At 42.8% G+C, this 116,768-nt stretch overlaps 5 protein-coding genes across 12 annotated transcripts; 2 read left to right on the top strand and 3 right to left on the bottom strand.

Annotated features, from left to right (window-relative positions):
- The first annotated feature begins 5,512 nt into the window (after window positions 1-5,512).
- On the top strand, window positions 5,513-12,478 carry LOC118660750 (uncharacterized protein C2orf78-like). The gene is made up of 3 exons (XM_036318421.1): window positions 5,513-5,624; window positions 9,010-9,747; window positions 10,604-12,478. Exons 1-3 carry the CDS (start codon window positions 5,513-5,515, stop codon window positions 12,469-12,471), a joined length of 2,718 nt encoding a protein of 905 aa, XP_036174314.1. The 3' UTR covers window positions 12,472-12,478.
- Window positions 12,479-27,227: 14,749 nt separating this feature from the next.
- TMEM14A (transmembrane protein 14A) lies at window positions 27,228-40,404 on the top strand. Of its 3 annotated transcripts, XM_036317798.1 has the most exons (7): window positions 27,720-27,863; window positions 29,105-29,238; window positions 30,850-30,938; window positions 32,070-32,181; window positions 37,483-37,584; window positions 38,153-38,240; window positions 40,119-40,404. In XM_036317798.1, the coding sequence occupies exons 1-7, from the start codon at window positions 27,721-27,723 to the stop codon at window positions 40,156-40,158; spliced, it is 708 nt and encodes a 235-aa protein (XP_036173691.1). In that variant the 5' UTR covers window position 27,720; the 3' UTR covers window positions 40,159-40,404. The 3 variants fall into 3 exon arrangements, with proteins under 3 accessions (XP_036173692.1, XP_036173690.1, XP_036173691.1); XM_036317797.1 differs by lacking the exon at window positions 29,105-29,238 and having other exon boundaries at window positions 27,671-27,816; XM_036317799.1 differs by lacking the exons at window positions 29,105-29,238; window positions 37,483-37,584; window positions 38,153-38,240; window positions 40,119-40,404 and adding an exon at window positions 32,998-33,202 and having other exon boundaries at window positions 27,228-27,816.
- Window positions 40,405-51,282: 10,878 nt separating this feature from the next.
- LOC118660338 (glutathione S-transferase A2-like) lies at window positions 51,283-95,777 on the bottom strand. 4 transcript variants are annotated; one of them, XM_036317596.1, is made up of 7 exons: window positions 95,759-95,777; window positions 63,406-63,512; window positions 58,078-58,129; window positions 56,919-57,051; window positions 55,441-55,582; window positions 52,407-52,538; window positions 51,283-51,659 (listed from the first exon to the last, which is right to left on the bottom strand). In XM_036317596.1, exons 1-7 carry the CDS (start codon window positions 95,766-95,768, stop codon window positions 51,537-51,539), a joined length of 699 nt encoding a protein of 232 aa, XP_036173489.1. In that variant the 5' UTR covers window positions 95,769-95,777; the 3' UTR covers window positions 51,283-51,536. The 4 variants fall into 4 exon arrangements, with proteins under 4 accessions (XP_036173489.1, XP_036173490.1, XP_036173491.1 ...); XM_036317597.1 differs by lacking the exon at window positions 95,759-95,777 and adding an exon at window positions 74,991-75,123; XM_036317598.1 differs by lacking the exons at window positions 63,406-63,512; window positions 95,759-95,777 and adding an exon at window positions 74,991-75,071.
- LOC118660339 (glutathione S-transferase A2) lies at window positions 78,837-97,009 on the bottom strand. Of its 2 annotated transcripts, XM_036317600.1 has the most exons (7): window positions 96,878-97,009; window positions 91,331-91,437; window positions 85,847-85,898; window positions 84,456-84,588; window positions 82,990-83,131; window positions 79,962-80,093; window positions 78,837-79,213 (listed from the first exon to the last, which is right to left on the bottom strand). In XM_036317600.1, exons 2-7 carry the CDS (start codon window positions 91,415-91,417, stop codon window positions 79,091-79,093), a joined length of 669 nt encoding a protein of 222 aa, XP_036173493.1. In that variant the 5' UTR covers window positions 91,418-91,437; window positions 96,878-97,009; the 3' UTR covers window positions 78,837-79,090. The 2 variants fall into 2 exon arrangements, with proteins under 2 accessions (XP_036173493.1, XP_036173494.1); XM_036317601.1 differs by lacking the exon at window positions 91,331-91,437 and having other exon boundaries at window positions 96,878-96,952.
- A 2,739-nt stretch (window positions 97,010-99,748) lies between these two features.
- On the bottom strand, window positions 99,749-115,204 carry LOC118660484 (glutathione S-transferase A1-like). Of its 2 annotated transcripts, none has more exons than XM_036317959.1 (6): window positions 115,130-115,204; window positions 107,181-107,232; window positions 106,020-106,152; window positions 103,618-103,759; window positions 100,997-101,128; window positions 99,749-100,120 (listed from the first exon to the last, which is right to left on the bottom strand). In XM_036317959.1, exons 3-6 carry the CDS (start codon window positions 106,139-106,141, stop codon window positions 99,998-100,000), a joined length of 519 nt encoding a protein of 172 aa, XP_036173852.1. In that variant the 5' UTR covers window positions 106,142-106,152; window positions 107,181-107,232; window positions 115,130-115,204; the 3' UTR covers window positions 99,749-99,997. The 2 variants fall into 2 exon arrangements, with proteins under 2 accessions (XP_036173852.1, XP_036173851.1); XM_036317958.1 differs by lacking the exon at window positions 115,130-115,204 and adding an exon at window positions 110,710-110,796.
- Window positions 115,205-116,768: the final 1,564 nt, after the last annotated feature.

The following is a 116,768-nucleotide window of genomic DNA, read 5'->3' as shown; positions in this document are numbered from 1 at the left end:
CTAGACAGAAAGAAAGAAATTTCTCAATCTTGGTATATTTAATAACAATAAAATTGAATAAGTATTATAAATTAGCATTTAATAATAAAGAAGTATTTTGTGTTTTGAGATGCTGTTAACTGTGCTCTTTCTTTGGTGGGTATGAGGATCAAAGGCTGCTTGATAAGGAAAGAATTGGAAGTTGGATCGGCGAATGAGGGTCAAGGGGTAAGCACTGTGGGAAGAAAGGAACTTGGGCCATGGCCAGAAAGGCCAAAAACCGGGAGAGGTTATGGATTTATAAAGAGAAGCAGGAGGTGGGTATATGGCAGAAGTGAGAAGCAGGATGTGAGATTAGTGTGAAAAGAGGAAAATCTGAATAGAGTTGAGAGGGCAGAAGCTGAGTCTAGGTTGACCAGGAGAAATGTCAAAAGTCTCTTGGGAAGTTGGCCTTATGTCTCATGACCACTAGGTAAGTATTTCAGAAAACAGATTCAGGACACATTTCCTATGGGTATGGGTTGCCTTATGCATATATGATGGTGGTTGGGGAAAGTGAGAACAAATTAGGGGAATCTACCAGATGAGTGGCAAGGGCTTAGAGTTACCCCGGGGCAGCTGATAACAGGGGCCTACAGAAGTGAATGTCTGCAGTAGGAGGCCCACCCAGGACAGGACGTGGGAAATAAATTATCATTGACTCCACACCTATGCCCAGGCCCATGAATACACCACTTCAGTTAACCTTCACAACATGCAAGGCCAGTATCCCTGTGTCACTTTACCTGAGAGGTTGGTTCAGTAATGGGCTGAGGTCACACTGCATGCAGTAGAGTAAAGCCTCCATTTGAGGCCTATCTCTGAAGGCTTCAGTATTTGCAAGTGGCCATAGGTCACCTACCTGGCTTTCAGAACACAGCATCCAGAGCCTCCTGGTGCATGAGATCAAACATCAGAAGAAGCCTAAACATTAACTTGAAGGGTAAGCTAGGGCCTCCTGCATGATCCCAGGCTGCACATGCCGCCTTGTCTAAGCACCACCATCAACTGAGCAAAGCCCAAGAGAAAAATCCTGGGAAGCATCCACGTCCACTGGCAAGAGCAATAGGCACACTGAGTCGCAGGTGACGAGCCCCCTAACTGCAGTAGCTAGGGATTCCCATGATTTCCATGGGAACACCGAAAAAGAGAGACTGGTTTGGATTGCAGATATTTAGCTCGTAGTGTTAGTCTCATATTACATATTAGTATCAGGAATTGGGCAATGTAATGCAGGATTCCAAGAGGGAAAGCCTTGAAAAAATTTATAATTTTAAGCCATATCTCTACACTGCAACACTTCTCACAATTTCTTCTCAGGTAAGAATGCACCATCTTTGAAAAAACTCTTCCTATCTAATAATAGACAAACATGGTAATTATCCATACCTCCGCTATGCTTCCCATTGCCTAATCAGGGCGATATGCAAATTATCTGCCAACAAAGATAGCGGCTGGCAGCCAGGCAGCTGAAGCGAACATGAGGCTTGCTTGCTCCAGTGATGGAGCTAGCCAAGGTTCCCGGCCTGCCGCAGCCGGGCTCTGAGCTCCAGTCTAAGCAACAATGTTGCAATTATAGAAGCTAAGCAAACCCCAGGTATCTGCTTTCAGCCAGCCGGCCTACGAGCTGGAGCCGCAACAAAGCTTCAATTACAGAAGGTAAATAAATCCCAGAATAAAAAAAGAAAAGAAAGAAAAAAGGCGTGACTGGGAGCTTCTGTTGCCGGTTTGGCCTGCCTGAAAACAGGCCTCAGCCCCTCATCCAGGCTGGCCAGGCACCCCAGTGGGGACCCCCACCCTAAAGAGGGTGGGAGCAGCCTGAAAACACCCATCAGCCCCTCACCCAGTCTGGCCAGGCACCCATTCTGGACCCCCACCCTGATCCGGGACACCATTCAGGGCAAACCAGGCGGCCCCCACCCGTGCAACAGGCCTCTATCCTATATAGAAGGGGTCCTCAAACTTTTTAAACAGGGGGCTAGTTCACTGTCCCTCAGACCATTGGAGGGCCGGAGTATAGTTTAAAAAGAACACTATGAACAAATTCCTATGCACACTGCACATATCTTATTTTGAAGCAAAAAGACAAAACGGGAACAATTACAATATTTGTATTTGCATGTGGCCCGCGGGCCGTAGTTTGAGGACCCCTGCTATATAGTAAGAGGGTAATATGCAAACTGACCCTAACAGCACATAGACTGGGAATGACTGGTCACTATGACACACACTGACCTCCAGGGGGCAGACGCTCAATGCAGGAGCTGCCCCCTGGTGGTCAGTGCGCTCCCACAGGGGGAGCTCTGCTCAGCCACAAGCCAGGCTGATGGCTGCCAGTACAGCGGTGGTGGTGGGAGCCTCTCCTGCCTCCTCAGCAGCGCTGAGGATGTCCGACTGCAGCTTAGGTCTGCTCCCCGCTGGCAAGTGGACATCCCCCGAGGGCTGCCAGGCTGCCAGAGGGATGTCTGATTGCCATCTTAGGCCCAATCCCCCCAGAGAGCAGGCCTCAGCCAGCACGTGGTCATCCCCCGAGGGGTCCCAGACTGAGAGAGGGCACTGGCCGGGCTGAGGGGACCGCCCACCCGAGTGCACAAACCTTTGTGCACCGGGCCTCTAGTATCTCCTAAGATGAAATGTTGGCCTATAAATGAAATATGTGTCTTTGGAGATTCCATCTATAGGAGCTATCTTCTTGTGGCCTCTTGGCCTCTTGGATCACACACTTCATACACAATGGAAGTAAAAAGCCCAAGGTAGATTGATCCAGGCACCCTAAACGCTTACCATCAAGAGAAACTACAACATCCATAGACTTCCTCTCTCAAGCCAGCTTAATCCATAGATAGCATGGGGTAAAGTAGGTTTACAGCTGAGTATGGGAAACAGAGACTTTATGGTTGTATGATTATTTATACATAATTGTACTATTTTCCACACACACAACTGTAAACCTACTTTTGCCCCACCCTGCAGAAGACTGGGTTAGCAACACAGCACTGTCTTCTCACAGTAACAAGAGGGTTAGTGAGAAAAGCACTAACCAGGGGAAGAACAACAGAGGACACCCAGGCCACACTGGGCTGACCGTACACATCTGTTCCTTTTGTTTGTGTGCACAGCATAACTCACCACAATGTCCTTTTTCTCAGACCCCTTTTTAAGTTTCTCCACAAAATCCATCAGATCAAGCTAGTTCATGATGCTTCAAGATAAACTCGTCAACGGAGAAATATGCAATATGTCTTACCATGGTGGAATCTTTGAAAATAAGACTAGGGTGCTGCTGGGAATGCAGACTGGTGCAGTCACTGTGAAAAACACTAAAGAGATTCCTCAAAAAATAAAAAGATAGAACTTTCATTTGACCTAGTGGTCCCATTTCTAGGAATATACCCTAAGAAACCAGAAACACCAACCAAAAAGAATACATGCCCACCTATGTTCAAAGCAGCACAAATTAAAGTAGCTAAGACTTGGAAAACAGCCCAAGTCCCCATGAGCAGATGAGTGGATAAAACAGCAGTGGTACATTTACACAGTGAAATACTATGCGGCTGTAAAAAAAGAAAGAACTCTTACCATTTGCAAAGCATGGATAGACCTGGAGAGTATTATGCTAAGCTAAACAAGCCAGAGAAAGACAGGTATTACATAATCTCACTCATATGTGGAATCTAATGAACAAAATAAACTGATGAGCAAAGTAGTCCTAGAGATATAGAAGCATGGAACAGATTGACAAAATTTAGAGGGAAGGTGGGGGTGTGGGTGTGGTGTGATGAACTGGGGAACTTGTATGCATGTATGCATAGCCCATGGACACAGAAAATGGAGTGGTGAAGGTAGAAGGCGGGATGGCAGGGGTGGGGTGGGTGGAGGGGTTCCACGGAGTGAAAAACAAAATAGAAAATAAAGGGGACATCTCTAATACAACAATAAATATGAATCAATAAATAAAAAGTACGACTAGGAAAAAAACAAATCAACAAAACCAGAGCATTGACACACAGCCTAAAGACAATCTGTGTTCTGCAAACACACCAATGATTTATATGACTGAGCTAATATGACATAAAAGAAAATGAAAATATATTGAAGATTATAATTGTAGTGAGCAACATTCCTTGCATTTGCTGCACTAGATAAGTTGTGTATACATGTAAATTGTCTGTTCTCTTAATACAAAATGAGACCAAAATGTGTCAACGTACTATTCACAGAACCTAAAACATCCACATGAATCTCTTTTGTCCTGTACAATTTCACTGTGCCTGCGCCCTAGTCTCCAAGAATGTCCTTGTCTTTCTCTAAGTAGTCTCCTCGTCACTTTTGCCTGGCTTGCACCCAAGCATGGCAGACAGAGAATCCTAGAGGCCCAAAGTTCTACAGTGGCTGTTTGCAAAGGGGGAGGAGACTGCAGTAACTGCCACACTGGATACACTTTATGAGAGAAGGAGAAGGGAAAATATCGTGAAGGCCTCTCACATATGATAGAGCAGGATGGCAGGATGCCTACATGGCCCAAGGAACCAGAGGGAGCAAATTACGGGCAGAAGAAGTGCAACCAAAGGCTGGAAGAGGAAAGGTTTGCAGTCAGCTGACTCCTAGCTCTTTGGTCGTTGCTTGTCATGGACAGAGTCCATTGGGGGAAGCATCAGACACTACAAAGAAGACCCTGCTGTTGGATGTGGACAGGAAGTAACATCCAGGAGCGTTAGCATGCAAGATCAAAGCTTGTCTACAAACAATGCCGACAATGAAGGAGGAGAAAAAATGAGAGTGGTAGGAGATGCAAGTCAACCTGGGCTGGCCCAGCCCAACCCAGAGAAGGTAGGATTCAAGGAGAAGAAACTACAAGAGAAGAGCCTTGGACCACATCATTCTGCACAAAATACACTCAAGAATCTTCATTTTACTGTTCAACCAACAGACAGAAAGAGCTCCTTAATCCCTTCCTTTCCTCCTCAAAAGCCACAGACAATTCACTTATGAGATGGACTGGTATGATTTTAGAACAACTGTAAGTGTGCAACCTAGATGTCCCTTTCCATTCTCTCTAAGGATATTAGCAATATATAAAATGATAAACATGTTATCCAATATAATATGGAGAATATAAGTAACTAGTAGTTAATTATATTCATGAATGTCTGTAACAAACATTGAGATTATTTCCCTGACATAAGAGCCTGGGGAACGTGAGACTCTCACGGCTGTATTGTCATCTAGCCCATGTGTCCTGAGAGCTCAGCCATTTAGGTGTTGGTTTAGCTCCCCTACAGCTCCCTCTATCCAATCCTGTCTTCTTGGGAACCTGACGTCCCGATTGGCTCTCTCATCCCTTTAAACTGCCTGCTTTGTGACATCATTCTCCCACCAAACCTACCACCTCCTGGTAGAATCTTGGGGTGCCCATGGAGTTGTCTGTCAATAAATTTGGATCATCGCAACTGACCAGTGACCAGTAACTGGTGACCGGTGACCAGTGGCCAGTATGACCAGTGACCTTCGTACTGGACACATGTGCTCTTTGGCTTCAGCCACTGAGGTATCTTCATTCCTTGCATCTACAGTTGATATTTGCTCTTCTTCTCTGACCATGTCAGGTAAGGAAAGAACCCGTTTGAAGTTTTTCATTGGATTGTTGTTTGTACCTAAATTTAGCAACAGTGTCAAAAGAGCATAGAGTAAGTTGGGGAAATATGATATAGAAGTCTGCAGACCTAATTTCAGTTTAGATTTTGACATCTACAAGCAATGTGACTTTGGACAAGTCATTGAATCTCTCACCAAAAATGATTTTTTCCTCATCTGCTACATTCGGACGTTAGATTGGTTGTGGACTCTAATCCCTTCCTTTTCTAATATGGAGTTTTAAAGAACACTCCTGTTGACAATGAAATCAAGACTTCTTGACAGTGTTTCAACAGCAAAACCTAAGTCATGTAGAAAACTAGCAATATATATAGTCTCATGTGTAAAGATCTCCAACCACCAAGGTTTCAACTTTAGTATTTTAAATTGAGTGCTGTTCCAAAAGTAATACTCATGTGGTTTTGGAGTTTTCTATCTAAAATAGGATAACAGAGGAAATAGGGAGAGAGGATGGAGAGTACTGGGCTATAGGAACGCAAGTATTTCAATGTAAAAAAATTAGAACTGGTTTCGTCAGCACAGGCCAACAGGAACCAAGAGGGAGGGAAAAACACAAGCAGGAAGGAGGGGAAAGTATAAAAATGAACAAGGAGAACGTGAAAGAGCTCATGAGAACAAAAAGAGTAGTTTGCAATGGAATATTGGAGGGAACCAAAGATTTTAAATGAAAGCAGAAAGAGCATAGGGTGAAATCAGCTCGGAGTAGGGCAAAGTAATGTGGATCTCAGCAAATGCTTCCATTGATAGAATAGGAAAGAAAGTAAGGCTGGAGTTGGGTACCACTAGCCAAAGCAGTGTAGCAAAACAATCCTATTCAGTTGCCTGTTTTCTTATTGCCTCTCTGAACACAGATGGCATGTGACAGTTTGCAATATCAACATTTAAAAATGTATTTCAGAAATGATGTTTCTTATATACAAGAAACTAAGAAAGGTGATTTTCTAGGGCCGTGGTCGGCAAACTGCGGCTGGCGAGCCACATGCGGCTCCTTGGCCCCTTGAGTGTGGCTCTTCCTAAGCCTTAGGAGTACCCTAATTAAGTTAATAACAAGGTACCTACCTGCATAGTTTAAGTTTAAAAAAGGTGGCTCTCAAAAGAAATTTCAATCGTGCTACTGTTGATATTTGGATCTGTTGACTAATGAGTTTGCCGACCACTGATTTAGGGCATTGGAAATAACAGAATTTTCAGTGTTTCAATTCATTCTGATTTTTAAACTATGACAATGTTTTGTCTAGTAAAATAAATAATTTAAGACCTAAAAGAGAGATATGTCCTAAATAGAATCAGAAAGAATACACCCTTTGTGTGATTAGTATGTTCGAAGTCAAAGATGCCCTTCATCTTCAAAGTTATTTTCTTCCTAACGCAGAGAGCACGCTGATACACAGCCACTGCCTCATTTCAGGTCATAGCTACTTATGAAAAATAAGAGAGCATCAAGCCCCGCTTCTCTAATTTCATATTTCTCAAAAAACAATTTTTTAGATTCTCTTGGGGATTCCTATATTAATGTGTTTTTTTTCATTGAAATCTATTGATGATGGTTATAAGACTTTGGGTATGACATCCTTTCCTGGATGTTGAAGATGATGACAGTCTAGGTTTTAAGATAAATATAAAAACCTTCATGGTACATTTCAACTGTTCTCTTCTCTTTGTGATTAGGTTATATTAATTGAAATACACATATCTAATACACTAAGTATTTATTACTTACTGGGGAATAGTCAGAGAAACACAAATGATTACAATAATGGAATTCCTTTACATTTACTTTGCTCTCCGCTTTAAACTAGTATTTACTGAACTATTGGTCTGCATTTATAGGAGGCACATATGCATCAGCAGTGATTGCAGTGTGATGCTTGTTATGCATTTTCTACTGATATATCTCCTCTGTCCATATGTACTGGCTAAGAACTTACTCAAAATCACTTATTCTGGGTTGTTTCTGGTTAACAGTATTCACTAAAATAGAATAGGCAATATTTACCTTTAGGATACTGATGTATGAAACAGAACTTCATTTTGTAGTAAATTTATTAGGCTTTGACGTTTGCCACGTGCCTCACTTCTGGAGAAACTCACTGTCAGATAGCCATTTTGAGGTAGGACCAGAAATCAGGCATGAAGACAGTAAGAAAGACGCTTTAAGTTTACCAAGTGCATTGAGCTTCTATGAGAATTATAGGAAGAGCATGTGAAGGGCACAGGCAAAATGAGACGCTGAAGATTGTTATGACAATAGATGTGCTGTCTTCCCATGGACAAACAAACATCTGCATCAGAAGTTCTATTGCTCTTACATGTTGGCAGTGTAATGCGCAGAGTTCTGGCAAGGAAGTGGGGATGTTTAGGTTATGGAAGCAGGTACTAATATTAACATAGGGAGAGAACCGAACCGTAGTTTCCTCACTCATGAAATGAGAATGCTAGAACAGGGATTCTCCAAGGACTTCTGGTTCTAAAATGCTTTAATTCTAGGAAAGAGCATACAAATCAATACTACTGTAGGTTCAAGAGCGAGATAGGTCAGGGAGTGGTTGCTTCTAGCCGAGAGAACAATGTATGAACCACCCACTTGGGTCTTGTGTACATTTTCGCTCAAGTTTTTATAGTATATATAAAAGCCTAAGCGACTGAATGACCAAACGACTGAATGACCAGTTGACTGGTCGCTATGACACGCACTGACCACCAGGGGCAAACGCTCAACGCAGGAGCTGCCCCCTGGTGGTCAGTGTGCTCCCACAGTGGGAGCACCGCTCAGCTGACTGATGGGCACCAGAAACCTGGGCTCATGGCTGGAGCAGCTGCAGTGGAAGGAGCCTCTCCCACCTCTGCGGCAGTGCTACCACTACCAAGCTGGAGCTGCTCAGCGCCTGGCCCTGGCTCGGGCTCCTCCCCGGTCCACCTGCTGCTTCGTGCACTACTGCATCCCTCAGGCCAAAACCAGCAATCCGATATCCCCCCAGGGGCCCCGGATTGTGAGAAGGCACAGGCACGCTGAGGGACCCCACCAGTACATGATATACATATATTTTCTTGACTTCAGAGAGGAAGGGGGAGGGAGAGAGAGAGAGAGAAACATCAATGATGAGAGAGAATCATTGATTGGCTGCCTTCTGCAGGCCCCTTACTGGGGAATTGAGCCCGCGACCTGGGCTTGTGCCCTTGACTGCAATTGAACCTGGACTCGCAGGCCAATGCTCTATCCAACTGAACCAAAACAGCTAGGGCCGAAAGCAACAATGCTGTTGCTAATGCTGTTTTTCACACATATTGTTTATCAATCTCTTTGATTTTTTTTCATCACCCTCTTGTTCCCTACAGAGAATTCCAAGAATCCACCTTTCCTTGGAATTTCCACCTCTCTGCAACGCTCTCTTCCTGTGGAGAGCAATGCAGGAAGTGTCTGCAATTTCTACAATGTCTCTGCTCCAGCCAACAGTTCCCCATGGCTCCTGCCATCAGCCTCTGGCACCTCTTTCCAACCTCTCATGGGGGGTGCCTACTTTTACCAACATTCTAGCACAACCATGTTGTCTGGAATTCCAGGCCAGAGCCCTATCTCCATTCCAGCTGCTTCCAATCCTAACGTTTTTGAGTGGGCTCTTACAGGAGACACTGAAAAGAAGTCATCATCACTCAGAAACTTCACTGTGACTGTCACTGACCAGGACACAACTGTCACCTCTATGTCTCTGGCGTCTCAGTGTGATAAACCCTCAGATGCCTATAATATGGCTCCTCAGTATCCATCACTTTCTGTCAACCTTGTTCAGGGGGCACCAATTCAGGGACAGAGCCTGTCACATCCCTACCAGGTGGGAAATCATGTGTGTTACTACAATCAAGGCACAATGGACCCTCTGCTCTCTGAAGAGGGTGGTCCCTACCTGCAGTCCTATGGCTCTGTGTCTTACACAGAGAGCAGGGCCTCCGCCCCTGACACAGGGATGGTCATGGTGCTAAAGGAGGCTCAGTCCACAAATATGATACCACCAGCCTCCACCTCTGGAATCTGCTACTCTGTGCCTCCTCATCCCATCACAAAGACAGGTTTTCAAGGTGAGTCCAAACAGTCACAAAGAAGAAGAATAAGGTCAGCATTCAAAACTAGGGTCAATCTGCAGCTGGGAAGTGGTGAGTCCTCAGACAGGTAGAATGTAAGTCCTGTGACTTTCACCACTACCACCCTCAGTCAATGCCCTCCATTGCCAGACTCTTCATGAGGACACCTGACAGAGGCGGGAAGGTGGGAAACTAACAGCCATGGATGCTACATGTAGGAGAACTCCCAGAGCATACCAAGGGACACCACACTTTCCACTGCCCTGCATGATGAGTCCTCCAGTACTACAATGCGGCAATAAACTCCCTTGGTTTATTGTTTTAGTCTCTTTCTAAGGCCTTTCAGTACATTATTGTGATAGTGCCCATTTAACTTTCCATCACTTGCTTAGTTGACACCTGGATTTAGGATCACGTGTTCCAACATCTTGTCCAAAGCAAACAGGCTATTATCTCCCCTTGCTTATAGACTTCGTCAGGAAGAGTTCCATTCCCTGTCTTAGTCCTTGGTGTGAAGTGTTTTCATTCACTCAGGAAAGTAGAGAGAATTACAAGGGTTCCATATGAGAATGGGAAAGATTTTTTAAAAATCACTTTTATTTTTTATTTGACTTATAACAACCCTGTGAAATGCAAAGAGTATCCTTTAAAAAAAATGACATCAAATGGTCACCATTAAGAACCAGAACAGTTGCCTTTGATCTCCTAGCACACGGTGCTGTTCATGATGCTGCAAAAGAGCTTGTAGGAATGCCTTTCCCACTGTTGGAAGGCACATGATTGTTGCAATGGTGGTGCTGAGGGAGCATCTTATTACCAGGGACTGACCGACTTCTCCTTGATTCCATTGTAGTGATGGAGACTTCCCTGGCATTGCAACTTCCAGGCCAAATATTTTACTTACCACCTACTCAAGAATTCCTCAAGTCCGGCAGTAACAGACATATCCAGGTACTTGAGAGTTATCCACCACCGCAGAGTGGGGACATTTCAATGGCATCCCTAGTCCAGAGTCCTAGGAATCTCCTGGCACTGCCTCCAGCTCCAAGCCAGGAACAGAAAGACAGTAAGAATGTGGAGAATATTAAAGCCAAGCTTTCCAAGCACGTGAATGGGTACCAGATCCCAACAGAATATGAAGCTTCTCCACTGCTCCCTTTAGAAGTCCCTGACATTCCACAGGTGCTGGCCTGCACTGATCCCCTTGGCCAAGAGGAGCAGCCTGGTTGTGACAACTCTGGTTTGGCAAAGAATAGCCTGAGTCTTAAGAACCAAGGGACACTTGAAAATGGGACTGAGTCTAATGACAGTTTTGCAGACATCGACACACTGGTGGAGGGTATTCACCTTCCACAGGTCTTCACTTCCTTGGATGACCCTGATCAGCCCCAAGGACCCAAGGCGATCAAAACCAAAGACACCAGGGGCCTCAAGTTGCACGAAGTGCAGAAAAAGTCAAGTGCCAGAAAGACTCGCTCTGATCAAGGCAGGAAGATCAAACACAAAGCCTCTGAGTCTACCAGTGATGCTCCCAAGGCCAAGATCAAGCCCGAGAGCCCAGATTGTGTGTTTGTGGGAGAACTGGTTCCTTGCAATGCTGCAGCTGGTGGCAGGGCTCCTTCGAACATGGCCAAGCATTCTAACAGCAAACCTCAGAAAGCTGCAGCCAGCAGGACCAGCAATACTAAGAGCCATGGGCAGCAAAACACCAAAAGAAACAAGGAAAACTACTCCAAGAGAGCTGAGGAGAGGAAGCAGTCAGGGAACAAAGTCAAGGCAGAGGAGAAGCCAGCCATTCCCAAGATGAAGAGAAAGAAAAGTCATCCTGAGCTGCCACAAGAGGCCATCAAAAAGCCTCGCAGCAGCCTCGGTATGCACATGCTGGAGTCTGTGCAGGTTTTCCATGCACTGGGCAAGAAGAGGGATGAGACAGCTGACCTGTCTTCCTCGCGGGCCCTGGGAAACTCAAGCAACCCCAAAGGCCCCCAGCCACGCCCAGCTACCAAACCATGGCTGGTTACGCCCCGCGAGGGCAAAGGTCCTGGGAAAACTCAAGTCAATCCCCAAAAACCATATGCAAGTGCTCACAAAGGGGCTCCACCTCCATCCCAGGACAAGCTGCCTTCTCCCGGGAAGGTCAAGCTGGTGCCATTGGTTTTTCCGACCGTGGACAAGCCTCAAGTTCGACCTGTTCCTCGCAGGCCACAGTCTCTGGCATCACGTCGGCCTGCTGTGACCAACCCTGCCAAGCCTGCTGCAGTCAATGCATCCCTGCCAAATCCTGTATCTTTGACAGGTCCTGTCAAATCAGCTCAGCCAATATCGTCCAACTCAGCTGGACCAGGTCTGAACAACCGCGACTGCCCTAGTGTCCCTCAGCCTCCTGCTTCTAGGCCTGGGCCCTACAAAACCTCATCTTGTGCTTCTTTCCAGCGGGAGCCTGTTCACTCCGCTGTGAGCCAGCCCCGGACTCCGCTCAAGCCTCACAACCACTATCTACTCCAGGATTTCGCCCTCCAACCAATTCCATGGAGGAAATCTGAGCTTCGGGGGCCAGTCATGTCAACACCCATCACAAATGAGCAGAGGCCAGATCGAGAGGCCATGAAGAGGAAGGCTCAACTAGAGCGTGAGAATGCTGCCAAATTGGGGGGAATGCAGCATTTCATTGAGAGGGAAAAAGAAATGGACATTTCTCTGTACTATGGCTATGTGATGTAGGAGATGCTGGGAGTACTGGTGCATTTGGGTACCTGCTGTTTTTCCATTGATAGATAGATAGATAGATAGATAGACCATAGAGAGATAGATAGATCATAGCTAGGTAGATAGACAGATAGACAGTTAGATAGATAGAAAGAAAGAAAGAAAGAAATTTCTCAATCTTGGTATATTTTATAACAATAAAATTGAATAAGTATTATAAATTAGCATTTAATAATAAAGAAGTATTTTGTGTTTTGAGATGCTGTTAACTGTGCTCTTTCTTTGGTGGGTATGAGGATCAAAGGCTGCTTGATAAGGAAAGAATTGGAAGTTGGATCGGCGAATGAGGGTCAAGGGGTAAGCACTGTGGGAAGAAAGGAACTTGGGCCATGGCCAGAAAGGCCAAAAACCGGGAGAGGTTATGGATTTATAAAGAGAAGCAGGAGGTGGGTATATGGCAGAAGTGAGAAGCAGGATGTGAGATTAGTGTGAAAAGAGGAAAATCTGAATAGAGTTGAGAGGGCAGAAGCTGTGTAGGTTGACCAGGAGAAATGTCAAAAGTCTCTCGTGGAAGTTGGACTTATGTCTCATGATATGTATTTTAGAAAAAGGATTCAGGACACATTTCCTAAAGGTTTGAGTGCCTTATCTATAATAATTTAAGGGTAATTTGCTAATTAGCTGGACATATTCTGGACGTCATTCCGGACGTCCTTCCTGACGATGCCGGGGCTGGAGGGAAGCCAGCCTGGGTCTCGGGTGCCTGCGGGCAGTCCAAGGGAAGCCAGGTCGGTCCCAGGTGCCTGCTGGTGACTGGAGGGAAACCTGGGTCCTGGGTGCTAGAGGAAAGCTGGTACCAGCAGCCAGGGGAAGGAAGGCCTATTCTTGCACAAATTTCATGCATTGGCCTCTAGTACATATATAATTGTAGCTGGGGAAAGTGAGTACAAGTCAGGGGAATCTACCTGGTGAGTGGCAAGGGCTTACAGTTATCCTGGGGGCAGCTGATAATAGGGGCCTAGCCTAGTGAACCTATGCAGTATGAGGCCCACTCAGGACAGGGTGTGGGATATAAATTATAATTTACTCAACCCCTAATGCCCAGGCCCACTAATACACCACTTCAGTTAATCTTCACAACATCCAAGGCCAGTATCCCTGTGTCACTTTACTCGTGAGGTTTAGCAATGGGCTGAGGTCACATTGCATGTGGTGGAGTAAAGCCTCAATTTGAGGCCTGTCTCAGTTCTGTCTTCATTATTTGTAGGTGCCCAACCTGGCTTTCAGAGCACAGCATCCAGAATTTAGTGTTGCACGAGGTCAAACATCTGGAGAAGCCTAAATATTAACTTGAAGGGCTAGCCAGGGCCTCCTGCATGATCCCCATTTGCTGCTGTCTAAACACTGCCATCAACTGAAGCCAAAGGGAAAATCTGTTGGATGCCTCCATACACACTGGCCAGAGCAATAGACACACATGTGCGGGAGGCATTGAACAACCTTAGGACCTAGGTGCCAGTTCAAAGGGGTTTCCGAGGAGGCCTCCCAGTGTAGCTCCGGTTTGCAATAGGGATAAGTATATGTTAATTCAGTAATCAGTCCAAGTTCTTCATTCTGTTCTTGGATTTTGTTGAAAATATCTAAAGGGGCAAAAACTTTCTCCAGGACCAAGTCTGTTTTCAAAAACTCTTTTTCAAAGCAACTTTGAAAGCAATGAAACATGCCCCAGGAGTCCTCTGTCCAACTGGGAGACAGTCTTTCCACCTTTTGGGGATGTGGTTTCCGCCCTTCCTCTTGGCCAATGAACCAGAAAAGATGTGTCTCTGGCCCCAGCTTCCATGGTGCCTTTGGCCCATGTGGGCTCCTGATATGGTTCACCCAATGCCAAGAATCTCCACCAGAAACTCCTACACGGCAACCTATGCAGCTCCACCCCACCCTGCCTCTGAAAATTAAATTTCTTAATAGAGAGGACAGTGATTCAGAGCCAGTTCCAGAAGCTGTATCTGAGGTATCTGTTTGTGGTTTAGCCCAGTTAAGATTGGGCTCCGTTTTAGATTGCTCTCTTGACAATATCAACTCCATTTTGCTTTTACTTTCACAAGCCACTCTGAAGAATCATTCAGCATTTTTATTAACTAAACATGCACCTACCATACAACCCAATAATTCTACTCCTGGCTGTTTATTCCAGAGAAATGACAAGGTATATTGACACATACCTAATAGCAAAAACCTGAATACAATAGAGATGGTTAAACAAACTGTGGCATAGCCATACTATTACTCAATAATAAAAAGGAAGTTCTATTGACAGATGCAACAACCTGGATGAATCTCCAAAGCATTATGCTGAGTGAAAAAAGCTGATCCCTAAAAGTTACATACTTGATGGCTCCATTTTTATAATATTCTTGAAATGACAAAATTATAAAAATGAGAACACATGAGTGGTTGCCAGAAGTTATTGAGGGTGTTGGAGTGGGTGGGAAAGTGATTATAAAATGGCAACATGAGGGAGGGATCCTTGTGGTGATGGAAATGTTCTTGATCTTGACTGTATCAGTGTCAATATCTTGGTTGTGATATTATATTACAGTTTTGGGAAATGTTGCCATAGGTGGAAGCTATCTCAAGGGTATAAGGCATATCTCTGTACTATTTCTTATATTAGCATGAAAATCCATAATCATTTCAATATAAAAATCATTTCAATATAATTAAGAACACTCCCCATGTCTGGGTTGCAGCCCATACCAACTAAATTACATGATCTGCAGGTGGGAATCAACCAGGCATCAGTAGTTTTTAAAGATGCTCAAATGATTCCAATGGGCAACAAGTGTGGGAACCACTGAATAAGGCATTTCAGAAGCCTCCAAGGAGATATTTAAGAAAATGAAGGGGGGGAAAATTGCCTAAACTTCTTGTAAAGACAGACTTCTTTGCAAAAGGGATTACATTTTTCCACAGCACCAATCATTGTGAGGGAGAGAACTTGGCCATTTCTGACTCATCTGGCCTTGAAGCTTCACTAATTGAACTTAAGCCTATAAGCCAATCACTTGGTTAACTGGAATAATTTATCAAAAAAATTTAAAGTCATTTCATAAATAATCCAATTTCTTTCTCTCCATCTTCATCCCAATAATCTTTATAAATCTAGCCTGAGAAGGTAGGTTATACAAGTGCTGCTAGGTTTTCCAAAGCCTGCCCAAGGTATTACAGGTGTGCTGTTGTTTTAAAAGTAAGTAAGTATGTGCTGGGGGGTGGGGAGGCCAGGGCAAGGTCAATGGGGGGAAAAAGGGAGACACATGTGTTACTATTTGTAATACTTTAAACAATAAAATAAAATTTAAAAAAATAAAAATAAATAAATTGCACAAAAATAAATTTTAAAAAGTAACATTCTACCCTGACCTAACTTAAATTTCAGCTCCTTGCATATTCACTGCCTTCTTTCCAAGAAATTTGTTGGAGATACCACTTAACTTCCTAAACAATTGGTCTCCTAAATCAAACTGAAAAAAGAAAGGATTGAATCTTGCCTCTCATTACACTTGGACCCAATTTCCCCTTTACAGTGAATCTTACTGCACTGTTGAGAGAATTTTTTAAATGTCCCTCAATTGCATGTTTTCAAGTAGTACCATGACCTATTTTTCAGCCTACATCTTCTCTTGGGACTTTCTCTTTTAAATTAAAAACACTGCTTAAAATGTGTTATCAGAGCAACATTAATGTATTGAGTAAAGGCAGCCTTATCAGACAAGATAAACTGCTTTTCCTCAAAGATGCCATTTTTATTGCATTAAGGGTTGTTTGCTCAAAGTGATCTGAAGAAGTCACATGGGTTGACATCAAGTCCTCTTTCTCACCAAGGCAATTTCCTGCTTGATTTTAATACTCCAACTAACATAAGTACAGTAGTGGCTCCATGGAGAATAATAGAATAGGAAAGATTGAGCCATCTTTCTTTTTAATCCTTACCGGAGGATAATTTTCCGTTGATTTTTAGAGAGAGTAAAAGGGAGTGAGGGTGGGAAGAGAGAGAGAAACATCAATGTGGGAGAGACACATCGATTGGTTGCCTCCAACATGTGCACTGACCCAGGCCAGGGATCCAGCCTGCAACCCAGGTATGTGCTCTTGACTGACAATAAAACCCTTTGGTCTGGGGGTGGGGGTGGGGGTGGGGGTGGGGGTGGGCGAGGAGGATGACATTTAACCACTGGCCCTAACCGGCTAGGGGAGATTGAGCTGTCTTTAATATTTGTTTTTTATTTCCAAGAAATCTATTTGGGTAAGATGAATATTAGACATATATGCTAGTAAAGGTAAGTAAATCCACCATATGACAGAAAACATAATTCCTTCACTGCTAAGCAAAAAAAAAAAAAAAAAGAATGGTGAGTCATTTGTTCAAGACAGAGGCTCTTCTGGATATAGGTGTACACAGACTTCCAGCATTAAACTCCGTTAAGGACAACCAGTGAAAAACAAGCTGAGCGCACAGATTACCGCCCACCCCATGATGTAAAGTTTCCACACAGCAACATCTGGAGGCTGCACAGGCCAGATGACTTCAATATAAGGCTCAGAGGTGAGAAAGCATGCTTAGCCTTGGCTCTCTGTGAACACAGCTTGTTGCTGAACCAATTCACACTGCTTCTATTTCACAGTTCCATCGTCCCAACCAAGTGCCCTCATTTGGTTCTCCCAAGGCATGAAGCCCTTTTCCCACCAATGACCTTTTCTCAGGCCAGTCCTGCTGCCTTCACTGTGGGTCCCCAGACTCCTTGTCTGCTGGCTCCCTCTCATTAAAATAATCTCCCTTCCCAGCCTCCTCATTCCAGAGGAAGTCTCTGACTCGGCACCATGTTTATCTCTGAATCCTACCCCAGGGCTTGACATCTAACAGATATCTATTTGTGTAATTAATAAATGCTTCCTCCAAAAATTAATAAATGTTCCCTCCAGCTATAAAAGTACATACCACACCACTCCTTAAAGAGAATTTGAGTGACCAATAAAAATTAATTATAGGTTAGGCACACATACAGCCACGTGATAGTAAAACACCAAGAATGTAATGATTAGTCAAGCCATTCAGGATCAGAGACTAATGAATCTCAGTTGCTCAGGTAGCATTTTAAGCAGGTGCCACACTGAACACCTGTGACCCAGACCTGTTTCACAGGTATTCCCTCCTCTGACACTGACCTGTAACTATTATCTGTACCACTCATCCATTCAATAGGTACCTCTACTGCTTTATGAATCAAAGCAACCTCTTGAAATATTTTTATTTATTTGCTAATTCTCACCCGAGGCTATTTTTCCATTATTTTTTAGAGAGCATGGAAGTGAGGGGGAGAGAGAGAAACATGAATATGAAAGAGGCAAATCGATAGGTTGCGTTCCAGAGGCATCCGGACTGGGGGGCTGGGGACAGATCCTGCAACCGAGGTATGTGCCCTTTGTTGGAATTGAACCTGGGACCCTTCAGACTGCAGGCCATGCGCTAACCCAGGGGTCCTCAAACTACGGCCCGCGGGCCACATGCAAATACAAATATTGTATTTGTTCCCATTTTGTTTTTTTTTACTTCAAAATAAGATATGTGCAGTGTGCATAGGAATTTGTTCATAGTTTTTTTTTAAACTATAGTCTGGCCCTCTAACGGTCTGAAGGACAGTGAACTGGCCCCCTGTTTAAAAAATTTGAGGACCCCCTGCTCTAACCACTGAGACAAACTGGCTAGGACGTTTCGTAATAGATTTTAAGCTCTTGGAAAGCAAGGACCACTCTTTTAATAATAATAGCAAACATTATTATTTTCTATGTGCTCGTCATAATGTTATATGCTTTTCTGTATTAATAATATATGCAATTGGAACCCAAGCTGAATGACCTCAGAGCCTGGCACATCCTTTCCTTAAACCTGGACTTGACACTTCTCAACTGTTTGTATGGCCTTGACTATGTTGCCTCAGTTTCTTCCTCTGTAAAATAGGCAGACATAGTACCTATCTCAGAGGGTTGTTGTGAAGATCAAAGAAATCTGATGCCTGTAAAATGCTCAGAAGATGGCTGGCACATAACAGGTACTCATTAAATATTTAGTTGTTGTTGTTATTGTTTATAGGAAAGTCCCGTCCTGGGAAATCCCTCGATCCCAGTGTTTCATGGAAAGTCCCATGTCCTTGGCAAACGTTCACAATAGGTCCAGGGGGCAGGTTGAGGACAGGGGGTCGGCTGCTGTCCTGTGGTCACCCTTCACTGCCTGCCTCTCTCAGAGCCCAGCTCAAAATTTCCCTGCAGGCCCTCCAATTGCCCATGCCCCCACCACAGACAGTATTTCTACTCCTTAGTCAACAGGCTGTGATGCAGAAATTGTTACCTTTTGTCACATAAACATTCTTCTATGTAGACCATCTCCCTGTTTTCCCACGTAGGGGATAGTTTCTTAACCATCCCCTAGCAGTGGTTCTCAACCTTCCTAATGCCACGACCCCTTTTTTTTCTTTTTTTAAATATATTTTATTGACTTTTTACAGAGAGGAAGGGAGAGGGGACAGAGAGTTAGCAACATCCATCAGCTGCCTCTTGTACACCTCCTACTGGGGATGTGCCTGCAACCAAGGCACATGGCTTTGGCCGGAATCAAACCTGTGACCCTTCAGTCCGCAGGCTGATGCTCTATCCACTGAGCCAAACCGGTTAGGGCGCTGCGACCCTTTAATATAGTTCCTCATGTTGTGGTGACCCCCGATTTCATTGTTACAAAATGAACATAATTAAAGCATAGTGATTAATCACAAAAACAATATGTAATCGCAACCCAGAGGTTGAGAACCGCTGCCTAAGAGCAAACTATGTGATGTTTGAAAATAACTGACAAGACTAAACCGCCTCGCCTGCCTGAAGGAAACCACAGCATCTAGTGCCCCCTGCCGCCTTTTCAGAGGAAAGGCCATCAGTACGAAGAGTTCGATTTACTGACCGTGAAGTTTTGCTTATCGAGGTCTAAGCAGAAATCGGTACCAATACCCTAAATTTGAAGTTAGATTCGGGTTTTACCTTTTCTTAAATTCACCCCCTTGGATTTCAGTTATTTGCTTTGCCTTTACGAAACGGACTTTTGCTTAATTATGCTTTTCTCATGTGCAGTTGTTTTCCTCGAACTTGCTGTTTGACTGTGGGGATTTGAACTGGTTTTCTCTTACTTTTGGCTCTTTTTCTCTTCCGGGAAGCCCTGAGACCGGCGAGAGGGGTTGCTGCGTCAGCGGACGGACGGCGGCACCCTGGCCTTCCGCGGGGCGGGACGGGAAGTCTCCCGCCGGTTCCCGGGGCCCCTCTGCACCCGCCCCCCTGCGCTCGGGAAAGACGGATCCCCCAGGATTTACAGCGCGCGCCCTGAGGCCAATGGGACGCCGGCGCAAGGCTGAGTGTCAGGCAGGCTCAGCCAATGAACATGAGCTTTGGCGAGGGGACTCCGCCCCCTACTTGGGTCGCATAAGTTCGTCCCACTGCAGCCCCGGAAGCCAGGAGGTGCGGCTGAGGCATCCTAGTAACGAAGCGGGTTCAGTGGCATCCGCAGCGTCCACAACGGGGAGCGGAGCGGCCAGGTCTGCCCAGCATGTCGGAAGCTGGTGAGGGAGAGAGGAGCACGGGTACCACGGACACCCCCAAAATGGACACAAGGCCGCTCCCGTAGGCGGATCGCCCGCCCGGACCCGGGAGTCCTCAACCTGGAGCCAGAAGGCCACGGAGGCAGACCAGATGACCTGCGGCGGGAGCCCGGAGGACGCGGGGCAGGTGCTGCGGGGGTGGGGTGGAGGGTCCTGGTTCAGCGTCTTCGGGGAGCTGCCTGGAGGCGAGCGCAAGTGGCCGAGAGGAAGGCATGCCCTTGGCCCTGGGCTCAGCCAGGTCGAAGTTGGGGCCTCCATCTTCTCTCCCCCCTCCCTCCAGCTGGGGATGGAGTCACTTACGGACTGCAGTGTCCACTGACGCCAGGAATCTGGGCGCCTGAGTTCATGTCTTGTTCTGCCCCTTACGAGCCAAGTGAACTTGGACAAATTATTTAATCCCCCTGAGCCCCCAAGTTCTCATCTGCATGAATGGGGGCAACAGGAGTGCCGGCTTTCTAGGGTGGTGTAAGCATGCGTTCAGTTAGTACACGTCAAGCCCTTAGAATCATATCTGGCATGTAGCAAATGCTGATCAATGTTAGTTATTTTTACTGTTGTTATTATAAGTATTTGACAATGTCTAATTCCGTGGCTCCTGCCAATGAAATGTATCGAAGCACAAAATTTCTCCCTAAAAGTATTGGGATATGTGGCCTCTTGAATGTCTTATAGGCCCACAAAAGCAAGCTTTACAAACCACTTAGGGATGAAGATGGAGTGAGCCACATCTTTGTGTCAGTCAGCGTGCAGGTGCCTGGGGACCAGTCCCAGACTAGTGGTAAATGACAGCCTCCTCCCCGCCCCCACCACACACCGCCCCCACCAAGAGAAGCCCCAAGACAAGTTCACAGACTTTTTTCTGCTTAATAATCCTCACCTGGGAGCCAGTTAAAAATGCAGTGTCCTTGAGAATGGGGACCCATAGCCGGCCCGGCCTGGGGGACCTGGGGTTGAGCAGGGTCGCAGGGCCTGCAGGACCACTATTAATAACTGTCTAAGCCAAAGAAGGCCAACCAAGTTCCTTGAGAGTGACATCTGGTTCAGGGTAAGACAGAGGTAGATGGTAACATTTTGATAAGAGGATTGGGTTTTGGTCTTGGGGTAAGAAAAAAACAAACAAAAAACCCCACACCTTCCAGTTTGAGGGGTGCCCAGGGCTTGGTGGGTGAGGTTGCCTGTCCTTTCCCTCTTCCATGTGGGGTTGCTGTGGTCTTAGGTTTAGTTAGGGTCCATGTAGAGCTGAGATGTCAGTAAGGAGGTAATGCACATTTTTTAATGTCTTTCAAGGGTAGACTGGGTGTGTGTGTAGGGGGTGTGTGGGGGGGGGGGGGGGTAGACCTTGGCTGTGGATGGCGGCTTTATTTGTCATTTTTCCAATGAACGATTTGGGAGATCCAGCTCTTCCTTAATTCATGGATTTCCTCTAAGACAGTGATGGTGAACCTATGACACGCATGTCAGAGGTGACACACAAACTCATTTTTTTTGGTTGATTTTTCTTTGTTAAATGGCATTTAAATATATAGAATAAATATAAAAAATATAAGTCTTTGTTTTACTATGGTTGTAAATATCAAAAAATTTCTATATGTGACACGGCACCAGAGTTAAGTTAGGGTTTTTCAAAATGCTGACACACCGAGCTCAAAAGGTTCGCCATCACTGCTCTAAGACATTCTAAACCAACAGCTTCCTTGTAAGATTTCTTGTGGCCATATGTCTCACCCTATCATTTCAGATAAATAGTTCGTTGGTTGCCTGAGCTGGGATACAAGCAAAAAGGGTCCAAAAGACTATTTTACCAAATTTGGAGAGGTCCTTGACCATACTATAAAAAATGGATGCCAACATTGGAAGATGAAGAGGGTGGGGTTTATCCCCTTTAAAAATGGAGAAGGTGAGCTGCATACTCCATCAAGGGCCCTTGTGTAGAGAATTTGATTTCTAAAAGAACAGCATGATCAGGATGAGTTTGTGTGGGCTGCATGTGGCCAAGTGTCCTGGGGGAAAGTTGAGTTTGGGGACTTAGGCTGTAAGGGGGGAGTGAGAAGTATATGGGTTGAGGTCCAGGTAGAGGACAGTAGATATTTCTTTCCTATTTGGGGCACTGCACCAAACACTTCACATGTGAAGATTAGAGAAATAGCCAAGGATGCAATGAGATAAGTATTATGTAAGTGTCATTTCACAGAGAAAGAAACTAAGGCCCAGAGAAGATTCAGTAACTACAGTAGATCACACAGTGAGTAGGGGGGGAAACAGTGAGGATTCCCTGCTGCTTATTCTGGAGGAAACAAGTCTTACACTGGGACTGCCAGGACAGGGAGTGAAGACTGATTTATGTGTGTGAAGCTAAACCAGCCTGACATCAGGTGTAGATAAAGAAAATGAGAATTATAATACCAACGCAAGCATGATCCCATCACCAAAAAAGAAGGCTGAATGACTGTTATTTTAATGACAGATGGATTAGGGAGGTAAATAACCCAAACAGAGCATAGTGCACCATTTGGAGAAAAGAACTTGCAATTGGATACAGTGGAGAAGGGGATGTAAAAGCACATATGGGGATGTAAAAGCTTGTATCTCACAAGTCCAGGATGAGGCAGGCAAGTACCTCTAAAACAATCAAAAGTGTTTTCAGCCCAGCCAGCATGGCTCAGTGGTTGAGCATCGACCTATGAACTAGGAGGTCACAGTTCCATTCCCGGTCAAGGGCACATGCCCGGGTTGCAGGCTCAATCTCCAGTGGGTAGTGTGCAGGAGGCAGCCGATCAATGACTCTCTCTGTCATTGATGTTCCTATCTCTCTCTCTTTCTCTCTGAAATCAATAGAAATATTTTTAAAATGTTTTCATGTCCCCAAAAGATGCCAGTGTTCAGTCAAAAATAGCAGCTGCTGAATGGATTAGCTTGAGCATACCACATAAACAAACATGCATTATCATATGTTCCCTTGATTGTTCTATGAAACTGAGTAAGTTTACATTTTCTGATTCAGAGGTTGCAAGTAAAATATCCTGTGGGAAAACAAAAGAAGAAATTTGGATAATAGATGTGTTGGCCCCTTACAGCGTAGAGCTGATTTTGCCATATCTCACCAACAATGATGTTTTCTACAGCATATCAACCTCAAGGGATGAGCCAAATCATGGCATCAAGAGGGAACTAGCTCTTACGTACTTTGACTTGAAAATGGAGTTTCAAATAGTGGGCTTGATATCTATGAGGATTTAACGAAACTGCTGAAATCATAAAACAAAAGATTGTTGATATTTTTTCCAAATGCAAACTCATCTATCTGCATATTTATCAGACAGTACAAATGTAAATTTTGGCAAATTCCATACAGTCTATAAACTTCTTAACAGGGATAATGAAAAGATCTTACCTATTCAATGACCTGCACATCTTATATACAACATTGCTAAAAAGAGTTGTGATTGCTTAAATGTGATATTGAGATTTTCATAATGAAAGTTTGTGGTCATTTTTATCAAATGCAAAGAAGCACTTAATGAGTTTTTTTACTTAATAGAAATGGAAGGAGATAACCTCTGTAGACATGTGCCTACAAGGGGGCATCATTGCTCCCAGCCATAGAAACCATGCTAAAATGGGTTACCATAAAATCATATTTTCAGAGTGTGGGACAAGAACAATATCCTTTTTGATTTGAAAATATATCGAGGATGAGAGTGGAGAAAAGGACTACAGTAAGATAGAAGTTTATATGCTGTTTGCCAGCACTGTTTGTTGGTCTTTGAAGAGGCCATAAAGAGCCTGTAAAAAGAATAACCTGGCTGCACCTGAGCTGTTTGATATAAGATTGTTCCCGAATTAAAAAAAAAAAAAAAGATGTCAACAGAAAAGGGAAGCCAGGTGAAACAGTACCTTCTTAATTTCTTTACTAGAACTGTAACTTATTTGGAATCCAACTTCGATTTCACCAGTTCTGAGCTTTAAAACCATTTTCCGTGAGAAGAAGATGTTTAACTTACGATGACATCCAGTGTGCTTCAGAGCATTTAAAAATGACATATTTTATTCCCTAGCCAGTTTGGCTCAGTGGATAAAGCATCAGCCCACAGACTGAAGTGTCCCGGTTGAATTCCTGTCAAGGACATGGACTTGATTGTAGGCTCAGTCCCCATCCCTGGTCGGGGTACATGTGGGAGGCAACTAATCGATGTGTCACATTGATGTTTTTCTCTCTCTCTCTCACTCTCACTCTCTGTCTCTGTCTCTCTGTCTCTCTCTCTCTCTCCACCTCTCCCCCTCTCTTCCACTCTCTAAAAATAAGTGGGAAAATATCCTTGGATGAGGATTAACAAACAAACATAAATACATACATACATATATACATATGACATATTTTAGACATGGATAGCCTGTATGATGAATTTATAGATGCAAAGGACCTGATAGACAAACAGCTGGCCTATCAATACAAGCCTATGGATTCAAAGTGGGTGCCATTTTTTTGAGAAATGGAAACAAATTCCTATGATCTAAACACCTGCTGTTGCTGGTAAGTAAAATCCTAAGTATTTCATGCTCAAACATTCTTATTGAGAAGATATTGCCATCACATTTGGACTGACACTAGGAGTCAGTGTCATGTGGCCTGAGAAGAACAGAGCTGCAAGTCATAGTGCATTCTACATTTGACTGTGTTCAGTGTTACCGCTGCATAAAAGAAAGGAAGGGTGTCCCGAAGGCTGCAGGCAGTTCAGAAAAGTATTTATTGGGAAAGGAGACAGAAAGAATAAAAAGAGTCTAGTATGTGGGACAGAAAGAAATGTTATTTTTATTAAACATAGGAAATATCTAATTAGTCCTCATTTTTATTCCCCTTTTAAAGTCTTGTGTCTCTTATTTTGTTTTGTATTTAAAATACCCATAGCATTTTAGCACAGCAGTATGTGTCTGATTTAGAAATAATTATACACATATTGATACTTTAAGCAATTAAAAAAAAAAATAAAAATAAAAAAAATAAAAAAAAAAGAAATAATTATACACATATTGGGATGCTTGTTCAAAATTTCCTTTACTGATGAGCACAGGCCTAAATGATAAGTAACCATGTGGGTTCTGGAAGAAGAGAAGAGTCAAGGACCTGAAGCAGACTCTTTTGTTTCTTTAAAACTCAGTAAGTCTCCTGTGACTTTGGTTTTTATGAATCCATCTCCCAAAGCCAGGGTGCCCCTGGGAGAACCGATACAAACTGAGTTTCTGCACATTTGGAAATGAGGACCAGTCTCAGGAACTACAGGACACTCACTGAGGTATAAACATCCGGGGAGGACCTGCCTGAGCAGCCGGGCTGCCAGTCAGTTGGGCCCTCAACCCTGTTCTCCCCTTCTCCAATTCCATGTATATACAACTTCTGAAAACCCACATTTCCATAGATTGGGAGTTCTAAATCCTGAGGGGCCTGGGAATGGAAATCAGGAGATCTGAGAACTTGGACAGGAAAAAGAAAGCTCTATTTCCATTAATCTCTAATTAAAATTTAGCATTTCTTTTTATTGGGAAAATAGGCTGCAAACTACAGCAATATTAGTACCTGTGACTCTGTCATCACTAGGAATCACAGATATTCACATGTTACAGATACCTCAAACTATTGCTTATGTGTACCACTATTGGAAATTAGGTTATTATTAAACCCACTCCTAGATTGTGTGATTTTATAAAGAAGCACATCTATTATATCACAGGTGTAAGTGTTTAATAATTTGATAACTGTATATCAATAAAATTGGCATCCTTGGCAATCCTATGTATTTTGTGCATTTCTCCAGACTGCCAAAGGGGTTGGTGGCACACTGGAAGTTAGTGTCTCTGCTGTGGATCATGAATAGAAAGCTTTACAAATAGGTAGAGGTCAGTAAGCTTTGATGTACCCCTGTCTGGCGCTCTAACCTTACCATTAGCTGGAGTAGGTGGCAGCTGGTGGCATATGAGTTGAAAGGACAATGGCCCCTTTGCCCAAGACCTTCCTGTTTCCACATGTCCAAGGGTATGGCATTTCTGTAATATGCAAAGAGTTGTTTTTCGACATTTAGGTGAAAATGCCTTGAGTAGGAATATCCTGAGGCTGTTTTTACCTTTGAATACCTCTCTGACAGGGAACCTCAGGGGGCATCCAATCTGAGCAGCATCTTAAATCCAGGCACGGAAGGTCAGGGGAAGTTATTTACCAGGGTTTACATCAATTAAAGAATGATGCATTCCAAGAGGGTTTCAGTTTTATTCTGAATAGAGAAAGTGTGCTGGGAGTCTGAGTGGGTGGATGTAGGAGGGAAGAGAGAGAGGATGGGAAGAGAAGGGGATGGAAAGGAACTCTGGGAGAACTCAGAGCCATTCTTCAGGGCACCACTTCCTCCAACCCACATTCCAGTGCCTGGCATCCGCTCTCCTATGTATCTTGAGGAGTCGTAACTCCCTAGGACCAACTTAAGATTTCTCATAGGTTAGTCACATTACTTCTCAGAAGCACTTTTCAGCATGTGGAATAGATTCAGCAAAGTTCACAAGATTCAATGTATATTTTAGCTTTTTTTTTTTTTTTTAAAGAGAAATCTGCTATTATTCCCAGTCCCACGGCACCCCTAATGCCACTTGGTGACTACTAGATGACAGCCTTTGACAAATGTATCATGAGCTATTGTGTAAGGAAATGGCCTAGAAGTCAATGCCAGCGTGAGATGAGAAGTTATGAGGAGGTATAATTCCAAAGTCAAGTTAAGTTTCTTTTTGGAAATGGATTATTCCAAGAGAAGACAGATTTAAAGTGCCTTCCAATTCTGGCACTCTATACCTTTCCCCTCAGATATTTAAGCCCACCTAGTCCTGGGCTTGGATGATAAAACTAGGATCCTGACTGCCCTGTCACATCCAGATGACTCCTTTCAGTGGTTCTCAACCTTCCTAATGCCGCCACCCTTTAATACAGTTCCCCATGTTGTGGTGACCCCGATTTTCATTGTTACATATAATCATTGAATATAATTAAAGCATAGTGATTAATCACAAAAACAATATGTAATTATATATGTGTCTTCCGATGGTCTTCGGCGACCCCTGTGAAAGGGTCGCGACCCACAGGTTGAGAACCACTGCAAGATGGTGGGTAATGAAGGGTGCTTGGGCTTTGAAACCTGACAAGCCTGAGCCCTCACCTTTGCACCCCACGGAGACTTCAGCTCCCTCCACTGAAAACGGAAAGGATCTGCTGGAGAGTAAGTAACAGGCGTGGGGTGCTAGACACGAAAGTCCCTGGAATGATGAATGAACTGCAGGGTTAAAGATCTTCTGGGATTCCTGCTACATACACCCAGACCCACCGCCTGCGAATGCTTGTTGGTTCCGCTCCGTCCTTCCGGCAGGGGGCAGCAGACCCCAGCCCCAGGCTCAGGGCCAGAGCAAACGCAAGGCAGATGGAACCAGCAGCCAGACGACCCCTCCCGGGATGCTGAAGGCCTACCTGGCTGGCCCTCTGCCCTCCGCGGGGCGGGGCGGGGCGGAGCCGCACTTGACCGTGGACGGAGGGACGCTGCGCATGCGCGCCTCGGGAAGGCACCGCCCAGAACCCGCCGCTGCTGTCGAGATCCGGCAAAGTGGGGCGCAGGCCACCAGGACCACTTCCGGACTTCAGGTACGAAGTTTGCTCCGGCTGGCTCCTGGGAGGACTTGGGGCTGTAGGTGAGTTGTACACCTTGCAGTGGAGCACTTGCTGCCCTGAATTTTCTCGCAAAGGCGCAGAAATCAGCAGCCATGCAGAGGACCTTGGTAGGTTTCTTCAGGAGATGGGGTCCCAGGGATCGCTTCTCTAACCGTCCTGGGAGCTCCCCACGTTTCTTCCTCCTCAAGGTCCGGAATCTCCCACCTGGCCTCCCTCTCACCTTCCTGGAGCTAGGCAGAGGTGGGGATGGGGGTGGGGCTCGTGGATCTTTGCAAAAATGCGAGGCAGGGTTTTACTTTCCTAGCATCACCCAGGTTTCACTGAAAAATGTGTCTTTCGAGCCCCAAGGAGTGCAGAGTTAGGTAATTGTTGTTATTCAACGTGTGAAAATGCTTTTTATATGGTAGCTTACAGAAAACCTCTAAGTGGGGTCCCAAATTTTGGAGGGTTAGAGGCAAGGCAGAACTCTTGTCACCTGGATTGTACCCGGTGCACAAAGTCATTTTGCTGCATTGCACCCAAGATGTTTTCTGGCCCTTCTAAGTGCTGAGCATCTCCTTTGCGATGTGTCCCACATGGTCTCTCCACTCCCACCCCCACCCCCCACCCCCCATCCCTTCATGTTGATGAAGCTTTTCATGTGTGCTTCTGCGTTGCTCAAATGGTCATGCCATGGAAGAGGAGAAAGAAGGGTGATTGCTTTTTGTTGAAATTTTCTCTGTGAGTACAGAAACTTCTTGCAAAGATTGGAAATAGATTTTTTTCCCCTCCTTAAAACAATGCTCAGTTCACTAGGAGATTAAGGGGCTGGCTGTTTCCTGGCATTAGAGCTATACTGAGGGTAGGTAGGTCAGTGACACCACGTCTTCAGACAGTTTGTTACCTAGGCTCACTCACCACTCATTCATTCAGCAGGTATTTACTAAAACCTGCCTGTGTGTGTGACAATGAGCTTGATCCTGTGAGAAAGACAAAAATGAATGTAACCTGAGCTTTATATTTGAGGATCTGGGCTAGCTGAGAGGAGAGATAAGTCCAACATAACTAACTCTATGCCAGGTAGAAGAGGGTGTCAGAGGAAGAAGTGGGGGCTCAGAGGAGGGAGAAGAATCAGCCTTTCACATCAGGTGGTTGGCTTACTAGGAAAATTAAATCTCCAGATTATTATCTGGTGATGATCGATCTCTCATAAGCGTCAGGTCTATATAGGTGTTTTCCCAACTGTGTGTCAGGCATCTCAGACTGAACATGTTTCAAACAGATCTCATCGTTCCTGGTCACCTCCCTCCTTCCCCCACCACACGCCTACTGCTGTTCCAGTGTCCCCTGTTTCAGGGACTAGCATCAAGGCTCCCCTGCCCCTTCGGCTCCTAATGGTCCAAGCCAGAGACCCAGGTGAATCATCTCTGACTCACCCCTCTCCCTCACCTCTATATCCAGGCTTATTGATGCTACCTCCTGAGCCTTTCTCATATCTGTCCACCTCTCTCCACCCTCATTGCCATTTCTCCAGGCCAGGCTATCACCATCTCATGCTTTGTTTACTGCAACCGCCTCTAATCTTATTCCCCTGTCTCGCTTCAACACATCTCCCTCTACCAGGAAGTGCTTGCTGGCATTAAATCTGTTCCTGGGGCTCCCTTCATTCATCCTTTGCTGCCCTTGAGACCTTGAGACAGAAACCAGATTCCCTCACATAGCTGGTCTGGCCCTGTTTTTCTCACCAGCCCCATCTCTTTTCATAACCCCCTTGCAGTTCTTTCCACTTAAAAACATGCTATGGTTTCTCATGCCACGAGGCCTTGGCCTACAACAAGCCCTTCCTTGCTACCCTCTTCACTTCGATTACTCCTATTCTCTCCAAGGTCCCCACTGGGACTCTGTCTCCTCTAGGAATCCTTCCTTAAGCTCCCAAGCCTCTTTAGATGCCCAGGCCTCTTAGGGCTCATTCATGTCTCTGCCTCCTCCTCTGTGCTGTATTACAAGTCCTGGAAGACCAGGGCCATGTCTGAGGGCTTTGCTTCCTACCGCCTTGTGCAAAGAAGATGTTCAATAAATAGTTGCTAAATGGAATTCAGTATAAATATAAGTTGCAATATTATCATTTCACTCATTGAATGCCTGAATCATAAATTCACCCAACCTCAGTGGTTTTCTCAGATCAAGCTTAAAAATGGGTGTGAGGGTGAACAAAAAGAATAACCATTATTAGAGTAGCTAATATTCGTTGAGTGCTCAGTATGTTCTAAGTGCTTTATGGTATTAACTCATTTAATGATCACGGCTCTATGAGGTAGATATTTTTTATTATCCCTGTTTCACAGATGGAGAAACTGAGTTACACAGAGATTAATGAACATGTCTTATGTCACCCAGCTAGTAAGTGGTGACATCAGGTTTGAAGCCAACCATATACTGTGGAATATGGTTAGTTCTCTCAGAAAGATAGTAAGTAGGACTGAACATGAGATACTCATTGGGCTGAGGATGGTGAGTCCCCAGATGGAAGACAGTGCCATGTGCTCACAACTTTTAAAGATATGAGGCCAAGTGGAGTAATTAACCCAGAATTTAAAACTCTAAAGAACATTTGTTTCAGTTGCATATTCACTTTTTTTTCGGCCAGTAAAGCTCAGTTACGAAAGGCATTATAGTGTCTAGGGATGAGACTTCTCTGAGTGTGAAATCTTGCTTCTGCTGTGAGACCTCAGAGGTGTTGCTTGCCTTCTCTGTGCCTCTCCTCATCTGGAAAATGGAGATAGTAATGGTGGTACTTACTGCAGAGGGTTGTGGTGATAATTAAATGAGTTGATACATGTAAGGCCTTAGAATGGTGCCTAGCACATGGTACTTGCTCGTAAACATTATCCTCATTATTATTTGTTTTTCCATCATTTAGTCAATAATGGTTTTTGAACGCAGGTCCTTCCTACACATTCAGTCTTACTGCACTGCTTCTTGGGCACAGATGATCTCCCCTGTTTTATTTCATTCTTCTTCCCACAGATACTGAGGATTTTTCAGTGTTGCCTCCTTTTCAGGGCCATCGTCTCCTCCTGTGCCCCGGATTTCCTCCCCAAAGACCCTTCCGCACAGTAAGTTCTAGCTTACCCCCGAGATAAGTTTACAGCCTGTTTTCCATCCTTCTGAGTCAATTTGTTACCAAGTGCTACAGAAAATAAAAGACCGGGTTAACCTAAATGAGAAGCGGTGAGAAAACTGAGAATGCAATGAAATCTCATACATCATTCCTCATACATACAAAGATAATTATTCCCCCTCCTCCTCCCGTGGAGGAGATATCGATGTAAAAAAGTTAAGGGATAAAGCACTGTAGGGACTCTCAGAGGAGTTGGTGTTAAGGATGGGGTGTGATGCCAGAACCAAGAGCCAGCTAGTGACCAGTGTCATGTCTCCAGCCTGCAGCCCGTATACTTTCCCCTACATCTTAGAGACCTGTGGGCAGGACTTCTGTGGAGTCTCTCACCCCTGGATCTATGCTTCACCTGCTGCTGTGATGCACAATAGGATATCGTTGTCATTCAGTCAACTTTATGCCAGGGCTTCGTTATATTCCTTAGTGACTTAACCATTGATTAAGCGTGGATGTCTCTGCCGCCCCCAGACTAGCTGTCTCATCACAAAGCCCGAGACAAAGCATGTGTTTAAAGTGAAGCTGTGGTTCAGTCAACAAACAACATCCACATTACCCCTTTCCATTCTTCAGTGTGAGGAGGATGGAGGGACAAATACCTGTTCAAAGATGAAAGGATTATAAGGTGGAGTTGCTGACGTCAAGGAATTTAGAAGAAGGAGCAGTTGGCTCCAGACCAGGCTAGAGTGACTAAGGAGGTTGGGAGATAGTCAAGAGCGGGTGGGCTGTCGGGAGTGGTGGGGGTTTGTAGGTGGGAAAGAGGCAGACATTCCAGGCATTAAGCAAAGATTGCGGTGTTGTCTCCAGTGAGGAGACCTGGCTAACCACAGCAGAAGTGGAAGGGAAGTAAACAGCTGAAGGAACAGCAGGTTTGGGAGACCAGGAAAGGAGACTCAACCTGGGTGTCTCCCGGGTGGGCTTGAGGGGGATGAGCGTGGTACACAGTGGCCCAGGGTTGGATGAGTGAAGATCTAGCTTCCCCTTTTTAGTAGAGAAATCAATGTCTATAATTCTGAGTAATGCATATCACTTTTATATATATTTGTTTTCCCAAACTCTTTTTATTTTGTAGAAGTTGTGCTTTCTCTCTTGCTCTACGACTGCAGCCTTGCCAATGGACCTTGTTGGTTTTGGTTATGCAGCCTTTGTGACATTTGGAAGTATTGTGGGATATAAGCGGAGAGGTAAGCCCTTTTCATCAACATGCCTTGGTGGGGGCTGCTGATTGTACAAGGAGCAGCGGGGGGCCTGAGAGTAGGACAAGAAGCTAAAGATGTCCTAGAGGTGGCTGGGGACCAGCAGTGAAAAGGATTCCTAGATGGAAGGGGGTTATAGGGGACTGGGCATATAGAGCATTCAACCTGGGGGTTCTGGGTCCCTCTTCATTACAAAATTTTCATTTTACCTGTCATTATCAGTCGCATAACTAATTGATTTAACCTCCTCAGGACTGCTCACTTATTAGCAATTGAGGACATTTTTTGTTTACATAGTCATAGTGTCAGAAACTGAATTATCTTGATATCGTGTGTTGCAAAGGAAAATTCGTTGACTACTTAAATATCATATCTCAAGTTATCTCTCCATCTCTGTCCAAAAGAAGAAAAAAAAAATCCAGTTGATAAATTAAAGGGTTTTCATGAAGAACAATGAAAGGTCAGGTTTTATATTTTACTTTGTTTTAAGGTAGAAGCATTTATAGTTATGGTGTCTCATATTTTCCTTATGTTTTTGTGAAATTGTTTTAATGAAGTATATTTTAAAGAGTGCTGTATTTCTGGCATTGGTGGACTTGAGTTTGGGTGAAAAAGCCAGGTCTACGCAGTTATCAGATGACTTCCTTCCTTAGAGATTGATGAGAAGTCCAAGGCCAGAGCACAGTTTCCCCCGGGGGGACTGAGGGCCTGGCAGATGCGAACAGGTTCTCTGCTGGGATTCCTGAGAGCCTGAAATTCACCTGAGGTTTTTGTTGTTCTTATTTTCTCTCCCAATATGTACAGCACTGTGGATATGCATTTGATGGGAGAATAATGATGGCACCAAATTAAGACCTGCGAACAACTACATAAAAGTTGATGTTTCATAATCTACTTTAAAGAGTGCTCAGTGTAAAATCCTAATAGGATTGTTATTGAAAAAATGTTTTCATTGTCAAAGACATATTTAAATAACCTCTACTACAGAATAGGAAAGATCATCTGGACATTTTTGCCTGACTCTAAGAGGGGTGGGAAGAAGGAAGTGTGTGTGTGTGTGTGTGTGTGTGTGTGTGTGTGTGTGTGTGCGCGCGCGCGCCCGGGTCGGGGAGGAGAGAAAGGGAGGGGATTACTTTACTATTGTAGCCCAAATCTCATCAGGAACATATGCAGTCACATTAGCTGTAAGGTCTCTGATTTCAGGGGGTTCTTTGGCCTCCTGCAAGAGCCCCCACTAAGTGCTCCTGGGGCGCCTGAGGGTATTATATGTTCACAAGGAAGCCCACTCTTGTAGCATAATGTGTGTTAAGAGAATAACCACAGAATCATGCATTCCTGAGTTCTGCTCTTGACACTGCCACTTACTAGCTTTCATACTCTTTTTTTTTTTAATATATTTTTATTGATTAAGATATTACATATGTGTCCTTGTCCCCACGTTACCCTCTACCCCCCACCCCCCCCACCCCCCCTCATGCCCTCACCCCCCCGTTGTCCATGTCCATTGATTAGGCCTATATGCTTGCATATAAGTCCTTTGGTTGATCTTTCCCCCTTACCCCCACCCTCCCCTACCTTCCCTCCAAGTCCCGACAGTCCAATCAATGCCTCTCCGTCTCTGGATCAGTCCTTGTTCATCAGCTTATGTTGTTCATTATATTCCACAAATGAGTGAGATCATGTGGTATTTATCCGCTCTCCAGTTCCATCCATGCTGTGGCAAATGGTAAGAGTTCCTTTTTCTTCTTCCTCTTCTTAAAGAATACCTTTCAGCATTTCATATAATGCTGGTTTGGTGGTGATGAACTCCTTTAGCTTTTTCTTATCCGTGAAGCTCTTTATCTGACCTTCTATTCTGAATGATAGCTTTGCTGGATAAAGTAATCTTGGTTGCAGGTTCTTGCTATTCATCACTTTGAATATTTCTTGCCAGTCTCTTCTGGCCTGCATGGTTTCTGTTGAGAAATCAGCTGACAGTCGTATGGGTACTCCCTTGTAGGTAACTGACTGTCTTTCTCTTGCTGCTTTTAAGATTCTCTCTTTATCTTTTGCTCTTGGCATTTTAATTATGATGTGTCTTGGTGTGGTCCTCTTTGGATTCCTTTTGTTTGGGGTTCTCTGCGCTTCCTGGACTTGTAAGTCCATTTCTTTCACCAGGTAGGGGAAGTTTTCTGTCATTATTTCTTCAAAAAGGTTTTCAATATCTTGCCCTCTCTCTCCTTCTGGTACCCCTATAATTCTGATGTTGGTACGCTTGAAGTTGTCCCAGAGGTTCCTTACACTATCTTCATATTTTTGGAATCTCTTTTCTTTTTTCTTTTTCGGTTGGGTATTTTTTGTTTCTTTGTATTTCAAATCTTTGACTTGATTCTTGGGATCCTCTTTTCTGCTGCTGGATCTCTGTAAATTATTCTTTATTTCAGTCAGTGTATGCTTAATTTCTAGTTGGTCCTTTTTCATGTCCTCCATGGTCTCACTATACTTATTGAGGGATTCATTAAATTTATCGGCGGTTTCCATAAAATTCTTGAAAAACCTTATAAACGTGGCCTTGAACTCTATATCCAATCGTTTGCTTTCCTCCATTTCTGCCATTTGTGACCTGTTTCTTTGTCTCCACATTTTGGCAGCTTCCCTGTGTTGATAGAGTGGCCCTGTGCGCCAGGTGTCCTGTAGGGCCCAGTAGCTCAGCCTCCCCAGTTACCTGGGGTGGACACTCTTGGTGCACTCTTGGTGCCTTGGTTGTTGTAGAATCACTGGGAGGAATTGACCTCCAGGCCAATTGGCTGTGAGAATCAGCTGTGTCTAAAGTGGGAGAACTTCTGTGCTGAAGACACCCTTCTGGGGCAAGACTTGCTTCAGTGGGGCTTTGGTGCTCACTGAGTCTGCTCCCTGAGTGTGTCCCTTATGGATCTGAGGAGTTGCAGTCTGGATGGACCCCCTCTGACCACTGGGTACAGTGGCTCCTGGATCTAAGGAGGTGCTAATTCAGCCTCTGCCTGAGGCCACACAGCAGGAGCCACGAAGAGGCTCAGCTGTGAAGCAATGCAAGCCGCTGCGGGGCCTTGGGCCTTCTCTTGGAAGTTCAGGGTCTGCCTGGTTCGGCTGCAGTTAGGTACATTCACATGCAAAAGCCTCTGCCGCAGCCTGGGTGGGGCGGGGTCTCAGGGCGGAGAAAGCAGCTATGGCCGATTCTCCGCCCGGAGTCCCGCGTCTCAGTGTCCCGGTAACGGCTGCAAGCACCTCTGAGGGAAAGCCGCCCTCAAGTTCGCTCGCTGCCGAACAGACCAGCCTCTCCCCGTATGAGTCCTGGGTCCCCAGAGACTTCCCGGAACCGGAGTTCAGAGCAGTCAGGAGCTTGTGACTCAAAAAGACAGCCGCGTCCTCAGGTACCACCCCCTTTCCTTGCGCGCGCGAGCCGCCGTACCTCTGCACTTCACCTCCACAGCGCCTCTGGCTCTCAGCGTGCTTTTCTTTCCTTCTAGTTGTAGAATTTACACTCAGCCAGCCTTCCTGTTGTTCTGGATGATGTTTGCTCAGTCCTTTGCGGTAATTTTCAATTGTTGTGTGAGGCGACAATTTCCCGGTGTTTACCTATGCCGCCATCTTAGTTGCTCCTAGCTTTCATACTCTTATACGTTGTTTTAACTTCTGGGCTTCAATTCTTCATTTGTAAGTGAATCTGTTAGGATTAAATAAAATATTCTCCCTAACCATATTCTTATCTGACTTCTGCTTGACCCAATGACAGGGAGCACCCAGGCATGCATTTCATCCATATTTAGCTAATGCTGCCTGTACTGTTTGGGGCACTAGGAAGACAGCAGTGAGCAAAAAAGACATGGCGCTCACAAGTGAGTGGGGGAGACTGACATTAAATATCCGATGACGATCAATGGGAGACTCTAAAGGGGGCCCTCATTCAAAAGGATGGGTCAGAGAAGGCATCTCTGAGGAACTAACGCTTCAGATTACATCCGAAGGTTAGCTGTAGTTGATCAGGTGAACAGTGCAGGGAAGGGCAGTCCAGGCAAGGAAGAGCATGTGTGAAAGCCATGAGGAATAGAGTTTGGCATATTCAGCGAACTGAAAGAAGGCCAGAGCTCCAATAATAGAGAAAACTTGGGGTTTTCCTAAGTGTAATGAGAAGCCAGAGGGTCTTTAATTAGAGGAGTGATCTGTCCAGTGTATGTTTTTAAAAGGTCATGTTACTGTGTTTAGAGGATAGCTTTGAGGGGGGTGGGGGTGTTGGGGGTACAATGAAAAATTTAATACTATATGTAAATGTAACATTCTAAGCCTTTATGTATGTGACATAGATGATATTATTAACCCTGTTTTGCAATTGACAAAACTCAGAGAGGCCAAGTGACTTAGCCAAAGTCCTTCAGGCAATAAGTAAAAGAATTTGGACTAGAACCTAGGGCACTTGGCTTCTCATTCAGGATGCTGTTGCAACTGAGGTGTGTGTGTGTGTGTGTGTGAGAGAGAGAGAGAGAGAGAGAGAGAGAGAGAGAGAGAGAGAGAGAGAGAGATTCTTAATCGGAATTGCAATCTGAATTCCTATGGATATTTAAAAAGTAGAGCTACCGTGACCCTACGCCTAGGGATTCCAATTCAGCAGATTCTCAATAGAGTGAATTCCATGAAGCAGGGCAGTGTGTCTTGTTTAGTGTCACTGGCACGGAGCCCAATGCACAGAAAGTGCTCTGAGTTGGTGCAATGGGGGGGGGGGGGGGGAGGCAGGTTGGGGGCTGGCAGGCTGCATCAGTGCCCTGGTTCTTCAAGTTTCTCAGTGTAGTCACCATTCATCCCTGAGCCCTGGCATCTTGAGGCTGGAAGGTTTCTTAATTATTCAGGATAGAGCCAGCACTTGGTTTGCATAGCACTTCTTTCTCTACCCCTATAAGCTAAAAATACCTCTGCATCTTATTTTTATCATCACAACCTCACAGTAAAGAGATGGAGACAAGGAGAATAGGGATAAAAAAGAGAGGGACATAAGTCAACCGTTTGCCCCAGGTCATGCGGTCAATGTCAAAACCACTACTACAAGGCAGACTTTCTTATTCCCTCAAATGAGTTGGGATTCGGCATGAAACAGTCATTTCTTACAGACTATCCACAAATAGGCCTGTATTCAGTTTGGCTATGTCCAGTTGCGATGCCCAAGTATAAATACACTGGAAGGTGAATGTATCATACTTGACGTAATTCACTTTCTGATTCTCTTTCTGTGCCCATATATCCCCGCCCCCCTACCCCACCCCCCTCCATCCCCCCACCCAGGTAGTATTCCGTCTTTGATTGCTGGTCTCTTTGTTGGACTTTTGGCTGGCTATGGAGCTTACCGTGTCTCCAATGACAAGCGAGATGTGAAAGTGTCTCTGTGTAAGTAAGACATTTTCCAGGTATGGAGCATCGAACCTGGGGGGTAGCTGATATGATGCTTCTAAATGTAATATTATTGCTTAGTGTGTTGGAATGGTACAAAACAAAAAATTCGGCCTTCTTCTAAATACTAAAATAGTATTATTTTATTAATCAGGTCTTACTTTAAAATATATATATTTATTTTCCTTACATTCGGTTATCTAAACATTTGTTGGGTGTCTCCGGTGGATGGCAGTATTCTGCCCAGAGTTCCTGAGGAAAGTTGAATAAGCCAGCAGTCCTAGTCCTCAAGGAGTATTCTGTAAATAGAAATTTAAGTTAGAAAAAGACTTCCTTTTAAAGGTGTTTCAAGAATGGATTTTAACATGCTTGTTTACTCAAACCTTTTTAATGAGCTAGTTAAGCGTTTTAATAGAGCTTTTCATCTTTTGAAGAAAATAGCAACTCAATACCTATGCATAATAGTTGTTATATTAGGAAGCTTAAATGATATCCCTTTTTTTTTCACAAGCAGGCATTGGTGAGGTGTTTGCAACTCTGATTCATGTATTGGTTTGTTTTTTAGTTGCTGCTTTCTTTCTGGCCACCATAATGGGTGTGCGGTTTAAGAGATCCAAGAAAATAATCCCAGCTGGGCTGGTGGCAGGCTTAAGGTAAGAAAAACTATTTTAATGTACATTTTCCTCTGCACCTCATTTTGAAATGCTGAATTTTGGGCAAAAGTCATTGTTAACTTGAAACATCAAAGTAATTTTTTTTTTTTTTACAATAAGCATGACTGTGAACCTTAAAATATGCCTGCAGTCACTCTTTGGGACAGATGTGCACAGGAACATTTATATTGAATATACTTAGTGTTGCTGTAGTATTTGATCACATGTACACTTTACCATTTTCAGAATAAAGAACTCAATTAAATCTCATTTTTTCTCAAGATTTACCCATGTGAGGCAGTATTTTGAGTTTTTAAGGGAGAAAACAATATTTTTTTCCCAATAGATCAGTAGGGAGCTTCAAATATCTCTTCATTTGATCCCGGTAATTCTATCCATGAGATAAAGCATGTTTCCAAGTAAAAATTTATAGTTATATGTTTTTTGAAAGAGGGGCATAGCACTACTGTTTCTATCCAGCTCAATGTAACTTTTTAAAAATGTATTTTTATTGATTTCAGAGAGAGGAAGGGAGAGGGAGAGAGATAGAAATATCAATGATGAGAGAAAATCATCAATCAATTGCCTCCTGCATGCCCCCTACTGGGGAACAAGCCTGAAACCCGGGCATGTGCCCTGACTGGGAATCGAACTGTGACATCCTGGTTCATAAGTTGACACTCAACCCCTGAACTGTACCAGCTGGGCATATAGGTTACATTTTTAATTCTTCCTGAAACCTGCCTCAATATATTGAAAGCCATAAAACATGTTCATTTCCTTTGATACACATTTTTGCCTTTTGAAATTTTTTTCTGAAGAAATAATGAGATGTATATAATGTCTGGTGTTTCTTGCGACTTTATTCCTAACACAAAACATGATAAACTGAAAAATTAGAAACAACTTAAAAATTCACCAGTAAGGAAATGTTTCAGTAAATGTTCATCCCCTTAATGGAATACTGAGCAGGCTTTACATGTCATGTTTCAAAAAATTACTTAGTGGCACTGGAAAATCTTAATAACATAAGGAGAGATTATTTAAATGGATAAAAAATAACAAATATATACTGTGATCTCAATTTTAAAAAGTTTGTACATGAAAAACCAAGATCGGAAGGGAAATCCCTCAAACTGTTAGAGTTTGTCTCTGAGTGGCAGCATAATAAGTAATTTTCTCCTGCTCTGTAGAATTTTCTAGTGTGGCTGTGTTTATGATTTGGGGAGGAAAAGTGTGATTACAAAGACTGCTTTCCAGTTGGAGGCCTGTCTAAAAATGATACTTGGTGGTGGAAAGAATCAGAAGTAGGGTTTACGAGTCAAGAAGACAAGACCCCAAAGATATGAAATGCCTGCTGCTACCACCCTTTTAAATTGCTGTCTTTTGAAAACCACCAGAAAGTGTCTTAGGTTGATGTCCCTGTTTTAGGGAATTGACTGTCAGTAGTTTCAGTTCTGATGGTAAAAAGAAAACTTGTGTATTAAAAGAAAAAAGACAAGACCCCAATCAATGAAAAGTAGCTGAGATGATAATTACTCCTCAAAATTGTTCCTTGATTATTTTTTCAACTTGCTTAACTTTGCAAGCTTTTGAAAGGTGTTTCTTTAGAAACCTTTCTCTCATAAAGCTTTATCCCAGATCTTTAGAACAGCGAGTTCTGATTTTTCTCATTCATTGAGTGAACATGTTTAAGTGGCTAACTCAGGCACGTTTGGCAAGTTCGAATGCAGGGATAATGAGGTCACCCCCACTCCAACGGTAGGAGTCTGGGAGAAGCCTGGGAGCCAGGGTTGAGTGACACCACAGTGAGGGGAGCATGCGGCCCTTTCTGTCTCAGCCATGTAAGAGCCACCCTTCCTTTGCCTTCTCATCCAGCCTCATGATGATTCTAAGACTTGTCTTACTGCTGCTCTGAGAATCCGGAGGAACTGAAAGCTGAATTGATGTCATTCTACACTAACGGGCAGAACACACTCTCGGAACTCAGAAGATAAATTTCAGCATGGAATGTTAAGTGTCTTATTTAATACTAGAAACAAAAGAAATACTGTCACCTCTTATATGAACACTAGCCTGAGGTGTTGTTTGTTTTGTTTTTGAACAAAACTTTGTTTTCTAATTGTCAGGTACTGTTTTCATTAAAGGTATTTAATAGCTTGGCCAGAGTGACTCAGTTGTTTGAGCATCTTCCCATGCACCAAAAGGTTGTGGATCCAAGTCCTAGTCAGGGTACATACCTGGGTTTCGGGTTTGATCCCTGTCAAGGAGTGTATGGAAGGCAACTGATCAATGTTTCTCTCTCACATCTAAGTTTCACTCTCTCTCTCACTTTCTCTCTCTTAGCATGTCCTCGGGTGAAGATTTTTAAAAAAAACATATTTAATAAATTGTAATATACGTTTTCATTTGCTATGTCTAGTTTTATGTATGTGGTATTTCTTGACAATTTTAAATACTCATCTGAAGTGAATTTAAATGAAACTGCAGCGTATCAGATGACGGAATGCCCTAAGTCAGTGGTTGGCAAACTCATTAGTCAACAGAGCCAAATATCAACAGTACCACGATTGAAATTTCTTTTGAGAGCCAAATTTTTTAAACTTAAACTATATAGGTAGGTACATTCAACTTTAAATTCACGGTTTTCGTCTTCTGTTTTTCTTTGCTTCTTCTTTGTAGCCATCTCAAAAAGGGCACCTAAAAAAATGTTTTATTTTATAATAATAAAGCCACCAACACAAAAGAATTACAATTCTTAAATTGATGACAAAAATACCTGTAGGATTTGCAGCTGGTTGGGAAAATACAGGTAACTTTATGCTTCGAATAGGTACTTTTGTCACCCGCGCGCGATTTGCGGACGCGAATAGCACTAAGCACTGCACAAGGAGACTGCTGACTGACTGGCTCACTCAACTCCTGCATGAGTCGCGCGCGCCTCCCCCGCGCTGCATGTCCCGAGGCCCGCCTGCGCGGCGTCTCCGACACCCCCACTTCTTCTAACGCCACTTCTTCAAAATAGGCTTGCCCAGGCCGAAAACCAACTTCAATTGCACTGTACATGCGCGCCCAAACGTGGTATTTTGTGGAAGAGCCACACTCAAGGGGCCAAAGAGCCGCATGTGGCTCGCGAACCGCGGTTTGCTGACCACTGCCCTAAGTGGACCTCAGAGAATGCTGATATATCTATGTCATTTGTATTATAGTAGAAATTATATGTTTTGCATTTTAATTGTGTTGCTGCCAACATTATTTTTTTCCTTAAAAGAATACATCATCAGCACACTCTGTGCTAAAAGAATGTATTTAGTATTCAAATAAAAGATGATCTGTTTTAAACCTTTTTTTTTATTTTAGTGTCTTATCTATATACTTAATCGCTTTTGACATTTAACTATTCAGTTATTAATGAAAGAAGTTGGGAAGGAGAGTTATTAAACCAGAACTTCTCCTTAGGAATAGACTCTCTCTCTCTCTCTCTCTCTCTCTCTCTCTCTCTCTCTCCCCCCTCCCCCCAACATTAATAATTCTGAAACAAAAATGATTTTGTCTCAATTCACCACTTCATTTTTAGACTTAGTTTTGACTTTTACTGTCCAAGGCACTTAACTTTCAGGCCCCAGACTGAACATCAGTGCCAGCCCGATTCTCCCGCTGGTAGTTATACGCCCTCTGGAAGGTATTTTCTTCTCTTTGAAACTCAGTTTCTCATCCTTAAGGAGGAATTGGGACTAAATGACCGACAAGACCCATTCGAGCTCTAAACATCTGCAATGTTCTTGTTGGCTCTGTGCAATTGTGTCAGATTCCAAACCCTTTTTTATTATTATTTTATGTTTTTAATTGAGGTTACTGACATTATATAAGTTTCAGGTGTACAACATTATAATTTGATATTTGTGTACGCTGCAGTGTGCTCACTACCACCAAAAGTCTGGTTTCCATCCATCACCATACAATTGACTCCCTTTACCCATTTTACCTCCTCCCACCCCGTTCCCCTCTGGTAACCACCAATCCATTGTCTGTATCTATGCGTATGTTTTTGTTTTGTTTGTCATTTGTTTCTTTTTGGTTTTATATTGCACATATGAGTGAAATCATAGAGTTCTTTTCCTTTTCCATCTGCCTTACCTCACTTAGCATAATACACTGCAGCCTTTTCTTTAAAGGAAGTGGTGGGTAGAGCTCCCACTGAGAACAGCAGAGTTGAACGATTCCATTCAGTTACCTCTGCCAACTGACTTTCAAGGAGGTTGTTAAACTTACAGTGATAAGTAATTCAATTAAGGGGAGAAAGAAAAAACAACAACACCTTAACCAGTTAGGAATCCCAGACAAAATCCTTTGATATACTTTAAAAATATCCTACCTAAGAATAAAAAAATAAAAAAGAAAGAAAGAAAAAGAGAAAATCCTACTAATCCTAATGGTATCAAAGAGGTTGTGGCCACAAGCAAGTCTGGGGTGCCCCCCTCACTTGCTGATGGTCAAGGGTAATTGAGAAGAACATTCATATTCAAATTGCCAACAGCTTATCAGCTTATACTCAAACCATGATTATGACACTGAAGTAGAAACGAAATGTGAACTTGGTAATAGACACCAGGTCAGAGTGAGATCACGTAATAGTCTGGGGCCTGGAGGAAAGAAGTTCTTAAATTTTTGCCCAGTGAATGTCTTTGAGGTGTTCCCTGCTGAATAGAGCCCTTTCTGGTCATTAAACTAAGAATGATAATGTTACTCAATGCCTTTCTCATAATGACTACGATTTTGAACATCTGTTGGATAGGAGACACTTTACCCATTAGACAACTTTGGAGTGTCTGCCCCATTCACAGTGGTTCCTTCTCCGAGAACTGCTCGATCTCTCTTACCTCCTGCACAGGCGTGATGGGCTCTGCCAGCCATGGTTGCACTGCAGACCCCCACCTTCCAGCCACGGTCCAGTGAGCCACCCGACTCAACGGCAACCCAGTTTTCATCCTAGGAATTTAGCTTTGAGACTCTGAGGCAGCTCTGTGTGTTGCTGAAACTGAAACATAATCTTTAATCCACCATATGCCACAAACAAATGATTTAGAAGAATGACTCAGAAAGAGCCCAGTAGCCTCTGGAATTGAAATAGAGGAAGAGAGTTGGAGGGAAGGAAGAGAAGACGCTGAAGTACCCTTGAGAGAAAACCCCTTTCTTTCCTCGCATTGGCCCAGTCAAATGCTGGAGAAGACAGGCTGAGAAATGCAAGAATCCCATTATGGCTTAGGGTTTCTGCAAACCTGGGAAACATTTACCTTCTTACAAACTCAGAGTGACTCAAAAGCATTGAGTAGTAATGTCTAGGTGCTGTGTCTAGGCAGGTGGGCTTGAAATAGCCTGAGAGTTATCCACATAAAAGCCAGATGTTTCCAACGCATAGTTACAAATTCAAAGGACCATGTTGTGTTAATGAAGGCAGGGTGGTCACCAGGGCATGATGGAAATGAGCACATCTTAGCAGTCTCCTGTGCGGACAGAAGTCTATTAAGGACAGGAGGGCCCTCTCTCCCTGGTGCCTGAGGACTTAGATACAACCCTAGAGAAAATATGGGGGAATGTTTTGGGAAGGAGACTAGAACTGTTTGAGATTTAATTTGGTGCCCTTGGTGGAGTGGGTCTCAAAATCGAAATTAAATGCAGTTGCAGAAATAATAAGGGTTAAATTCTTGCACTCTTGAGTTGGTGAACTGATGGTCACCCCATCTCACATATAACATAAAGTTCCCTTTTCAGAGTGGATGGCTTAGACTCCGTTTTAACAATCAGTAGACTGATAATTATAAAAAGAAAATAGGCCACACAACAGATGCTCTTACATTACACAAAAAATAGAAGAACATTATCTTGTTTTGTATTCAAAGGTCTGTTCTTCACAATAATTTCCCAGGCTCTGATAGACCTCAAAGTTTTAGAATCCCAGAAAGTTGGCCAGGATAGGATTTATTCAGAATAACAAGATCAGCAGTGTTTTAACATTTCTTAAAAGCAAAAGTGTATTCTGAATGCCAATGTCTAAATTAGTTGCCTGGGTTAAATGTTTCAAGTCAAAATATCTTGACTTTATTTGATTGAGGTCTTTATCTCCTAAATGATAATGAAGCTAGATTATAGGTGGGTTAGCTTTGAAAAGATGTGTCATCATTCCATAATAATTTGAAGAACTTACTATTAAAAGTACAAATCAAAACTATGGTACCGTTATTTGTAAGATGCTTGACTTCAGTTAAACAATTAACCAAAAAATACCTGTAAGAATTCAAATAAACTCAAAATGAACATTTTAAATGTGGAAAACATGTTGCTAATTTAGAAATATACTCTTGGTATTATATGTTCATATATCTGTATTTAAAATAAAATATCCATAAATGTAACAAATAATGATACATCTCCAGTCCGCTCAAGATGTACATACTAATTTGAGGTGAGAGAGCAACAAAAATACTTGGCAAATATAACTGAACCAGTATTGTTAGTTCATTATAAATGAGTTGAACTATAAGTTTGGCTTTCATTAAAACTATAGCTTTATTATAAACAGAAAAATTATAAATATTTAAAAATATATTGATTTTTTTTACAGAGAGGAAGGGAGAGAGATAGAGAGTTAGAAATATCGATGAGAGAGAAACATCCATCAGCTGCCTCCTGCACACTCCCTACTGGGGATGTGCCCGCAACCAAGATACATGCCCTTGACTGGAATAGAACTTGGGACCCTTTAGTCCGCAGACTGACGTTCTATCCACTGAGCCAAACCGGTTAGGGCTATAAATATTTTTAATATCTGTTATTTTGTGTTAAGAATATAATAAACACATTCTAGAGTAATTGCTGGATTTTTAACAACTGAACTTGTTTGCTTAAGAGAAAGTACTGGCTTCCTCAGACAAATGATACCAAACAGAACTCTGAGCAATGGATATTAATAGAATATCATCTTCCGCCAGTGCTTTCCAGCTCTCTTTCCTTTTGTAATTACTTCCAAATCTGTCTTTTACTGAAGTCAAGGGAAATTATAAGAAGAAGGTTCAATAGACCTTAAAAACACCGATACCAGTTCTCTCCACCTACTTGCAGAAAAGGAGGGATTAAAAGCAATTATTGTGCATTTGTTTCATTCTAGCCAGAAGAATGTCATAGCTTTCTGCTAAGTAGTTAATTTCATAGCTTTACAGTGTGCCTTTGAAGTAAACAAATTTAAAACTCCATTGTTTGAGGTGTGTATGAACATAAGGAATTAAATGCAACAGTAACTGCATGCCCCCTTCCCTGTTCTCAGCCTAGCATTCTGGAATTTTATCTCCAGTCTTGCTGGCATCATGCCTCCATTCGGCTTTGTCTGCTGAAACTGGGCCTTAGTAACGTGGTTCGTGGGTAATTTAAGATAAAGAATTTCCCCCTTTATAAAAGTCAGCCTAGTAATGGAGTGCACAGTACATTTCATGTGTCCTTGGTTATTGAATACATACTTTCTGGTTTATGGAAATCTTTTATTTATTTATATTTATTTTTATTGATTTCAGGGAGGAAGGGAGAGGGAGAGAGAGATAGAAACATCAATTATGAGAGAGAATCATCAACCAGCTGCCTCTAGCACGTCCCACAGTGGGGATCGAGCCCCCAACCTGGGCGTGTGCCTTGACCGTGAATCGAACCATGACCTCCTGGTTCATAGGTCGACGCTCAACCACTGAGCCATGCCGGCTGGGCTGGTTTATGACAATCCTGCTTATGGCATAAAGTAAAGTTTGCTTTGCTCCTGCCACTCATTGGTCTGATTTGGAAAGGCTGTGCTTCGGTATCCATACAGGAGGATCTCTTGGCACTGGGAACTGAATTGTTACTAACAGCGGAAAAGGAGGCTTTAAAAATAATCAGGTGCCAGCTAGATAAGCAAAAAAGTTTATATATTTAAACTATAGTGGAAAAATTTAAGCAAAATCATTTGTCTTTTAAAAATCCCAATGGCCTATTATATTTTAATCTAATATTTTTAAATTGACAATCTTGAAACACAGAAGTTTGCAATTGAGTGCAGTTCAGCCTGTCAGCATTTAGAACATGTTTCCTTCATGCATGTGTAATGTGCATGGAGCATATATGTGAATGTGCACGTACATTCTTGTATTGGAAGCTTCATTTCAAGACAGATTAGCATGAAGGTATTAATTTATTTTTAATTCATTTTTATTGATTTCAGAGAGGGAAAGAGAGATAGAAACATCAATGATGAGAGAGAATCATTGATAGGCTGCCTCCTGCACACCCCCTACTGGGGACCAAGCCTGCAACCTGGGCATGTGCTCTTGACCAGAATTGAACCCAGGACTCTTCAGTCCACAGGCCAATGCTCTATCCACTGAGCCAAACTGGCTAGGGCAAGATGTTAATTTATAAACCACAATATTAGGGGCAATTATTCCCACTATGACAGAGCTGCTTTTGATTTTGAAACTAAGTAGGAAGCTCCCTGAGTATATTTAAAAGATTGTGTTAAGATGTTTTGATGCACATTTACCTTCTCAGTGAGTTACACCCAGCAAATAATAGTTACAATTAAAGTTATTAGTTTGTCCTTTTATGTCATTACATTATAATTTATTTATTTTATGTTTTACAAATTATACTAACATAATTATCCACTAACCTCTAGAAAGGTAATGTAATTAGTTTGACAAATCCACACACTGTGACTAGTTTTCAGTTTTCTCTTCATTCTTTTTTATTATTTTTTTATTATTATTTCATAGAGGAAGAGAGAGAGATAGAAACATCAATGATGAGATAGAATCATTGATTGGCTGCCGCCTGCATGCCCCCTACTAGAGGGATCGAACCCGCAACCCGGGCATGTGCCCTTGGCCGGAATCGAACCTGGGACCCATCAGTTCGCAGGCCGACACTCTATTCACTGAGCCAAACCGGGTTGGGCTCATTCTTTTTGGGGGGCAGAAGCAGATGAGTTTTTCTTCAGTAGTTCAAATTATGGTTTCTAGTAGCTGTAATTTGACACTATACCTCCCAAAACACTATATTATCTGAGCAAAAACCTTATGGAAGAAAGCCCCTATTTCATCTAAAATGAAATCCTGATTCCTTGATAGTACTCACAGGAGTGTCATCTGCCACCTGCCATCCCCATCTCGTCCCCCACTCTCCAGCCACGCCTCCTCTGGCATGGTGGACTGTGCACTTTCCCACGCCAAGGCTTTGAAAATGCGGGTTCCTCGGTTTGAAACCCTCTTGCCCATCCCCTTGCATGCCTGTTTTCTTCTCACTTTTAGTGGCTCCTCACCTCCCCCAAATAAATAACAAGTGCTGTCAAGGATGTAGAGAAAAGGGAATCCTCATGCACTGTTTGGTGGCAATGCAGATTGGTGCAGCCACTGTGGCATACATTATGGAGGAGCCTCAAAAAATTAAAAATAGAACTGCCTTATGACCCAGTGATTTTACTTATGGGAATATATCTGAAGAAACCCAAAACAGTAATTCAAAAGAATATATGCCCCCTATGTTCATTGCAGCATTATTTACAATAGCCAAGATATGGAAGCAGCCAGGTGCCCATCAGTATATGAATGGATACAGAAGCTGTGGTACATCTATACAAAGGAATATTACTTGGATATTTTAAAAAATGAAATATTACCATTTGCAACAACATGGATGGACCTAAACGGTATTATGTTAAGTGAAATAAATCAGTCAGAGAAGGACAAATACGACATGATTTCACTTATATGTGGAATCTAAAGAACAATATAAACAAAGCAAAAATGGACTCAGATACAGAGAAAAGTCTGATGGTTGCCAGAGGGGAAGGGGGTTAGGGTGAAAAAGGTGAAGGGATGAAGAAGTACAAATTGGTGGTTACAATATAGTCATGAGGATGTAAAGTACAGCATAGGGAATATAGTCAATAATATTGTAATAACTATGTATGGTGCCATTATGTACTGGAAATTTCAGAGAAACATTTTGTAAAGTATATAATTATCTAACCACTATACTGTACACCTGAAACTAATACAAAATAATATTGAATGTAAATGGTTTTTAAAAATAAATTTAAAAAATGTTCTTTGTGATAGCATAAAAGGACCGAGAGAGTATTATGCTAAGCTAAATAAGTTAGTCAGAGAAAGACAGATATCACATGATCTCACTTATATGTGGAATTTAATGAACAAAATAAACTGATGAACAAAATAGGTCCAGAGGCATGGAGGCATGAAATGGACTGGCAGATCCCCGAGGGAGGGGCGTGGGGAAGACAGAAAGAGATTGACCATAGAACATATATGCATATATGCATAGCTCATGGACACAGGCAATAGTGTGGTGAAGGCCTGGGTGGGGCGGGGGCTGGGTGGAGGGAGGCAGAATGGGGGGGAATGGGAAACATCTTTTAATAGTGTCAACACAAAAAAAATAACTAATTAAAAATGTTGCCTCCCCAGAGTGACCTGCCCTTGCCATCCATCTAAAGTAGAGCTCTAACAGCATGGATGAATCTGGAGAGTGTTATGCCAAGCGAAATAAGCCAAGCAGAGAAAGATAAATACCAAATGACCTCACTCATATGTGGAATCTAATGAACAAAATAAACTGATGAATAAAATAGATCCAGAGACATGGAGGCATGGAACAGACTGAGGAATCTCAGAGGGAAGGCAGGGGTTGGGGGTTGGGGGAAGTGATTAACCAGGGAACTTATATGCATACTAGAGGCCCGGTGCATGAAATTTGTGTAGGGGGGGGGGGCGGTGTCCCCTCAGCCCAGCCTGTACCCTCTCCAATCCAGGACCCCTCTGACTGCCAGTTTAGGCCCAATCTCAGGGATCAGGCCTAAACCAGCAGTTGGACATCCCTCTCACAATCTGGGACCGCTGGATCCTAACTACTCACCTGCCTGCCTGCCTGATTGTCCCTAACCACCTCTGCCTGCCAACCTGATTGCCCCTAACTATTCCCCGCCCCCCTGCCAGCCTGGTTGCCCCTCACTGCCCCCCTGCTGGCCTGGTCATCCCCAACTGCCTCCCCCTGCCAGCCTGGTCGCCCCTAACTGCCCCCCCCCCGCTGGCCTGGTCACCCCCAACTGCCCCCCCTGCAGGCCTGGTTGCTCCTCACTGCCCCCCTGCCAGCCTGGTCATCCCCAACTGCCCTCCCCTGATGGCCTGGTTGCCCCTAATTGCCCTCCCCTGCTGGCCTGATCACCTACAACTGCCCTTTTCTCCCAGCCATCTTGTGGCTGTGGGCACCACCATCTTTGAGGGCGTGGCAGTCAATTAGCATATTCCCTCCTTATTGTCTGTGGGCACCACCATCTTTGAGGGTGGGGCAGTCAATTAGCATATTCCCTCCTTATAAGCTGTGGGCACCACGATCTTTGGAACAGCGTGAGAGTAAAATAGCATATTCCCTCTTTATTAGATAGGATTATATTATGCTTTGATTGGTTGAATGGCTAACTGGACACTTAGCATATTAGGTTTTATTATATAGGATTATGAAGACATGGGTGAATGAATACAGATGTCAGGCAGATGAGAGTGTGTGTGGAATCCCGAGGAATTCCCAAAGCCTATACTTAAACCCTTAGGTCAGTGGTCGGCAAACTGCTGCTTGCGAGCCCCTTGACTGTGGCTCTTCCACAAAATACCACATGCAGGTGCACATGTACAGTGCCATTGAAACTTTGTGGCCCATGCACAGAAGTCGATATTTTGTGGAAGAGCCACACTCAAGGGGCCAAAGAGCCGCATGTGGCTCGCGAGCCGCAGTTTACCGACCACTGCCTTAGGTCATCAAGGTGTGGGTGGACTTGTGCAAGGTGTTATGACCATTTGTGATGAAGTGGTAGGGATGCCGCCTGGCCATGCCCGCTACCAGGACCTCACAGGAGAGTGGAGGAGGCACAGTGGCATTCAGCTTTGTTAGTAGTTTAGAGGGCTCTGTGGGAGGCACAGAGAAACAACTGAGGTGAGGTGTTATGCATGGTCAGGTGGGAAGGAGGGGGTGAGGACAGATGGGAGGAGGAATTCCCACAGGCCTGGAACTCACTGAAGGATTTAAAGAAGGTGGTGATACTCAAACATGCATTTTAGGAAAACCATTTTGGTTGCAAGGAGACAGCAGACGAGGTGGAAGTGAAGCTACAGACAGGGAGCCCTGTGTGTCTGTCAGCTCCCTCCCCACCCTATGGGGAAGCTCATTGTGGGGAGAAGAACTCAATATGCCAAAGTCCAAAGCCCAGATTCTCTGGGAGGGTGTGCATTCTGAGCCCCGAGAGTGGCCAAAGTTAGAAATCACTCCTAATCCAGCCACTCTGGCCTAGTGACAGGCCAGAAAAAGAAAAAAAAAAGATTTTATATGCATTCACTAACTATAGTTTATACATGTAATCTGTACCTTGGAAGTCCAGGTCTGAGCAACATTGAGTGATCTGAGAGAAAGCTCAGCCAAGGGCCCCACCGAGCATTAAGTAGCAGAGCGTTGATGTGCCAGGGAGTCATGGACTGTAAGGACAACAGAGTCAACAGAGAGCAGAGCTTGGGTCTGTTTTTTTGTAAATCATTTCCCCACCCCCTAGGACACATTGTGTGTCTGTTGGCCCCCCTGGAACGGACCTATGGAGCCCCCTCCATCAGCACCAGCATGAGGCTGGGAAAGCAACACCCAAGACAGGAAGATAAGTCATTCAGTGACTCGTAGGCACATGGAGATGCACTAAAAAGTCCGTAATAGGCATATCACTGTTGTATTGCATGAGAACCAAACTCATAACAAAAACAAAACATTTTTATTACCAGAAGGAAAACAGCTCCGAAGTAAAAAAAATAATAATAATAAAAAATAATTATGCCATTACCAAGAGGGGTAGCTATTTTCTTGTGAACAACTGAGAATGTCAGATATGAATTTTATACTTGACTCTTTGATGGGCTCTGTGACGGACATGTGACGATTCCTGGAAAAGATGAGAGATGTCATAATCCACGTTTCCATTTTTTGTTTAATTTTGAATTCCAAGAGAAATGCAATAGAAGGAGATTGAAAATCTGGTTACATATTGGAACTTAATGAACAAGATTAAACTATAACTAAATCTGCTCATTGGAGATTTAATTATTTTGGAAAAGTTTCTTATTCTCACAACAGCCAGGATCTACACCTACGTAGAGGCACTTCATTGTTGGACAACGTCAGAAGATTGGTCCTGCATGTGCTGGGCGTCCATGCCTGCTTTATTTAAAACTTGAAAATCTTCCTGGCTTCTTCTAATGCTTTCGCATCTATGGGAGGCTTTCTCTGACTGCCAGGCTGCAGAAACTTCTTCACAGGTGGGAGGTTGCTGATCCTGGTTTTCAGAGCCTGCAATGCACAAAGCACAGCCTCAGATGGAGACACAACACCACCCATCATTACACAGGCCAGGGAATCTGAGGACAGACCAATGGAGTCCCCTCCATCAGCACCAGCAGGGAGCTGGGAAACAGACACCCAGCAAGAAAGGAAGATAAGGGGAAGGAAAAACATTTCAATAACACTTCCCCCAGAGACACGGTTAAGACTAGATTCAGTTCACAGCCTTCTGTGTCTTCCTCCCCACATGGAAATCCTGTAGATTCTCACTCTTGTGCAGACAAGGGAGACTAATGTGACTGTCAGAGCAACTCAGGTAAAGGCTCCAAACTGGAGAAATGAATATGTGAGACAACTGGGCTGGAACTGAAGATAGAAAATATAGAAGGCCAACCATGTGGACAGTCAAAAGCAATCTTCCCTGTGAGAGAGACAGAAAGAGAAAAGGGACAGTCGGGAGGGAAGCACAGTGTTTGAGAGAAGGAGCAGGAGCTGAGGACAGAGACGCTGAGTCCTGGGTTCTTCTCATTGTGAAAGACAAACTTTTCTCTTTGGGGTGGTGTCTGCCTCCAATTTCTTTGGCAGAACAAGATTCATTTCCTGCCTCAGACCAGGGCCTAAAACAAATTTTGGAGACCTGGGGGCAGTGGAGCCTGGAAAATTATGTGATCATAACATGGCCAGTCCAGGAGCCCAGATATTAGATTCCAAGTTGGGAGATGTGGGTTCCCTCCCCAGGGCTGTGAAAGGGGTCACCTTCAACAGTGGGAAGTTGGCCATTAGGCTGGGGTCAATCTCTTCAACATAGTAGATAAGTTCAACCAGGTGAATGTCAGCCTTGCTCAGCCTGTTGCCAACCAGGTAGTGTTGTCCGTGGCTCTTCAACACCTGGTGAATTGGAAAGAGCAGATTATGAACACAGGTGCACTCAGGCTGGGTCCCCCTGCTCCTTCCCAGGTCTCTCCAGCCTGGCTTCCCACCTGTTCTGCCTAACTGGGCACATGAGGAGCATCAAACCACGTTCATTGCCCCTGACTCAGTGAAACAGATAGAAGAGGGTCTCTGCTGTTCTCACCTCACTCTTCAGCTGATGCCCAGGCTACCATCTCTTTTTCCTTTTCCCATATCACTGGGCTCCCTCTGTGCATCTTGGTCTGGCCCAGGGCTAGCACTGGCTGTGTATCTGTTGGCCCCTTGCCCTACCCTTTGGAGCCCTGAACTTTAGCACATGGCTCTCTCTCTCTCTCTCTCTCTCTCTCTCTCTCTCTCTCTCTCTCCCTCTCTCCTTCTCTCTGTCTCCTCTCTCACTTGGGCAAAGATCCATCTCTAGAACATCCTTCTTCAATCCCAAGCAGACTATATCAGAGCCTACATTTCTCCTTTACTCATTCCTGTCTGCTCTACTCATTTCCTCATCTATCTCTTTGGAACCTCATGCAAACCTGGGTCAACTTGAACTCACCATCTCTCTGGCAATATGGGCTCTGTCTCCTAGGTTGCACTATGTTGTGATCTGCTGCTGAAATGTCTATATGTGAACTGCAGTGATACCTGAAACACACTTTGTAATTTATCCAAAAACAATCTCTGATTGATAGAGAGAGGGACTGAGAGATAGAAACTCATGATAAAGCAAACATAATGAAAAATTAATGTTTGTATCCCCATGGCGGGTGCATATGTGTTTAATTATTCTGAATGTATGAAATTTTTCATAATAAAAGTTTTGGGTAAATATATTATATTTATTAAAATACTAGAGGCCCGGTGCATGAAAATTCATGCACTGGGCCGGCAGTGGGGGGCGGGGGTCCCTCAACCCAGCCTGCTCACAGTCTAGGAGTACTCAGGGGTGGGACATGACCTGACCATCAGGGGAAAGTGACGCCCTCATCACACCTCTGCTACTGCCACTGCCAGCAGCGCAAGCTTCAACCAGTCTGGGTTACCTGAGCTACGGGTGGCCCTGGGCCGCTGGGGGGCTGAGGGCGGGTCCAACCACACCATGCACCTGCCATGCACCTTCCCCAGCTGGGCTGAAAGGACTGGGGGACTCTGGCGGGGCTGAGGGGACTGGGCACCGCCATCTTGTGGCTATGGGCACCACCATCTTTGTGATGATGTGATGGTCATTTTGCATATTCTGTCTTTATTAGATAGGATTCCAGCAATCATAAAGTATAAAGAGAATAAACACACATAACACCACCAACTAAACATAATAACACACTGGCAAATACACTTTCAGATCGTGTATTCATATAAAAGAATGGATAATTATTTGGTGAAGAATATGATAAGGTCAAAACCTATTTTATGCCCTAGCCGGTTTGGCTTGGTGGATAGAGCATCGGCCTGCAGACTGAAGGGTCCCAGGTTTGGGTCCGGTCAAGGTCACATGCCCGGGTTTCAGGCTCAATCCCCAGTGGGGGGCATGCAGGAGGCAGCCAATCAATGATTTTCTCTCATCATTGATGTTTCTATCTCTCTCTCCCTCTTCCTTCCTCTCTGAAATCAATAAAAATATATATATTTTTTAAAACCCTATTTTGTAACATACATTTTTAACTGATGTTATCATGGAGCTCCTTGATTTCAAAGTATCAGTATACTCTAACTGCAGTGCCTACTGACCTTGTCATTGAGTGAATGTCCCCTAAACTCTCAGCACCACAAGGCCTAGGAGGGTGTATTATTAGATTACTATTAAATTTTCCGCTCTTTGAATATGGACGAACACACAAGTAATGAATTGAAATTTGTAGAATGAAAGAATGTTTCTTAAGTGATTTTTAATGCTTTATAAAGATGAGAGTGTTAGTGTTAAGCCTTTTTTTAAACATAAGCCTCCTGTAGCCTTACAATCATTATTTTGGTTCATAATTTTTATTTAGTTTGATTTCAGGAAATTTGGATCTTGAAATATTTTTTTACCTTCAAAGGGAAAATTTATGGTCTGCACTACATACAAAATCATGGAACTTTATTTCCTTAGTTTGCATAGCTTTCCTCTAAAGTCTGACAATATATTTTATAGATTGTTTGTTCCTTAACATCTTTTCATCTGTCTCATCCTCTCCATCCCACTGCCCCCATCTCTGTTTAGATACTTCTCATCCATCCCAGAAACACTGTTGGGCAATTGGTCTCATGTTTCCTATTCATGTTGCCAGCATATTTTCTGATAAATTGCTTTCTTCCTGCTTCTCTTAGATGAAAAGCCCCTTCATGGTGTTCTTCCAAATCTACTGCAATCGCTAGTTTGACTCCCAGAGCCTTCCACAGCCCACACTCTAAATGTGGCCATAAAATGCCATCAAATAGAGAATCTAAATCAGGACCTAGTAAATTGAACTTTTGGCTCAACAGGTGTTGCTCAGTGGTTGAGCACTGACCTATGAAACAGGAAGTCATGGTTGGATTATGGTCAGGACACAAGCCCTGGTTGCAGGCTCAATTCCCAGTGTGGGTCGTGCAGAGGCAGTCAATCAATGACTTTTTTCTCATCATTGATGTTTCTATCTCTCTCTCCCTCTGCCTTCCACTCTGAAAGCAGTAAAAATATATTTGTTAAAAAAAGAGAGAAATTTTGCTGACAGATTATAACTTGGGTATAACTGGCACATATCCTCCCCACAGCTGATTTTGATAATAGGCTGGGAGAGTCAGGGTGCTCCATTAGTAGTCAGGAGGGCTCACTGGAAGTGAAGGTCAAAGACCAGGGCTGCCCAGACACCAGTTCTCTTTGTCCTCTAGTCTCAGTTCCCCAAACACTGAACAGCCCACTTACCTTTTCAAAGGCTGGGAAATAACGATTTGTTGTTCTCTCTCTGATCTGGGTCATCTTGGCATCTTTTTGATCAGGTGGGCATAGTGGCAAATACATGATCATTTCATTCAAATCTGCCATACCTTCTGAATACATATCAATCCTGAAAGACAACCAGTGCATATTCCAGGAGATATGTTTTTATTGTGCCTAACTGGGCTTCCTATAAGAGGTTATCCTTTTTAAAAATGACCCAATTGTCAACTGTTACCTGCCTTACATGTTAAAGTTTAAAAATGTAAGAGAATGGAGAAACAGGGGAGGGCAACTCCATTGGGTACATTTTTATATGCCAGTCATTCAGCTGTGATATTCACCAAAATTTAACATTTCATATCAAGGTGGATATCTACATTTAAAATTTCTGTTATGCCCATGACCAAATATACTGACAGAGAACATCAGTGAGACTCCATGCCAGAGTCACAGGCATGAAAAAATGGTGGAGTTGCAAGTACCCAGTGAGATGCTACCTAGGGTTTGCCCCCCTCCATCCCCACCCTACCATCCCCCAGCCCCTGAAAACCAAAATTGCTTTCTGTTTCTATGAAAAGAAATGTTCTCAAAACTTCATCTGAATGACATTATACAACATGAGCCTTTGATGTCTGCTTTCTTTTATGCAACTTACTGTTTGCAAGGCTTATCCACTGTCATTCCTTTTCATGGCCAAATAATACTACATTCATGGATATACAAAACTTTGCTCATCCATTCATCAGTTGATGAACACTTTTGTCGTTTCCCCTTTTTGAATATTATGAACAATGTTATTATGAAGATTTTTGTACAAGTTTGAATGTATTTTTTATTCTTCTGGGTACATGCATGCTTAGTAGTGGAGGTGCTGACATGGTAAATCTATGTTTAATGCTTTGGGTAACTGTCAGATAGCTCCTTACAAGATTTTAGTTTCAACCATGTGGTCCCATCACAACAGGGAGGAGACCCCCTCCCCAGATGTCATTGTATTGAATACATCTGGCTGCTTCAGTACTTACATCAAAATGCTCCAGGTAACCGTAGCATCTTGGGCACCAACCTTTACCAACCTTTGTCAAGTGGCCAGGCCACACAACTGGCTGATAAATTAGGTTCCCGGTAACTACTTCTGTAATTTCTGGAACTTGAAGATTAGCTCCTCCCTCAGCCTCTTCTTTAATTAACCTGAACACCTGGAGTCAGTTCTCCACCACCCTCCTGGCTTCATAGTTCACCAGTGTTTCAAAACCTCTGTCACTCCCTATGCTACAGCCATGGACTGAATCTTCTCTAAGAAGTGGAATCCTCCTCCTCATGCTCCCTGCTGGCCTGGACCTCAGCCTTTATGTCCAAGGCCCATGCTGCTGCTGGCCATGATCCCCCGGCACAATCCAGCTCATTCAAGGAAGAATCTAAATTGTTATTAATTGTTGATGAAAAACAGAAAAAATACTTACAGGGCTCTCTCCTTTATGTCTTTCCCATAGAGGTTGTATTTGGCGGCAATGTAGTTGAGAATGGCTCTGGTCTGTGCCAGCTTCATCCCGTCGATTTCCACCATGGGCACTTGCTGGAACATCAAAGACCCATCTTTTGAAAAAAGAAAAGAAAAAGTAGAGTGAAATGCCTTCACATCCATAGAATGAAAAGATGTGTGTTGAAATGACTAAAGATATGAATGGAAGCAAAAAATTAAGGCCTGGTAACATTTTAATAGAAATAGTATTGGGTTTCCGCTTCCTATAACCTTTTTCTTCACAATCTGCCTTTTATTTTTTTTAACTTATTATTTCACTTATCTTTTTACACGTCCCATCCAGATACATAGTAGGTGCCTGTGTTTTTTAGTTGACTTATCTTCATGGATAATTTAGGAAGAAGTTGGAGAGAGGCTGCCAAGGGCCACCAGCCAGATGCCATTTCAAATGGGGAGTTCCCAAAGTAAGTCTTGTGGGGCTCGTGGCATTAAGGCGAATTCTAAGTGAGATTTCTATGTAGCTGCTCTGTGTGCTCTTCAAACTCCAGCACTGGTCAGTGGGTGCAGGCAGGTCCTGCTTTCCAGACTCCAGTGCTGCTGGCTCTTTCTCTTTATCTTCCTGTTCATACTGTTAAGTGGCCTTCCAACTAATTCAATACCAACTTGTTATCTGAGTCTGTAACACTACTGGGATATTACCTTGTCAAACCTGCCCGAGTCTTGTCAAACCTGCCAGATCAAAGGCAACTGCTGGGCTTATTTCTACTCTCTTCACCCTGATTCATGTGTTTGAGTGTTGGTGGATAGATGGGGTCCTGAGCAGACACACCTTCACTCATGGTGGATGCAGAAAGGCAGGAGAAGCAAAGAGGGGGCATTCCAGCTCACAGGGGATGGTTGCTTGGCAAATACTCAGAGTTCAAGCCCTTCGTATCCTAACTGAGTGATAAGACCTGCTCAAGGACCCCATCCTTACACTTCAACCACTTTTCTTCCTCTCCATCCCCGCACCACTCCCCACCCCCCCACCCCCCCAACCAGCTCCCACCATACACACAAATAGGCATTGCTTGTTGTTCAAACCTCACTATTGACTTTATAGATACCCTCATCACAGCAATTTAGATACATAGTCTTACCATTTCTTAACTTTTCCAAGTCTTCTGGACTTGCCAAAAATTGCTCTTCAAACTGGAAAGCAGAAACAGTAAAGGAGTTCTTGTTATTCATTCCATAGCATTATAGAACTTAAAAAAAAATCTTTATTGTTGTCAGTATTACAGATACTCTCCCTTTTCCCCACCCCCCCATTGATCCCCACTACCCGGTTCCCGCTCCATCCCAGGCCTTCACCACCCTATTGTCATTGTTCATAGGTAATGCATATATGCATATAAGATCTTTGTGGGTTTTTTTTTTTTAAAGATCTTTGGTTAATGTTTCCCCTCCCTCCCCCCTTACCTCTGAGATTTGTCAGTCTATTCCCTGTTTCCATGCCTCTGGTTTTATTTTATTCATGATTTATTTTGCTCATTAGATTCCTTGTTTATTTTAATTTTTAGATACAATTGTTGATACATTTGTATTTATTGCCGCCTTCTTCTCCTCCTCCCCCTCCTCCTCCTCCTCCTACTACTACTACTTCCCTCCTCCTCCTCCTCCTCCTCCTCCTCCTCCTCCTCCTCCTCCTCCTCCTTCTTCTTCTTCTTCTTCTTCTTCTTCTTCTTCTTCCTCTTCCTCCTCCCCCTCCTCCTCCTGTTCCTCCTCCTCCCCATCTTAAAGAATACCCTTCAATATTTCATGTAATGCTATGAAGCTCTGACCTTCAATTCTAAATGATAGCTTTGCTGGGTAGAGTAATCTTGGTTGTAAGTTCTTGCTTTCATTACTTTGAATATTTCTTGCCATTCCCTTCTGGCCTGCAAAGTTTCTGTGGAGAAATCAGCTGACAGTCATATGGGCGCTCATTTTTAGGTATCTAACTGCTTTTTTCATGCTGCTTTGAAAATTCTCTCTTTATCTTTAGCCCTTGGCATTTTAATTATGATGTATCTTGGTGTGGGCCTGTTTGGGACTCTCTGCACTTCCTGGACTTGTAAGTCTATTTCTTTCACCAGGTAGTGGGAAGTTTTCTTGCATTATTTCTTCAGATAGGTTTTCAATATCTTGCTCTCTCTCTTCTTCTTCTGACACCCCCATAATATAAATGTTGGTATGCTTGAAGATGTCCCAGTGGCTCCTAAACTATCTTCATATTTATTATTGTTATTCTTTTTTTTTCTCTTCTAATTGAGTGTTTTGTTGCTTCCTCATATTCCAAATTGTTGATTTGATTCTTGGAATCCCCTGCTCTACTATTGACTCCCTGTAAATTATTCTTTATTTCAGTTAGCGTATGCTTAATTTTTGACTGGTCCTTATTCAGGTAGGTGATGTTCTCACTAACTTCCTTGAAATTCTCATTAAGATCCTTGAAAGTCTCACCAAGTCCTTTGAAGCCCTCATTAAGATACTTGAGCAATCTCATAACCATTGTTTTGAACTCTATATCTAGAAGTTTGCTTTCTTCCATTTAATTTGGTTTTTTTCTGGAGATTTCTTCTGTTCTTTCATTTATGACATGAACTCTTTCTACTCAGAATTTCCTCTTTTGAAAAGTCTGACACACACTAAGGTAGAATTCCCAATTAAAGAAAGGACCCCCAAATTAGTTTTTAAATTTTAACCAAAAACAACAACAACTTTAGTTTCTTATATGATTCCTGGATGTGAATATCACCTCTTTCATGTACTGTTTTCTTGAACTTGAGCACATTACTGACTCTTTCTCGTGTCTATATTCTCATTTATAAAATGTGTATAGATATGGTACCTGTGCTATAGGTTGATGGGAATAAATTCAGTTAGCTATGCAAAGGCCTTTGAACAGTAACAGGTGCACAGTAGGTGCTCAATAAATACAAGTTGTCATTAGGTTTTAAAGATGACTGCTTTTCACATTAACCATCCTCTCCCTTTATTTTTTAAATTTAAAGCAATCTAACCTTGGTGAAATACACTCTGTTGTTGACCTACATTCCTTGCCCCACACCCTCTTCAGTCAAGCTGGGATAGAGGCGAGGAAGCCTGGGATGCTCGCAGAATCACCTGCTGCTCACCTCCTGTGCTGAACCCCAAAGCTGAAGTCTGAACTACAGCAAAAACATTGGGCTACTTGTATCCTATATAATAAAGAGGTAATATGCAAATTAACCCTCATGCCCTCACAAGATGGCTGCTTACAACCAGGCTGGCAGGGGGGTTAGTGAGGGATGACCAAATGACTGAACAAGCAGGCTGTGTGGGGCAACTAGGCCAGTAGGGGGTGGCAGTTAGGGGTTACCTGGCTGGCAGCAGGGAACAGTCAGGAGCAACCAGGGCAGCACGCAGAGGCAGTGAGGATCCATCAGGCCTGCAAGGGTAGGGGCAGTTAGGGGTGACCAGGCAGGCAGACAAGGTGAGCAATTAGGAGCCAGTGGTCCAGGATTGTGAGAGGGATGTCCGACTGCCGGTTCAGGTCCGATCCTGTGGAATCAGGCCTGAACTGGCAGGTGGACATCCCCTGAGGCATCCCGAATTGGAGAGGGTTCAGGCTGGGCTGAGGGGAGTCCCCCCCTCCTGTGCACGAATTTTGTGCACTGGGCCTCTAGTATATCTAGAAAAAAAAAGCTGGGCGGCACTATTTGCATTTCTGAGCACTTTTTTAGTTATGAAATAGAGAAAGGACCAAGCTAAACTCCTATGCATTCACGAAACAATCAAGAAAGTGTAAACCAAGGCTCAAGTACACATTATTACGGAGGGATAACACTAGAAGTGAGCACTGGAAGGGAAGCTCCTGTCACCCAACGCTATCTCACCTGAAACCATCTTTTTTGCTCTGACCTGAAGAACCAGACCCCTGAATTAACCCATGACTCCCTTCTCAGGAAAACCTGGGTTCCACAGAGATGCTGGGGCCCTCTGATCTGGACTGATAGGTGTGTTTCTCATTGACCCCCTCTAGGGGGTGGAACTCAACACAGTGCCACAGAAATGACAGTTTTCCACAGGGAATCTGGTATTTTGACACTGTAAGTGCTTGGCTGTGCTCCTAGACGCTCCCATTCTTCTTTTAATCACCTGTTTACTTGTCTGCATCCTGACTGGACTGTAAGCTTCCTAAAGTCAGGGACCTTGTCTGTCCTGTTCATCTGTGTATCCCCAGAATCTAGCACAGAGGCTGGTACTGAAAGGTGCTCAACAAAATTGTTGCTGAGTGGGTGCATTAAATCTTTTAACACACATTTTCTTACAGTCTGCTTCTCCCCATATTTCTGGTTTAGGCTTTAACTTAAATTACATTTATTTTCTAATAGTATTTTATTTTTGTCTCTTTATTATGGAAATTTCTAGCATGCATAGAAATAAACAGAAAATTATCCTCTTGTAGCCATCACCCAGCTTCAATAATTACCAACTGAATCCAACCCTATGTTGTGTTTATGCGCACACACTCTCCCGCTCTTGTAATAATTTGAAGCCAATTCTAGACATCATATATTTCACTTTTAAATACTTCAATCTGTTCCTCTAAAACATAAGAATTATTTTTAAAATAACCACAATACATGATCACACTTAAAACATCAACAATGATTCTTTTTTTTTCTTTCTTATTGCTTAAAGTATTACAAAGGGTATTACCTATGTCAACAATGATTCTTTAATATCATCCAATATTCAATCAATGTTCATGTTTTTAATGTTGCATAAATGTTACAAATGATATATTACAGTGTGTTTAAATTCAAATCCAAATAAAGCCCACAAATTGTGATTAGTTTCTTAAAGTTAATTTAATTGTTTATGTTCCTTAATGAGAAGAAGTTGTTGTTGTTGTTAATCCACACCCAAGGATATTTTTTCCATTACTTTTTTTTTTCTTTATAGAGAGAGTGGAAGGGAGGGAGGAGTGAGACAGAGAGAGAGAGATAGAGACAGAGATAGAGACAGAGATATCGATAGATAGATAGATACATACATAGATAGATAGATGATAGATAGATAGATAGATAGATAGATAGATAGATAGATAGAGAAACATTCATGTGAGAGAGACATTACAATTGGTTGCCTCCCTCACCCTCACTGACCGAGGTGGGGATAGAACTGCCAACCCAGGTATGAGCCCTTGACCAGGAATCCAAACAGTGATCTTTCAATTTGAGGGTCATTGCTCTAACTATGAGCAACTGGCCAGGGTGAGAGGAAATTTTAATAGTACATTAGGTTGAATCTGTTCATCTCTTAATAACTGGCAGTTTTCGTTTTAATGCAAAACTTATCAGAAGTTAAAAAAAAGCTTATAGCTTACTGAGAAAGTGTGGCAGGACAGTAAGCAGCTAGGAAAATTCCTGGGCAAGTGAAATAGGGAAACTGAGACAAGAACATTAAACCAGGCCAAACAATTTGAACAACTATGGACAGCTAGTGAAACTCAAGACCTTATCTTCCCTAACCAAGGACACTTGGGAGCAAATGGTTAATACTTCTCCCTAACCAGAGAATATGTAGCTTAAACCACCTGGTCAGGGAGATAGAACACAGAGACCCAATTAATGCCATTTGTGCCAGCCAAACCCAAGGACAGATGAAGTCATGGGAACAAATAACAAAAACCCCATTAGAACCAGACAGACCCAAGAAAAAGTAAAATAGTAGAGCAGACCAAAGAATAATCCCGAAGTCCCTATACACTTACTTGGATGCATCAACATATTAAAAACACAACTGGAAAGCTGATGAATATTCTATGAAGCCCTCCCCTAAGATTCTCCTCCACAGGAAAAAAAAATAGATAAGAAGCCCTCAGGACAAAGACAAGTGCAGGCTCATTCTAGAGCACACCCATGCCCCTTCTTGGACATGAACTTTTTACTTCCTCTGAAACTCTAAGGGTCTCCGTGAGACTTGCAACTAGGAGAGCAGCAGGCTCACCGCCTCATCCTGTCTCCAAGGCCCCTTTCCTCTGACTTCCCAGTGAGCTAAAACCATCCCCACCTTGGCTCACTTCTATCACTGTGACCTTTACTTCCAAGTGAGCCAACAGCAGCCCTGCCTTGGCTCACTTCTTTCCTCTAACGTTTCTCGGGAGCCAAAGCAGAGCACTGCTAGCCTCTCTCCTGTTGCTTCTTCTACCCTACGTCCTTCCTTTGCTTCACTGCTCCATCTTTTAAAAGGTTAAATGAATAAGCAAACAAATTTACAGTACTCTCAAAATCACCTGAACTCCTGTTGTGAAACCTTTCCTACACCAAGTCAAGAACCCACACACTACACTGTGGCCTGAGGCAGACCCTCTCTGGGCCAGTCCATGTCCAGTAACAAAAGTACTTCAATATAGTCAATTTTAGATCCAACTTAAGTTGACAGAACTCAGAACCCACCTCAACTCCAGCTGCAGCCAGGAGCCACCGGATGGACTCCATTCTGCCTCGTGCATTGAAGTAGTGGAGCTTGGGCTTCCCAGCCATGATGCAGTCTCCTGAATTCTCTAAACATGAATGAATGAATGAATGAATGAATGAATGAATGAAACACGAACATTCACTTTATGATGTGTGGTAGAAGAGCACCAACAATGCTGAGGGAGTATCTGCCCTATTCGTGGCAGAGCTGAAAGAGTCCCTGGAACGTCTTTCTTGGTCTGATTTCTCACCCATCAATAGCCACCTCTGAAAAATTGCTCCAAACCATTGTTATGTCTCTATTGGGTAATATCTGATTGACTTGGCAGGCAATAGGGGAAAGTGTGTGGTAAAGATGTATTTGTGGGTGTTATAGGGAGGGGAAGGATTAGAAAAGTAATGACTATTGAAAATCTCCTAATGATTCTGGCCCTTTGGACATATTATATCTTTAATCCTCATAACAGCCCTATGAATTAGTTATTATACCCATTATTCAGTACATGAAACCAAGGCACAGAGGTTAAATGACACATTCACAGTCATACTCCAGCTAGTGATGGAAATTGAAATCTAAAAAGGAACTAAAAAAGGGCAGGGCCAGAAACCACCCAGGTGTGGGCCCTGGGAGCCTGTGAGGTAGCTTGAAACCAGAGGACTTCACTGACAGGGACGGGGAGGGAGCAGAGTCAGTCCTCAGCACCTTGGAGTTTATGCTGCATTTGTTCAAAAGCTGAAATTAGGGCAGAGACTCCCTTAATTGTAGCTCTAAAGACCCTAATTCTTTCCACAACAGGGTGCTAATTCCTTACCTTTTCTGGAATTCTACATTTTACCTATACTTGCTGTGTTTTATAAGCTAGAAAATTAATGTTACTGCATTAACTTGACAGTCTATGGAATGGAACTAACATTTGTTCAATGCCTATCATAGAATGCGCATTCTCTCACCTATTTACCTTCACTTAATCCTATAAAAATCATCTGAGATGGATTCTGTTATTACTCTCCTTTTACAGTTGGGGATACTGAGGCTTCCAGAGTAACTTGCTCAAGGTTAAGTGGTATCCACCAACTTAAAAAATGAAATAAAAAAATGGAAAATACCAAAGTGCATTCTATTAACAACAGATAAGCATTGCCTCATGAAGTTTAGTTTCAGTTACGTTTGTTGTTTGTGTAGATGTGTGCACGTCTGCACACTTGCTTGGTTATTATAAGAGGAGGAGATAGTTTGGTTGTGTCTGGTCTTTCCCAGGCTGCATAGCAACTGGACATAGCCAGGAACCTGAGAATGAAACTCAATGGCTCCAACTAGGGACACAACTAGGTCTATCATTGCGTGAATGGAAACACATAGGACCCATTAAAGGCATGAATCATATCCCTGGCCGGCTTGGCTCAGTGGATAGACCGTCAGCCTGTGGACTGAAGGGTCCCAGGTTCGATTCCGGCCAAAAGCACACGCCTGGGTTGTGGGCTTGGTCCCCAGTGGGGGGCGTGCAGGAGGCAGCCGATCATTGATGTTTCCAAGAAAACCAAGATGGCAGCATAGGTTAACACCTGAAATTGCTGCCTTGCACAACCACTTCAAAAATACAACTAAAAGACAAAACAGACATCATCCAGAACCACAGGAAGGCTGGCTGAGTGGAAATTCTACAAAAATAAAAAAAAATAAAAGCATGAATCGCAAAGCCAGGACTTAGTGAGAAACAGTTGCATTTTCTTTGTAAATCCCAAGTGCTGTTTAGAAAACATTAATTCTCCTGAAAAATGTTGTTGTTGTGGAGTTTGAGACAAAAGACATACTTCTCTTTACCCAATGGATATATCTCTGAAAAAGTGAGTGGACTTGAATTTTAATACCAAAATTTTTTAATATACACATTGTGGATATGAGATTCATGAATCTAAGCTTTAGAAAGTAAACATAGTTAATCAACCTGGTTTGGGTTTCTTGTTTGTTAGTTTTTAAAATATATTTTTATTGATCTCAGAGAGCAAGGGAGAGGAGAGAGAGGTAAAAACATCAATGATGAGAGAGAATAATTGATTGGCGGCCTCCTGGGAATTGAGCCTGCAACCTCCTAGTTCAAACTGTGACCTCCTAGTTCTTAGGTTGACACTCAACCACTGAGCCATGCTGGCTGGGCAATCAACCTGTTTTATAAGTGGAGGTTTTGTCTATTGTACTTTCTTATCGTGGGAAATGGAGATGCAATGATTCAGCAGAAGGAAGAGGAGAATTTAGCACTAGCAGGTGTTTGCTATGGACTAGAATTTGCAAAGCTTAGTGACTCAAATCCTGTCACTAAGCTCCCTCCTCCATTTATTGAGGATCAAGTTACAAAGAGAAATAATTTCTATCTTATGTAATGTTTTATCATAAAGCTCCTCCTTAAAAGCAACTTTCTTCCCCTCCCAAATAGGAGGGTACGTACCCAATGTCCTGATATGACTGGGCCAAAAGTTATCATGAAACTTTGCCTGGTCAGCAGAAAATGAGAACCCCAGATAGTCAACGACTTGCCAGAGGTCACACACCTTTGTTCCTGATTCTCAGTATCTACTTACTGTGTCTACCATCTACAACGACCCTAGGAAACAGCTTCTAATATCCTATTTTAAAGACAAGGAAACTGAAGTTTAAACAGATAAAGCACCACCTCTAACTCTCCTATGTTTTGTTAGTGTTAGGCTAGTTTGAACTCATCTTCTGATTTCATAACACTTTGGCAGGCTTTGTGCTTCTCTCCTGAGACCTTTGTTCATTTTTCCCATTCAGAACCCATTCGTCAGCTAATGGTTAAAGAGGAGGGAAAGAGAAAAATATTGAACTCACAAGGTCCTTTTTGTTCCCTGATTTTTAGTGGTTTGACAAGAAATATCAATATGTGCATGCCTTGCTTTACATTGATATCCTAAAAAACTATGAGTGAATATAGCATCACTATATTTCACCTGAATAAGGAAGTCAGCTTATATTCCTTGAAAGGAATATGTCCTATGATATTTCCGTAGTAAAGTAAAGGAGCTAAGTCTCTCAGGGTGGTTCTCATCACCGAGTTTTTTTGTTGTTGTTGTTTTTTTTTTTTAACAAAATCAAATCCAAATGATTTACTATCACAAGAAATGCAAAAGGACTAAATTTATCAGTTACTAACTTATAAAACTGGACTAAAACCAAAATTAATTATATGCTGCTCTAAGGCACAGAAGGACTGAAGCTGGTGCCAGCCCTCTGGGAGCCATGTGTGTGGTAGACACAGTTACCAGACCAGCTCCTTGCCCTCAGGGTCAGAGTCAGCTGAGAAAGACAGGAACCAGGACTGGTCCCTGCTCTCAATGGTCATAGTCTGGTGGGCAGACATGAGAACCTGAGTAGGTCACACCCCTCATTTGTCACACCCTGCTAAGGTTAAACGCTGGAACCAAGCCTGCTCCATGCCCTCAGGGGTCATAGACTGCTGGGTGAGAACAGACATCAGGTTGGGTCCCATTGCTGGAGTCAGTGTCTTGTGTCATTCAGCGGAGAGCTAGTCCCTCGCTGTAGTCCTGGAAACTAGCAGCGCTGTCCCAGCGACCCTCCTACAGGTCCCGGCTTTGTTGAGGCTGGTTTGCAGGCTCCAATACAGCCCTCATGGCATTTCTTAGCACAGAGATGTGAGAATTAGAGACAAAGCCCAACTCCTTTCCTTGTAAGGTTCGTAAAGTGCTCAGGTTGTTTAATATTTGCACCCCAATTCTCTCTTCTAAAAATAGAGATAGGTAATATGTACTTTAAGGGCTATTGAGAAAATTAAATGTGAAAGTATACATAAAAGTCATTAATAGGAATTAATAAATGGAGGTCCCCTCCTGTTCCCAGTTCCGGGGAGATGGGTGAGTCTTTGGACACATTTGTTAGCACATGTGTCTTCTTTTATCTGTCTATCTATCTATCTATCATCATCATCTATCTGTCCATACTCCATCATCTGTCTATTGTCTACATCTGCCAATCATCTATTTGTCAATCTATTTATCTATCTATCTATCTAGCTAGCTATCTCTTGACTCAGAGTTCCAGAACAAATAATATTTTATTCACCCAGAGTCATTCTGCATGTTATCCAGCTTTTTTCATTAACCACGTTCTCCTAACAGACACTTATTTTGTGTATTTAGTTGGAAATACTTTATGGTTGATTTTGCAGTTGGCTGTTAAATCTATGTCATTTTTCCAAGATAAAGTTGTTTTCAAAAATGCAGTAATTCTCTCTCCACTTTCACCTCTCATTCAACTCCACAGACTGTAAATAGCACCAGGATGGAACTCTACCCCACTGTGTGTTCTTCCTGCAAGTGTAGAGTGAGATGAAGAGAAAAAGTGAGAATATTAATCTTAACTGTGGTGACTGAATCGATGAAGTGATGATTTCTTGTAAAACTTTAAACAAATGATCATTGCTGCTTCTTAAAAGTGTAAAGCTTGAACATTTGAGAAAATATATGTTAACACTATTGTCAAGTACATTCCTTAAAACGAATTAAATGCACATTTCTTTAATATTTTCAACAAACAAGCAGGAAAAGAAAAAAGAACAATGAACAGGACACCTCCTCACAAACGTATTACCCAGCCCAACACGCCAACAGCACCACACTTGGGAACCCTGTTCCAGCCATTTGCTAGACTGGCCATGAACCCAGAGAGTGCGTGGGACTTCTCAGTTAGCTAATCACAGCAGAGACGGAATGCAATCTAGTTCCACTGACATTCAGACTGATTACATCCTATCATAATAAATTTAATTTTGAACTTTCACAGCCTCTATTACAGTATTACCATTCACAATGGCTGCATGTTGACTCTTTCAACAGAGAAAGTAACTTTAGTACAAACACCTATACTCTCTTGCACTGATCATATTCTCAGATTGCCTAAAATGCTATCATTTTTTTCTTCTCATATTATTACATTTTCTCACACCACAATGCTCATGCTCTCGCTTTCTAAATTCTTCTATTTTACATTTTCATAAAGATGCATCCAACAGCAATAGAATGCACAACTCTTGAACTGTTCCGAAGCCCACCAAGAAGGCACGATGTGAGTATAAAACAGACATTTTCTTGTACTACGGACACATTTTGGTCTCTATGTCGTTTATCTCCACTCTGATCTTTGTTATTTCCTTCCTTCTGCTTACAGTGGGCTTTTTTTGTTGCTCTCTTTCTAACTCTTCGAGTTGTAGAGTTAGGTCATTTATTCTCATTGTTTCTTGTTTCTTGCAGTAGGCTTGTAGAGCTATGAACTTCCCTCTCAAGACTTCTTTTGCTGTGTCCCATAGGTTTTGGATTGTTATGTTTTCATTGTCATTTATTGCCATGATGTTTTTTATTTCTTCTTTGATCTCACTGGTAACCCAGTCGTTGTTTAATAGCATGCTATTTAGTCTCCATGTGTTTGATTTTTTTGGATTGTTTTTGTTGTAGTTGATTTCCAGTTTTATGCCTTTGTGGTCTGAGAAGATGCTTGATATGATTTCAATTTTCTTGAATTTGAAGAGACTTTGTCTGTGACCCAATATATGGTCTATCTTTGAAGATGACAAATGTGCACCTGAGGAGAATGTATATTCTGTGGCTTTGGGGTGAAATGTTCTGAAGATGTCAATTAATTCCATCTGATCTAGTGAGTCATTTAGGATTCATGTTTCTTTGCTGAGTTTCTGCTTAGAGGATTTGTCCAGTGGAGATAATGGGGTGTTAAGGTCCCCTACTATGATTGTATTGCTGTCAATCTCTCCCTTGATCTCCTCCATAAGATTTCTTACGTATTTGGGTGCTCCTATATTGGGTGCATATATATTTACCAGAGTTATTTCTTCTTGTTGGACTGCTCCCTTTAGTATTATGAAGTGGCCTTCTTCATCTCTTTTTATGTCCTTCACTTTGAGATCTAATTTGTCAGATATAAGTATTGCTACCCCGGCTTTTTTTTCACTTCCATTGGCCTGAAAAACCTTTTTCCATCCCTTCACCATCAGTCTGTGTGCATCTTTTTTTCTGAGGTGGGTTTCCTGTAGACAGCAGATATATGGGTCATGTTTTCTTATCCACTCATTTACCCTATGCCTTTTGACTGGGGAATTTAATCCATTTACATTTAAAGTTATTATTGATAGAAACTTGTTAGTCGCCATTTTTGTTCTTTACCGCTGCGTTCCTTCTTTGTTTCCTGTTTTTTCTATTTACAGCAGACCCTGTAGCATTTCTTGCATTGCTGGTTTGGTTGTAATAAACTCCCGTAGACCGTTTTTGTCTGTGAAGCTCCTGATTTGACCCTCAATTTTGATTGATAGCGTCGCTGGGTATAGTATTCTTGGATTCAGACCCTTCCTTTGCATGACTTTGTATATTTCATTCCATTCCCTTCTTGCCTGATGTGTTTCTGTTGAGAAATCGGTCGCTAGTCTGATGGGGGATCCTTTGTAGGTAAATTTCTGTCTCTCTCTGGCTGCTTTTAAGATTCTTGCTTTGTCGTTGGTGTTTGCCAATTTAATTATTATGTGCCTTGGTGTCGGTCTTTTCGGGTTCATTTTGTTTGGGACTCTGTGAGCTTCTTGGATTTGTGTGAGTTTTTTCCTCCCTATATCAGGGAAATTTTCTGTTACTATTTTTTCAAACAGGTTTTCTATTCCTTGCTCAGTTTCCTCTCCTTCTGGCACCCCTATTATTCAGATGTTGTTTCGTTTAGCATTGTCCCAGAGTTCTCTTAGGCTCTCCTCCTGCTTTTTAATTTTTTTTCTAGAAGCTGTTCTGTTTGGGTATTTTTTCCTACCTTGTATTCTAGCTCGCTGATGCGGTCCTCTGCTTCTTCTAGTCTACTGTTGATGCTTTCTATTGAGTTCTTTATGGCAGTGATGTCATTTTTCATTTCTTCTTGGTTTCTCTTCATTTCCTCTTGGTTCTTCTTCATTTCCTCTTGGTTCCTACACATATTGTTGAATTGGTCTTCCATTCTTTCCATCCACCTTATGGCCATTACTCTGAATTCTTTCTCTGACAGGTTGCTTGCCTCCATTTCGTTTCCTTTTCTGCTGATGCCTGTTTTTCTTTCATATTTGGGTTGGTTCTTTGTTTCATCATGATTTCTCTTCTCAGGGTGTTTGGTTATGTAGTTCTCTCTCTGCTGCGCTGATTCAAAGGCACAAAATACAACACAACAAGGCACAATGTACAAGGCACCGAACTAAATGCATTCACGATATTAATAACCCCAAATAAAGGTGACCCCCCGAGCGAAGAGAATTAGGGGATAAAAAAGAAAAAAAGAGAAAAAGATTAAAGAGAAAAATAAAAAACAAAAAGGAGTGCCAAAATGAGATTGGGAAAAGGGAGAGAAGAAAAAAACAAAAAGACAAAAAAAAAAGTAAGAGAATGAAATAGAGGTGGGGAAGAGGCTATTTGTATGGGGAGAAAACTCCAAGAGAACCGCAACCAATCTCAATGAACTTCAGCAGCAGATCCCTGGAGACTAATGCAAACTACAAACAACCACCAATATCAAGCGAGGCAAGGGAAAACAGAAGCACAAAAATAACCAGATAAAGAAAAAGTAAGCAAAACAGAAAAATGAAAATGAAAAACAAAACAATTTCCCACACAAGCATAAAAAACCCCAATATACTCAAAATCAAGCAAACACTAGCAAAATGACAGAGAGAGAGAGAAAAAAAATTAGGTAGTGAAGAAAGATAAGAGAGAGAGGTGTATATGGATTTAGAGCGAGGGATTGGAAATTAGATATATAAGTAGGGTGAAATTAAGACAGTGGGTAGAAAGAAGGAATAGGGAAAATCCAAAGCAGGAATAGGGTAAGAGAAACAGGACAACAAAAGGGGAAAAGTGAGGAAGAGAGTTTTGGCTTAAGGGTAAATGTGAGATAGAGAGAAATGATGCTAAAGGAACGATGAAAATAGAGTGTAGAACACTAATCCCAAAATAAAATAAAGAAAAATAAAATAAATAAATAAATAAAATGACACTTGAAAAAATGGTAAAAGGATAGCAATAATACTGGTTAAAAAATTGTAGTAATTAAAAAGGTAAAATCAAGTGATGAAAAAAATAAAAAATAATAAAATAGGTTCTTGATGAAATGGTGAAAAAAGAATTAAAAAAATATATATAGGGAGAAACTAAGATGGCGGCATAGATAAACACCGGGAAATTGCTGCTTCCCACAACAATTGATAAATGCATCAAAAACACAAGGCGGACATCATCCAGAACTACAGGAGGGCTGGCTGAGTGTAAATTCTACAACTAGAAGGAAAGAAAAGCACACTGAGAGCCAGAGGAGCTGCGGAGGTGGAGTGCAGAGGTACGGGGGTTCGCACGCGCGGAAAGGGTCTGGCACCTGAGGACGCGGCTGTCTTTTTGAATCCGGAGGGAGACACAAGCTCCCGACGGCTCTGAAATCCGGTTCCGGGAAGTCTCTGGGGACCCAGGACTCATACGGGGAGATACTGGACTGTCTGGCAGCGGGCGAGCTTGAGGGCGGCTTTCCCTCAGAGGTGCTTGCAGCCATTGCCGGGACACTGGGACTCTCGACTCCTTAGGGCGGGGCTGAGGCTCTGCCATAGCTGCTTGCTCCGCCCTTTGATTCCTTGAGACCCCGCCCCGCCCAGGCTGCGGCAGAGGCTTTTGCATATGAATGCCCCGGCCATTTGCAACCTGTAATTACCTAACCGCAGCCGGGCCAGATAGACCCAGAGCTTCCAAGAGAAGGCCCAAGGCCCCACAGCGGCTTGCATTGCTACACAGCTGAGCATCATCAGGGCACTTCCAAACTCCAAAAAAAGGAAGGGGAATCTGCAGTTCTCTTCGTAGTTCCTGCTGTGTAACCTCAGGCATAGGCTAAATTAGCACCTCCTTAGATCCAAGAGCCACTGTACCCAGTGGTCAGAGGGGGACCATCCAGATCACAACTCCTCAGATCCATAAGGGACACACTCAGGGTGCAGTCTCAGTGAGCACCAAAGCCCCACTGAAGCAAGTCTTGCCCCAGAAGGGTGTCTCCAGCACAGAAGTTCTCCCACTGCAGACACAGCTGATTCTCACTGCCAATTGGCCTGGAGGTCAATTCCTCCCAGTGATCCTACAACAACCAAGGCATAGCTACAACAAGACTGTGCACAAAGCCCACAAGGGGGTGCACTAAGATTGTCCACCTCAGGTAACTGGGGAGGCTGAGCCACTGGGCCCTACAGGACACCTAGCACACAAAGCCACTCTATCAACACAGGGAAGCAGCCAAAATGCTGAGACAAAGAAACAGGTCACAAATGGCAGAAACGGAGGAAAGCAAACGACTGGATATAGAGTTCAAGGCCACGTTTATAAGGTTTTTCAAGAATTTTATGGAAACCGCCGATAAATTTAATGAGTCCCTCAATAAGTATAGTGAGACCATGGAGGACATGAAAAAAGACCAACTAGAAATTAAGCATACACTGACTGAAATAAAGAATAATTTACAGAGATCCAACAGCAGACAAGAGGATCCCAAGAATCAAGTCAAAGATTTGAAATACGAAGAAACAAAAAATACCCAACTGAAAAAGAAAAAAGAAAAAAGAAAAAAGATTCCAAAAATATGAAGATCGTGTATGGAGCCTCTGGGACAACTTCAAGCGTACCAACATCAGAATTATAGGGGTACCAGAAGAAGAGAGAGGGCAAGATATTGAAAACCTATTTGAAGAAATAATGACAGAAAACTTCCCCTACCTGGTGAAAGAAATAGACTTACAAGTCCAGGAAGCGCAGAGAACCCCAAACAAAAGGAATCCAAAGAGGACCACACCAAGACACATCATAATTAAAATGCCAAGAGCAAAAGACAAAGAGAGAATCTTAAAAGCAGCAAGAGAAAGACAGTCAGTTACCTACAAGGGAATACCCATACGACTGTCAGCTGATTTCTCAACAGAAACCATGCAGGCCAGAAGGGAGTGGCAAGAAATATTCAAAGTGATGAATAGCAAGAACCTGCAACCAAGATTACTTTATCCAGCAAAGCTATCATTCAGAATAGAAGGTCAGATAAAGAGCTTCACGGATAAGAAAAAGCTAAAGGAGTTCATCACCACCAAACCAGCATTATATGAAATGCTGAAAGGTATTCTTTAAGAAGAGGAAGAAGAAAAAGGAACTCTTACCATTTGCCACAGCATGGATGGAACTGGAGAGCGGATAAGTACCACATGATCTCACTCATTTGTGGAATATAATGAACAACATAAACTGATGAACAAGGACTGATCCAGAGATGGAGAGGCATTGATTGGACTGTCGGGCTTTGGAGGGAGGGTAGAGGAGGGTGGGGGTAAGGGGGAAAGATCAACCAAAGGACTTACATACAGGCATATAGGCCTAACCAATGGGCACGGACAAAGGGGGGGGGTGATGGCATGAGCGGGGGGGGGGGGGTAGAGGGTAACGTGGGGACAAGGACACATATGTAATATCTTAATCAATAAAAATATATTAAAAAATATATATATATATAAATATTCGGAAGTGAAGGTGCTTCAGATCTTCCACTCTTCTTTTTGGCACGCCTTAGTCCTGCCAGGCATTCAGGGGAGTGTTGAACTTCCCTGCGATACACTGTCCCTCCGTGCAGTAAACCACAGACCTGATTTTAAGACAGGTTGTATTTGTTTACCAGACTGCCTTTATTTGTGATCACAGAAGAGACAGTTCGTGGCTCTGCCTCTGGGTGGCAGTGTGTCTGGATTGACCTCCGAGGCTATAAATCCTATCAGTAGGGGGTTTTTTTGGTTTTTTTTTTTTTCCTCTATGGTATTTGGAACTGGTTTGGGAAAGACCACTGCCCAGAGCTGGTTCCTTGCCACTGCCCGCTGTTTCCCAGGCTCCCCAAAAAGAACTTTCCCCTACAGGCTCTGCGAATGACCCCAACTGGGGAATCCCATGCACTGGGTTTACTAATCAAATGCACGGATCTAAGGGGAACTGTAACAAGAGCCTGATAGTTGTGCAAATTCGCAAGCCTCCACCTTCCAGGTCTGCGCACAGTCTCCGCGCGCAGTATCCACGCTCCCGCTCGCCCCTGGCACCAAGCAGCCAGCAGATTGACAAAGTCCAAGGCTGCTCCTTTACATCCAGTCCAGCTATGGGCTCATTTTTCGCGTTCCCTTCTGCCAGCAGCCCTGTGGGGCCCCATCCCCACTCACTGGTCACGCTGGTCCCAAAGGCTGTGGACTCTGTGGGGCGTGCGCGCGAGCTTGGTCCTCCCTCCAACCCGAACTGCAAACCGCACCTTTAGGGGATGTCCAACCTTTCCGTGAGAAGAAGCAGCGCTCGTCTGAGTTCATGCAGTCACGCTGTTTGAGATCCCTTGTTTCCTGGTTAGTAGCTGGTCTCTGGATGCCGGCAACAACCACCCAAGATGGCGCAGTCCACGGACACATTTTGATATATTGTTTTGGTGACTTCACTGTGAGAATGTGGTGCCATATAGGAAGGTTTATAAAACCAGAACTTACCTTATTAAAATCTGTCTCCCACTTGTCTCAGCAACTCACAGCCACCTCCTCGTGTGTTTAGAAGCTGTTTTTACAGTTGAATAACTCCTCCTCTCTGAAAGAGGAAGCTTCCAGATAAGGGAAATCCACTCTCACAATGTTCAGGGTCCATGGGTTCAATGCCAAATAAGAAGAAAAATGACAAGTCATCCTCGGATCACGAAACGACTGGTTAATATGTTCCTTCTCAAGGTCAGCAAATAAAAGATTAAACAAAACTTTTCAGATTGTGAAACTCTCTCTGCCAATCAGTGGGCATGGCTTTTTGAAGAGCTTGCTGTGAGGTTTGCATGAATTGGATGCAAGGACTAAGGCAAATAATAAACCTCTTCTGTGAGCAGCAAAGGGAGCTGAGGTCAGTAAAGGGCAAGCTGATGGTGGAATACTTTTTCTGTTGGGTTTTGGATAAAATACAGGACACCTGATTAAATGTGAATTTCAGACAAGGGACACACTTGTTCTAAAAAATTATTTATTGTTTATCTGAAATTCACATTAAATTGGGCATCCTGTATTTTCTCTGCTAAATCTGGCAACCTGGTTAGTACACCTTTTCCTCTATGCCGCACTCGTATCAGGCTTGCTAGCCTCTGGGCCTTTGCACAAGCCATTTGTTCTGTTTGGAATACTCTACTTTGAGCCACTACAGCATTATTGACCTTATATGTTTAATATCATTTTTCCCCAAACTCTGTGAAGTTTTGGAGGTAGAGCTTTTAACTTGTTTCCAGTCATGTCCCCAACTGTCTGACACAGCACCTGGCACATAATAGCTCAATAAATAACATAGTTTTTTAAATTATTAAATGGAATATTTCCAGCAAATACAACCATAGAGAGAATGGTAGAAAGTAGAGAAAGCCCAACATACCCATCCCCTGCTTCAGAATTGCCAACAATGTTGTTGATCTATACCCTGTTGTGGGGGGTCATGGTGGTGGCCTCCTAAAAAGACAGATCCATGTCCAAATACCTGGAGCCTGTAAATGTGACCGTACTTAGAAAAAGGGTCTTTGCAGGTGTAATTAAGTGAGGGAACCTGAGATGACATCATCCTGGATTATCCAGGTGGGCCCCAAACCCAATGACAAGCGTCTGTACAACAGAAGAGAAGACACAGACACACAGAGGGTGAGTTGATGTGAAGATAGAGGCAGAGATTGGAGTGATGTGACCATGAGGGGGGTTGTCCATCAGCCCAACCTGCACCCTCTCCAATCTGGAACCCCTTGGGGGATGTCTGACTGCCGATTTAGGCCCGATCCCTGTGGGCCTAAACCAGCAGTCAGACATCCCTCTCACAATCTGGGGCTGTTCACTCCCAACCACTCACCTGCCTGCCTGCCTGATTGCCCCTAACTGCTTCTGCCTGCCAGCCTGTTCACCCCCTAACCACTCCCCTGCCAGCCTGATCGATGCCTAACTGCTCCCATGCTGGCCCAATTGCCCCTAACTGCCCTCCCCTGCTGGCCTGGTTGCCCCTAACTGCCCCCCCCCCCCCCGGTAGCCTGATCACCTACAACTGCCCTCCCTTTCCAGCCATCTTGTGGCTGTGGGCACCACCATCTTTGAGGGCATGGCAGGCAATTAGCATATTCCCTCCTTATTGGCTGTAGGCACTGCCATCTTTGAGGGTGGGGCAGTCAATTAGCATATTCCCTCCTTATTGGCTGTGGGCACTGCCATTTTTGAGGGTGGGCAGTCAATTAGCATATTCCCTCCTTATTGGCTGTGGGCACTGCCACCTTTGATGGTGGAGCAGTCAATTAGCATATTCCCTCCTTATAAGCTGTGGGCACCACCATCTTTTGGACAGCATGAGGGTCAATTAGCATATCACTCTTTATTAGACAGGATTACTCTTTGATTGGTTGAATGGCCAACTGGACAGTTAGCTGTGGGAAACTGTTTATTGCCTTCACTATCTGATAAGCATAGACAGAGCACTCCCCGAAACCCCCCCCCCCCCCGAAGGCTGGGTGCCTTTGAAGCCCTCCCAAAGGTCGGAGCTAGGCGCCACCTCTGTTTGTCCAGACAGTGGTAGCTGAAACTGCTCCCCCATTTATTATTATGTAAATCCTTGCTGATGGGCTAGTCTGCCTGTTGCAGGGGGTCACCTGCCTAGGGCTATGCTATAGGGGCATCCCAGATCAATAAAAGCTTGGTGAGGCCTGAGCACAGAGGAGAAGTCCTTCGGGACTTGCCGCCTGGTCCCCCAATATTGCAAAATTATCTCGTGTCTTTTTCTCTCATTTGCTGTGCGGCTCCTCTTTCAGATACCGAACCCTACTCCACGCGAGTCGTGGAAGGAAACACTCAACAGTTAGCATATTAGGCTTTTATTATATAGGATTATGAAGACATGGGTGAATGAATACAGACGTCAGGCAGATGAGAGTGTGTGTGGAAACCTGAGGAATTCCCAAAGCCTATATTTAAATCCTTAGGTCAATGATCGGCTAAATACCACATGCGGGTGCGCATGTACAGTGCGATTGAAACTTCGTGGCCCATGCTCAGAAGTCGGTATTTTGTGGAAGAGCCACACTCAAGGGGCCAAAGAGCCGCATGTGGCTTGCGAGCCGCATTTGCCGACCACTGCCTTAGGTCATCAAGCTGTGGGTGGACTTGTGCAAGGTGTTATGACCATTTGTGATGAAGTGGTAGGGATGCCGCCTGGCCATGCCCGCTACCAGGACCTCACAGGAGAGTGGAGGAGGCACAGTGGCATTCAGCTTTGTTAGTAGTTTAGAGGGCTCTGTGGGAGGCACAGAGAAACAACTGAGGTGAGGTGTTATGCATGGTCAGGTGGGAAGGAGGGGGTGAGGACAGATGGGAGGAGGAATTCCCACAGGCCTGGAACTCACTGAAGGATTTAAAGAAGGTGGTGATACTCAAACATGCATTTTAGGAAAACCATTTTGGTTGCAAGGAGACAGCAGACGAGGTGGAAGTGAAGCTACAGACAGGGAGCCCTGTGTGTCTGTCAGCTCCCTCCCCACGCTATGAGGAAGCTCTTTGTGGGGAGAAGAACTCAATATGCCAAAGTCCAAAGCCCAGATTCTCTGGGAGGGTGTGCATTCTGAGCCCCGAGAGTGGCCAAAGTTAGAAATCACTCCCAATCCAGCCACTCTGGCCCAGTGACAGGCCAGAAAAAGAAAAAAAAGATTTTATATGCATTCACTAACTATAGTTTATACATGTAATCTGTACCTTGGAAGTCCAGGTCTGAGCAACATTGAGCGATCTGAGAGAAAGCTCAGCCAGGGGCCCCACCGAGCATTAAGTAGCAGAGCGTTGATGTGCCAGGGAGTCATGGACTGTAAGGACAACAGCGTCAACAGAGAGCAGAGCTTGGGTCTGTTTTTTTGGTAAATCATTTCCCCACCCCCTAGGACACATTGTGTGTCTGTTGGCCCCCCTGGAACGGACCCATGGAGCCCCCTCCATCAGCACCAGCATGAGGCTGGGAAAGCGACACCCAAGACAGGAAGATAAGTCCTTCAGTGATTTGTAGGCACGTGGAGATGCACTAAAAAGTCCGTAATAGCCATATCACTGTTGTATTGCATGAGAACCGAACTCATAACAAAAACAAAACAAAACAAAACATTTTTATTACCAGGAGGAAAACAGCTCCTAAGTAAAAATTAAAAAAGTAAAAAATTCTTATGCCATTACCAAGAGGGGTAGCTATTTTCTTGTGAACAACTGAGAATGTCAGATATGAATTTTATACTTGACTCTTTGATGGGCTCTGTGACGGACATGTGACGATTCCTGGAAAAGATGAGAGATGTCATAATCCACGTTTCCATTTTTTGTTTAATTTTGAATTCCAAGAGAAATGCAATAGAAGGAGATTGAAAATCTGGTTACATATTGGAACTTAATGAACAAGATTAAACTATAACTAAATCTGCTCATTGGAGATTTAATTATTTTGGAAAAGTTTCTTATTCTCACAACAGCCAGGATCTACACCTACGTAGAGGCACTTCATTGTTGGACAACGTCAGAAGATTGGTCCTGCATGTGCTGGGCGTCCATGCCTGCTTTATTTAAAACTTGAAAATCTTCCTGGCTTCTTCTAATGCTTTCGCATCTATGGGAGGCTTTCTCTGACTGCCAGGCTGCAGAAACTTCTTCACAGGTGGGAGGTTGCTGATCCTGGTTTTCAGAGCCTGCAATGCACAAAACACAGCCTCAGATGGAGACACAACACCCACCTGTCAGTACACAGGCCAGGGAATCTGAGGACAGACCAACGGAGTCCCCTCCATCAGCACCAGCGGGGGATGGGAAACAGACACCCAGAAGAAAGGAAGATAAGGGGAAGGAAAAACATTTCAATAACACTTCCCCCAGAGACACGGTTAAGATTTGATTCAGTTCACAGCCTTCCGTGTCTTCCTCCCCACATGGAAATCCTGTGGATTCTCACTCTTGTGCAGACAAGGGAGACTAATGTGACTGTCAGAGCAACACAGGTAAAGGCTCCAAACTGGAGAAATGAATATGTGGGACAACTGGGCTGGAACTGAAGATAGAAAATATAGAAGGCCAACCATGTGGACAGTCAAAAGCAATCTTCCCTGTGAGAGAGACAGAAAGAGAAAAGGGACAGTCGGGAGGGAAGCACAGTGTTTGAGAGAAGGAGCAGGAGCTGAGGACAGAGACGCTGAGTCCTGGGTTCTTCTCATTGTGAAAGACAAACTTTTCTCTTTGGGGTGGTGTCTGCCTCCAATTTCTTTGGCAGAGCAAGATTCATTTCCTGCCTCAGACCAGGGCCTAAAACAAATTTTGGAGACCTGGGGGCAGTGGAGCCTGGAAAATTATGTGATCATAACATGGCCAGTCCAGGAGCCCAGATATTAGATTCCAAGATGGGAGATGTGGACCTTCCCTCCCCAGGGCTGTGAAAGGGGTCACCTTCAGCAGCGGGAAGTTGGCCATTAGGCTGGGGTCAATCTCTTCAACATAGTAGATAAGTTCAACCAGGTGAATGTCAGCCTTGCTCAGCCTGTTGCCAACCAGGTAGTGTTGTCCGTGGCTCTTCAACACCTGGTGAATTGGAAAGAGCAGATTATGAACACAGGTGCACTCAGGCTGGGTCCCCCTGCTCCTTCCCAGGTCTCTCCAGCCTGGCTTCCCACCTGTTCTGCCTAACTGGGCACATGAGGAGCATCAAACCACGTTCATTGCCCCTGACTCAGTGAAACAGATAGAAGAGGGTCTCTGCTGTTCTCACCTCACTCTTCAGCTGATGCCCAGGCTACCATCTCTTTTTCCTTTTCCCATATCACTGGGCTCCCTCTGTGCATCTTGGTCTGGCCCAGGGCTAGCACTGGCTGTGTATCTATTGGCCCCTTGCCCTACCCTTTGGAGCCCTGAACTTTAGCACATGGCTCTCTCTCTCTCTCTCTCTCTCTCTCTCTCTCTCTCTCTCTTCTCTCTCTTTCTCTCTCTCTCTCTTTCCTTCTCTCTGTCTCCTCTCTCACTTGGGCAAAGATCCATCTCTAGAACATTCTTCTTCAATCCCAAGCAGACTATATCAGGGCCTACATTTCTCCTCTGCTCTACTCATTTCCTGATCTATCTCTTTGGAACCTCATGAAAACCTGAGTCAACTTGAACTCACCATCTCTCTGGCAATATGGGCTCTGTCTCCTAGGTTGCACTATGTTATGATCTGCTGCTGAAATGTCTATATGTGAACTGCAGTGATACCTGAAACACACTTTGTAATTTATCCAAAAACAATCTCTGATTGATAGAGAGAGGGACTGAGATATAGAAACTCATGATAAAGCAAACATAATGAAAAATTAATGTTTGTATCCCCATGGTGGGTGTATATGTGTTTAATTATTCTGAATGTATGAAATTTTCATAATAAAAGTTTTGGGGAAATGTATGATATTTATTAAAATACTAGAGGCCCGGTGCATGAAAATTCATGCACTGGAGGGAGGGGGGCGGGAGGTCCCTCAGCCCGGCCTGCCCACTGTCTAGGAGCCCTCAGGTGTGGGACATGACCTGACCATCAGGGGAAAGTAACGCCCTCATCACACCTCTGCTGCTGCCACTGCCAGCAGTGCAAGCTTCGACCATTCCGGGTTACCTGAGCCTCGGGTGGCCCTGGGCGGCTGGGGGGCTGAAGGTGGGTCCAACCACGCTGTGCACCTGCCATACACCTTCCCCAGCTGGGCTGAAAGGACTGGGGGACTCTGGCGGGGCTGAGGGGACTGGGCACCGCCATCTTGTGGCTATGGGCACCACCATCTTTGTGACGATGTGATGGTCAATTTGCATATTCTGTCTTTATTAGATAGGATTCCAGCAATCATAAAGTATAAAGAGAATAAATACACATAGCACCACCAACTAAACATAATAACACATTGGCAAATACACTTTCAGATCGTGTATGCATATAAAAGAATGGATAATAATTTGGTAAAGAATATGATAAGGTCAAAACCTATTTTATGCCCTAGCCGGTTTGGCTTGGTGGATAGAGCATCAGCCTGCAGACTGAAGGGTCCCAGGTTTGATTCCGGTCAAGGGCACATGCCCGGGTTGTGGGCTCGATCCCCAGTGCTGCGTGCAGGAGGCAGCCATTCAATGATTCTCTCTCATCATTGATGTTTCTATCTCTCTCTCCCTCTTCCTTCCTCTCTGAAATCAATAAAAGTATATTTTTTTAAAAACCCTATTTTGTAACATACATTTTTAACTGATGTTATCATGGTGCTCCTTAATTTCAAAGTATCAGTATACTCTAGCTGCAGTGCCTACTGACCTTGTCATTGAGTGAATGTCCTCTAAACTCTCAGCACCACAAGGCACAGGAGGGTGTATTATTAGATTACTATTAAATTTTTCGCTCTTTGAATATGGACGATCACACAAGCAATGAATTAAAATTTGTAGAATGAAAGAATGTTTCATAAGTGCTTTTTAATGCTTTATAAAGATGAGAGTGTTAGTGTTAAGCCTTTTTTATATGTAAGCCTCCTGTAGCCTTACAATCATTATTTTGGTTCATAATTTTTATTTAGTTTGATTTCAGGAAATTTGGATCTTGAAATATTTTTTTACCTTCAAAGGGAAAATTTATGGTCTGCACTACATACAAAATCATGGAACTTTATTTCCTTAGTTTGCATAGCTTTCCTCTAAAGTCTGACAATATATTTTGTAGATTGTTTGTTCCTTAACATCTTTTCATCTGTCTCATCCTCTCCATCCCATTGCTCCCATCTCTGTTTAGATACTTCTCATCCATCCCAGAAACACTGTTGGGCAATTGGTCTCATGTTTCCTATGCATGTTGCCAGCATATTTTCTGATAAGTTGCTTTCTTCCTGCTTCTCTTGAATGAAAAGCCCCTTCATGGTGTTCTGCCAAATCTACTGCAATCGCTAGTTTGACTCCCAGAGCCTTCCACAGCCCACACTCTAAATGTGGCCATAAAATGCCATCAAATAGAAAATCTAAATCAGGTCCTAGTAAATTGAACTTTTGGCTCAACAGGTGTTGCTCAGTGGTTGAGCACTGACCTATGAAACAGGAAGTCATGGTTGGATTATAGTCAGGGCACATGTCCCGGTTGCAGGCTCAATTCCCTGTGTGGGTCGTGCAGAGGCAGTCAATCAATGACTTTTTTCTCATCATTGATGTTTCTATCTCTCTCTCCCTCTGCCTTCCACTCTGAAAGCAGTAAAAATATATTTGTTAAAAAAAGAGAGAAATTTTGCTGACAGATTATAACTTGGGTATAACTGGCACATATACTCCCCTCAGCTGATTTTGATAATAGGCTGGGAGAGTCATGGTGCTCCATTAGTAGTTAGGAGGGCTCATTGGAAGTGAAGGTCAAAGACCAGGGCTGTCCAGACACCAGTTCTCTTTGTCCTCTAGTCTCAGTTCCCCAAACACTAAACAGCCCACTTACCTTTTCAAAGGCTGGGAAATAACGATTTGTTGTTCTCTCTCTGATCTGGGTCATCTTGGCATCTTTTTGATCAGGTGGGCATAGTGGCAAATGCAGGATCATTTCATTCAAATCTGCCATACCTTCTGAATACATATCAATCCTGAAAGACAACCAGTGCATATTCCAGGAGATATGTTTTTATTGTGCCTAACTGGGCTTCCTATAAGAGGTTATCCTTTTTAAAAATGACCCAATTGTCAACTGTTATCTGCCTTACATGTTAAAGTTTAAAAATGTAAGAGAATGGAGAAACAGGGGAGGGCAACTCCATTGGGTACATTTTTATATGCCAGTCATTCAGCTGTGATATTCACCAAAATTTAACATTTCATATCAAGGTGGATATCCACATTTAAAATTTCTGTTATGCCCATGACCAAATATACTGACAGAGAACATCAGTGAGGTGTCCAGAGTCACAGGCATGGAGAAATGGTGGAGTCATTGCAAGTACCCAGTGAGATGCTACCTAGGGTTTGCCTCCCTCCATCCCCACCCTACCATCCCCCAGCCCCTGAAAACCAAAATTGCTTTCTGTTTCTATGAAAAGAAATATTCTCAACACTTCATCTGAATGACATCATACAACATGAGCCTTTGATGTCTGCTTTCTTTTATGCAACTTACTGTTTTCAAGGCTTATCCACTGTCATTTCTTTTCATGGCCAAATAATACTACATTCATGGATATACAAAACTTTGCTCATCCATTCATCAGTTGATGAACACTTTTGTCGTTTCCCCTTTTTGAATATTATGAACAATGGTATTATGAAGATTTTTGTACAAGTTTGAATGTATTTTTTATTCTTCTGGGTACATGCATGCTTAGTAGTGGAGGTGCTGACATGGTAAATCTATGTTTAACGCTTTGGGTAACTGTCAGATAGTTCCTTACAAGATTTTAGTTTCAACCATGTGGTCCCATCACAACAGTGAGGAGACCCCTCCCCAGATGTCATTGTATTGAATACATCTGGCTGCTTTAGTACTTACATCAAAATGCTCCAGATAACCATAGCATCTTGGGCACCAACCTTTGTCAAGTGGCCAGGCCACACAACTGGCTGATAAATTGGGTTCCTGGTAACTATTCCTTTAATTTATGGAACTTGAAGAATAGCTCTTCCTTCAGCCTCTTCTTTAATTAGACTGAACACCCGGAGTCATGACTCCACCACCCTCCTGGCTTCATAGTTCACCAGTGTTTCGAAACCTCTGTCACTGCCTGTGCTACAGCCATGGACTGAATCTTCTCTAAGAAGTGGAATCCTCCTCCTCATGCTCCCTGCTGGCCTGGACCTCAGCCTTTACGTCCAAGGGACATGCTGCTGCTGGTCGTGATCCCCCGGCACAATCCGGCTCATTCAAGGAAGAATCTAAATTGTTATTAATTGTTGATGAAAAACAGAAATAATACTTACAGGGCTCTCTCCTTTATGTCTTTCCCATAGAGGTTGTATTTGGCAGCAATGTAGTTGAGAATGGCTCTGGTCTGTGCCAGCTTCATCCCGTCGATTTCCACCATGGGCACTTGCTGGAACATCAAAGACCCATCTTTTGAAAAAAGAAAAGAAAAAGTAGAGTGAAATGCCTTCACACCCATAGAATGAAAAGATGTGTGTTGAAATGACTAAAGATATGAATGGAAGCAAAAAATTATGGCCTGGTAACATTTTAATAGAAATAGTATTGGGTTTCCGCTTCCTGTAACCTTTTTCTTCACAATCTGCCTTTTTTTAACTTATTATTTCACTTATCTTTTTACACGTCCCATCCAGATACATGGTAGGTGTCTGTGTTTTTTAGTTGACTTATCTTCATGGATAATTTAGGAAGAAGTTGGAGAGAGGCTGCCAAGGGCCACCAGCCAGATGCCATTTCAAATGGGGGGTTCCCAAAGTAAGTCTTGTGGGGTTCGTGGCATTAAGGCCAATTCTAAGTGAGATTTCTATGTAGCTGCTCTGTGTGCTCTTCAAACTCCAGCACTGGTCAGTGGGTGCAGGCAGGTCCTGCTTTCCAGACTCCAGTGCTGCTGGCTCTTTCTCTTTATCTTCCTGTTCATACTGTCAAGCAGCCTTCCAACTAATTCAATACCAACTTGTAATCTGAGTCTGTAACACTACTGGGATATTACCTTGTCAAACCTGCCCGAGTCTTGTCAAAACTTCCAGATCAGCTGAAACCGGTTTGGCTCAGTGGATAGAGCGTCGGCTTGTGGACTGAAAGGTCTCAGGTTCGATTCCAGTCAAGGGCATGTACCTGGGTTGCGGGCACATCCCCAGTAGGAGATGTGCAGGAGGCAGCTGATCGATGTTTCTCTCTCATCGATGTTTCTAACTCTCTATCTCTCTCCCTTCCTCTCTGTAAAAAATCAATAAAATATATTTTTTTTAAAAAACTGCCAGATCAAAGGCAACTGCTGGGCTTATTTCTACTCTCTTCACCCTGATTCATGTGTTTGAGTGTTGGTGGATAGATGGGGTCCTGAGCAGACACACCTTCACTCATGGTGGGTGCAGAAAGGCAGGAGAAGCAAAGAGGGGGCATTCCAGCTCACAGGGGATGGTTGCTTGGCAAATACTCTGAGAGTTCAAGCCCTTCGTATCCTAACTGAGTGATAAGACCTGCTCAAGGACCCCATCCTTACACTTCAACCACTTTTCTTCCTCTCCATCCCCGCACCACTCCCCACCCCCCCACCCCCCCCCAACCAGCTCCCACCATACACACAAATAGGCATTGCTTGTTGTTCAAACCTCACTATTGACTTTATAGATACCCTCATCACAGCAATTTAGATACATAGTCTTACCATTTCTTAACTTTTCCAAGTCTTCTGGACTTGCCAAAAATTGCTCTTCAAACTGGAAAGCAGAAACAGTAAAGGAGTTCTTGTTATTCATTCCACAGCATTATAGAACTTAAAAAAAAAAAATCTTCACTGTTGCGAGTATTACAGATACTCTCCCTTTTCCCCCCCCCATTGACCCCTGCTACCCAGTTCCCGCTCCATCCCAGGCCTTCACCACCCTATTGTCTTTGTTCATAGGTAATGCATATATGCATATAAGATCTTTGTGGGGGTTTTTAAAGATCTTTGGTTAATGTTTCCCCTCCCTCCCCCCTTACCTCTGAGATTTGTCAGTCTATTCCCTGTTTCCATGCCTCTGGTTTTATTTTATTCATGATTTATTTTGCTCATTAGATTCCTTGTTTATTTTAATTTTTAGATACAATTGTTGATACATTTGTATTTATTTTCTTCTTCTTCTTCTTCTTCTTCTTCTTCTTCTTCTTCTTCTTCTTCTTCTCCTTCTTCTTCCTCTTCCTCCTCCCCCTCCTCCTCCTGTTCCTCCTCCTCCCCATCTTAAAGAATACCCTTCAATATTTCATGTAATGCTATGAAGCTCTGACCTTCAATTCTAAATGATAGCTTTGCTGGGTAGAGTAATCTTGGTTGTAAGTTCTTGCTTTCATTACTTTGAATATTTCTTGCCATTCCCTTCTGGCCTGCAAAGTTTCTGTTGAGAAATCAGCTGACAGTCATATGGGCGCTCATTTTTAGGTATCTAACTGCTTTTCTCATGCTGCTTTGAAAATTCTCTCTTTATCTTTAGCCCTTGGCATTTTAATTATGATGTATCTTGGTGTGGGCCTGTTTGGGACTCTCTGCACTTCCTGGACTTGTAAGTCTATTTCTTTCACCAGATAGTGGGAAGTTTTCTTTCATTATTTCTTCAGATAGGTTTTTAATATCTTGCTCTCTCTCTTCTTCTTCTGACACCCCCATAATATAAATGTTGGTATGCTTGAAGTTGTCCCAGTGGCTCCTAAACTATCTTCATATTTTTTATTATTATTATTATTATTATTCTTTTTTTTTTTTTTTTTTTTTTTTTTTTTTTTTTTTTTTTTTTTTTTGCTCTTCTAATTGAGTGTTTTGTTGCTTCCTCATATTCCAAATTGTTGATTTGATTCTTGGAATCCCCTGCTCTACTATTGACTACCTGTAAATTATTCTTTATTTCAGTTAGTGTATGCTTAATTTTTGACTGGTCCTTATTCAGGTAGTTGATGTTCTCACTAATTTCCTTGAAATTCTCATTAAGATCCTTGAAAGTGCCGAAACCGGTTTGGCTCAGTGGATAGAGCGTCGGCCTGTGGACTGAAAGGTCCCAGGTTGGATTCCGGTCAAGGGCATGCACCTGGGTTGCAGGCACATCCCCAGTAGGAGATGTGCAGAAGGCAGCTGATCGGTGTTTCTCTCTCATCGATGTTTCTGACTCTCTGTCTCTCTCCCTTCCTCTCTGTAAAAAATCAATAAAATATACTAAAAAAAAAAAAGGTCCTTGAAAGTCTCACCAAGTCCCTTGAAGCCCTCATTAAGATACTTGAGCAATCTCATAACCATTGTTTTAAACTGTATATCTAGAAGTTTGCTTTCTTCCATTTAATTTGGTTTTTTTCTGGAGATTTCTTCTGGTCTTTCATTTATGCCATGAACTCTTTCCACTCAGAATTTTCTCTTTTGAAAAGTCTGACACACACTAAGGTAGAATTCCCAATTAAAGAAAGGACCCCCAAATTAGTTTTTAAATTTTAACCAAAAAACAACAACAAATTTAGTTTTTTATATGATCCCTGGATGTGAATATCACCTCTTTCATATACTGTTTTCTTGAACTTGAGCACATTACTGACTCTTTCCCGTGTCTATATTCTCATTTATAAAATGTGTATAGATATGGTACCTGTGCTATAGGTTGATGGGAATAAATTCAGTTAGCTATGCAAAGGCCTTTGAACAGTACCAGGTGCACAGTAGGTGCTCAATAAATACAAGTTGTCATTAGGTTTTAAAGATGACTGCTTTTCATATTAACCATCCTCTCCCTTTATTTTTTAAATTTAAAGCAATCTAACCTTGGTGAAATACACTCTGTTGTTGACCTACATTCCTTGCCCCACACCCTCTTCAGTCAAGCTGGGATAGAGGCGAGGAAGCCTGGGATGCTCGCAGAATCACCTGCTGCTCACCTCCTGTGCTGAACCCCAAAGCTGAAGTCTGAACTACAGCAAAAACATTGGGCTACTTGTATCCTATATAATAAAGAGGTAATATGCAAATTAACCCTCATGCCCTCACAAGATGGCTGCTTACAACCAGGCTGGCAAGGGGGTTAGTGAGGGACGACCAAATGACTGAACAAGCAGGCTGTGTGGGGCGACCAGGCCAGCAGGGGGTGGAAGTTGGGGATTACCTGGCTGGCAGCAGGGAACAGTCAGGGGCAACGAGGCCGGCACACAGAGGCAGTGAGGATCCATCAGGCCAGCAAGGGTAGGGGCAGTTAGGGGTGACCAGGCAGGCAGACAGGTGAGCAATTAGGAGCCAGCGGTCCAGGATTGTGAGAGGGATGTCCGACTGCCGGTTCAGGCCCGATCCTGGGGAATCAGGCCTGAACCGGCAGTCGGATATCCCCTGAGGCATCCTGGGTTGGAGAGGGTTCAGGCTGGGCTGAGGGGACCCCCCCTCCCATGCACGAATTTTGTGCACCGGGCCTCTAGTATATATAGAAAAAAAAGCTGGGTGGCACTATTTGCATTTCTGAGCACTTTTTTAGTTATGAAATAGAGAAAGGACCAAGCTAAACTCCTATGCATTCACGAAACAATCAAGAAAGTGTAAACCAAGGCTCAAGTACACATTATTACGGAGGGATAACACTAGAAGTGAGCACTGGAAGGGAAGCTCCTGTCACCCAACGCTATCTCACCTGAAACCATCTTTTTTGCTCTGACCTGAAGAACCAGACCCCTGAATTAACCCATGACTCCCTTCTCAGGAAAACCTGGGTTCCACAGAGATGCTGGGGCCCTCTGATCTGGACTGATAGGTGTGTTTCTCATTGACCCCCTCTAGGGGGTGGAGTTCAACACAGTGCCACAGAAATGACAGTTTTCCACAGGGAATCTGGTATTTTGACACTGTAAGTGCTTGGCTGTGCTCCTAGACGCTCCCATTCTTCTTTTAATCACCTGTTTACTTGTCTGCATCCTGACTGGACTGTAAGCTTCCTAAAGTCAGGGACCTTGTCTGTCCTGTTCATCTGTGTATCCCTAGAATCTAGCACAGAAGCTGGTACTGAAAGGTGCTCAACAAAATTGTTGCTGAGTGGGTGCATTAAATCTTTTAACACACATTTTCTTACAGTCTGCTTCTCCCCATATTTCTGGTTTAGGCTTTAACTTAAATTACATTTATTTTCTAATAGTATTTTATTTTTGTCTCTTTATTATGGAAATTTCTAGCATGCATAGAAATAAACAGAAAATTATCCTCTTGTAGCCATCACCCAGCTTCAATAATTACCAACTGAATCCAACCCTATGTTGTGTTTATGCGCACACACTCTCCCGCTCTTGTAATAATTTGAAGCCAATTCTAGACATCATATATTTCACTTTTAAATACTTCAATCTGTTCCTCTAAAACATAAGAATTATTTTTAAAATAACCACAATACATGATCACACTTAAAACATCAACAATGATTCTTTTTTTCTTTCTTTCTTATTGCTTAAAGTATTACAAAGGGTATTACCTATGTCAACAATGATTCTTTAATATCATCCAATATTCAATCAATGTTCATGTTTTTAATGTTGCATAAATGTTACAAATGATATATTACAGTGTGTTTAAATTCAAATTCAAATAAAGCCCACACATTGTGATTAGTTTCTTAAAGTTACTTTAATTGTTTATGTTCCTTAATGAGAAGAAGTTGTTGTTAATCCACACCCAAGGATATTTTTTCCATTACTTTTTTTTTCTTTATAGAGAGAGTGGAAGGGAGGGAGGAGTGAGACAGAGAGAGAGATAGAGACAGAGACAGAGATAGATGGATAGATAGATAGATAGATAGATAGATAGATAGATAGATAGAGAAACATTCATGTGAGAGAGACATATCGAATTGTTGCCTTCCTCACCCTCACTGACCGGGGTGGGGATAGAACTGCCAACCCAGGTATGTGCCCTTGACCAGGAATCCAAACAGTGATCTTTCAATTTGAGGGCCATTGCTCTAACCATGAGCAACTGGCCAGTGTGAGAGGAAATTTTAATAATACATTAGGTTGAATCTGTTCATTTCTTAATAACTGGCAGTTTTCGTTTTAATGCAAAACTTATCAGAAGTTAAAAAAAAGCTTATAGCTTACTGAGAAAGTGTGGCAGGACAGTAAGCAGCTAGGAAAATTCCTGGGCAAGTGAAATAGGGAAACTGAGACAAGAACATTAAACCAGGCCAAACAACTTGAACAACTATGGACAGCTAGTGAAACTCAAGACCTTATCTTCCCTAACCAAGGACACTTGGGAGCAAATGGTTAATACTTCTCCCTAACCAGAGAATATGTAGCTTAAATCACCTCGTCGGGGAGATAGAACACAGAGACCCAATTAATGCCATTTGTGCCAGCCAAACCCAAGGACAGATGAAGTCATGGGAACAAATAACAAAAACCCCATTAGAACCAGATAGACCCAAGGAAAAGTAAAATAGTAGAGCAGACCAAAGAATAATCCCGAAGTCCCTATACACTTACTTGGATGCATCAACATATTAAAAACACAACTGGGAAGCTGATGAATATTCTATGAAGCCCTCCCCTAAGATTCTCCTCCACAGGAAAAAAAAATAGATAAGAAGCCCTCAGGACAAAGACAAGTGCAGGCTCATTCTAGAGCACACCCATGCACCTTCTTGGACATGAACTTTTTACTTCCTCTGAAACTCTAAGGGTCTCCATGAGACTTGCAACTAGTAGAGCAGCAGGCTCACCGCCTCATCCTGTCTCCAAGGCCCCTTTCCTCTGACTTCCCAGTGAGCTAAAACCATCCCCACCTTGGCTCACTTCTATCACTGTGACCTTTACTTCCCAGTGAGCTAACAGCAGCCCTGCCTTGGCTCACTTCTTTCCTCTAATGTTTCTCGGGAGCCAAAGCAGAGCACTGCTAGCCTCTCTCCTGTTGCTTCTTCTACCCTACGTCCTTCCTTTGCTTCACTGCTCCATCTTTTAAAAGGTTAAATGAATAAGCAAACAAATTTACAGTACTCTCAAAATCACCTGAACTCCTGTTGTGAAACCTTTCCTACACCAAGTCAAGAACCCACACACTACACTGTGGCCTGAGGCAGACCCTCTCCGGGCCAGTCCATGTCCAGTAACAAAAGTACTTCAATACAGTCAATTTTAGATCCAACTTAAGTTGACATAACTCAGAACCCACCTCAACTCCAGCTGCAGCCAGGAGCCACCGGATGGACTCCATTCTGCCTCGTGCATTGAAGTAGTGGAGCTTGGGCTTCCCAGCCATGATGCAGTCTCCTGAGTTCTCTAAACATGAATGAATGAATGAATGAATGAATGAATGAATGAAACACAAACATTCACTTTATGATGTGTGGTAGAAGAGCACCAACAATGCTGAGGGAGTATCTGCCCTATTCGTGGCAGAGTTGAAAGAGTCCCTGGAACGTCTTTCTTGGTCTGATTTCTCACCCATCAATAGCCACCCCTGAAAAATTGCTCCAAACCATTGTTATGTCTCTATTGGGTAATATCTGATTGACTTGGCAGGCAATAGGGGAAAGTGTGTGGTAAAGATGTATTTGTGGGTGTTATAGGGAGGGGAAGGATTAGAAAAGTAATGACTATTGAAAATCTCCTAATGATTCTGGCCCTTTGGACACATTATATCTTTAATCCTCTTAACAGCCCTATGAATTAGTTATTATACCCATTATTCAGTACATGAAACCAAGGTACAGAGGTTAAATGACACATTCACAGTCATACTCCAGCTAGTGATGGAAATTGAAATCTAAAAAGGAACTAAAAAAGGGCAGGGCCAGAAACCACCCAGGTGTGGGCCCTGGGAGCCTGTGAGGTAGCTTGAAACCAGAGGACTTCACTGACAGGGACGGGGAGGGAGCAGGGTCAGTCCTCAGCACCTTGGAGTTTATGCTGCATTTGTTCAAAAGCTGAAATTAGGGCAGAGACTCACTTAATTGTAGCTCTAAAGACCCTAATTCTTTCCACAAAAACAGGGTGCTAATTCCTTACCTTTTCTGGAATTCTACATTTTACCTATACTTGCTGTGTTTTATAAGCTAGAAAATTAATGTTACTGCATTAACTTGACAGTCTACGGAATGGAACTAACATTTGTTCAACGCCTATCAAACAGTGCGCATTCTCTCACCTATTTATCTTCATTTAATCCTATAAAAATCACCTGAGATGGATTCTGTAATTACTCTCCTTTTACAGTAGGAGATACTGAGGCTTCCAGAGTAACTTGCTCAAGGTTAAGTGGTATCCACCAACTTAAAAAATGAAATAAAAAAATAGAAAATACCAGAGTGCATTCTATTAACAACAGATAAGCATTGTTTCATGAAGTTTAGTTTCAGTTACGTTTGTTGTTTGTGTAGATGTGTGCACGTCTGCACACTTGCTTGGTTATTATAAGAGGAGGAGATAGTCTGGTTGTGTCTGGTCTTTCCCAGGCTGCATAGCAACATACATAGCCAGGAACCTGAGAATGAAACTCAATGGCTCCAACAAGGGACACAACTAGGTCTATCATTGCATGAACTGAAACACACAGGATCCATTAAAGGCATGAATCGTAGCCCTGGCTGGCTTGGCTCAGTGGATAGAGTGTCAGCCTGTGGACTGAAGGGTCCCAGGTTCAATTCCGGCCAAGGGCACATGCCTGGGTTGTGGGCTTGGTCCCCAGTGGGGGGCGTGCAGGAGGAAGCCGATCAATGATTCTCTCTCATCATTGATGTTTCTATCTCTCTCTTCTTCTCCCTTCCTCTCTGAAACCAATAAAGAAATACATTAAAAAAAAAATAGCGAAAACCAAGATGGCAGCATAGGTAAACACCTGAAATTGCTGCCTTGCACAACCACTTCAAAAATACAACTAAAAGACAAAACAGACATCATCCAGAACCACAGGAAGGCTGGCTGAATGGAAATTCTACAAAAAATAAATAAATAAATAAAAGCATGAATTGTAAAGCCAGGACTTAGGGAGAAACAGTTGCATTTTCTTTGTAAATCCCAAGTGCTGTTTAGAAAACATTAATTCTCCTGAAAAATTTTGTTGTGGAGTTTGAGACAAAAGACATACTTCTCTTTACCCAATGGATATATCTCTGAAAAAGTGAGTGGACTTGAATTTTAATACCAAAATGTTTTTAATATACACATTGTGGATATGAGATTCAAGAATCAAAGCTTTAGAAAGTAAAGACTATTGTGAAAACATAGTTAATCAACCTGTTTTGGGTTTCTTGTTTGTTAGTTTTTAAAATATATTTTTATTGATCTCAGAGAGCAAGGGAGAGGAGAGAGAGGTTGAAACATCAATGATGAGAGAGAATAATTGATTGGCGGCCTCCTGCAAGCCATACACTGGAGATTGAGCCCGAAACCTCCTAGTTCAAACCGTGACCTCCTAGTTCTTAGGTTGACGCTCAACCACTGAGCCATGCTGGCTGGGCAATCAACCTGTTTTATAAGTGGAGGTTTTGTCTATTGTACTTTCTTATCGTGGGAAATGGAGATGCAATGATTCAGCAGAAGGAAGAGGAGAATTTAGTTTTAGCATGTGGCAGGTGTTTGCTATGGACTAGAATTCACAGAGCTTAGTGACTCAAATCCTCTCACTAAGCTCCCTCCTCCATTGATTGAGGATCAAGTTACAAAGAGAAATAATTTCTATCTTATGTAATGTTTTATCATAAAGCTCCTCCTTAAAAGCAACTTTCTTCCCCTCCCAAATAGGAGGTACCCAATGTCCTGATATGACTGGGTCAAAAGTTATCATGAAACTTTGCCTGGTCAGCAGAAAATGAGAACCCCAGATAGTCAACGACTTGCTATAGGTCACACACCTTTGGTTCTGATTCTCAGTACAGTGGGGCCTTGACTTAGGAGTGTCCCGACTAATGAGTTTTTTGAGATACCAGCTGTCTCTCAGCTGATTTTTTGCATTGAGTTGATAGAGTAATTTGAGTTAACGAGCTCCTTAACGAGCTCCTTAACGAGCTCAGTCTCCAAACGAATTAAACTCCTAAGTCAAGGCCCCACTGTATCTACTTACTGTGTCTACCCTCTACAACGACCCTAGGAAACAGCTTCTAATATCCTATTTTAAAGACAAGGAAACTGAAGTTTAAACAGATAAAGCACCACCTCTACTCTCCTATGTTTTGTTAGGCTAGTTTGAACTCATCTTCTGATTTCATAACACTTTGGCAGGCTTTGTGCTTCTCTCCTGAGACCTTTGTTCATTTTTCCCATTCAGAACCCATTCGTCAGCTAATGGTTAAAGAGGAGGGAAAGAGAAAAATATTGAACTCACAAGGTCCTTTTTGTTCCCTGATTTTTAGTGGTTTGACAAGAAATATCAATATGTGCATGCCTTGCTTTACATTGATATCCTAAAAAACTATGAGTGAATATACCATCACCATATTTCACCTGAATAAGGAAGTCAGCTTATATTCCTTGAAAGGAATATGTCCTATGATATTTCCGTAGTATAAAGTAAAGGAGCTAAGTCTCTCAAGGTGGTTCTCATCACCGAGTTTTTTTGTTGTTGTTTTTTTTTTTTTAACAAAATCAAATCCAAATGATTTACTATCACAAGAAATGCAAAAGGACTAAATTTATCAGTTACTAACTTATAAAACTGGACTAAAACCAAAATTAATTATATGCTGCTCTAAGGCACAGAAGGACTGAAGCTGGTGCCAGCCCTCTGGGAGCCATATGTGTGGTAGACACAGTTACCAGACCAGCTCCTTGCCGTCAGGGTTAGAGTCAGCTGAGAAAGACAGGAACCAGGACTGGTCCCTGCTCTCAATGGTCATAGTCTGGTGGGCAGACATGAGAACCTGAGTAGGTCACACCCCTCATTTGTCACACCCTGCTAAGGTTAAACGCTGGAACCAAGCCTGCTCCATGCCCTCAGGGGTCACAGACTGCTGGGTGAGAACAGACATCAGATTGGGTCCCATTGCTGGAGTCAGTGTCTTGTGTCATTCAGCGGAGAGCTAGTCCCTCGCTGTAGTCCTGGAAACTAGCAGCGCTGTCCCAGCGACCCTCCTACAGGTCCCGGCTTTGTTGAGGCTGGTTTGCAGGCTCCAAGACAGCCCTCATGGCATTTCTTAGCACAAAGATGGGAGACTTAGAGACAAAGCCCAAATTCTTTCCTTGTAAGGTTCATAAAGTGGTCAGGTTGTTTAATATTTGCACCCCAATTCTCTCTTCTAAAAATAGAAATAGGTAATATGTACTTTTGAGGGCTATTGAGAAAGTTAAATGTGAAAATGTACATAAAAGTCATTAATAGGAATTAGTAAATGGAGGTCCCCACCTGTTCCCAGTTCCGGGGAGATGGGTGAGTATTTGGACACTTTGGTTAGCACATGTGTCTTCTTTTATCTGTCTGTCTATCTATCTATCTATCTATCTATCTATCTATCTATCTATCTTCTTCATCATCATCATCTATCTGTCCATACTCCATCGTATGTCTATTGTCTACATCTGCCAATCATCTATTTGTCAATCTATTTATCTATCTAGCTAGCTATCTCTTGACTCAGAGTTCCAGAACAAATAATATTTTATTCACCCATAGTCATTCTGCATGTTATCCAGCTTTTTTCATTCACCACATTCTCCTAACAGACACATATTTTATGTATTTAGTTGGAAATACTTTATGGTTGATTTTGCAGTTGGCTGTTAAATCTATGTCATCTTTCCAAGATAAAGTTGTTTTCAAAAATGCAGTAATTCTCTATCCACTTTCACCTCTCATTCAACTCCACAGACTATAAATAGCACCAGGATGGAACTCTACCCACTCTGTGTTCTTCCTGCAAGTGCAGAGTGAGATAAAGGGAAAAAGTGAGAATATTAATCTTAACTGTGGTGACTGAATCGATGAAGTGATGATTTCTTGTAAAACTTGTAAACAAATGCTCATTGCTGCTTCTTAAAAGTGTAAAGCTTGAAAATTTGAGAAAATATATGTTAACACTATTGTCAAGTACATTCCTTGAAACTAATTAAATGCACATTTCTTTATATTTTTCAACAAACAAGCAAAAAAAAAAAAATAGAACAATGAACAGGACACCTCCTCACAAACGTATTACCCAGCCCAACCCGCCAACAGCACCACACTTGGGAACCCTGTTCCAGCCATTTGCTAGACTAGCCATGAACCCCAGAGAGAGCACGGGACTTCTCAGTTAGCTAATCACAGCAGAGACAGAATGCAATCTAGTTCCATTGACATTCAGACTGATTACATCCTATCATAATAAATTTAATTTTGAACTTTCACAGCCTCTATTACAGTATTACCATTCACAATGGCTGCACGTTGACTCTTTCAACAGAGAAAGTAACTTTAGTACAAACACCTATACGCTCTTGCACTGGTCAGATTCTCTGATTGCCTAAAATGCTATCATTTTTTTCTTCTCATGTTATTACTTTTTCTCACACCACAATGCTCATGCTCTCGCTTTCTAAATTCTTCTATTTTACATTTTCATAAAGATGCATCCAACAGCAATAGAATGCACAACTCTTGAACTGTTCCTAAGCACACCAAGAAGGCACGATGTGAGTATAAAACAGACATTTTCTTGTACTATGGACACATTTTGATACATTGTTTTGGTGACTTCACTGTGAGAATGTGGTGCCATATATGAAGGTTTATAAAACCAGTACTTACCTTATTAAAATCTGTCTCCCACTTGTCTCAGCAACTCACAGCCACCTCCTCGTGTGTTTAGAAGCTGTTTTTACAGTTGAATAACTCCTCCTCTCTGAAAGAGGGAGCTTCCAGATAAGGGAAATCCCCTCCCACAATGTTCAGGGTCCATGGGTTCAATGCCAAATAAGAAGAAAAATGACAAGTCATCCTCGGATCACGAAACGACTGGTTAATATGTTCCTTCTCAAGGTCAGCAAATAAAAGATTAAACAAAACTTTTCAGATTGTGAAACTCTCTCTGCCAATCAGTGGGCATGGCTTTTTGAAGAGCTTGCTGTGAGGTTTGCATGAATTGGATGCAAGGACTAAAGCAAATAATAAACCTCTTCTGTGAGCAGCAAAGGGAGCTGAGGTCAGTAAAGGGCAAGCTGATGGTGGAATACTTTTTCTGTTGGGTTTTGGATAAAATACAGGACACCTGATTAAATGTGAATTTCAGACAAGGGACACACTTATTCTAAAAAATTATTTATTGTTTATCTGAAATTCACATTAAACTGGGCATCCTGTATTTTCTCTGCTAAATCTGGCAACCTGGTTAGTACACCTTTTCCTCTATGCCGCACTCGTATCAGGCTTGCTAGCCTCTGGGCCTTTGCCATTCGTTCTGTTTGGAATACTCTACTTTGAGCCACTACAGCATTATTGACCTTATATGTTTAATATCATTTTTCCCCAAACTCTGTGAAGTTTTGGAGGTAGGGCTTTTATCTTGTTTCCAGTCATGTCCCCAACTGTCTGACACAGCACCTGGCACATAATTGCTCAATAAATAACATAGTTTTTTAAATTATTAAATGGAATATTTCCAGCAAATACAACCATAGAGAGAATGATAGAAAGTAAAGAAAGCCCAACATACCCATTGTGTTATGTAAAGAAAGCCTCACACATACCCATTCCCCTGCTTCAAAATTACCAACACTACCAATGTTGTTGATCTGTACCCTGTTGTGGGGAGGTCATGGTGGTGGCCTCCTAAAAAGATAGACCCATGTCCAAATACCTGGAGCCTGTAAATGTGACCGTACTTAGAAAAAGGGTCTTTGCAGGTATAATTAAGTGAGGGAACCTGAGATGACATCATCCTGGATTATCCAGGTGGGCCCCAAACACAATGACAAGTGTCTGTACAACAGAAGAGAAGACACAGACACACAGAGGGTGAGTTGATGTGAAGATAGAGGCAGAGATTGGAGTGATGTGACCATGAGCCGAGGAAAGCAAAAAGCCACCAGAGTCTGAAGGAGGCAGGAAAGGGTTCTCCCCTAAAGCTCTGGAGGAAGTGCAGCCCAGACAACACTTTGACTTTGAACTTCTGGCTTCCAAAAGTGTGAAGAATACATTCTGCTGTTTTAAGTCCCTCGGTTTTAGTAATTTGTTATAGCAACCACAAGAAACTAATATATGGAAACCTACTTCTCCCACAACCATGGAATTATTTTGAAGCAAATCCTAGACAGCCTATAATGCATATATCAGAAATTGAGTATGCCAATGTCTAACAGGTAAGGACTCTTTCTAAGCATAATAATACTATTCTCTCATTAAACTAAAAATTATAATCCCTTAATTTCATTAAATATTCAGCATCCCAATTTCATCCATTGTCTCATGAGGGTTTCTTTACAGTGGACTTATTTGCATCAGAATCCATGCAAGATCCCTATGTTGCACTTGAATAATATGAATACATCCATGAAGACATGAGTGAATGAATACAGATGTCAGGCAGAGGACAGTGTGTGTGGAATTCTGAGGAATTCTCAAAGCCCAGACTCAAACCCTTAGGTCATGAAGCTGTGGGTGGAGTTGTGCAAGGTGTTATGGCCATTTGCGATGGAGCAGTAGAGATGCCGCCCAGCCATGCCCGCACACCAGACCCTCTCAGGAGAGTGTGGAGGCACAGTGGCATTCAGCTTTGTTAGAGGGCTCTGTGGGAAGGTACAGAGGAGAGCCCGACCCACTCTGGGAAGCAACTGAGGTGAGGAGCTAAGCATGCCCACGTGGAAAGGAAGGGGTGAAGAGGGATGTGAGGAAGGATCCCCAGTCATGGGACTCACTGAAGGACTTAAAGAAGGTGGTGATACTCAAATGTGCATTTTAGGAAAGCCATTTTGGTTGCAAGGAGACAGCAGACGAGGTGGAAGTGAAGCTACAGACAGGGAGCCCTGTGTGTCTGTCAGCTCCCTCCCCGAGCTATGGGGAAGCTCTGTGTGGGGAGAAGAACTCAATATGCCAAAGCCCAAAGCCCAGATTCTCTGGGAGGGTGTGCATTAGGAGCCACAAATGTGGCCAAAGTTAGAAATCACTCCTAATCCAGCCACTCTGGCCCAGTGACAGGCCAGAAAAATAGAAAAAAGATTTTATATGCATTCAGTAACATATAATTTATACATGTAATCTGTACCTTGGAAGTCTAGGTCTGAGCAACATTGAGTGACCTCAGAGAAAGCTCAGCCAGGGGCCCCACAGAACATTAAGTAGCAGAGCGCTGATGTGCCAGGGAGTCATGGACTGAAAGGCACCAGAGAGCAGAGCTTGGGTTTGTTGTCTTGTTCATCATTTCCGCATCCCCTAGGACACTAATGAGTCCGTAGTAGGCATATCGCTGTTGTATTGCATGGCAGCAAAACTCATAACCAAAACATTTTTATTACCAGAAGGAAAGCAGCTCTTAAAGAAAATTTCTTATGCCATTACCAAGAGGGGTAGCTATTTTCTTGTGAACAACCGAGGATGTCAGATATGAATTCTACACTCAACTCTTTGAAGAGCTTTGTGACAGACACATGACAATTACTGGAAAAGATAAAAGAGACCTCATAGTCCATGTTTCCATTTTTTTATTTAATTTTGAATTCCAAGAGAGATGCAATCGAAGGAGACTGAAAATCTGATTTAATAATGGATCATAATGAACAAGAATAAATTGTAACTAAATCAGCTCATGGTAGTTTATTATTTGATTACTTGCAAAAGCTTATTATTCTCAGAAAATCCAAGGTAGAGCATTTCACTGTTGGATAACTTCAGAAAATTGCTCCTGCATGTGCTAGGAATCCATGCCTGCTTTATTTAAATCTTGAAAAGCTCCCTGGTTGCTTTTGAAGCTTTTGGGTCTGTAGGAGGCTTCCTTTGACTGCCGGGCTGCAGAAACTTCTTCACAGGAGGGAGGTTGCTGATCCTGATTTTCAGGGCCTGCAATGCACAAAGCACAGCCTCAGATGGAGACACAACACCCAACCCTCATTACACAGGCAACGGAATCAGAGACCCTCCTAGACAGGACCAACTAAGTCCCCTCTATCAGCACCAGCAGGGGGCTGGGAAAGGGACACCCAGCAAGACAAGAAGAGGAAGGAAACACAGCTCAATAGCACTTTCCCCAGAGACAGGATTCAGTTCACAGTCTTCTTCCCACATGGAAATCCTGTGGATTCTCACTCTTTTGCAGACAAGGAAGACTAATGAGTCTGTCAGAGCAACACAGGTAAAGGCTCCAAACTGGAGAAATGAATATGTGGGACAACTGGGCTGGAACTGAAGATAGAAAATATAGAAAGTCAACCATGTGTACAGTCAAAAGCAATCTTCCCTGTGAGAGAGAGAGACAGACAGACAGAAAGAGAGAAGGGGCTGTGGGGAGAGAAACACAGTGTCTGAGAGAAGGAGCAGGAGCTGAGGGAAGGAAATCAGAGGAAGGAGATCTGCTCACACAGTCACAGGTAAGAGAGACGAGGACACACGGGGGAGGAAGGGAATCCCAGAGAAAATGAGGACAGAAACTGCATGAACACGGCTGGGCACAGAGATGCTGAGCCCTGGGTCCCGCTCATTGCTCTCATTGTGAAAGACAAACTATTCTCCTTGAGGCAGCATCCACCTCCAATTTCCAATGGCAAAACAAGATTATTTTCCTGCCTCAGAACAGGGCCTATGAGCAAATTTTGGAGACCTGGGGGCAGCGGGGCGTGCACAATGATGCAATCATAACATGGCCAGTCCAAGAACCCAGATATTAGATTCCAAGATGGGAGATGTGGGTTCCCTCCCAAGGGCTGTGAAAAGGGTCACCTTCAACAGCGGGAAGTTGGCCAGAAGGCTGGGGTCAATCTCTTCAACATAGTAGATAAGTTCAACCAGGTGAATGTCAGCCTTGCTCAGCCTGTTGCCAACCAGGTAGTGTTGCCCATGGCTCTTCAACACCTGGTGAATTGGAGGGAGCAGGTTATGAACACAGGTACACTCAGGCTGGGTCCCCCTGCTCTTCCCAGGTCTCTCCATCCCAGCTTCCCATCTGTGCTGTCTCGCTGGACAGGTGCAGAGCATCAGACCACATTCATCTCCCGTGACTCAATGAGACAGAGAGAAGCAGGTCTTTGTTGTTCTTTCCTCACCCCTCAGCTGAAGCCCAGGCAACCATCTCATTCTCCCATTCCCACGTCACTGGGCCCCTCTGTGCATGTTGGTCTGGCCAGGGCTTGCACTGACTGCACTGTGTTTCTATGTGCTACACGCCCGGAAGCCTCAGCAGCTCTGAGATTTCAGGACTTGTCTCTCCAGGCTGTTCTCTCTCTCTCCTTCGGGCAAAGACATCCTTCATGACATCCTTCCTCAATCCTGAGAACACTATTTCAGAGTCTATATTTCTCCTCTTGTCTGCTGGTCACATTTCCTGGTCTACCTATGTAGGATCTGAAATAATCCGGGAACAATTTGAAGTCATCATTTCTCTTACAACATTGTCTCTTAGGCCTAAGCCACCCGTGCCTCTCAATAACATAAGAAGAATTTGTTACAATTCACATGTGAACTGCCTATGGATGACTGCAGTTGTCTGTAACTTACTTTTAAATGCATCAAAAAATAATGTTTGATTACAGCAGGGAGGGATGGGGAGATATATGATTAAGCAAACATAATTATAAAATGTCAGTATATATGAGTATATTGTATATCTCTTTCAACTTTTCTGTTTCTGTTTTTTATAATTAAATATTGGAGAAATATGTGATGCTTATTAAAATCATTGCAGCAATGTGGAAATCATAGAGAAAAAACACATGTGGACCACTGACTAAAGATAACATTTTGGCAAATGTGCTTTCAGACTAGATAGATAGATAGATAGATAGATAGATAGATAGATAGATATGAATGGATAAGTACTTAATGACTACAATAAAATATCAAATGCTATGTTGTTATATGCATTTTGCATTCATTCACGTGATCACAGGGCTCTTTATTTTCATGAGATTATGGGACTCTTTATTCATGTGAGCATGGAACCCTTTATTTTCAAAGTATAGATTCACCTAAATTGCAAGGTCTGTTTAGGTTTTCATCATGGGAAATGTGCCTAAACTCTTAGCACCACAAGGACCAGGGGAGTGTACTAGTATGTTCTTATTAATACCAAATTCTTTGCTCTTTGTATATAACCTCACACACAAGCAACAAATTAACATTTTTTGAGTGAATGAATGATTTAATATTTAATAAAAATAAGTTCCTCAGTATTAATGTTTTTATTTCTATGTAAGCCTCATATATCCCTTACAATCTTTTCATAGTTGTTGTTCATGATTTTTATTTAGCACTAGTGGCCAGGTGCACGAAATTTGTGCATGGAGTGGGGGTGTCCCTCAGCCCGGCCTGCACCCTCTCCAATCGGGACCCCTTGGGGGATGTCCAACTGCTGGTTTAGGACCGATCGGACAGTTGTACATCCCTCTTGCAATTCGGGACTGCTGACTCCTAACCGCTCACCTACCTGCCCGCCTGCTCACCCCCAAGTGCTTTCCCCTGCTGGCCTTCTCACTCCCATCTGTCCCCCCTTGCTGGCCTCATCTCCCTAGCCCTTCCCCCACCCGCCAGCCTGATCACCCCTAACTGACCTCCCCTCCTGGCCTGATCACCCCTAATGGCTTCTGCCTCCACCCCACCATCATGATTTTGTTCAAAAGGATATCCAGAAGGTCTCCCCAAAAGTCTCCCAGTATAATTAGCATATTACCCTTTTATTAGTATAGATGATTTCAGGGTGTTTTAATCTGAAATATTTCCCTTTTACCTTCAAAGAGAAGCATTATCTAATATATATATATTATGTATATTGATGGAACTTTATTCCTGAATTTTGAATGACTTCCCTCAAAAGTTTGAGAGACATACTCACAAAATGTGTAGATTATTTATTCCTTAACATCTTTTTATCTGTTTCTTCCTCTCCATCCCACTGCCTTTCTCTCTGTTTAGATACGACATCCTTCCCAGAAACACTGCCATACCCTCCTGGTGGGCAGTTGGGGTCATGTTGCCTGTTGTCAGCATATTTTCCGTTGAGTCGCTTCCCTCGCGCTCCTCTTGGATGAAAAGCCCCTGCATGGAGCTCTGCAGGACCTACTCCAATCGCCAGTGCGGCTCTAACTGTGGCCATGAAATGCCATCAGACAGAGAATTCTAAATCGGGTCCTAGTAAACTGAGCTTTTGCTGACAGATTATAACTTGGGTATAACCGGTACAGGTCCTACCCACAGCTGATTTTGATAACATCCCTGGAGAGCCAGGGTGCTCCATCAGTAGTCAGGAGGGCCCATTGGAAGTGAAGGTCAAATCCCCAGGACTGCCCAGGCACCATTTCTCTATGTCCTCTAGTCTCAGTTCCCCAAACACTGAACAGCCCACTTACCTTTTCAAAGGCTGGGAAATAACGATTTGTTGTTCTCTCTCTGATCTGGGTCATGTTGGCATCTTTTTGATGAGGTGGGCATAGTGGGAAACGCATGGTCATTTCATTCAAATCTGCAATACCTTCTGAATACATATCAATCCTGAAAGACAAAAATGACCCAATTGTCAACTGTCACCTGTCTTACATGTTATAGTTTAAAAATGTAAGAGAATGGGGTATTGGGAGATGGCCAAGTGATTCACCTCCATTGGGTGAATTTTTATATACCAGTCATTCAGCTATGATTTTCTCTTAACTTTAACATTTCATATCAAGGTGGTTATCTACGTCTAAAATTTTTGTTATGCCCATGACCAAATATACTGACAGAGAACATCAGTGAGGTGTCCAGAGTCACAGGCATGGAGAAATTGCTGGAGTCATTGCAAGTACCCACTGAGATGCTACCTAGGGTTTGCCATCTCTGCTGTGGTTGGTTCTGGACACAAACTCCATGTAATCCATAAGACTAAAGGACTGCCACCTGAGGAATCTGCAGAGAGTCCCTGGCACAGACACCTCAGTCATGTCCCTCTCCCTCTCTCATCCTATTATACCACCCAGGCCCGTTTACATGCCCAATATTAGCAGTTCTTCCAATGAGTTCCTATAGAGCACAGTCCCCAAAGAACACAGTTCCCAACCTGCTCCATGAGCTGTTTCTAAACTTTGGCCACGTTTGCACTGCTCAAGACTCCACCTAAAACATCCCCTGAATGGGTGCGATCCTTTATATATTAGTAGTGGCAACCAGTGCATATTATAGAGGAGTTTTGTTCTAAACTGGGTTTTCTACAATACTTATAAATATACCAGCTTTTTTGAAATTCTATATTTACACACCATAAATATCACCCTTTAAAGTGTACTATTCAGTAGTTTTTAGTACATTCTGAAATCATCATCACATTCTCTCATTCCAGAACATTTCCTATCATGCCCAAAATAAATTCTGTACTCTTTACTGTCACTTCCTATTTCCCCAAAACTCCTTCCCCAGGAGATCACACACTACTTTCTGTTTATATGGATTTGAATGTTTGGACATTTTATATGAATGGAATCATTTTACATACAGCCTTTTGTGTGTGGTTTCTTTCATTATGTATACTATTTTTAAAGTTCATTCATGTTGTCACCTACATCAGAATTTTGTCCTCTCTATGGCTAAATTACATTTCATTGTGTAAATATTGCACTCTGGTCATTCATTCACCAGTTGATGGATATTTCTATTGTCTCCACTTTTTAAATATTGTGAGCAACGCTGCTATGAACATTTGTGTGCATGTTGGGGAAGGTCACCAAGAAGATGTGTCATTTCACCCACAAGCTGCACCTGGACAATTGGAGGCTCCCCAATCCCTCCTCTGTGCTTGGAATGTGCTCTCCACATGCCTTCCCCAGGACACAGCCTTGGGATAGGAATGTGGTGATAAGACCATCTGGACTTGGTATGCAACACAGTTAAGGCCTCTATATAACCTTTTAAGATCCTGGAAGGTGGATTCAGAAAACCACTCGACTTGTGGTCATGAACAAATTTCCTTGTTTATTAAACCTGCCACCTACCAATAAGGACTGCAGGCCTTTTTCTTCAGTCTCTCCCTGCCCTTCACAGACGGGAGCCAGTTTCAGATTTCCCCTGAGGGCTCCCTAGGAGGTCTATGAAGCCACAGTACAAGGTTTAGTGTGGATGTAGTGTTTATTATCTTGGGAACATACCTAGAGGTGGAGGTGCTGACATAGGATAAGTCTATGTTCAACATTTTGAGTAAGTGCTACCAGTTCCTTACAAGTTTTAGTTTCAATCATGTGGTTCCCTCTCAAAAAGAAGGAGAACACCCCCACCCCTCCCAGATGTAGCTGCCTTGAATAAATCTGGCTGCTTCAGTAAAAAGAAAAAAAAAGTTCTAAGTAAACCGGGCCTCTTGAAAACCTGCCTCTCCTAACCCTTGTCGAGTTCAGTCCATACAACGGGCTGGTGAGTTAGATTCCTGGTAACTATGCCTGTAGTTTCTGGAACTTGAGAATGAGCCCCTTTGTGTCCTTTCCTTCCCCAGTCTTTTCTTTAAAGGCCTGAGAACCTGGAGTCATGACTCCACCACCCTCCTGGCTTCATGGTTCACCGGTCTTTGGAAAAGTCTGTCACTCCCTGTGCTACCTCTGTGGACTGAGTCTTCCTTTCTAATCCCACTGCTTGATTCCGCTTCAAGTGGAATCCCTCCTCCTCATGCTCCCTGCTGGGCTGGATCTCCAAGGCTCATGCTGCTGTTGGTCATGATCCGCAACACAATCCTGATCATTCAAGGAAGAATCTAAATTGTTATTGTTTATTAAAAAACAGAAAAAATACCTACAAGGCTCTCTCCTTTATGTCTGTCCCGTAGAGGTTGTATTTGGCAGCAATGTAATTGAGAATGGCTCTGGTCTGTGCCAGCTTCATCCCGTCGATTTCCACCATGGGCACTTGCTGGAACATCAAAGACCCATCTTTTGAAAGAAGAAAGAAAGAGTACAGTGAAATGTCTAATGGATCACAGTCTTTTGAGATGAAAACAAGTTTGTTGAAATTATCAGGTAATACTTTAACAAAATGGCATTTTGTTCCTAGTTTTTTACAGTCCTTTTTCTTCTCAGTCTGCTTTTTATTTTTTAACTCATTATTTTATTGACCTTTTTATTCCCATCAGATACATGGTAGCTTTTGTGATTGATTTATCTTTGTGGATATTTTTAAAAGAAGCTGGAGAGAGGCTGCAGCAGGCTGCCAGCCCGATGGTATTTCAAATGGGAAGTTCCCACAGTAACTCTTATGGTGTTCATGGCATTTAAGGCAGGTTTTGGGAGAGATTTTTACGTAGGCATCTCTTTCCCTGACTTCAACATCTGCAATATTGCTAGGACATTACCTTGCAACAAACCATAGAGATAATTCAAAGCTACTGCTGGGCCTATTTCTACTCTCTTCACCCTGATGCATGTGTTTGAGTGTCGGAGGATAGGTGGGGTCCTGAGCGGACACAGCTCCTCACAGCGGGTGCAGAAAGGAGGAGAAGCAAGGAGTGGGCATTCCAGGTCACAAGGGATGATTCCTTGGTGAATACTCTGAGTTCTAGGCCTTCCTAGCCCTGAGTGAGTGGTGAGACCTGCTCAAGGAGCCCCGCCCTTACACATGAACTACTTTTCTTCCTCTTTCACCCACCCTCCATCTCCGACCATACACACTCTCAGGCATTGCTTAGTGCAGTGGTCAGCAAACTCATTAGTCAACAGAGCCAAATATGAACAGTACAATGATTAAAATTTTTTTAAGAGCCAAATTTTTAAACTTAAACTATATAGGTAGGTACATTGTTATTAACTTAATTAGGGTACTCCTAAGACTTAGGAAGAGCCACACTCAAGGGGCCAAAGAGCCACATGTGGCTCGTGAGCCGCAGTTTGCCAACCACGGGAGTGTTCAAACCTCACTATTGCATTTATTCCCTCATCAGAGGAATTTAGATACATTGTCTTACCATTTCTTAATTTTTCCAAGTCTTCTGGACTTTCCAAAAATTGCTCTTCAAACTAGAATCAGAAAGAGTAAGGAGTTCTTGTGATTCATTCCATAGCATTACAGAACTTTTAACTTTAAATGACCTCTGTCTGGTACATCATATGGAGGAGGTAAGATTCCCGAGTTTGGCATGGTACACAGAGGAATACAGTGATGCCATTTGGAAATTCAGATTAGAGCCATCAAGAACAGAACATGAAGCAAAATAAGCCAGTCAGAGAAAAACAAGTATCACATGATCATGTCGAATCTAATGAACAAAATAAATTGATGAACAAAACAGATCCAGAGACACTGAAACATGCAATAGATGGATGTATTTCAGAGGAAGTGGCTGGTGTGGGGGGCTGGAAGAGTTTGACCAAAGAATTTATATATGCTTAGCCCATGGACAAACAATAATGCAGGGAAGGCCTAGGGAGTGGGTGGGAGCAAGGTAGAGGGGGTTATGGGTGGGGGGTGGAGGGGGGGTAGGAGAAAACATCTGTAATACTTTCAACAATAAATATATTTTAAAAAGAGGACAGAGCATGGCTTGCAGCACTTAACTGCTCACACTTGGAGGTTCCTTTCACCTCCATCTGCTTTTACATCTGTCAATGGTCAGGCCATGATTTGGGAGGGGAGTATTAACACAGGGAAGGGAATGGGAAGTTCTTGTAGTTATGGAGTTTTGATATCTCAAGAAAGCCTTTCTCTCCATATGAGACAGGCCAGGAAATCGTGTGTCCCCCAGCGTGGGATATCCATGGGCCCATAACCATCTAAGATGCTGTCACCAAGGTGACAATTACCTCATTTCATTTCATTTTATAGTTTAAAAGGAGTATTTTATAATAAAAGTTTTGATCTTTAGCTTGATCAGTGGAACAGTCTATTGTGGATCTACATAATTCCATAGGGGAAGACCTGATAGATAGTGAGTTATGTGTGCAGGGATTTATAAAGCTTCCAGTGCAAGACAAACATAAAGGATGGAGGATGGCCATGAAGGGAGGGTGGCCAAGGTAGGGTGGCATTGGCATTGGCTGGTGTGATGTTGCTTGTGAGGCTAACGGAGGTGAAAATGATTGTAAAGATCAACCTTTGGGAGCACAGAACCCAGGAATGCTGACCAAGATCCTTACCCCACACCCTCTTCAGTAAAGCTGGGATGGAGTAGAGGAAGCCTGAGATGTTCTCAACATCACCTCCTAGTCACCCTCCTGTGCTGAACTCATCCTGCCCACAGGCTCTGAACACACCCCTGAACCCCAGAGCTGAAGTCGGGGTGGGTTCATGGAGAGAGAAAAAAAGCTGCATGGCACTATTTGTATTTTTTGTGTACTTCCTCACTGATGAAATTAAGAAAGAGTCAGGCTCAAGTCCCCATGTCTTCATGAACCAATGAAGAAAGTATAATCCTGGCTCAGGTAAGCATGTTGTTATGAGGCTGAAGGGAACACAGTAAAGCTCCTGTCTCACCTCACCTGAAACCCTCCTTTACTGTTCTGATTTGTGGGACAACATTTCCTGAGTTCATCCATGCCTCCCTCTCCTGAAAACCCTCAGAGTTGCTGAGTCATTCTGATGTGGACTGAGAGAAAAGTGTTTTTCTCATTGACACCTCTAGAGGGCAGAGCTCAACAGATGCCAGGGAAACCTACCAATTTTCCATGCAGAACCTGGGATTTTGACATTGTAAATCAAGCATGTCAAACTCAATGGCTAACATGGGTCAAATAAACAAGGTTTAAGTTTATGTGGGTCACATAAAAACAAAAGTGTCCATTTTCATAGAAACATAGGTTTATTTCCATAGAGACATGCTGAATACAAAGGGCTGAAATAAATGACTCATCATTAACATAAAATAATAGAACATTTTAAGAAAAATTAATATTTTTTCTTGAACATTAACTTACCAGACTGAATAACTGCACAAAATAATAAGTGTAACGCAAATAAACTTATTTTTCTTGTTCTCCAAAAGTGAGATATTTCCTGTTGCGCACACTAAACAAGTCAGTACAAGACTAATGTTGTGGCAACTGGCTGCTAGAATATTTGCTGCTAGTATTAGTGGAGAGAAATGGTACCACTGCATGTAAGGTGGATAAGGGAAATGAATGCAACATGATTATAGTAATCAGTCATTAGCAAAGGTTGTCGTTTTTTATTAACTAGAGGCCCAGTGCACGGATTTGTGCACCGGTGAGGTCCCTCGGCCTGGCCTGTGGGGATTGGGCTGAAACCGGCTCTCCGACATCTCCTAAGGGGTCTCGGACAATGAGAGGGCGCAAGCCAGGCTGAGAGACCCCATCAGTGCACAATCAGGGCCAGTATCGATCGGCTGACCCCACCAGCAAGCTAAACTACCAGTCGGAGCATCTGCCCCTTGGTGGTCAGTGCACATCATAGCATATGGTCGAACCATTGAACAAATGGTCAGACACTTAGGATATTAGGCTTTTATTATATAGGATTATGTATAACAGGATTATCATAAAAATTAAAGTTATAAAATTTTTATTAAAATGTTTCTTACATACTGTTATATTGGTTGGGCCACAAAAATATTCGTTGTGGGCCACATGTGGCCTGTGGCCCGCGAGATTGACATGCTTGCTGTAAATGCTTGGATGTCCTCCTAGATGCCCCCATGCCTCCTTTTAATCACCTATTCACTTGTCTGCATCCTGACTGGAATGTAAGCTTCCTGAGGGCAGGGACCTTGTCGTTATGGTTCATCTGTGTATCCCCAGAACCAAGCACAGAACCTGCCACTTCAAGGTGCTCAACACAATCATGGCTGAGTGGATGCCTAAATCTTTAACAGGCAGCTTGTTATAATCTGCTCCTCTCCACTTTTGTGGTTATATCTTAATTTTAATTACATTACATTCTAATATTATCATTTTTATCCTTTTATTATAAAAATTTCTAGCATGTACAAAATGAAAGTACAAAGATCCTCTTTGTATCCATCACCCAGCTACAATCATAATCACACAAGTCAATCTTGTGTCACCTAGATGCCCACCCACTCTCCCTATCTTGTGAAAATTCGAAACAACCCCATATACAGGATAATTTAATACTTGACTCTTTATATTTCTAAATCATTAGATTTATTATTAAAATAACCACAATATCACACATAACTAAAAAATTAACAATGATTTTTAATATCCTGTAATATTCAATCAATAGTTGTATATGTGTCAAATATATTACTGTATATTAAAATAAAAATAAGGTTCATAAATTATGTCTAGTGGCTATTTCTTTTGTTTCTTTTAAAATTTTCCTGTACTCTTACAATGGCAGGATTTTTTAAAATTTTATTGTTCAGATAGTCCAATTCCTTCATAATATGCATAGTATTTTTATTTAAGGCAAAACCATTCACAGGCCATCTAGTATGGAAGCCTCCTAGCTGACGTGAGAAAGCACTTCACCACAGTCAATTTTGGATTCAACTTAAGATGACAGAACTCACAACCCACCTCGACTCCAGCTGCAGCCAGGAGCCACCGGATGGGCTCCATTCTGCCTCGTGCATTGAAGTAGTGAAGCTTGGGCTTCCCAGCCATGTCGCAGCCTCCTGGTTTCTCTAAACATGAGTGAATGCATGAATGAATGCATGAATGAATGAATGAAACCATAGGAGCAAACTGTATTTTATGGTGTACATTCGAACAGAAGGGTGAAGTATCTGCTTTCTTAATGGTGGAATTGGTGGAGTCCCATGAGGTCTTCCTTTGCCCATATTCTCACCCAATAGTGGCCATTGGTGTCAAATTGCACCAAGTAAGTCTCAGGTTGCCATTTGTCCTCACTCTGAGGATATAAACAGAGCAGCCTGGATCCCACACAGGAGAAGCAAGCCAGTGAGGGGCCTTGAAACCAGAGGACTTAATGACAGGGAGGAGGACAAGGGAGCAGAGTTAGTCCTCTGCTCTTTGGCTGTCATGCTGCTCTTGTTCAAATGCATGAAGTGGGGCTTAGTCCTGGCCTGATAGTCACCAAAACCTTCTAAGTTCTCTCCATTCAGGAAGAGGTTCATTCCTCTTTTCTACTGCAATTCTATATTTTTCACTGCTGCATGATATTTATATTCCATTTAGAAAAAGGAATGTTAGTGCATTACCTTTATAGTACATAGAAAGGAACTAACATGTGTAGTGTCTACCACATAACAGACCCTTTCTAATTTTTATCCTTATTTAATCTTAGAAAAAATGACTTGAGGTAGATCTTGTTGTTATTCTAAGTTTATAGTTGGTGGTTCTCATGGCTATAGAGGTTAAGCAACTGGCCTAAAATAAGTGGTTAAGCTATCATTTGAACACACTTAAAAAAAACTTATATTGGACACCAAAGTCGTGGAGCTTCTCTAAAACAGTATTTTATTTTTTTATTGATTAATGTATTACATATGTGTTCCTTATCCCCTCATTGGCACCCCCCACCCCCTGATCTAAAACAGTATTTTGTAAACTATGGATTGTGATCCCTCGGTGTGCTGTGAAATTAGAACAGTGGGTTCAGACTAGCATTTTCCATTTGAAATATAATAGAAAATATCAGCGTACCATATGTAGTAAGTCTAACTATATAATTACTAAATAAAATTTTAATTTTAGTTACACTTACATTGTGTGTGAGTGTGCGTATGTGATTGTATGCTCTGGTTTGTTGTAAAAGGTAAGAAATACATTAGTTTGGGGTCAGCAAAAGAAGTCTAACAGCTGCGTCCCTTTTCTAAGGTTTCTCTGAAACACTGATATTTGAGGCTGGATAATTCTTTGTTGTGGGGGGCAGTCCTGTGCATTGGAGGATATTTACTTTAGCAATATCCCTGACCTCTACCCACAAGATGCCAGTAGCATAGTGCCCTGTCCCTCTCTCCCATCATGACAACCCAAAATAAAATCAGGGGCAAAATCACCTCTGGTTGAGCACCACTGCTCTGTTCCAAGCTGAGACAGCAGCACACAGGTGGGAGGAGCCAAAGAGAGCTCCTCACATAATGACTGGGAAATTCCAGCAAAGGTCTTGGGCAGGTTTTCTCAGGGATGTGAGTACAAAGGCACAGGAGCCATTAAAAAGCAAAGATTTGCTCTTCCCAAAAGCAGCCAGAGGTGACCTCTGAAAGTGGTTCGCTGTTCACTGGACAGAAAACCTCACAAAATCATGCAAACCAAGAGGGTCAAATATTTGTGTGCATTGCCCGGGCCATATTCAAAAAGCCACCACGTTTCTGAAGGATGCCACTTTATAGAAGCTGTGTGTGCTGTTCCGTTGTCACAATGGTGGAGGTTGTAGGTGTGCCCAGGCAAGGATTCAGTTGCCTACACTTAGGGGGGGACAATTTCTGTCCCATTCTTAGTCACTAGACCTCTACTCAGAAAATGTTTTTAAGCATCTTTGCAAGATTTTAATTTCTTAGCAAAACATATATATCTCCAAGCAATAGTAATATTTTTTAAAAGGTACATGAAATTTGAATTTTTATATGTCAAAAGGTAACCGTAAGTTAACATTGCAATTAAGCAATAAATGCTGGGTTTTATTCTGCCTTTTCTCAAGGCTGGAACCAACCCTCTGTTTTCTTAAAGTGTGTAAATAAAGCCCTGTGTTTTCATTCCCTATTTAGCCTTTCTTACAGCTTAGAGAACTATTGCTTGGGGCCACAGGTGTCCTCAGTAAATTTACAAATTTCTGTTTGAAGAGAGAGAACTCTGAGAATAGGGGAGGAAGCCCACTTCCTTTCTCATGCTCCCCCTTCTTAGGAGAAGCAGCACTTCTCATTCCCCTCCCCCCTGATGTAATTGTTGTACAGTCCCTGTCCATCCTTATAAAAACCTCCGTCAGCACTGAGATCTCCAGATGATTTTTTGAGGACTGGGAAAAGTCTCCCATCTTCTCAAGATGCCAGCACTCAAATAAACCCCTTTCCTTTTTCACCAGCACCTGTTTCATGAGTTTGGCTCTCATTGCAAAGGCAGCCAAATCTGGGTTTGGTTACAAAAAGAGTTTAAATATTCCAAAGGATATTTATTTATTTGCTTCTTAGAACCTTGTTTCTGGGTGACATGTAATATATTTTCGCTTTTTAGGTGTTTCATTCAAACTTCCTCAACTAACACTCATGGAGCAGCTTCATGTCTTCATGTATCAAGCAGTAATGGCTCTTTGGGAACAAGAAACAAGTCGGATTTGTTCCTTCCCTTTAAGGGTCTAAAGTCTGGTCAGAAAAATAAGCTTGTTGACAACTGGAATTCTGAGGCTTTCCTGCATGAGAACTCTGTTTTGCTCTTTGTTTTGTTGACAATTCTTCCAGGGCACTACTGACTCTCATTAGGCTGCACCCTACTGGGTGACTTCGTGTGCCTTCTGAAAACTAATGCTCCATTGATGTATGTAACTCTCCCCTCAAGACTTCCCCAATTATAGACCTAGAAAGGGTCTGAGAAGTAGGCTGGTCCTTCAAGAGTGTAAACAATATGCTACACACCAAAGAGAGGGTATGATTTGCCAGCTAGCTAGTTAGTAATAAAGTCTAAATTAGATTCCAATTCTCCTAACATTCAGACTAGTTTCTCCCTATTATTCTACTAGTATATTACTGAATTTTCACAGCCTACAGAAATCAGTTTCTTTGTCGCCCATTAAATTAGTGAGTTTCCCGAGAAGTTGTCGTAGTACACAGGGTGTTGAGCACAGTTCATTGTTCAACAGGCCGTTTGCTCAAAGGTCAGTACACTCTCCATGTGACATGGCATGGGCAGATTTCTCAAAAGCCATTCCTTTTTTTGTTTGTTTGTTTTGTTAGGATTTCCCTCATAAACCTTGCCATTTACAACATAGAATTATGGAGTGATTAAATTATAAGCTGGGATCATGGTAATGAAGTAGCCAATCCTGATTACAAAACACAACATTGTGCTATTTAAATGGAACTATCAAAGCAGCAGAACTTTCCACATAATAGAAACACAATGGTTATGCCAAAAAGCTTTGGCAAGGTAGCCCAGAGGAATATTTAACTGGGCAAACAGAAGGAATTTGCAAATCCTCTGTCAGACTGGGAACCTCACAGCTCAAGAGAAGGCCATTATTTTCTTAAATTTGCCTAAGATGTAAAGCCAGAGGCACTTGACTTCCTATTCTAAAGTCCCTATACATTTCGATTCACTAGTCAGTTTGAGTCTTTTCTTTATAAGAAACCCTTTCTACCCTTTGCTCCAAAAGCATTAAAGAAGGAAGGAAAGGAGAAGGAGGATGAGAGGAAGAAAGAGCGTTGGGGTGGGCGGTGAGGAGGAAGAGAAGGAGCAGGAAGAGATAGAGGAGAAAGAGAGATAAGTGCTTAATCACAAAGTAACTCATATAAACAACAAGCTAATATAAGAATTCACCTATAGAGGAGTAGGTTCAGATTCTGACTGGCAGGCATTGCTGCCAATTGGTTTCCCAACAGGAGGTGTCAGTTCAAGAGGCACAAAACCATTGTCCTATATTTCCTTCCCGTTGCTCAATGTGTGTCCCTGCCACATTAAAATTCAGTACCAGTGTATGTTGTCTACTGTATGAACACACTAATGCATCATTCATAATGGCGAAGCGATTTTAGTGTAAGCTCACATGCTTTCCCTGGAACTAGAATAGTTGTATTTTCACATTACCGGTAATAATAACACTCTTACTTTTCCCATATTATCAAATTCTCTGCCTTCATTTTCAAAATTCTTGATTATTATTTTCCTTTAAAGACCTGGCCTTGAGGATCTAATAAATAATGCTTGAATTGTCTCCTGAAGATACAAAGAAGGCACAATAAGAACATAGAGTACCCACATAAAAAAATTTCCAAGTGAAATGGACACAAGAGAATTTATAGAGATGTGTAAGGTCAGTACTAACCTATTATGTTCACGCTGTCTCTCAGCTCAGCTCCTCAAGGTCACTGCCTAATATCTGTGTTAGATGCTTAAATATTTTGACAACCCTCTCCCTCCTAAGGGGGTGGAGTCCAATAAGGAGCAGTCACTCCCACAGCCTCCAGCCTCCACAGACCTCAATACGAGACCTGAAAGCAAAGGACAGCTCAACAATGTTTCATTTCAAGATTATCCATAAATGCACAAAGAAGGGATTTCAGGTGTATTTGGTTGCCCAATAGGTCCATGGGAACCAGGCTTCTATTAACACTGCTGCTTATGTAGGATTTCATGAAATTTGCTGTAAAGATGGAAAAATCTTATGGGAAAATATGTCACAGGAGGGTAGTGTCAGAAAAGAGGATAAGAAAGAGAAAATAGAGAGACAGCAATCTAAATTCATAACAAGGACTGAATGATGAATACTGTTGCAACCCAAATTCTCTAGGCCCAAAGAATCCGTCTGAGTTATCTAGCAGTGGACAGGAGGAACTCAGCTGCCTTACCTGGGCCTGTGTAGACCCTTTCCTTAGAGACTACACTTCAGCATTTCCCTCTAGCCTCAGGACCCTTGCATGTGCTGTTTCTTTTGATTGGAACGCTCTCTTGTCCCTACTCTCAGGCATCCTGTGCTTCCTCTGTCAAGTAGTTATGACCTTATCTGTTTAATATCTGTGTGCCTTTCCCCACCCTCCACCCCCATTTACTGTGAGCTGCCAAGGGCCCATGACTGACTATAGTGCCTGGCACCACATGGAAGACACATCATAAGTAAAAATAAATACATATAAATACGTAAATGTATCTTTTTCTAATGAAAGATTTCTAACAGATATGAATGCAGAAAGAAGAGTATAATGGGCCTTAATGCACCCATCACATTACCACAATAATTGTAAGCATTGTTTTGAAGCAAATCCCATTGTATTGCATCAATAAATAATTTAAAATATATCTTTTAAACTTTAGTGAAATTATTTATGTTACAGAAAAATTGCAAAAGTGGTGCAGAGTTCCCAAATGCCCTTCCCGCAGTTTTGTCTAATATGAATATCATACATAACCATAGTAAAATGATCAAACCAGGAATCTGACATTGATACAATACTATTAAGCAAACTCCAGATTTTACAGGTTTCAGCAGTTTTTTGATCAGTGTCTTTTTTTCAGTACAGGATTTTACACTGATTAGTTGCCATAGTCTCCTCCAATCCATGCCAATTCCTCAGTCCCTCCCTATCTGCTGACCTTGGGGCTTTAGGAGAACAATGGTCTAATGTCCCTCAATCTGGCTCTGCCTTACATTTCCTCATGATTGATGTTATATGTGGGGTTTTTTGCAAGAATACTACAGAAATTATGCTGTTCCTATCTTGGGGCATCACTTCTGGACATAACATCATACCCAAGACAAAATATGTCTTATTAACAATGAAGCTAACCTTGATCCTTTGACTCAAGTAGTGTCTGCCAGTCTTGTCAGCTATAATGTTCCTATTTGGAATTAGTAAATATTTTATAGGGAGGTACTTTGTGAGTATGCAAATATTCAGTTTCTAAATGAGCTTTCACCCACCAACTTTAACATTCATTATGGATCTTGCCTACAGCAAATGTTTACT

The sequence above is a fragment of the Myotis myotis genome, unplaced genomic scaffold (assembly GCF_014108235.1).
Source record: "Myotis myotis isolate mMyoMyo1 unplaced genomic scaffold, mMyoMyo1.p scaffold_m19_p_7, whole genome shotgun sequence".
NCBI lineage: Eukaryota > Metazoa > Chordata > Mammalia > Chiroptera > Vespertilionidae > Myotis > Myotis myotis.
This window is presented reverse-complemented; position numbering and strand designations above follow the sequence as displayed.

Excerpts from the sequence above, each read along its gene's own strand:
- LOC118660750 (XM_036318421.1), top strand. The coding sequence starts at position 5,513 with ATGACCAGTGACCTTCGTACTGGACACATGTGCTCTTTGGCTTCAGCC. Across the intron at positions 5,625-9,009 it reads TTCTTCTCTGACCATGTCAG|AGAATTCCAAGAATCCACCT; the intron begins GTAAGGAAAGAA and ends TGTTCCCTACAG. Across the intron at positions 9,748-10,603 it reads CACAAAGACAGGTTTTCAAG|TGATGGAGACTTCCCTGGCA; the intron begins GTGAGTCCAAAC and ends ATTCCATTGTAG.
- TMEM14A (XM_036317798.1), top strand. The coding sequence starts at position 27,721 with ATGCGCGCCTCGGGAAGGCACCGCCCAGAACCCGCCGCTGCTGTCGAG. Across the intron at positions 32,182-37,482 it reads TGTGGGATATAAGCGGAGAG|GTAGTATTCCGTCTTTGATT; the intron begins GTAAGCCCTTTT and ends CCCCCCACCCAG. Across the intron at positions 38,241-40,118 it reads GGGCTGGTGGCAGGCTTAAG|CCTCATGATGATTCTAAGAC; the intron begins GTAAGAAAAACT and ends CTTCTCATCCAG.
- LOC118660339 (XM_036317600.1), bottom strand. The coding sequence starts at position 91,417 with ATGGCTGGGAAGCCCAAGCTCCACTACTTCAATGCACGAGGCAGAATG. Across the intron at positions 85,899-91,330 it reads TGGCTGCAGCTGGAGTTGAG|TTTGAAGAGCAATTTTTGGC; the intron begins GTGGGTTCTGAG and ends TCTGCTTTCCAG. Across the intron at positions 79,214-79,961 it reads CCAACTTCCCGCTGCTGAAG|GCTCTGAAAACCAGGATCAG; the intron begins GTGACCCCTTTC and ends TGTGCATTGCAG.
- LOC118660338 (XM_036317596.1), bottom strand. Across the intron at positions 58,130-63,405 it reads TGGCTGCAGCTGGAGTTGAG|TTTGAAGAGCAATTTTTGGC; the intron begins GTGGGTTCTGAG and ends TCTGCTTTCCAG. Across the intron at positions 57,052-58,077 it reads CTTGGAAAAGTTAAGAAATG|ATGGGTCTTTGATGTTCCAG; the intron begins GTAAGACTATGT and ends TTTTTTCAAAAG.
- LOC118660484 (XM_036317958.1), bottom strand. The coding sequence starts at position 110,796 with ATGGCTGGGAAGCCCAAGCTTCACTACTTCAATGCACGAGGCAGAATG. Across the intron at positions 107,233-110,709 it reads TGGCTGCAGCTGGAGTCGAG|TTTGAAGAGCAATTTTTGGA; the intron begins GTGGGTTGTGAG and ends TTCTGATTCTAG. Across the intron at positions 106,153-107,180 it reads CTTGGAAAAATTAAGAAATG|ATGGGTCTTTGATGTTCCAG; the intron begins GTAAGACAATGT and ends TTCTTTCAAAAG.